General features: G+C 45.4%; 2 protein-coding genes across 2 annotated transcripts in view; both read right to left on the bottom strand.

The window, feature by feature from the left end:
• Positions 1-50,150: 50,150 nt before the first annotated feature.
• Positions 50,151-115,122, bottom strand: EHMT2 (euchromatic histone lysine methyltransferase 2). The gene is made up of 28 exons (XM_082263378.1): positions 115,073-115,122; positions 110,838-110,916; positions 108,360-108,500; positions 105,242-105,438; positions 102,210-102,294; positions 102,063-102,124; positions 96,213-96,359; positions 96,086-96,136; positions 95,878-95,986; positions 77,160-77,258; positions 76,787-76,932; positions 76,477-76,620; positions 76,172-76,392; positions 73,338-73,523; positions 73,069-73,175; positions 71,551-71,657; positions 71,335-71,457; positions 68,173-68,274; positions 67,986-68,090; positions 64,698-64,852; positions 63,084-63,251; positions 61,986-62,130; positions 61,832-61,909; positions 61,387-61,502; positions 59,739-59,825; positions 58,445-58,523; positions 56,077-56,252; positions 50,151-50,733 (listed from the first exon to the last, which is right to left on the bottom strand). Exons 1-28 carry the CDS (start codon positions 115,091-115,093, stop codon positions 50,562-50,564), a joined length of 3,408 nt encoding a protein of 1,135 aa, XP_082119504.1. The 5' UTR covers positions 115,094-115,122; the 3' UTR covers positions 50,151-50,561.
• A 25,501-nt stretch (positions 115,123-140,623) lies between these two features.
• ZBTB12 (zinc finger and BTB domain containing 12) overlaps positions 140,624-144,179 on the bottom strand; it is a 9,074-nt gene continuing 5,518 nt past the window's right edge. Inside the window, exon 2 of the mRNA XM_082264312.1 lies at positions 140,624-142,767. Coding sequence (XP_082120438.1) covers positions 141,134-142,516 — 1,383 coding nt within the window. The 5' untranslated portion in view covers positions 142,517-142,767 and the 3' untranslated portion in view covers positions 140,624-141,133. The remainder of the gene's footprint in view (positions 142,768-144,179) is intronic.

Genomic DNA, 144,179 nt, shown 5'->3' with positions numbered 1-144,179 from the left:
ATGGTAGGTGCCCCTGCTGGACCCAAACCCTGGGCTTGATGACTCAGAAACCTTGCCCAGATTCTCTCATACACTCTGTTGGTGCTAGCCCTCCTCGAGCTCATAAGAGTGGGAATCACCTCTTCTGGACATCCGAGGGCCTCCAGCCTCTCCCTCTCAAGAACCAGACCTTGAGGTGTAGACGCGCAGGGCACGGATGTAGAGTGGGCCCCTGCGATAGAAGGTCTGGCCTCGTATTCAATACCCCCGGGACAAAGACCGCTGAGAGGTTGGCCAGGTGTTGCTGGGCCCAAGACATAATTGGATCTGTCTCCTGGAGTAGAGACATGCTGCGGGTTCCACCTTGCCTCTTGACGTATGCCACTGCCGTGGTGTTGTCCATCCTGAGTAACACTGAGGCCCCTTGAGTCAGATGGTAAAAGCCTGGAGGGCTTTGAAGGCGGCTCGTAGCTCTAGGATGTTGGACACCACTCCGTGACTGGCGAAATTCCACCTGCCCTGTGCCACTTCTGACCGGCAGTGAGCTCCCCAGCCGGTACTGCTGGCGTCGGAGGTTATCGTCACCCACGAAATTGGAGCAATTGAGTGGCAGTTGGTTAGATTTGCACGGCGTAGCCACCAAGGAAGACACCCCTTCATGAATGGTGTTAGATAAATAATCTGTGACAGGTTTTCTGTCATCCACTGGTGGAGAAACCCCTTCTGAAAGGGTCTCAGCCTCCACAGAGCCCACTTCACCATGGGTGAGGTAGCCACTAGAGTCCCTACCACCTTTAGACACTGACGAGCAGTGAGCTGGGAGGCAGCGAGGGCGAGCGCCACCCTGCTCTGGACCACTGGAATTTTCTCTTCTGGAAGAGATATGGTGCAATTCACCGTATTGAACAGTGCTCCGAGAAAAACCAGGGACTGCGTGGGCACCAGATGGCTCTTCTCCAGATTGAGAATCCACCCGAACTCCTGAAGAGTACGAATCACCTGCTCCAGATGTAGCAGTAGCTGGGACCTGTCCTGGGACAGAAGAAGGAGATCGTCCAGGTAATGATGTAATCTGATACCTCTGGTTCTGATGAGAGCCACGATTGCCAACAAAGTCTTGGAGAAGGTGCGAGGCGAAGTTGAGAGCCCAAAGGGAAGACATGTAAATTGCATGTGGACATGATTGACAGCAAATCGGAGGAACTGATGATACTCTTTTGCCACAGGAACGTGGAAGTACGCATCTTTTAGGTCTATTGATGCCAACCAATCTTCTGGGAGAACCGAGTGCTGTATTGTAATTAGGGACTCCATCTTGAATCTCTCTCGACGTATAGATCTGTTGAGATAAGTTAGATCTATTACCGGGCGCCAAGTGCCGTTCTTTTTCTGGACAAGAAAAAGTGGCGAATATACTCCTTGACCCCTTTCCTCTTCGGGAACTAGTACGACAGCTTGTTAATCCAGTAGGGTATCCACATAACTGAGAAGAACCTTCTTCTTTTCTGCTGCAGGAGGAAGGGAAGTTGCAATGAACCTGGGTTTGGGAACGTTGTTGAACGTCCAAGAGTGCCCTTGCGACACAACATTCAAAACCCAGGGATCCTGGATCGAGGCCGCCCAGACGTCCCGAAATTGGAGCAACCTGGCCCCTACCGGAACAGACTGGACGGGACCAACCTCAAAAGGATTTGGTGGCCTCCCGGTCACCGGACGAAGAGCCCTTGGGGCCTTTCTGAAAGGAGGACTGTCTTGACTTCCAGCTTCTCCCATAGGATTTTCCTGGTTTGTAGCTGCGCGCTTCCCTAGAGCGATTAGCGTTTTGCCTCCTTGGGAAAGAGCGTTTCTGATTGCTTGGGCGTTTGTCCTGGGGAAGGAACCCAGATTTTCCACCCGTGGCCCGAGTTATGGCTGCATCTAGTTTATTCCCAAAGAGGGAAGAACCCTCAAAGGGAATCCTACACCAAGCCTGTTTAGAGGCAGCATCGGCAACCCAAGGCCGAAGCCAAAGGGCACGTTTGGCCGTAACAGAGGCCAGCATAACCCGGGCCAAAAGGCGAATAGTATCTAAGGAAGCCTCCCCCAAGAAGCCCGCTACCATCTTCAGCTCCTGTATAGGAGAACTTTGGAGTACTTCCTCCGAAACTCCTGCAAGAGTATCTTCGAGGGCATTAACCCAAACCTCCATGGCCTTGGAAATTGTAGCCAAAGCCATTGCTGGCTTACAGGCCATGCCAGCCGATAGGTATGCACGCTTAAAGCGGAGTTCCGGGCACAAAAACGATTTTTTTTTGTGCCCCTCCGCTAGGTAGAGCTCACCTGAAAAGGAATTGGATAGTTATTTTTATTTTTTTTGTTTACTCACCTTTTTATTGAAGATCGTAAATACTCACCTCTGACTGCTTCCTCCCTCGGAGCCGCGGCTCACCCCGTCACTTCCTGCCTCGCGATGATTCCTGGGAGCTAAACGTCATAGCTCCCAGGAATCAATGCGACGGCACCGGCCCCGCTCGTCATTTCCGGGCTACGCCGCATTCCCCTGCTAAACAGCTTCTGGGCATGCCCAGAAGCTGTTTAGGAATGCGGCGCCGCACCGGAAGTGACGAGAGGGGCCGGTGCAGTGCATTCTGGGACACGAAGACGCGGAAGAAGACAGAGAAGAGGACCGCGCCGGCTTCAGCTGCCCACAACAGAGATGGAAACGCTGTGGAAGAAATTTTCTAAGTAAGTATTTCTTCTAAAAGGTAAGTGCGAACCGGGACAGATCAGAGGCTAGCCATTGTGGAATGTGCTAGCCCTGACTGTCCCGGGGGTATGTTCAGCAAAAAATAATTTCTGTGCCTGGAACTCCGCTTTAAGATCAGCGTCAATCCTCCGATCCAAAGGATCTCTAAATGATGCTGTATCCTCCATTGGGAGAGTGACGTGTTTCGCCAGACGCATCACTGCTGCATCCACACTAGGAGATGACTCCAAGTATTTCACCTTTTCCTGTTTAAAAGGATAGAGCTTCGATACTTTAGTGGTCATGGAATTTTTCCTTTCCACTTTGCTCCATTCTTCCGACATTATATCTCCCAGTTCCTCTAGAAATGGGAAATTTAAAAGCTCTTTGCATAACTGCCTGAAATATTTCTTCTGCTTAGGAGAAGAGACAGCAGGATCCTCCCAGTCAAGGGCCTCTCTCACCGCTTTAACGAACGGAGACACGAGGGCAAATTCAAATCCAGTACCGGAGTCATCCGAATCGGACTCAGACGGGAGGATAGATGTATGGCTGGGTTGGGAGGACTCAAACGGATCCTGAACCGACAAATCTCTGTCAGGAGAGCGTGACGGACCTGCAGAAGTGCTTGGCTTATGCAATTCAGCAAGAGAGTCCTTTAAAACTCTGTGTACCACCTCCTCAATATGTTTGTCCGTTTTTTCCCTTTCACCCATAGCTTGGGTATAACAGGGTTTGCACAAAGAGGAACCGTCTGGTATCAGGGTACGGCAACCCCAGCATTTTTTCCCTTGCGGGCGTTCTGAGCTGCCATGGTGCGAGGAGGAATGGTGCTCACGTCCCCTGCTGTGGGAGGAGCTGCACTTAGACTTAGATGAGGAGCGCTGGTGTTGCGTATTTGCATGACTGTCTTCGCTGCGTGTGCGGGGCTGTTGATCAGACCTAAGAGAGCTGAGACAGACATATACAACAAGCCATAAGAAAGATGAAAGAGAAACAGGGCATTAAAACTGTTAAAACCAGCACATACCTAGAAAGAGCAGGCTGGCCACTAGGGGGCGGCGATGAGTCCATTGCTCGAGTAAACTCAATGGTGCACTAGTTAGGGATAGGAATCCTAATAGGAAGAGGACATAACCATCAGTCCCATTTACCCAGAAAGCAAGACCCCCAGGGGAAGGAATCTTCTTACCTTAACCACAGGACCGGAGTCTGGGGGAGGCTACCGATATGCCGACCTTCCCGCCAGCTCCGGTCTAATCCTAAGTTTAAATAGACCGCCGGGCCGTGACACGCCATATTGCGCAACCGCGCGTGACGTCAGACCGCACCACCGCGCATGCGCGACGACTCCGATACTCAGAGCGTACTGCGCATGCCCAGAAGCGCCGAACAACCCGGAAGTAGCGGCAAAGAGCGTGGCGGCGGCCAAGAAGCACCATAAGTAAGTACTAAGCCACAGAACTAGCAAACCCTGAGCAATAACTGACAGAAAAACACCCTAGACACGAGCATAGACAAAAAAGGCACTAAAAACGAAAGATAAGCATAAAATGAGGAAAAGAAATGGTCCCATATAAGGGCTTACCACCCTCCGATAGCATAACCGAGTCCAGGAGACGCAACACCGGCTTGTGCCTTCAGGCAATAAAGGGCCACTCGCAGCAGCAGGGCTCTCTCGGCCAAACCACATATCTCCAGCTAAGGGTCTCTTCCATTGCCCCCTCCATACCCCGCTAAGAGCCAGGGCTTATCGTAGACTCCAAAACTCAGTCTGCCACCGATATACAGGACCAGATAGTAGGAACATCAGACATATGTATGAGGAGGACGAAAAAGGAACACTGATGCTGAAAGGGAGCAAAGATTTATGGGAGTGGGGTCCTATGAGGTAGGAGAGGAGGCGGAGCCTACCCGAACGTATGCTGCCATGGAGTCTGTCAGGAAATTATGTTACCCCAACATTTCATTTTCCTGATATGTGCCTGTTGTACCATGTACTTGTATGAGAAAGGTGTTCCTGCCAGTCCCTCTGCTTTCCTATTAAGAACTGACCACACCTGGGACGCCTGCCTTTACACGCACATGAACTTTAGTGGCATCCCAGTCTTAGTTTATAGGGTTCGATATCGAGTTGGCCCAAACTTTGCAGCTATAACAGCTTCAACTCTTCTGGGAAGACTGTTCACAAGGTTTAGAAGTGTGTCTATGGGAATTTTTGACCATTTTTCTAGAAGCTCATTTGTGAGGTCAGGCACTGTTATTAGATGAGAAGGCCTGATTTGCAGTTTCTGCTTTAATTCATCCCAAAGGTGTTCTGTCGGGTTGAGGTCAAGACTAAGGGGTTGGAGGAACTTGACTGGCCTGCACAAACTCACTTATCCATGTCTTTATGAACCTTGCTTTGTGCACTGGTGCGCAGTCATGTTGGGAGCATGAAATTGTCCAAAATGTCTTGGTATGCTGACGCCTTAAGAGTTCCTTTCACTGGAACTGAGGGGCCAAGCCTAACCCCTGAAAAACAACCCCACACCATAATCCCCCCTCCACCAAATGATTTAGACCAGTGCACAAAGCAAGGTCCATAAAGACATTGATGTGTGAGTTTGGGGTGGAGGAACTTGACTTGACTCAAACAGCTCAGTGCAGGCTTTCGGCCGTGTTTACATATGTGCGGCCGTGGTTCCCAGCATGAGGTCTGGTGCATTTCTGTTCAGCGGTTCAGGTGCGAATCAGGTCTGAATTTCTGCCTGAATTCTCACCTGAACCAGACCCAAACATGCACACAACCCTTTTGGAATGCAGACTGCGGCTACCTTAGACATGTGTGAAAAACCCACATCCAATTTGCACATGTGAATCCAGCCTAAGTCAAACATGGGGAGCCACAAAGCAAGCTTCATCTGCTGTGCTTTCTCTTTAGCTAAATTATAGTGCTCTGGAAATCCCATGTCATATATTAAAGCTGAATGGCAATTTATACATAGTTACATTGGTCAAGTTTGGACTAATAGAAGTATGTATGTGTTGTACCTGTGATATCCCCGTGGGAGCTAAAAATCACTGTAGTAGGTACCCCTAATACAGTGATCCCTACTAGTTTACAGGTTCTGTTCTGAGCTTTTCAGTGGCTGCAGCATGGATCAGGAGAAAAGGAGTGATGAGGAAAAGGGAAGCAGCCATTTTGTTTATCAAATATTTACTTATGATTATCGGGCATGGATTTGAGATTAAGCAGATATACAGTATTGGATTTATGTTTTGTGAGAGGTCGTATTGTATGGCAGCTGTTGTGTTCAGCCCTTCATTTGCAAGATTGCTATCTCAAGTCTTTAAAGATTTGTTCAAGGAACGAAACTGGAAGTCAAGGAACGAAACTGGAAGTCACACATCTATGTGAATGGCCGTCCGCATACCAAAAGACTCCAAAATGTCACCAGATGGGACTTCAAAAGAAATTAGATAGCTAGGTGCCACCCACTTCAGAACGTATAAAAGTGTATTAGAAACCCTAGTCAGATAGAGCAATGTCCATTAAGCCAACAGAATGTAATGTGATTGACTTGCTCTCCAAACATGTCAATTTATCTACATGTTTGTCTAAATAAATATAATTTTCAATCTGGCTTCAACAGTCAAAATGTTACTGAAACCCGTGAGTTTTGGGATTACCCTTACAGGAGGTAAGCTAAGTGCCTTTTACACAGCGAGGAGTTTTTCTTTTCCATACTTATACCCATTATATACCAACATCATTTGCGAGTCATGCTCTGGCCTCCCCCTCCAGTTTCTCACACCTTGCTGTTGGCTTGTAAGGCTCTCTAAACCAACCACCTCTCCCATCCTGAATTACATTAAAGTGGGGGTCTCCAAACTTTCTAAATAAAGGGCTGGTTTACTGTTCTTTGGACTTTAGGGGGGACCAGAGTGTAGCCAGTGAGAGTAGAAAGTGTCCGGAAAATGGGGGTAAACAATGCCCCATCTTTAGAATTAGGGGGAGAATATTGCCCTATCATTGGTATCAGTGGGAGGAATAGTTCCCCATCATTGATGTCAGTGGGAGAAATAGTTCCACATCATTGATGTCAGTGGGAGGAATAGTGCCCCATCATCGGTGTCAGTGGGAGGAATAGTGCCCCATCATCGGTGTCAGTGGGAGGAATAGTACCCCATCATTGGTGTGAGTGGGAGGAATAGTACCCCATCATTGGTGTGAGTGGGGGGAATAGTACCCCATCATTGGTGTCAGTGGGAAGAATAGTGCTCCATCAGTATCAGTGGGAGGAATAGTGCCCAATCATCGGTGGCAGTGAGAGGAATAGTACCGCATCATTGGTGTCAGTGGGGGGGAATAGTGCCCCATCATTGGTGTCAGTGGGAAGAATAGTGCTCCATCATCAGTATCAGTGGGAGGAATAGTGCCCAATCATCGGTGTCAGAGGAATAGTACCGCATCATTGGTGTCAGTGGGGGGAATAGTGCCCCATCATTGGTGTCAGTGGGGGGAATAGTTCCCCATCATCAGTGTCAGTGGGAGGAATAGTTCCCCATCATTTGTGTCAGTAGGAGGAACAGTGCCCCATCATTGGTGTCAGTGGGGGGAATAGTTCCCCATCATCGGTGTCAGTGGAAGGAATAGTGCCCCATCATTGATGTCAGTGGAAGGAATAGTGCCCCATCAGTGGTGTCAGTGGAAGGAATAGTGCCCCATCATTGGTGTCAGTGGGAGGAATAGTGCCTCATCATTAGTGTCAGTGGAAGGAATAATGCCCCATCATTGGTGTCAGTGGGAGGAATAGTGCCTCATCATTAGTGTCAGTGGAAGGAATAATGCCCCATCATTGGTGTCAGTGGGAGGAATAGTGCCTCATCATTAGTGTCAGTGGAAGGAATAATGCCCCATCATTGGTGTCAGTGGGAGGAATAGTTCCCCATCATTGAGGTCAGTGGGAGAAATAGTGCCTCATCATTAGTGTCAGTGGAAGGAATAATGCCCCATCATTGGTGTCAGTGGGAGGAACAGTACCCCATCATTGGTATCAGTGGGAGGAATAGTGCCCCAAGGGCCAGATAAAAGGCAAGTAAAGGGCAACATCTGGCCCCCAGGCCATAGTTTACATTAAAGGATCAAGAACGAGGGGCAAGTGGGGCGTGTCAGAGCTAGACTTATCACATCAAAGTCAGAATTTGCATAAGTTGATGTTTCAGGGCCTTTAAATATAAATGGTTTCACGAGCTCCTCCTGGTGCTTGCAGTTTGCAGATAAACACAGTCTGCCTTTTCCAGTGAATGCAGAAATAACTGCATGTTCTTAGATGAGTCAATCAGTCATCTATTTGTAGGTGTGTGAAGAGCCAACCGTAACTGCTAACTGAGAAGTTGGTTTACCTGTTCAAGGGCTTGATTATGAAACATCATCATTAACATTTACCAGGAGTCCATTACATACCAGTCTCTGTGACAGTAAATACCTGTAACCAGCACAGGGGAATGACTGATGAACTATAGCTGGGAAGAAAAGATGGGTTAATGTGTAAACGCCTTGACATTTAAGATACATGCCACTGTGCCTCTTGTAAAAGTTATGTATAGATCTTATTTTTTTTTTAATTTGTATCTTCTTTATGTAAGGTTTGTGCTCAGAAGCCAAAAGGAAAAGAAAACCACTTGCCACCACAGTCAGTCAGAGAAGCGACTGTAAACGGTCACCTTGTAAAGCAACCCATTCAGTTTAACATAAAAGTAAAAAAGGCAAAAACATTTATAGGCACAAAAAAAATGATAAATACCTTTTTTTAAGTCATCACATTCCCTCTATTCTCAGCTCCATAACAGCTAGAGGGAGGAGAAGCAGCAGTACACTGAGCTTCCCAGTGCAGCAGGGGCGTGTCAGGACAAGTCTGATCATTGGAGGAGAGTACATAGAGTTCCCAGCATAGCCAGAGAACTGACCATGGTGTGCTCTCATGCTTAGTATGGTCAGTTTGAAAAAGGAAAGCAGAGGAACTGCCAGGAACACCGGGAATTTCACACAAAGAAAGCAATACAAAAGAGAACAGGAGACTTTCTCATATAAGTACAGTTCCTTTGCGAAAGTATTCGGCCCTCTTGAACTTTGCGACCTTGTGCCACATTTCAGGCTTCAAACATAAAGATATAAAACTGTAATTTTTTGTGAAGAATCAACAACAAGTGGGACACAATCATGAAGTGGAACGAAATTTATTGGATAATTCAAACTATGTTAACAAATAAAAAACTGAAAAATTGGGCGTGCAAAATTATTCAGCCCCTTTACTTTCAGTGCAGCAAACTCTCTCCAGAAGTTCAGTGAGGATCTCTGAATGATCCAATGTTGACCTAAATGACTAATGATGATAAATAGAATCCACCTGTGTGTAATCAAGTCTCCGTATAAATGCACCTGCACTGTGATAGTCTCAGAGGTCCGTTTAAAGCGCAGAGAGCATCATGAAGAACAAGGAACACGCCAGGCAGGTCCGAGATACTGTTGTGGAGAAGTTTAAAGCCGGATTTGGATACAAAAAGATTTCCCAAGCTTTAAACATCCCAAAGAGCGCTGTGCAAGCGATAATATTGAAATGGAAGGAGTATCAGACCACTGCAAATCTACGAAGACCTGGCCGTCCCTCTAAACTTTCAGCTCATACAAGGAGAAGACTGATCAGAGATGCAGCCAAGAGGCCCATGATCACTCTGGATGAACTGCAGAGATCTACAGCTGAGGTGGGAGACTCTGTCCATAGGACAACAATCAGTCGTATACTGCACAAATCTGGCCTTTATGGAAGAGTGGCAAGAAAAAAGCCATTTCTTAAAGATATTCATAAAAAGTGTCGTTTAAAGTTTGCCACAAGCCACCTGGGAGACACACCAAACATGTGGAAGAAGGTGCTCTGGTCAGATGAAACCAAAATCAAACTTTTTGGCAACAATGCAAAACGTTATGTTTGGCGTAAAAGCAACACAGCTCATCACCCTGAACACACCATCCCCACTGTCAAACATGGTGGTGGCAGCATCATGGATTGGGCCTGCTTTTCTTCAGCAGGGACAGGGAAGATGGTAAAAATTGATGGGAAGATGGATGGAGCCAAATACAGGACCATTCTGGAAGAAAACCTGATGGAGTCTGCAAAAGACCTGAGACTGGGACGGAGATTTGTCTTCCAACAAGACAATGATCCAAAACAAAGCAAAATCTACAATGGAATGGTACACAAATAAACATATCCAGGTGTTAGAATGGCCAAGTCAAAGTCCAGACCTGAATCCAATCGAGAATCTGTGGAAAGAACTGAAAACTGCTGTTCACAAACGCTCTCCATCCAACTTCACTGAGCTCGAGCTGTTTTGCAAGGAGGAATGGGCAAAAATTTCAGTCTCTCGATGTGCAAAACTGATAGAGACATACCCCAAGCAACTTACAGCTGTAATGGCAGCAAAAGGTGGCGCTACAAAGTATTAACTTAAGGGGGCTGAAAAATTTTACACGCCCAATTTTTCAGTTTTTTATTTGTTAAAAAAGTTTGAAATATCCAATAAATTTCGTTCCACTTCATGATTGTGTCCCACTTGTTGATTCTTCACAAAAAATTACAGTTTTTTATCTTTATGTTTGAAGCCTGAAATGTGGCAAAAGTTCGCAAAGTTCAAGGGGGTCGAATACTTTCGCAAAGCACTGTATATGGCACAGCAGGCACATATCAGGAATATAAAATGTTGGGGTAACAAACATTTTAAGCAGAACGGACATGAATAGCAGAGATCTGATTAACCACCTTAATTTTCTGATTAACCACCTTAATTCATCCTTAGTTCTGGAAGATTTATCCCCTTCATGACCAGGCCATTTTTTGGGATACAGCACTGCATTAATTTAACTGCCAATTGCGTGGTTGTGCGACACTATACCCCATTAAAATGTATTCCATTTTTTTCCCCACAAATAGAGCTTTATTTTGGTGATTTTTTAATCACCTCTGCAGTTGTTATTTTTTTTTTTGCTGTAAACAAAAAAAGACTGACAATTTTGAGAAAAAAAAAAGAAAATATTTTTAACTTTCTACTATAAAAACACATCCAATAAAAAAATAATGTAAAAAATGTAAATGTCTTCAGCAATTTAGGCCAGTATTTATTCTGCTACATATTTTTGGTAAAACAAAATCCCATTAAACATACATTGATTGGTTTGTACAAAAGTTACAGCATCTACAAACTAGGGGATTTATTTATGGAATTTTTATTTATTTATTTTTTTACAAGTAGTGGCAGTGATCAGCAACTTATAGCGGCACTGCAATATTGCAGCTGATAAATTGGACACCTGAAACTTTTTTGGGAACCAGTGACACTAATACAGTGATCAGTGCTAAAAAAAAAAAAAAAAAAATGCACTGTCACTGTACTGACACTGGCTGTCTGTACTGACACTGTGTGGCCAACATGTGTAAAGCCTCGTACATACGATCAGATTATCGGACGAATTTTCATCTGTTTTTTTTGTTGCATGCTAATCTCATGTGGAAAGTGAAGAGGTTACTTTCATATGAAAATTCTCATACAACAGAATTCAACTTTAGAAAGGATGTCATGTGTTGAATTGTGCTCTTGTTTCTGAGCATGCGTCGTCTTGCTCTTACGATTTTTTTGCAGGGGGAAAACTGTACTAATTAAAACGAAAATTGGACGTTGTGTTGACGTGCGATAAAAATTTTATAGCCTGCACATCCAGTTTTTGTCGTCCGAAAATTCGTAATTGGCTGTCGAAAGCACCATACTAACAATCCGAAAATCAGCAGAGCATTTATTGGACAAAATTTTACTTCCAATTTTCTTATCGGGTGTACGGCCTTTACTGTGTGTGCTGTGCGCTGCTTTTACTAAGCAATGTGCTTTGCAGGAAGAAAAAAAAAACAGCACATTTCTGCTGTCAGAAGAGAGCCCTGTGTTTTGTTTATCTCTCTTTGGTAATGTCTGGAGCAGATCATTGGGTGCTGGCAATCAATCAGTGGCCGGCACGTACAAGGTACACGATCCGGCGCAGTATGCCCGCCCTGCTGCAGTATATGTGCGGTGGGTGGTCGTAAAGCAGGTTAAAAAGCCATACTTCTCTTTTAAATATTGATTAAACTAAAGATGTTGAATAAACATAAAAGAAAGATATAAGGCCCCTTTCACACATATGCGTGATTTTACCACAATTTTTTTTGCCATAATTTTGATGCGATTTTAACTGGACTTGAAGCAATGCCTATGTCTATGGACCTCAAAGCTCATTAAATCGGCCCAAAGCATTGTAGGGACTACTTTGAAGTCGTTGTGACTTAACCACTTTACCGCTGCTCACTGTGCTGCTACTGCAGCAAAGCGGTTCGTTATCGTCTGGCGATGTAGACCTACGTCGCCAGACATTCCCCTCTCTCGGCGGCACGCGCGCGCCACCGGAGGCTCGCTCCCGCTGTATTCAGTCACATCGGGAGTCAGGCCAGGGGAGGAGTGGCGGTGATCACCGCCGCTCTTCCCCGATCGTCGGGGAATCGAGTGTGGAGATCCGCCCGCTTGTGTAAACAGAGCGGGCGGATCTCCTAAGTGACAGGCAGGGTCAGATTGCAGGGTTCAGCATAGCTGAACATGCGATCTGTTCCTGTGTCACTCAGTCCCCTCCCCCCACACACGTCAGTAAGCACCAGGCATACATTAACCCCTCCCTCTCCAATAAAAATTAACCCCTTCCCTGCCAGTGTCATTTTTACAGTAACAGTGCATATGTATAGCACTGATTACTGTAGTAATGTCACTGGTACCCCCAAAAGTGCCAAAAATGTCAGTCAAGGGTCCGATCTGTCTGCCGCAATGTCGCAGTCCCGCAAAAAAAAAAATCACAGATCGCCGCCATTACTGGCAATCGCAATAACTTTTGCGCAAACCAATCAAAATACGCTTATTGCAATTTTTTTTACCAAAAATATGTAGGAGAAAACAAATTGGCCTAAAATTATAAAAAAATTTTGATTTTTACATTTTTTTGAGGGAAATTTCATATAAAAAAATGTGAAAAATATTGTTGTTTTTTCAAAATTGTCGCTATTTTTTTGTTTATAGCGCAAAAAGTAAAAATCACACAGGTGATGAAATACCACCAAAAGAAAGCTCTGTTTGTGGGGAAAAAAGGATGTAAATTTCGTTTGGGTACAGCATCACACGACCGCGCAATTGTCCGTTAAAGTCACACAGTGCCGAATCGCAAAAAGTGGCCCAGACGTAAGACAGCAAAATCCTCCGGTGGTAAAGTGGTTAAAGTTGTGCAAATATAAACGATACTCATTAGAAACCATGGAGTATGACTTGTCATACGCCTTTGCAGTCCCAAGTCGCAGGACAAGTCGCACAAGTGTGAAAGGGGCCTAAAGGATACATTTCTAGAAGAAATACATTGCTGAAAACCAGGGCTGGCACCAGCAAAAGACAGCTGACTTAGGGCACCAGGTTGGGGGGAAGGGGGAATCTGAATCCCCAGCCAAATGCACCTTTACCTGTGTAGACAAAAATCCTTGCACCAGTCCTGGTCAAAACTCATTATAGATACCCTTTTTTTGTTTAGAAAGAGTCCTTAGGTCCTATTCACATCTGAGTATTTTGCAGCTCAAAGCTCCAAAACAAAAACACGCAACATAAAAAATCCCATTGTTTTACATGGTGTTCTTTTATACCTGAACACTCAGCCACTCGAAAAAGTACAGTAGCTTCTTTTCTGGCTCAATTTTGGCTCCACAGGCTTTCAAAGTGAAGAACATGTCATCAGCACACCAAGGATTCCACAAAATGGATTTATTTTTGTGGTCACATGATAAACATACAGCAACGTTTCAGAGCCACGCAGGGCCCCTTTGCCAGGCAAGTGCTGATGACATTTTGTTCACTTTGATCATCCATGGTTTCCAGCCTATAGTCATTACAGCACCCAGCATTACTGAATAGCCAGTTTCTTGAATGGGTGCTTAGGGAATATTGTGCTTGGACTTGATGCTTGGCTTCCCTGATTGGCACCCTTGATGGCTTTAATCTTGATCTTAGGCAAATGTTATTGGGGGGGAGCACATTCACTGATTGCCCTTGGTCACTTGTTTGATGAGGGGGCCCTGCATTGCTCCAAAACGTTGCTATATGTTAGCCTTTGTAGGCGGTAGGCACATTCGCAGGTGTTAGTCACCATATTTAGGACTCTGGGATTGCCGTGTTCAGACGAGGGATTATGGTGTTCAGACGAGTTCTATCTGTACAACACTAGGTAAGTAGCCTCACGTATGAATCGATAAACACTCACTTTTTGCTGCAAGGCACCTCTTGATCCCCTAGTCATGGAACATTCGTTCTTAGAGCTATATTTTTCTCCCCTAATGGGAGAGATCTCCTCACAACCGCCTTCTATTATCTTTCTCTTCCCCCTCCATGAGGCATTTTGCAGCTAATGGTAATTGTCCAGTGTACATCTCAACACAGAGATACACTATATTGTCAAAAGTATTGGGACTTGCCTGACTCGCAACATGAACTTTAATGGCACCCCAGTCTTAGGCTGTAGGGTTCAATATTGAGTTGGCTCTCCCTTTGCAACTATTACAGCTTATACTCTTCTAGGAAGGTTGTCCACAAGGTTTAGAAGTGTGTATATGGGAATGTTTGACCATTCTTCCAGAATAGCATTTGTGAGGTCAGGCACTGATACTGGACGAGAAGGCCTGGCTCGCAGTCTCCACTCTAATTTATCTCAAAGTGTTCTATTGAGTTGAGGTCAGGACTCTGTGCAGGCCAGTCAAGTTCCTCCACCCCAAATTTGCTCATACATGTGTTTATGGACCTTGCTTTGTGTCAAATATTCCCATAGACACACTCCTAAACCTTGTGGACCGCCTTCCCAGAAGAGTTGAAGCTGTTATAGCTGCAAAGGGTGGGCCAACTCAATATTGAACCCTATTGACTAAGACTGGGATGCCATTAAAGTTCATGTGCGTGTGAAGGCAGGCGTCCCAATACTTTTGACAATATAGTGTATTGTCAACATCATTACATCCAGACCCTGATACTTTAAAGCTCCAACTGATTGAGATGGGAGTTTTTAAGGGGCATGAGAGCAAAGATTCCATGGATTACTTCTAATTTACTAGATTCAGGTATTATTTCCATATATTATTTTAGATTCACAAATTCAGGTGGTAATTTAGAGGGGACCTTCATGGGGCCTGCTAGAACCCCCTGAGATGGAGCATATCATGGGCCCTTCCATCTAGCAGAAGCAGATCTAGTTCTTTTAAATACACATATGGCTGCATGCCAACTTGTTTACTTTGTATGGTCGGTGATTACCAGACAACACTACACAGGAATACTTTTGTCTGCATAAATATGTACTGACAGTGAATATTGTTCTTTATTTATAGAAGCCTAAGCTATGTTAAATCTCCTGCATTATACCCCTGAAGAAAGGTTTGTTTGAGTCCTGAAACACGTCAGGTTGGAGTGGAGTGGAGACAATATGGTTTCATATATGTATTCTACATGTAAAACCAGCTGTTTACATTATTATTTTTTTTTATTTCAAATTTCATGTATTAACTATTTTCTTTTTTTTTTTTTAGATAAATTAATAAATGTATGTTTTATCATAAATCTATTTGGAGTATTAGTTGGCTTTAAAGTCCCGTGCATCTGCTGGGGTGTTTGTTCTATTCAAATCTGGGATGCTGGCAACACATTAATGGTTTTGAATGGTGAAACTATTTTCTGTATGTTTATCATGTGACCACAAAAATAAAATCCCTTTCGAGAAATCCTTGGTGTACTGATGACATTTTCTTCACTTTGATCATCCACGGTTTCCAAGCCTATGGTCATTACAGAACCCAGCGCTACTGAATAGCCAGTTTCTTGAATGAGTGTGTTGAGAATATTGTGCTTGCACAGGCATCAATGGGAGCACCTGAAAAAAAAAAAAAAACAACCACAAGAGGGTACATTACGTGCATTTTTTTCGGATACTCCCGTAATAAAAGTCTGTAGGGTCAAAAACGCATGATGCTGTCCCAAAGAAGCTCCTCTATGCCGCATCTTCTAATCACACAGAAAACCACCTTTAAAAATTGCCTAAATACACTACGCCCAAGTGTAAATGGAGCTTAGGTCCAGTTCTTGGTACCCTCAAGCCACAATGTGGGTATATGGCAGGAAACAAGGAATTATGCAGAGTACTACTGCAGGTGGCATGTGGACATGGCCAAGGTCTTGAAGGTGGTACATAGACGACTGAATGATGAAATATACTTTCATCCCATTGCTCTGCTAAATTGAAACACCAAATGCAAATTAAAGTTTGGGATTAGTTTTCCACTTTGTATATTTATAACTTTATTACTTTTTAAACTCAAAGTTCAATCACAGCAACAAGGAACAGTAGACACTCAGGAATGGGGAAGTGTCTTATAAAAATACAAAAGGTTTTGTTATTAACTTTTAGTATAGAAGACACATGACTTACCAATTTCTCCTGGCTTTCCGGTTGCATGCCAGCCTAAGGATTGATGAACTGTGTTATATTACATTTTTGGGTTGCATAGACTTTGGAGTCATTTTTTTCTCACACTAATCTATTAAAGAACAGTTGTATCAGTTTTTTCTCGGTCAAACGTGAATGACTGTCCTTGTAAATCAATGAGTTTATGTTACATTTGATTAGGTCATTCTTTATCATGTGCCAATAGCTTATTGATGATGATTGTAGAACAGTGCCTTAGACAATGATTTAGAGCGACGCATGCTCCACCTGTTTGTGTACTCAGAACATTAATCACTGCTGAAAGAAATGCATTTCTCAACTGTTTGCTTTTTTCCTTTCAGCTGAGCGTTTTGCAGTCAACTGAATCCAGGTTGATTCATATGAGTGCCCTCCAAACAATGTCACCCTCCACATTAAAGCTCAGTTTTCGGGAGGCTAAAGTGTCCCTAAAATTTGAGGGTTATAGGCAATGTAATTCTGTAGGGTTACATCCAATTATTTTCTTTAATTTTAATAATATTAACCATTGATCCTGCCAGATACTATCACTTCCATTCTAATGGTGACAATGCTCACATGATGCACTGTACCGCAGTGGCAGCATTGTCACCCTTGTAGGCTCGCCCCTCAGACTGCAGATGGGTGTGCTCAAGCTATAGGGGTTGGGGGGGGGGGGGAGACAAAAACTCCCTCACAGGGGGCTCACATTTGGTGTTGGCAGGGTCTCGGGAGACCCAGGCATTGGACGTGGGGACTGACCATATTTCATTTTGATTGAACCCATGAGCCATACCTATTAATGGGAGAACTTCTCTGAAGAAGTGCACACAGACACTTTACGTGTTGAACCTGGAATGATCTATGATTTTATCTCAGAATTTCATCTTGATGTCGAGCAAGTGACAATTTTTGATGGTTCCATGGGCTTTGATGCAGCTGGTTTTTGTCTCCCCCTAACTGGAATGTATACTTTATACAGTAGATATGTCAGTTAACAGATATTTAAAATGTGAAATTAAAGTGGTGTTCCGGCCTATTTTGCAACTTTAGTGATTCCTGGAGCGCTCGCTATGCTGATCAACAATTGGGCATTTTCAATTTTTTTCGGGGGTCCCTTACCTTATTTGCAGGGCATTTTTTATTGTACTTCCTCCTTCTCCCCCCTCTGTGGCCACGGCCACCGACATCACTTCCGCCTTTGCATTGCATCCTGGGAGCTGTTTGTCATCACTCCCAGGAGGCTGGAATCAGGAAGAACTTCCAGAACACTCCCTGGAATCAGGAAGAACTCCCTGGAATCAGGAAGGACACAGCAGATTACACTGCGGCTTCAGATGCCCACATCCAAGATGGCAGCGCCCAGACAGCGTTTTTATTATTATTTAAAGGGGCATTTCTTGCCCAAAACTCTTTCTTGCCCCTCTCTCCTGGTGGTGATATTGGGATTAATATTGGGAGTTTTATATTTTTCTATATTACTCAGGGCTGGTTTCTCCCAAATTCATTGGTCACACTTTCTTTTACCTAGGTATTTCAGTCCTTCTACTACTATTTATGTCCATTCCATCAAGCTTGTTAATACAACTTTAAAGTCCATCTCCATGCAGATCTAAAACTCCAGGTAATAAAGCTGTGTATTCATTAAAATCAATTGCATATTAATTAATGCAACATGTGTACTTACAGTCATTTGGCTTGCCATTAGCTTCTTGTAATACTCTGAACAGCAGAGGTCTGGGTGGGGGGAGGAAGGGTCAGCACTATGATTCAATCAGGTGTACTTCATGTAAATGTCCTGAAAAGGAATGGTGACAGGATGAAATAGAGAGATGACCTCTTCAGTCTGCCGCTTATCCTTTACTGTCCAATCACCGGCTGGGGGCAGAAATGTGACTTAACCTTATTGCCTAACTGCAGAAGATAAAATTCAGGTCCTCAGGCTGTCTTGTCTGAGCTGTGCAAATCTCTGGACTGTCTGGACAGAAAAACAAAGCATTTTGCAATTAATTAGCCTAAATAAGTACATATGCACTGCCCCAGTGTATTTAGCTTTTTTTTTTTAAGAGGAAGTAAACCCTCCTCTGCAACTTGTACCTATAGGTAAGCTTATGATAAGGCTTACCTATAGGTACTGTAAATATCTCCTAAACATGTACCGTTTAGGAGATAATAACTTTGCATGCAGCCAGTGACATCACTGGCGCATGTGCTCTGAAGGAACGGCCACTCGTGCCGTTACCGTCGGCTCCTGCGCGCATGCGCGGGAGTGACTTTATCGCGGATCCAGCCAATCAGATGGCCGGATGCCGCAAACCCGGAAGAAGGGTGACACAACAGGTCACCCATGAGAGAGGTGAGCGGTCGGCACTTCGGGGCTTCATTCTTAGGTATTTCATAATGAGCTAGTATGCGATGCAATTTTTCAGTAAGTTTGAAATATCCAATAAATTTCGTTCCACTTCATGATTGTGTCCCACTTGTTGATTCTTCACAAAAAATTACAGTTTTATATCTTTATGTTTGAAGTCTGAAATGTGGCAAAAGGTCGCAAAGTTCAAGGGGGCCGAATACTTTCGCAAGGCACTGTATATATAGTGATGGAATATAACAGCAAGTAGCTTGGAAATACCACTTTGGGCTTTTTGCAAATTGTCATGCTGTGATGATGTAAAGCATTCTTACTATATGTTAATTGTGAAGTCATTTCATGAATTAATGACATATACATTTTATGTTTTTTTTTTTTATATAAATTATAAAATAAAAAATAGATTTTTTTAAGGAATTTTTAATGCTGTTTATATATATAAAATATATATATATATATATATATATATATATATATATATATATACACATATATATATATATATATATATATATATATATATATACACACACACAGTATATATATATATATATTGTAGGGGATCAGACTCAAGGCAGGGACACACTCACAGTTTCTTTAGAAAATGTCATGTTTAATCCACACTCAAGTCCATAACAAAAGAAACTGGCTCCTGGCCAAAACAAACAAAAGTAAACTTCCGCTCAGCTGAGCCTAAGAGCCAGTTCACACTATTTCGACTTGTCAGGTGACTTGGTCGCCTGACAAGTAGCTCCCAATGCTGTGCAATGGAACCGTTCTAATCAGAGCGACTTGCATCGACTTCTATTATGAGAAGCCGTTTGCAAGCCGCGATGCAGTCGCGCTGCACGGGCGACTTCAAAGTCGCCTAAAGTCGGGGCGACTTTGAGTCGGATTAGTGTGAACCGGCTCTTACTGTGTCCGTAGTCTGTTAAAGTCTTTGTTCAAAAGGTAAGTGTCCTTTCCAGAACAAACGTTAATATTCAAGTTTTCAGGCACAGGCAGCCATGCTCCCATTTGCTTCCTCTAATGGAGACATTCACCCTCTCACTGAGATCCAGGTCCAGCTGCCTTAATAAAGGCCTAGCCAGAGACCAACAAACTGTGGTCCACGGAATTGTGAATCTGTCCCACCCAGAGCACTATCAGATTCCCAGTAAAACCAGCCCCGGAAAAGACTTTAGTAATAAAGGGTAAAGAACTAGCACTCTTAGGCAGCATTCACATGTCAGTGTATGGATCGCAGGCAGAATCGCCGCGATTCCACCTGCGATCCGGAAATCATTGCAAATCGCGGGACGCCTCTGCGTTGCCCGTGATTTGCAATAGCACCCCAAACGTTGAGCGATGTTGCCGCGATTTGCCGCGCAAAAAAATAACTGCGGGACGCATTACGCCCAAAAAAGTACAAGAGCTTCTTTGGAGCGTATTGCGTCCCGCAATTTTTTTTGCGCAATGTTACCGCGATTCGGCAGGCGGAAATCGTGGCAACATCGCTCAGCGTTTGGGGTGCTATTGCAAATCACAGGCAACGCACAGGCGTCCTGCGATTTGCAATGATTTCCGGATCGCGGGCGGAATCGCGGCGATTCTGCCCGCAATCCATACGCTGACATGTGAATGCAGCCTTAACCATAATGTCATTACCTTAGATCGAAAAATCTAAGAAACCGTGGAGGAACATAGATCCCATCAACCACTTCCCCCGCTATTTGGAGCTGTTTTACCAGCACCCTGCTACAATATATCTATCTATATATATATATATATATATATATATATATGAGTGTGTATATTAACTCCCTGTGTATCATTGTGGACAACCTTTGTCCATCATATATGGGAGTATGTGCTTTTTAGCTGTTTATGGTCTATTACTTTGCACAGAATTGATGCCAATAAAGTTTTGTACGCATTGCTAGTCTTTTCTGTTGCATATTGAAGAACAGGATAATCTTGTCTTCTGCATTCTTCAATTGTATCTATGCAACTATAATCCTGATGGCAAGCATGGCTTTTGGTTTTGATTGATGCAACAGTATGTAAACAAATTGATCTTCACTGACCTATAAACACCTGAAGAACACAAGCCGTAAAATAAGAAATGCCAAATCCTTAATGTAGAACTATAGGCAAAACTTTTTATTTCATTTTGGATAGGGCAAGGGAGAGTTATAAGCCCTGTCGGTTTCTTTTTTTTTTTGCCATCTGTGCCCTATTGAGATTTCCCTTCACTTCCTGTACCATAGCCAGACAGGACGTGAGGGGAAATCCCTGCAAATCAAGGGAATTCCATGGGGCCCCCTCCAGGTCACCAGAACTAGTGACCCCATTAGAAGATTTCCCCTCTTTTACTTTTCTGGGGACAACTCAAAATTTGGGATTTTCTTTTAACGTTCACTCTCATTTTCAATGATAATGGTAAACAGGACAAATAGAGAGGGTGAATTTCCCTAACGGGGGGGCACAGACAGCAATAAGAACTGTTCTAATCCCTCTCTACTCTATCCAACAGAAAAAAAAAGTTTTGCCTTTAATTATCCCTTTAGAAGTTTGGGGTGGATAAAAAAACAAGCATACATACTCACCTCCAAGCTGCAGCTGTCCACCACCGTCTCTAGGCTCGAGAACTGGGCGATCACATTACCACTATTCACTCAGTTCTCAGTCTTCTCTAATCAGAGCGGTGACCATTAGTCACTGCTCTCCGTTTTGCCCATCTAGCACTCATTGGAGCACTGGGCTGGAGAGGGGTGGGTGCAGCTAGCTTCAGCTCTCAGCCAAGTGCTGAGAACCGAAGCAAGCTGTCCATCAGGGCTCCTTGGGAAAACTGAAAACATGGTCAGAATCCTTCCAGAACCTGCGGCAGCTCTGTGACGTCAGCTGACAGCACCCCTTAGCCCACTGTTGTCTGATTCTAGGTCACAGGAGTGCAAAAGTAAGTGTGTTCCTGTGACCCAGAATAAAAATATGACCAACAAAGAGGAATCTTAGTGCTTTAAAGCAGGGGTCCCCAACCACAGGACCGCATGTGGCCTGTTGTCCGGACAGGGCTATCTATCACAGACTGCGGTTGTCGCTCACTTCCCGCTATGCAACAATGCCTGTGTCTCCTCTCCCAGCCCTCCTGTCTCTCCGACAGTGTTATCCTATCAACAGAGCAGGGAGTGGGAGGAGCTGGAGATTTGCACAGAAAGCAGGAGTATTTTTAGATTAATACCTGCTTCTTAATATGATAAGTTGGGCAGCTCCCACCCTCCGTCCAGATCTTCAGCTCCTCCCATCCCCTGCCCTGCTGATAGGATGACATCCTCAGGGGGGCGTGAGACCTTGGAGAGGACATAGGGGCTGACAACCGCCTCTGCCCTGCTGAAGGTAGGACTATGCAGGGGGAGGCAGAGAGGAGTAAAGGAGGGCACTGTGATTAAAGAGAAAAGGGGGGTGTATGACTGCAAGGGGCACTGTGATTGGGGGGGGGGGCATGTAAAGTGGCACTGTAATGATTACAGTGCAGTCCTTTATATCACAGTGCCCCTTTACATCACAGCCCCACCCCCTTTACATTACAGTGCAGTCCCCTTTACATCACAGCCCCACCCCCCTTTACAGTACAGTCTCCTTTACATCACAGCCCTGTCTGGCCACCCAACTGTGGGACTGCTTTAAAAGATGACTGTGGACACTGATATAAAGGGGGGACTGTGCTGTAAAGAGGGGTTGTGGTATGAAAGGGGGCTGAAAAATTGGCTGCCATGAAACCCGTATTTTTGGGGATGCTTTCTGTGTGCATTAACATCTACGCTAAAGTGTTTTTTCTTAAAATGAGGAGTGTTTTCTTAAGGCAGGGGTGTCTAACTTTTCAGCGGAAGGGCCACATTGTGGATTTTACAAATATTTGCAGGTAAAAAAAAAACCACATGATTTTTTCTACATACTTACCTGTAAAGTCCATTTCTTGGAGTACATCACGGGAACCAAAGCAGGTTATGATCATTACGATCTGGGTTATGCACCACCTATAGGTGAATGGACACTGACAAATCCGTCAAAAAGGAAGTTCTTCCCTATATCCCCTCCCATACAGGAAGTACCTCATTTTGTAGCAAGGAATGAAGATCCCAGAAAAGAGGAGAGGGACCTCTGTGTCACATGATGTACTCTAAGAAATTTATTTTACAGGTATGTAGAAAAAAATATAAAATTTTCTTTATCGTACATCACGGGACACAGCAGGTTATAATTAATTACTATCTGGGACATCCCAAAGCAATACAATTGGGCAGAGCGAGACACAATCACAGAAACTGCCACCCAAGAAGGACTTTTTCTGCTATCCCTAAAAAAAAGAAAAAGGCATTATCATCCATGGCTCTGACATCTATCTGGTAAATCCCTGTGAATGTATGAATGTAAGACCATACAGCAGCCTTGAAAACCTGAGCCACTGACTGCTGATGGCGGATAAGATGCCCCCCACCCACCTGGTAACAAGCACTCTCACCAGAAAGGGTGGGTTGCCCTTTCAAACCATGAATGAATAACTTCTGGATCCAATGAGAAATCATTACCCTGGATGCAGCCAGCCCTTCCTGGGCTCTTCTGGCAGCACAAACCAGAATTCCTGACCTTTTGCCAACAACTCAAGTAAATACTGACCACCCAAACTACATTCAGAGTATGCAGCGATCTTTCTCCTGCCAACTGTGGACTAGGAAAAAAGAAAGGCAAGACAATGTCCTGATTCAAGCGAAAACTAGAAACCACTCTAGGCAAGAAAGATGGGATGAGGACACAACATCACCTATCGATACAAGACCGAGAACGGCTCCTTACATGAAAGGGCTGCAGCTCCGACACTCTTCTTACCAAAGAGATAGTAACCAAAGAAGCCACCTTCCGAGTTAAGGGACTAACGGAGTTTCTCGAATTGGTTCAAAAGGTGGCTTCTGCAAAGACAGCCAAGATCAGGTTTAAGTCCCAAGGACATAAGAGTGGCCAGGCAGGTGGGACTGTCTGCATTACACCCTGCATGAAGTACAAATCAATGAGTAAAAAAAAAAAACAACGGTCTCTGGCAAAAAATGAATGGAGATGAAATCTGACCCTTAAAGATACTTAAAATTATACTAAAGTCTAATTTTTTTTCTTTAAAATAAACATGTTATTGTAATTTTTCTCCTTCACTGATGTGCGCTGATAAGGCGGCACTAATAGGTAGCACTGAGAGGTGACACTGATGAGGCACTGATGGCAACTGATAGGTGGCAGTGGTGGGTACTGATTAGAAGCACTGGCGGGCACAGACTGGGACCGATGTCCCTGTAACAGAAGTTGGTTACCTGCTTTATTTTCCTCACACTGATTGGGAGAAGGAAAAAAAGCAGATAACCGGCTTCTGTTTACTTCCATGATCACGTGGTAAAGGGCTGCTGTGATTGGTACTTTTCCCTGTTCTGTGATTATCCGAGTCCAAAGGACTCAACAATCATAGAGCTCGTCGCAACTGGTTCATCCCATAATAAAGAGCAAGGTGTACTGCTTGAAGTTCTAAGTTATTGATGGGCAGTATTCTATCCTGTGGGGACCAAGTCCCCTGAACTGTAGCCACCGCCAGCCCCCCCAACCAGAGAGACGGGAATCACTGGAAGGAAAAATTTCGCCTTCTCCAGATTCTGAACAATCAACCACCAATTCGACCAGAGAAACAGAGGGGGAACAGAGCCCTCCGGCAACGCAATGCTTGGACCTTCCTGTTCCAGACAGAGAATGTTCCTCTACAAAAGACCTGTAGTGGAACTGCATGTAGGGAACCACTTCAACATAGATATAATTTCCTCACGCAGAGATGTATCTTAAAAAACCTTTTGCTTCTTCTATTTTGCTTTAAATCTGGAACCGACTGCTCCATTAGCAAGATTATTGAGGTATACTGAGACTGACATTCCCTGCGTCCTCAGTAAGTTCATTCCTGGGGCTGGGAGCTTTGCCAACCCTCAGGGGGGCTTTGGCCAGCCCAAAGGGCAGTGTCACAAAACAAAAATGGCGACTTTCTACTGCAAATTGCAGAACCTTCGCTGAGTCTTGAAAAACTGGCACATGAAGATATGCATTATAGATGACTACGGACACCCAAAATCCACCTCTAGCAGAGATACCATCACCAATTGGACAATCCCATCAGAAACAGAAGGTTGTTTAGAAACTTGTCTAGTACCTTGAGATCCAAGATAGACCTCATGTCTCCATTTGGTTTTTGGGCCGCTACCTGTTGAGTGTTTACAATATTGAGCCCATAACTTCTGCTCCAAGAGCAAATGCAAGGTGACGACCGATAACTCTGGTGGACCCAGAAGGTCCCAAAAGGAGGTCTACTTAACCTACCAGGTTTCTGCAGAAGTCAACCTAAAGACAGAGCGGACTACCTCAGTGACTGATTTAACATCCTCTGGTCCAAGATACTCTCAAAACTCAGCAGCCTCAGATGCCTCCCTTACTTTTGAGGGGAAAAGCTTACAGCACCCTTACAGTATTCCTAGGCAGTCTCCCATCCAAGTACTGAACAGGCCTGATCCTGCTTAGGCTTCGAGATCAGGCATGTTCAGGGTGATGCGCCCGGAGTCCATTGCAGCTGCCAATGCCACTACCAGGAATAGCTGGCATGCCAAACAAATGCTGTAGCCCAGAATTCCCCCAAAGTCCACTGAACCTGAGGGTGGGGTACCTGCCTTCCGTCTGCCTCTCCCTACTGAAACCATTTAAATCGTATAACAGGTAAATAATGTAGCAACTATATTTTCCAAAACCTAATACGCAGTCCCTCAAGGATGCAGACCCAAAACCATGTTGGTCTAATGCTATGCACCCACAAAGGCAGGTCCGGACTGGCCATCGGGCAGACCGGGCATATTCCCGGTGGGCCGCGGTCCCGGCTCTCATTCAGTCCGACTCCTCACAGTAGAAGGTAGAAGTCAGACATTCATTTCCCTGATTCCCTCACTGCGGCGGCCGCGGCCTGTGTACTTGCCAGCTACACCTGCTCCGCGGCCAATCAGCCTTCTGCTCAGGGGGGGGGTGTGAGTCACACCCCCCTGAGCAGAAGGCGGATTGGCCGCGGAGCCGGAAGTCAAGAGAAGTATGTTCCTGAAGTATGTGTTCCTTCCTGCCGCGCCGATGTCCTGCCCAGCGCTGCCAGCAGCACAGCCGCTCACGCAGCATCGGCCATCCAAGCAAGCAGCTGCAGATGGCAGCTCTTCACTCCGACTCTGGGCTGCTCGCGGGGGGTGGGGGCGGCGGCAGGCTGGGGAGAGAAGGTAAGTGCGACTCCTCACTCCAGTGCCTCCCTGCAGTGCTGTGCAGCCCCGGTGTCTGCGGCCGTGTGTACTGAATAGGAGGGGGATGGGGCGGCTTCATATAGAGGATTTGATGTTTCCCTATTCCGGCTCCTGCTGTCGCTGGATGGATGGATGATTCTCCTACTCCCTTCTGCAGGCATTCTGCGGCTTCAGGAGAAATATGGAAATATCAATTTCTCTATATGCAGCTGTCCCATCCCCCTCCTATACAACTTCTTTTACTGCCCCCCCCCAGTGATCTTAACCCCCCAGTGCTCTCAACCCCCCCCCCTTGCCCTTCAGCTCCTCCAGTGCTATCTGCTTTCCCTGCGCTCTCCAGCCCCCCTAGTGTCCTTCTATCTTCTATCATGTCTGCTGTCTCTGACCTTCTCTTGTATCACATCTGCAGTCTCTCCTGTATCATGTCTGCAGTCTCTGGCCATCTCCTGTATCATGTCTGCAGTCTCTGACCATCTACTGTATCATGTCTGCAGTCTCTGACCATCTACTGTATCATGTCTGCAGTCTCTGACCATCTCTTGTATCATGTCCGCAGTCTCTGACCATCTCTTGTATCATGTCCGCAGTCTCTGACCATCTCCTGTAAAATGTCCTCAGTCTCTGACCATCTCTTGTTTCAGGTCCGTAGTCTCTGACCATCTCTTGTATCATGTCCTCAGTCTCTGACCATCTCCTGTACTATGTCCAGTGGGAACACTCTGCAGCCACACCGCACAGCACACCCAAGGTAAGTGGAGGACTGGAGAGAGGAGTGACTTCTACTTAGGGATTTCTTTTGCAGATAGGCTGGGCTGGCGTGGCAGCAACAATTTAATTCAAATCAGGATTTCTTCTGCAACTAGGCTGATCTTGCACTGTCAGCCAGGCATAGTACTAGTCTAGTACTATGCCTGCCAGTGCCAGGTCAGCCTAGTTGCAGAAGAAATCCTGATTTGAATAAAATTGTTGCTGCCAGTGCCAGCCTACCAGGGGCTGATCTGAGGTGTGAAGGTGCAGGAATTGGGGTGATCTGAGGTGTGAAGGTGCAGGAATTGGGGTGATCTGAGGTGTGAAGGCGCAGGAATTGGGCTGATCTGAGGGGTGAAGGTGCAGGAATTGGGGTGATCTGAGGTGTGATAGTGCAGGAATTGGGACTGATCTGCTTCATACTATTTTTCGGACTTAACCATCAAAACAGGATTTAAAGTAAGACAAAAAAAAAAACGCATCATATGGCAGCTCTGATCTAAATTGAAAATTAAACTAAAAAAGGTACCGTAATCAAATCCACACATCCTGGAACATTAAATCCTGTCATCAACCATCCAGACGAACGCCACGCCCTGCCATGCCCCCCCTCGCGGGCTGCTCAGTCCAAAATGCCCAGGCCTATTTTTTGTCCCAGTCCGGGCTTGCACAAAGGTATGCAAGTACGCAGACTCGCAGGTACCCAGGTATGCCATTATGTAGGTACCAAGGTATGAAGTTTTACAAGTATGTATTTTTATAATTCATGCATGTATTCAGTTCAGTTCAATGCAAGTAAGTATGCAGTTCAATGCAAAAAACGCATGTAAATATGCAGTTCAATGCAAGTAAGTATGCAGAACCAATGCAAAAACGCATATAAGTATGCAGTTTCACGCAAGTAGGTAAGCAGTAAGTATACAATTCAATTCAAGTAAGTATGCAGTTCAATACAAGTAGGTATGCAGTTTAATGCAAGCAATTATGCAGTAAGTATACAGTTCAATTCAAGCAAGTATGCAGTTCAATACAAGTAGGTATGCAGTTTAATGCAAGCAATTATGCAGTAAGTATACAGTTCAATGCAAGCATGCAAGTAAGCAGTGTAAGCCAGGGCTCAAAATTTCAAGTTCTGAACTCCTAGCCAGGCCTTAAGAGTTACTCGCCACCAGTTGCCCCACCCAACCCTTACCCTGCCCCTAATTCCGCCCCTAAACACAAATTAGAATTATCCCAGCATAGATGTCAGTGACTGTAATTATAACCCCCAGTATTGGTGTCAGTGGACGCCATGATACCTCCCAGCTTTGGTGTCAGTGGACGCCATAATAACCGCCAACACAGGTATCAGAGGATGTGTTAATATCCCCCAGCATTGATGTCAGTGGATGCATTAAAAACCCCCAGAATTGGTGCCAGATGCCATAATAACCCCTAATGCAGGTATCAAACGACGCATTATTATCCCCCATCATTGATGTCAGTGGACGCATTATTAACCCCCAGCATTGATGTCAGTGGACACATTATTAACCCCCAGCATTGAGGTCAGTGGACACAATAATAATCCCCAGCATTGAGGTCAGTGGACACCTTAATAATCCCTAGCATTAAAGTTAGTGGACACATTAATAATCCCCAGCATTATAGTCAGTGGACGCATTAATAATCCCCAGCATTGATGTCAGTGGATGCATTAATAATCCCCAGCATTGATGTCATTGGATGCACTAATATTTCCCAGCATTGATGTCAGTGGACGCATTAATAATCCCCAGCATTAAAGTCAGTGGACGCATTAATAAGCCCCAGCATTGATGTCACTGGACTGAAAGCACAGGGGTCCGTATTATTAACCCCTGCTCCCCACTGGTGGTGAGTGGCATTGAAATGTAACCCCTCCCATGACCCCCAATGTGGGGGGAGGGGGTTAACTTTCACTGACATTATCACAAATGCAGAAGGGGGGTAGCGGGATAAAATTTCACTGCCATGAGGACCGATGCAAGGTAGGGAATGAGGGGGTAACATTCACTGCCATTAAAACAAATACATGTGGGGGGGTTAACTTTCACTACAACTGACCCCCCACCTCACCGACTGAGGCAGGTGGGCAGTTCAGGGAGGTGGGCGGGCGGGCGAGCAGGGGGGTGGGATCTCAGAAGATTGCTGAATCCCCATCCCGCCCACACAACAAGCGGCCAGAGCCTGAAACTGACAGTCCAAAAGCTAGAGGGAGGGGGAGCAAAATCCTCCCTCCAGCAGCCATCGCAGCCTGCACTGTTGGAATGATAGGAGTGACGGCAGCGCCAATCCTGTCATTCAGGCACTAGTCAAATTCGAGCAGGTGAGTGGAAATTTTGAAGGCTGATATATGCAATATGCAGTTTACAATTATACAGGTATCCATGCAATAATGTCATGTTATGCTACACCTGCCCAACTGCACTTGGCCCTATACTAGTTCTGCAGGACTAGCCAAGCACATGTGCACCCAACACAGACTCTATGTTGCTTCAGTGATGCCTAAATGTAAGTTCCTGCAGACCAAATGCAGGCTATTCTGGAGACACAACTCCTTTAAGTGTACTGATACACGTGCAGGGGTGTATCGACAAAAAGTTGTACAAGGCGTGCGCCCCCCCCCCCCCCCCCTAGAAAAGGCAGCAAGTATACCTTTATGCAAATTATGCACTAATGCAGTATATATTAGTGTCCTGTCTGGTCACCCAGCTCTCCCATAAGTAGTGCTGACACCTCATTATCCAGCCATAGAGTGCTCAGTGTCTCATTGATTATTCAGCCCACATGTGATTTCAAACATTAAAAAAAATAGCCACCCTTCTTATTTCTGCCCCTTATTACTGCACAAGTGTAAGCAATACTGAGCGATCCCTCACCCTCTAGTGGCTGGAGGAGAAACTACAGCCCAATATTCCCAGGACACACACAGAGCATGACCTGGCCAGACCAAACCGCACACTGTCTGGTCATTCTCTTAGTGGCCACTGGGGACAGTCAGATCTAATTTTTTTTTAGTAAATGCAAACTTACCATTCCTGCTGGAGGACTCTGAATCATTAGAGTCCAACCTTTACCCATTATGGTAAGCTTGGTCATAAAAGACCTTCAAGGACTCAGTCCCCCTTAATCTGGGGTCCACTCCCTGGACCTGTATAGTGCCGGCTGGAAAGCACCCTGGTCAGAACAAACACTGCACAGGGTTCCATTACGCAGGGTCCAGCGCCGTAAGGCTGCATTACAAGCAAACCTCGAACATTCTTCTCTCCTATCCAATGAGGCTCGAGTATCATCCATTTTGGCTGACAGCCTTTCAAACGGATCTGATTTAATCCCCGATTCTCAGCAGAACTGTTTAGGACCTCCAAGTATGCTCCAAGACCATATGCAACACATCAGTGACCATCACCTTACAGACACTGGCAAAAAAAACAGAGGTACTTCCTGTATAGGAGGTTTTTTTTAGGGGAGAACTTCCTGTTTGATTGATCTGCCAGTGTACAGTCACCAATAAGTGGCGCATAACCCAGATAGTAATGATTTAGCATTTTTATGTAAATCTTCCCTTACATCCAGGAGTGCCCAGCAGAGTCCCCGACTACACACATACACCATTGTTGTACTATTTTGGAAAGGTAGCAAATCACAGTGCACAGACCAGGTGCATGTGTTAGGCTGCCATTCAAAATGAATGGCAACCAGTCCAGCATCATCCACGAGGTAATCCAGACAGCAGAATAGGGTAGGGTGACCAGATGTCCCTGGTTCCGGGGGACAGCCCCTTGACTGAGGACACTGTCCCGGATTGGATTTGAATTTTGCCGCCCAATCCCTCCATACCTCCCTTTTCAGCCTGACCAAACCGGCGCCCACTGTCACAGGGATCGGAGTCTTGCTTGCAGTGCAGGGTCCTGTTTTGCGGCAGGGAGAAGGCCGGCTGTAACTTTAGAAGGACAGATGAAGCCTGGTCCTCCTGACTCCTGACCTTGATGCACGCTATGTTCCTGCGTGATGATGCTCAGTAATAGCGGAAAAGTAGTGAGCGAGAGAGTGAGGGGAAAAAAGCTCTGAGGAAGAGGCAAGACCTCAAAACGCATCAACCAGTCGCTGTAAGGACTTCATATCTGTGATGCGACAATCTCAATGTTGTAACATTAGTGTTGATGTGCCTTTGTCAAATCTATGTTTGTGAGTATGAATTTGTACTTTCTTTTAATAAAGTGGTTTGTATTGAGGATAATGCGCTAGGCCAGTGCGCCCTCTGTTTATTTCTTGATTCCAGAGTGAAGAAGCTGCCTTTCAAGTGTATGTCAACCACCAACCTGTCCCAATTCCAGAGGTTGGTAGTCTACAGAGCGGTTAGCTGACGTCCACAGCCAACCAGTGACTCCCATTCATAAAACTGGCTTGAAAAAGAAACATCCCTTTTTCAAGACAGTTTTATGAATGGGGGTCACTGGTTGGCTTAGAGTGTCAGCTCACTGCTTTCAGCCAATCAGAGACACCCCTGGGAGATCGATGTTGGAACACAGACTTTGGGATTAAACGGTTTTAAAATGGTTTAATCCTACAAGGTAAGACAGCGCACAGGGACCTCCAGACACCATAAAAACATCATTTTGATGGAGTCGTTATGGTGCCTAATTGTTTCTTTACCATTTTTAGTCTTATAACAGTTAGCTAATAATATTTTATTATTTATGTTCAAAGGTATCCTACGTGTTGTTACCATGCAATCTTTTACTGTTCTGAATTGGTAATTTATTTTGTCATTGTTTAACCAAACTTCCTTGGTAAGAATAAAATACTAAACATGCATTGGAAAGTTTTTTCTCTATCTTATCTTCTTAACATTTGGTAGTCCTATCCCAAAAAAACGGAATTTTTGTAAAATCTTACCTGTAAAATTCCTTTCTCTGAGTCCTCCGACAGTCGCCGCCATCTTCATATTCGTCACAATGGGGTATTAGACTTTGCTCCTTAGGAGTAGCTAGGCAACAGAATATGTTAATATTAAAGCTTTTAACATATCCCACCCCCAGGGGGTGGTCCCCTCAGTCAACAACCTCCTACTTCCTGTATCCATACCTCAGTTTCAGTGGAATAGCAGTAGAGTATACAACCAAACCCCAAAAGAGGGGCGGGGGCGGCGACTGTTGGAGGACTCAGAGAAAGGAATTTTACAGGTAAGATTTTACAAAAATTCAGTTTTCTCTTACGTCCTCCGACAGTCGCCGCCATCTTCATATTCGTCACAATGGGGACGTCCCAAAGCAGTGCAAACATGAGGGGTGGGAAACGCAGCCGCGCCTAAAGGCAACACAGTCTCCACATCAGAGAAAAGAACCTTACCAAAGGAAGGAAACCAGCTGGGCAACATGAAAAAAATTTGCTCAACAGGAGCAACAACCCAGGAAAAACAAATAACCTAGGGATAAAAAACATATCCCAAACAGCCAAGGGTCCAAAACAAGAGACCCTAAGGAACTGCCGCACTAAGAACCTTGGGGCCAAAGGAAGCATCTGCCGATGCCTGAACATCCACTCTGTAGAATTTTGTGAAAGTGTGTACGGTCGACCAAGTCGCCGCCTTACACACCTGGGCCACAGAAGCCCCATGACGACAGGCTCAAGACGTACTCAGAGATCTGGTAGAGTGCGCCTTCACAGGCATAGGAGGAACTTTTCCCTTCAAAGCATATGCCTGCTCAATGGTCTGTCTGATCCATTTGGCGATGGTAGAAGCCGACGCCGCCATGCCCTTCCGAGGACCTTACGGAAGGACAAACAAAGAATCCGTCTTACGAAAAGACTCAGTCGACTTAAGGTAAACCCTAATCGCCCGAACAACATCCAAAGAGTGCAACCTCACCTCCTTCGGATGTTTAGGCTTCGCGCAAAGCGAAGGCAAGACAATGTCCTCATTGAGGTGAAATTCCGAAACTCTCTTCGGAAGAAAGGAAGGGTTAGGTCGCAAGACCACCTTATCCAAGTGAATGACCAGATACGGAGACTTGCAGGACAAAGCCGCCAGCTCCGACACTCTGCGAGCCGAAGTGATCGCCACCAAAAAGGCGACCTTCTTGGACAACATAGACAACGAGATCTCCCTGATCTGTTCAAAAGGAGCAGGTTGTAATACGGACAGAACGAGATTCAAGTCCCAAGGAGGCAGAGGTTCCCTCCTAGGAGGGATCAGATGTCGCACCCCTTGAACAAAAGTGCTAACCAAGGAGTTAGAAGCCACAGGACGTTGAAAAAGAACGGCCAGCGCAGACACCTGACCCTTGACCGTAGCCAGCGCCAAACGCTGGTCGACACCCGTTTGAAGGAAGGACAACACTCTAGATACCGAGTATGTGCGAGGTGAAAACCCCCTGGACTCACACCAGGCAAAATAGGCCTTCCAAGTACGGTAATAGACCTTCCCCGAGGAAGATTTCCTCGCGTTGATCAAAGTGTGAATGACCTCAGGAGAGAGACCCCTATCCTTCAGGACCTCGGTCTCAACAGCCAGGCCGTCAAAGCCAGCGACTGTAAAGCAGGATGGAATATCGGCCCTTGAGACAGGAGATCTTCTCGAAGAGGCAGACGCCACGGGGCGTCGACCGCCAGATTCACGAGGTCTGCGTACCAGGACCGGCGAGGCCAGTCCGGTGCCACAAAAATCACTGTGTTTTGTTCCGAGTGCAACCTGCGAAGGAACCTGGACAGCAATTGAAATCGGTGGAAACGCATACATCAGTCGGTACTGATGCCACGGAGCTACCAACGCGTCTGACGTGTCTGCCCGAGGATCGCGCGTCCTTGACACGAACCTTTTCACCTTGTTGTTCAGACGAGACGCGAACAGGTCTACCTCCGGAAGACCCCACTTCGCACACAACATCTGGAAGACATCCGGGTGGAGGGACCATTCCCCCTGGTCCAGGGTCTGGCGGCTCAGATAATCCGCCTGCCAGTTCTCCACCCCCGGAATGTGAACCGCCGATATCGCCGGGACGTGTGTCTCGGCCCAAGACAGAATGTCGGCCACTTCCCGAGCCGCTCGGGCACTCCTGGTGCCCCCTTGGTGGTTGATGTAGGCCACTGCTGTGGCATTGTCCGTCTGCACCCGAACCGGACAGCCCTGCAGCCTGTCCGTCCAACGTCGAAGGCAGAGATATATCGCATGCAATTCCAGAATGTTGATCGGAAGGGAGAATTCCTCCTCCGACCAAGTTCCCTGGGCGGACAGAACGCCCAGAACACCACCCCAGCCCGACAGGCTGGCATCCGTGGTGATCACCGTCCATGAAAGAGGACGAAAAGACTTGCCCCCTGACACCGTCGGGGACTGGAGCCACCACAGAAGATCCCTTCTGGTGCGATGGCTCAACGAAATCTGGAGATCCAGAGATTGCGGTCGCCCGTCCCACCTGGACAGGATCTCCGCTTGAAGACCCCGCGTGTGAAACTGGGGAATCGCCTCGAAAGCCGAGACCATCAATCCCAGACATCTCATGCACGTCCGGAGTGACGAGCACGGAACGTCCCTGAGGGACCTGACTTCTTCCTGAAGAGCCCTGAGTTTGTCGTCCGGTAGGAAGACCTTCGCCTGGACCGAGTCCAGTATCATTCCCAGGTAGGGAAGACGAACCGACGGGCACAGCGTCGACTTTGGAAAATTTATCGTCCAACCAAACTCCTGTAGAGTTTGCATCGTGATGGACAGGTCCTTCTCCAGACCCTGGCTGGTAGCAGACCGAACCAGAATATCGTCCAGATACCCCTGGACAGAGATGCCCTGGGCTCTCAACAAAGCCAGAACCGGTGCAAGCACCTTGGTGAAAACCCGTGGAGCCGAAGCGAGACCAAAAGGTAATGCCACGAATTGGTAGTGATCCTCCGCAATGGCGAATCGGAGGTACCTCTGGTGACCCCCGAAAATCGGGATGTGAAGGTACGCATCCTTCAAGTCGATGGAAACCATGAATTCCCCCGGAACCAGGGCAGCCACCACCGACCGCAGGGATTTCATGCGGAACTTGCGAACCCGCACAAAGCGGTTCAGAGCCTTTAAGTCCAGAATTGGACGAACCTTGCTCTCCTTCCTGGGCACGGTGAACAGATTGGAATAGAACCCCCGAAATCTGTCCCGATGAGGCACCGGAACCACCACTCCCTGAGCCCTCAGGTCCCGCACCGCCAGGTGCAGATCCCGCAAACGCTCCGGAGACAGTTGAAGATTTGAGGGAAAAAATCTGCTCTCCGGCCGAGAGAGAAACTCGATCTTGTAGCCAGACCGAACGATTTCCTGAACCCACTTGTCCCGAACACGGGCCAGCCAGGGTTGAAGAAAACCGAGCAAGCGTCCCCCCACCCCAGAACCGGGTGAGGGCGCCCCTTCAGGCCGCATTGTTATGGGCAGCGGGTCCGGACTGGCCGGACTTCTGCTTACCTGACCACGGCTTCTTTTGGGAGCCTTGACCTTTGAACGGCTTGCCCTTATAGTGCGACCGAAAGGCACGAAAGGACCCCTGAGAGGGCCGAAAGGAAGCATGTTTCTTACCAGGAGCCGCCTTAGCCTTGTGGGATTGGGGCAAGAGCGTGCTCTTACCACCCGTGATCCCCTTTATCAGTGTATCCAAGGATTCTCCAAAAAGGTGAGATCCATCATAGGGCAGATTGGCTAAGGTCTTGCGCGAAGATTGGTCCACAGACCAACACTTCAACCAAACCAGGCGGCGAGACAATACCGCCACGCTGTGTACACGTGCAGCCAACGGTACTATATCCAAGTCCGCATCACACAAATACATGACACCCTGATGGATTTGATCCACCATATCCAATGTCGCCGGTGAGGCCGATCAGCCACCAGGACGCGCCTAAGCACCTGCGTCCAACTCGCGACAGCCTGGGCTGCCATAAGAGAAGCAAATAGAGCTTTTAGCATTGAACCCGTAATAGAATAAGTATGATGGGCAAGAGACTCCAGCCTCCTGTCCGTGGCATCCCGGAACACCGGGGTATCCTCTGCAGGAATCGCAGTGGACTTATTCAAAACCTCTATCGCGTGATCCACTGGAGGCGGTACACACCACCGCTCATCAGTAGCGGGCGTGAAAGGATAACGCAGCTTGAACCTACTTGGCACAGCAAAAGGCTTGCGTAAATTGCGCCATTGTTCCCTAACAGCGCGCTGAAAATCATCAGTGCAGGGAAAGACCTGCGATGTCTTGCGTCTTTTCTGCGTCCCATAAGCTGCTAGGGCAGCAGGAGGACATGGTTCATCCTGCAAACGCAGTGTTTGTTTGATAGAAGCAACCAATTCCTCCATGAGTGCAAGCTCTTCAGGCGAGCCAGGGGGAGAATTATCAACCCCTTCAACCTCAGCCTCCACCTCGGACCCCACAAGATCCAGGGAGGAACGGGACCCCGATAAGGAGACCCCAGCCATAGCAGCCCCATCACCATCACCCTCTGAATCAGAGGAAATTGAAACTCTGGGCCGTTTTGTGGATTGAGCAGCCACAAGCATTTGCACCTGAGCAGCAAGGTTAGCCACAACCTCAGCCAAATCCCCCCCCGGGGGGGAAACAGCAGTCCCTTGGCCTCCCACCAAAGTGGCAGGAAATTTGCTTTCCTGAGAATCCATTGCCCCCAAATAATATGCTGGAGAATAAAGGGTTAACTGCCCCTTTAACAAGCGCGGCGAGCGCAGCCCACCGCACACACAGTAGCACAAATAGACCCCCACAGGGATAAAAGCTCAACTCAGGCAAGGATATAGGAATAGAGAGGATAAAAACCTTGAGAGACCACTGCTGTTGCTGCTGCCTCGATCGGTGCGCCCAGGGAAAAGGAAGTGATGTAACTCAGGGCGCTCTATTAAAGCCTATGGAAGGCTACAAGAAAATGGCCGCCTGCAGTGTTAACATGCGGCCGGAGCAAGCGCTGCCAAAATGGCGCCGTTTGGCGCTGAAAACGCCGCTCCTCCACCACAGTGAGGACCGCATAAAAAAACACTACAGTACAGTAAAACATGGCGGACCGCCGCAGCGGTCGCTGTAATGTGCCCAAACACGATACATCATGCCCCACAGCACACAGCCTGTCACACATCCACAGTCTGACACAGATAGTGCAGCACAGCCCCCCTCCTTGCAGCCCACATAATGCAGCCAGAGAGATAGGGAGCTTGACAGTGTGAACAGAGGCAGGGTTACACAGTCCCAGACTGACACCCCCCAAACAGACAGGTCCCCACACAGATACACTTACCTCCTAGATGGCGTGGGGAACCCGCACAGGCGAACAAGCCACTGCACATGTGACAGGGAGAGTCGCATCCAGGACGCAGCAAAACTGGGGTTGAGAAACCGCACAGCGTCCAGTGAGGTAGCCACCTCACCATAGCATCCCTGCACCGAACAGGGATGGGTCGTTCATTGTGCCAGGAGCAGTACCTGACTGAACGCTCGAAGGCAGGCTGGGAAGCCACTGACCCACAACCTGCGACCAGGGGGATCAGCCCGAGACCCAGCCCGCACGAATCCTCTTCATCAGAAGAACTAATGCTGACAAAAATAACAGCTAAGTAAAGAGAGAGAAAAAACTCAAACAAAAATCAAAAAAAGAAGAGAAAGGCTGAGACAAAATGCCCCAGCATAGAGACATCCAGCTACTCCTGACAAGCTAGACATTGAAACTGAGGTATGGATACAGGAAGTAGGAGGGTATTGACTGAGGGGACCACCCCCTGGGGGTGGGATATGTTAAAAGCTTTAATATTAACATATTCTGTTGCCTAGCTACTCCTACGGAGCAAAGTCTAATACCCCATTGTGACGAATATGAAGATGGCGGCGACTGTCGGAGGACGTAAGAGAAAGTATTTTTTTTTTTTAATCTAATGGACAAAATGTCTGAAATAACGTATATATCATACAATCATTCCGTAAACACATACCACATACACTGCATTTATCATTTGAGGAAAATATGCTCATAAAGTCTGTTAGGAAACTGGCATTGGTGAAAGTCCAGATGAAAATCCGTATCTGCTTTGTTAATGTGGAGCACGCCACTCACACCAGTTTCCCAAGCCATAACAATAGGGCAGGAAGCTTCATGTCCCACTCAACCTCAGGTGTCATTATATGTACCCTGTAATCATTTCTCCATGTTTTAGTCAAATGGGAACCACATCCTAAATGCACAAAAAACCTGCCTGTAGCAGATTTGGACTGCTTTCACCTTTGACAGAGCAATAAGTAATGGGGTTGGAGAATATACCAGGGGTCTCATTATAGCACTCCACTCTGTACACTTTCTTTATGCTCACTAATGCACATCGCTCCGGTCTATATGTCACAAACTCCAGACTACTACACTGTGTGATCTAAACTGTAAGCTGTTCTACTTTGTTTAGTGTGCTTTAGTGCACACTGCTCCATTCTGTATGCTAAGCTGTACCCTACATCACCTGCACATTGTACTGGAAGCTGTAATATTCCAATGTGTTGGTTTTGCACAGAGCAGCCTGTATCCTCCTCTTCTCGGGTCCCTCTTCGGCTCTAATGGCTCCTCTCTCCTGTTGAGTGCTCCCATAGCAAGCAGCTTGCTATGGGGGCACCCGAGCCAAGTCATAGCTCCCTGTGTCCATTCAGGCACGGAGCCACGACCAGACCCCTCTCTCTCCTGGTTGAACTTATTGATTTTGATTGACAGCAGCGGGAGCCAATCGCGCCACACTCCTGTCTCAGCCAATGTTGGTGGGTCCAAGGTAGCTTAGACACTCCCGCAATATCGCTGGACAAAGACAAGCTCAGATAAGTATTAGGGAGAGTTATCTTAATGCATAGAATACGTTAAGATATAAAAACCTTCTGCCTTTACAATCTCTTTAAGATAAATAAATAAATCATAATTACCTGAGCCACATCTCAATCCGGCTATGTGCACGAGTGCCTCCACCGTCTGAGACTCTCCCTCCTGATTGGCTGAGACACAGCAGCGGTGCCATTTGCTCCTGTCAAAGTCAGTTAGCCAATGAGGAGAGCGAGAGGGGACGGGCCGAACCACAGCTCCATGTCTGAAATGACACACATAGCTACGGCTCGGCTCCCCCCCCCCCCATAGCAAGTGGCTTGCTGTGGGGGTACTTGACAGGAAGGAGGGGCCTAGAGCACCGGTAAGGGACCCGAGAAGAGGAGGATCGGGGCTGCTCTGTGCAAAACTATTACACAGAGTAAAAAAAAATAACAGACTTTAGTATCACTTTAAAGTAAGTGTAAATCCTAACTATTAATTTTTTGCTTCCTTTTGGTCAGCTAAATATACCAAAGTGTTTTGCATCTCTCAGCACCGTCCTATCAGTCATCCTTCAATCTGAAAATCAAAGGAGCTGGGCAACAAATTGTTGGCCCAGCAGTGCATCCATTTAGAGACAGCCACTGTTTATATATTCTGGCTGCTGTAGGTGCCATCTGTCAAAATACAATAGGTGCCAGTGAAGATTCCTACATTCACCTTGTTTAGCATGGATAGGGGAATTCAATAGATTTCCCTCATTGCATGATTTTTAAATGAAGGATGGGCAAATGAATGAAAGGTCTGTATCCTCCATTCATAGCGCTTTCCATTCAAGGACGCTATAGTTTATCTTCTATAGATGGAGGAGGGCAAGCATAATCTACACAATTGATGAGTGCCTATCACAGGTTTCTTGGCTATATTAACCTTTTCAGCACCAGAAGAATATGGCAGCAGGGTATGGGAGGGGGCAGAGTACTTTGGATTTCTAATATGGCAACCAACATCACAATAAGGGACACTTCACAATAAAATGTAAGTAACGTCCTTTGTGCTGATTTTTCTAACTTTCTAGGCTTGTAATGCCTCAACCTCCTCCCTAACATTACAACATTCAGTTTTAGAGTTTTCATAAAAGCAAGCAAACAAGTAAAACAAACTTATGTTATGTGAATGGGAACATGTAAAAATATGAAGGATAAATGTATTCCAATTTTTCAGCAAAATTTGAAGCACACATTAAAGTGGAGCTCCGTCTGAAAAAAAAAAAATGATGTCAGCAGCTACAAATACTGTAGCTGCTGACTTAAGAGAAGGACACTTACCTGTCCAGGAATCCCGTGATGTCAGCATCCCAAGCGATCGGCATTGCAAGTAAGGGAAACCAGCAGTGAAGCCTTCACAGTCGGTTTCCTACTGCACATGCGCGAGTCGCGCTGCACTTTCTGAATAATCCCGCCATCTTCTGAGACACGCACAGGTCCCATAAAACAGCGGAGGGGGGGCCGGATAGGTGGTAGATCACTGTGTGGCAATCTTACCTGAAGTAGAACTACTGTAGTAGTAGATAACTACTCCTCCCTCCCTCCAAAAGGTGGCAAATGTGGGGGGGGGGGGGTTGTTTGGGGTATATCCTGCGAACAAGTGGAGCTTCTCCTTTTGGGTGGAGCTCCACTTTAAGGCCTACTTTAACCACTTCTGGACTGGAAGATTTTCCCCCTTAATGACCAGGCCATATTTTGCGATTCTGCAATGTGTTACTGTAACCGACAATTGCGCGGTCATGTGATGCTGTACCCAAATAAAATTGATGTCCTTTTTTTTCCCACAAATAGCGCTTTCTTTTGGTGGTATTTGATCACCTGTGCGATTTTTATTTTTTGTGCTATAAACAAAAAAATAGCGACAATTCTGAAAAAAATATATATTTTTCACATTCTGCTATATAACATTCTCAAAAAAAAAAAAAATTAAAAATCAAAATTTAACATTTTAGGCCAATTTGTATTCTGCTACATAGTTTTGGTAAATCTTGCCTATTAACTACAGGAAAGATTTATGTCATTTTTATTTTTTTTTTACTAGCAATGGCGGCAATCTGCGATTTTTAGCGGGACTACAACATTGTGGCGGACAGATCGGACTCCTAACTGACATTTTTGACACTTTTGGGGGGACCAGTGACATTACTACAGTAATCAGTGCTAAAAATATGCATTTACTGTAATAATGACACTGGCAGGGAAGGGGTTAACACTGTGGGTGATCAAGGAGTTAAATGTGAGCCTGGGGGAGTGATTCTAACTGTGGGGGGGGGGGGGGGGGGGCATGGCTTGTAAAATGATCACAGAGACATGTGATCCTATATAGCAGGATCACAGGAGCTCTATGATCATTACAGAGAGAATGGTCAGCTGTGTTTACAACAGCTGACCGTTGTTCTCTCTCAGTGGGGAACGTTTGTGGGTGTCAGGCGGCAAGCGGAGCCACCTGCCTGCTGCATCGGCTTCCCTGCTGACGAGCGGGGGCGGGAGCGTGCCGCAGTGCTCGCCCCCTAGCTGCAGGCACGCGACCGACGTATACCTACGTAGGTTCACGCAGGAGGGCCGCCCAACCGCAGTATAAATGCGGCGAACAGTCGGGAAGAGGTTAAATAGAATTTAGTATGGTGTAGATTAGGCTGAAAACTGACATTTGACAAAAATAACATAGAATACAAGGTTACCCAGCTTTGGACACCCCTGGGGTGAACTGAATATCTTAGTCTATAACAACTCCTATGATGCCTGCAGACTGCTAATCCACCATGAATAAATTCGATTTATGGGAATACAGGCCCAAAATATCAATAAAAATATACATTTTTCTTTGCCATTGTCAAATCTTTACAACAGAAGCTACAGGGTCTGTTTCGGAAAGGTAAACTCTTTTGAATGCACTCAGACAGGTTAGAGACAATCCCTGTCAGGATGTACATATCAGCTGGCATGTCTGTACTGCTTACAAGTAGTGAGGAGTGAATTGATTTGGAAATTTGGTTAAGTGGAGACAGTCTCATTGTTTGATTCTTCAGAATGTTTTGTAACCTTTATAAATGCCTCTGGCTTACATCCATTTGACAAAAATATGAATTCTGACTTTTGTAATACTTCACAGTTGAGGGACATACTACATATATAAGCTGCAAGCAAGTGACTCAATGCTACACTATATTGTCAAAAGTATTGGGACACCTACCTTTATACGCACAACAACTTTAACTTGCCTACTGTGCACTTAAACACCCTTCCCATCCAGGCCAATTTTCAGCTTTCAGCGCTGTCACACTTTGACTGACAATTGCGCGGTCATGCTACACTGCACCCATATGAAATTTTTATCATTTTTTTCACACAAATAGAGCTTTCTTTTGGTGGTATTTAATCATCTCTGGGTTTTTTATTTTTTACAAAAAAAAAGAATAAAGACAGAAAATTTTGAAAAAAAAAAAGTTTTTCTTATTTTCTGCGAGTAAATTTTGAAAATAAATTTTTCTCCTTCACTGATGTGCGCTGATGAGGTGGCACTTATGGGCACTGATGAGGAGGTACTAATATGCCGCACTGATGAGCACTGATAGGCGGCATTGATAGGAGGCACTGATGAGCACAGAGGTGGCACTGCTGGGCACTGAGAGGCAGCACTGACGGGCGGCACTGAGAGGCGGCACTGATGGGCACTGGCGGATGGCACTGATGGGCAGCACCATCAGTGCCCACACTCAGTGCCCATAGTGCTGCCAGTCAGTGCTCATCAGTGCCTAGATGAGCAGGCACTGATGGGCACTGACTGGCAGCACTATGGGCACTGATGGGGGACACTGATGGCGGGCACTGTTGGGGGCAATGTGTATGTTTTTTTACCTTTTAGTAATCAGGGCACTGGTGATCAGTGCCCTGATTACATGTCTCTGTGTCCCTAGCGGCTGACGGCTCCCCCTCCTTCCTCACACTGCAGGCTCCGTGTGAGGAAGGAGCGCCGGCGATGAGAGATGATCTCTTATGTTTACATATGAGATCATCTCTCATTGGATGGTCAGATCACGTGGTGAATGGCCGCTGTGATTGGCCATTCACCACGATCTGTGATCGGCTGTGTCCAAGGGACACGGCCGACACAGATTCTCCCCGATGCGCGCTCGCGGGAGCGCGCGGGGAGCCTGCTTCTGGGAGGCCGTTTAAAAACGGCCTCCCGAAAATTCGAGTCCGCGCTGCAGCCGTATATAGGCTGTAGCGCGGATGCGAGGAAGTTAATGGCATCCAAGTCTTAGTCCATAGCAGAGTCATAACTAGACTCTTCAGGGCCCCGGTGCAAGAAACCATGAAGGGCCCCCCGGTCCCCTAGCCAGGGCCCTTCCCTTCAAGCCTGGGGCTCTTCCCACTGATCCTGGGGCCCTTTACTCTCAGTGCAGGGCCCTTTATTACGGTCTCGCAGCGTGACCCTTTCACAAGTTCTGCAGTGGGCCCCCTTCCTGCCATCTTGCGGCCTCCCCACAGTGGTGGAATACCAGGGCCCGGTCGCAAGTCTGACCTTTGCGATCATGGAGGTTCACCCAATGGTGTCAGTAGTTTTTATTTTTTGGTATTTTAATTGCATTATTTTTTTACAATGTCACTGACTATGACTCTGTGCATTCAAAAAAGAAAGGAGCTGGTAAATTACACATTTACAGACCCCTTCCTGGTTCTCTATTGTGACACATCCCTTGCAGCAGCTGGCAGGAAAGGGAAGGAAGCACAGTGGGGGGGGGGGGGGGGGTTAACCAAGGGAGCACACAGCAGAACACAAGTGAACTTGATAGGAGGAGTGGCGGGGGCAGCATACCGAGGAACCAATCTGCTCTATTTTCCTCCTGGAGGAAAAAGGAGGACAGTGATTTCTCTACATGCTGCCCCCGCCGCCCCTCCTATCCAGTTGTACAGGGGAGCTACACAGGCCCCGTGGAGCATGGGGCCCAGTTGCAATTGCAACCCCTGTAGTTGCATCCCTGGTCCATAGAGTTCAATATTGAGTTGGCCCACCCTTTGCAGCTGTAAAGCCCCGTACACACGAGTCGAAATTAGGCCGGGAATTTTCGTCCGACAACCGATCTGCCGATTTTCGGCTTGTTAGTATGATGCTTCGGACAACCGACTCCGACTTTTCGGCCAAAAAAAATCATGGTGTGCAGGCTATAAAATTTTTGTCGACCGTCAAAACACGTCTGATTTTCATCTCATTAGTACAGATTTCGATGGGGAAAAAATCTTATGAGCAAGACTAGGCATGCTCAGAGATGAAAGAACACAAAGAAAGCAATCCAACACGTGACATCACTTCTGAAGTAGAATTCTGTCGTGCGGGAAAATTCTTGTGCAGTCTAGAGCACATTCCAACCAACAGACACCACTCTGGAAAAAAGACGGACGTCCGGTCGGCGGAATTTCATTGCGTGCGTACGAGGCTTTACAGCTTTAATTCTTCTGGGAAGGCTGTCCACCAGGTTTAAGAGCGTGTCTAAAGGAATGTTTGACCATTCTTCCAGAAGCGCATTTGTGAGGCCTGGCTCAGTCTCCACAGGCCACTCAAGCTCGTCCACCCCAAACTCGCTCATTCATGTCGACCTTGCTTTGTGCACTGGTCCAAATCATTTGATGGAGGAGGGGATTATGGTGTTGGGTTGTTTTTCAGGGGTTGGGCTTGACCCCTTAGTTCCAGTGAAGGGAACTCTTAAGGCGTCAGCATACCAAGACATTTTTGACAATTTCATGCTCCCAACTTTGTGCAAACAGTTTGGTAATGGCCCCTTCCTGTTCCAACATGACTGCACACCAGTGCACAAAGCAAGGTTCGTAAAGACACGGATGATCGAGTTCGGGGTGGAGGAACGTGACTGGCCTGCACAGAGTCCTGATCTTACCCCATAGAACACCTTTGGGATAAACTGAAGCAGGGACTGCGAGCAAGGCCTTCTTGTCCACATCAGTGCCTGACTTCACAAATGCGCTTCTGGAAGAATGGTCAAACATTCCCATAGACACACTCCTAAACCTTGTGGAAAGCCTTCCCAGAAGAGTTGAAGCTGTTCTATCTCCAAAAGGTGGGCCAACTCCATATTTAACCCTACGAACTAAGACGCCATTAAAGTTCATGTGCGAGTAAAGGCAGGCACCTCAATACTTTTGACAATATTGTAAGTGCAAAAAAACAATATACATTCCTTCTACTAGAAATCTAGTGCTGTCCGGTGCACTTTGCAAAGTAAACTCAAACAGCATTATCAGGCCTGCCCGGATCACCCATGGACTATACCTCCCCATGTTATGAAAGCTAGAGTTATTACCCGAAAACTCCTTTTCCAGGAACCCTCCAGGACATTCACATGAGATATAGGCTCCACCTCCTGCAGGAAACACAAGCACACACAAGTTTAAAACAGGCTGCCCCCTCAGTTGTACAAATATTGCCTGGTCAAACACCAACATGCTGATATGCTGATATATGGACTTTATATCTTTCATTAGTAAGGGTGGGGGGGGGTCTTTCGTCCTGGAGGATTCCTGGAAAATAAGTTATCAGGTAATAACTCTAGCCCCAGTCATCCTCCAGGATGGTCACATGAGACCCCAAAGATTCATACCTAGGGTGGGATACCGCCTGCAGGACCTTTCAACCAAAGGTTAGATCTTGGGCAGAGACCAGATCGATTCTGTAGTGTTTTACAAAGGTGGAATCACTGGACCAGATGGCTGCTCGGCAGATCTGCTCAATGGAGGCCCCAGCTTTCTCTGCCCAGGAAGTAGCAACAGAGCGAGTAGAATGCACTTTCATGTTCGGCGGGCTAGATTGTTTTTGGGTGCCGTAAGCTGTTTTTATTGCGGTTCTGATCCATCTACCTATGGAGCTTTTTTATGCCGATTTTCCTTTGTGAAGGCCACCAAAGAAAACTAGGAAAGTTCCAAACTTTTTAAACTGTTCACTGGCCTCCCGATAATGAAGGGCACATCTTCTGACATCCAAAGATGCGAAACGCTTCCTCCACTTGGTTGGCAGGATTTTGGCAGGATGGTAAAATAACCTCTTGTGCCCGATGAAAGGCTGATGAAACTTTGGGTCTGTCCTGAGTATTATTTTTTCTGGGAAGACTGTGAAGAAGGGTTCCTTTATATAGAGAGCCTGAAGTTTGCTAACTCATCTAGCTGATGTAATCGCGATTAGGAAGGCTGTTTTAAGTGTCGGTTTTTTTTTTTTTTAATGAGGATTCCAAAATTGGCATAAAAGGAGCTTGAGTTAATGCCTTGAGCACCAGGGAAAGGTCCCAAGGGGCCACCTTTATGCTCTCGGCCGGCCATTCCCTTGAGATAGATTTGAAAAAGACATTTGACCAGAGGGTTTTTTTTTAAGCTGTATATCCCAGAAAACGAAAAGTGCAGCGGTATGTACTTTAAGAATGCTTACTGCAAGGCCCGTTTCTGCTCCATCAAGCAGAGTAGCGGGCCTACGTCATGTAAATCACGTTTTTTTGGCCACATGTTTGCAGAATATATTATTTCCCAGATCTTCCCATAAAATTCTCCTTGTAACTGGTTTTCTGCTTTGTAGGAGTGTTTCTACTTCTCTTGCAGAGAGGCCTTTTCTCCGTAATCTGCGCCGTTCAAGATCCATGCTGTCAACTTTAAAGTCTAAAACTGGGGATAGTGGGCTCTGGACTGCAGGAGAAGGTTGTCTTGGATCAGTAGAGTTCAAGGATCTTCCTCTGCCATCTTCCTCAGAGCCGAAAACCAGGCTCTTTTCGGCCAGAAAGACGCCACAAGGGTCACCCTTGCCTTTTCCGCCCAAATTTTTCTGATCATCCTGGGAAGAAGCTGTACCAGGGGAAAGAAGTAACTTAGACAGAACGACTATGGGAATCCCAAGGAATCTATTCTAAGCAAGTTTGCCTCTCTCTTTTAGAGAGAAAAATTTTGTCACCTTCTTGTTGTTTGCCGATGCAATAAGATAGATTTCCGGAAGGCCCCACCTTAAGACCAGCATTGAACAGATTTTTTGGTTTAGTTCCCATTCTGCTGGGTCCAGCTGTCTCCAGCTCAAGTGGTCTGCCAATGCATTGTGTTCCCTTGATGTGTACCGCCGTCAGGGATAGCAGGTGTACTTCTGCCCAAGAGAGAAGCACATGCACTATCCTCATAAGGGTCCTTGCCCTGGTACCCCCTTGTCGGTTGATGTATGTTACAGTAGTGACATTGTCTGACAGAACCTGAACGTGCTTCCCCACCACAGTCACCTGAAAGGCTAAGAGAGCCTTCAGTACTGCTGTCAGTTCTCTCAAGTTGGAGGATGCTTTTGCCATTTCTGTATCCCAGGTTCCTTGTCTGACCTGTTGTCCAATGTGCGCCCCCCATCCAGATGCACTTGTGTCTGTGGTAACTCAGACTTGAGCATGCAGGAGCCATAGTTTGTCCTTCCTTAGCGTGTCTTTCTCTGTCCACCACGACAAGGTTTTCCCGACAGCTATGGGAATAGGAATTGTTTCCTCCAACTAATCCATGCTTTTGTCCCAGCCGTTCAACAGGTGGCACTGTAGGGCCCTCATGTGAAGCTGGCTCCATTGCATCCCCAGGATTGAGGCAGACAGGAGTCCTAAGAGGGACATAATGGCTCTCCTTGGCCCTTGTTTTGCTATTTTCCGCTGATTTGGTATGTTGCTTAAATTTTCCTACCTTGTCCTCTGGGAGTATGATTTTTTTGCTCCATCATATCGATAATGTAACCCAGGAAAGTAGCTTTCTGAGAGGGAGTTCTGTTTGATTTTCCGCAATTGATTTGCCAACCTAGCTAGGTGAGAAATTGTTCGGTCTCTTGTAAGCTTACTAGGGGTTCCTCTCTGGATACCCCATAGATTAAAAAGTCGTCCAGGGACTAAGGGACTATTTGAACCCCTCTTAATCTGAGCTCCTGCACCACTTCCGCAATGATTTTGGTAAATATACGCGGGGCTGATGAAATGCCAAAGGGAATAGCTCGATTGGAAATACAAGTTTTTCTTCCTTTCTGGATGGCAAATCGCAGAAATTTTTGGTGGCTGTGGTGAACTGGGACGTGAAGGTAATCGTCCTTCAGGTTGAGTGTCACCAGAAAAGCTGCTGCTGAGTACAGTTCTGACCAAGCAAATTGTCTCCATTTTGAACTTTCTGTAACTGATAGACTTGTTCGGGTTTTTAAGGTTCAGGATTAGGCGAGATCTGCCGGAGGGTTTTGCCCTCAGGAAAACGTGAGAGTAGTATCCCGGAGTGTGAAGTCTTGGATGTATCTCCGTTATCACTTTTTCCCTTAGCAATTCCCTGATTACTGTATCCATGGTTATTTCGTGTCTTGAGCCGGTTGGCATCTTTGTAGATCTGAACTTGGTTGAAGGCTCCGATACAAATTCTATTTTGTATCCTTGGGATATTACCTGTAGGATAAACTGGCTTGAGCAGAACGCTCTCCATTGAGGGAGGAAACTAAGAAACCTCCCCCCCCCCCACAGCCCTGCTGGCGTTATTGTGGTTTGCTGGAAGATGTTGAGTTTTGGAACAAAACATTAGGTTTGCCCTTGTTCTTATTGAAGACCTATCTTCGCTGGGTCTGTGGCCTCTTATTTCTTGTCTGCGTTTCACGATTTTGCTGATGAAAAAAACTTCCTTTCCTTTTGGTTTTTTGAAGGGAAAACCTTGTTTTATCCGCTGACCGTTCCAACACCTTTTTCGAGTTCAGAACCGAGCAGCAAGTTGCCATCGAAAGGGATATTGCACAGTTTGTTCTTGGAGGCGTAGTTCCCCTCCCAGGTCTTGAGTCACAGGGCCCTTCTAGCCACATTAACCAGGCATGTGGTGCAAGCAGAGAATCTTACTGCTTCGGCAGAAGCATCAGCCATGTTAGCCACTCCTTTTTCTATGAGCAGGAGGGAATTCAGAGCTTCCTCAGTCCCCGGAATTTTGTCCAAGTGTCCCCTAAGTTGCTCCAGCCAAAATGACACGTTTCTGGTTACACATGTGTTCGCTATGTTGGGCTGAAATCCCGCTGCCCCTACTTCATATGCCCGATGTAGGGTGACCTCCATTTTTTTGTCTATCGGGTCTTTTAGTTGTCCCATGTCTTCGAATGAGAGATCTGATTTTTTTGATACCTTGACCAGGGATGCATCCAATTTTGGGCATTTTGGGAGGACACTTTGTTTTCGTCAAAGGCGAATCTCTTTTTCCAAGGCCTTTTGGAAAAACAATTTTTTTTCGGGGTTCCTCCACTCCTGGTCTATAAAACCCTTGATGGACTGATGGATCAGAAACAATTTGCGCCTCTCTTCTTGAAGCCCTGTATACAGCCTATCCCTGATGGAATCTGGAGGCTGCGATTTGTGGATGTCTTCTGTAATATAAATCGCCTTTAAGAGTTCTTCCATTTCCTCTGCAGGAAAAACAATGTTTGGAAATCTCCTGAGATTCGACCGAGCCCACATTGCCGTCGGAGTCTGAGCTGTCTTGATATGGGTGCTATCCATCCTCTTCCGAATCTGAGGGGCTCGGTAGTGGCTGGGGTGCAGGTTTACTGGATTTTTCCTTTAGTTTCTGGTTTTAAATCCTTGAAATGAGGTAGATGGCTGGTCTTCACCCTTCATCTCGTTAATTGCTGATTTTTTTAGGGATCTAAGCGTGGATGTAATTTCTTTTTTGAAATCGAGGAAGTCTTTTTCCAGAAGTTTCGTCTCCTCATCCACTATTTTCTTAATACACCTATTGAGTAAGTTCTCGCTGTCAGGAGGGATCTTTACTCCGCGCGTAAGGCAATACTTTTTACTACTTAGGTTTGTCCACCCAAAAACTGGCTTTTTTGCTGTGAGAAAAGACAGAGACCAGCCAGAAGCACAAAGTGAGAAGGGGGGTGGGGGGGGGGGGGGGAGAGAAGAGAGGGGGAAAGAGAGCGTGCAAGCGCACGGAATACCCAGCTCCCCGAAATAACCTCCCCCACCTCCTAGGAAGCATACATTCTCTCCTCTACTTCTCCCCCTTTTATCCCACAAACAGGAGTGTAGACCACCCTGGAAAGCCCCCCCTGCTTCCACCCCTCCTCCTTACTGTATGAGAGCTGGGGCCTGTCTCCACAGCTCTCGGTACACAGCCTTGGTGCTCCGCCATTGGACCACCTGGAGAGGAAGGAGCCGCTGCGGTATCGCCGTTCAAAATTGGTGCTTAAATCCACGAGGGCCCACCCCCGTCTGGGAGAGGCAACCACACTGATTGCGGCCGTGTTTGCCCACAATAAAGATGCCCGCCTGCCCGTCCTGGAGGATGACTGGGGAAAATTAGGTGTTTGGTAGTCCTACCACACATCCTGTCTAAAGAGTGACGACAATGCTACTGCACTATAGATACAGTACGGAGCGTGAACGTGGTCACCCTAGAACAGGGAGTGCATTACTGGCAGGATTACCAAGTGAAAATAAGCCTGAAAAAATGAAAGCTAATGCAGCCATCACATTTGAGTACTGGTAAGCTATATTTTACTTTTTTCTTCACTTTAATACACAATTCTGAAAAGCAGCTAGAATTAGAATAAAGTAATTGTACCATTTTAAAATTTAGCTGGATGTTTTGCGACTTTTATAAATGCCTCTGGCTTGCATCCATTCACAAAAAAAAAATGAATTCTGAGATTTGTAATACTTCACAGTTGAGACACATGCTCCATATACAAGCTGCAAACAATGAGTGATATTTGTTTATATATAAAAAAAAGTCACAATCTTTATTTTTATTTGTGAGACTGGACGATTTACAAGACAATGATGTGGCAAGAGAATGGGTAATAGACTGATGGTCTCAAGACTACTACTTGGACAAGAGACGGTTTTTGTTGGGGTCATGGCAGGAAGTAGCTGAATGGAGTGGCACCCTTACAAGGGTCATAAACGACAGGTGTTGGCTGTATGAATGAAGCCCAGTTTAGAGTCTAATGGGATCACACAGTCTGAGGGGTAGCGGACACTGGCACTGTTTCAGGAACCTCCAATCTAGCGAGACGGCTCTGCTCCAGAGCGATTGCTTCGGCTGAGTGTTTACACCGCTCAGAGCCACACTGGCATGTGAAGTATTTGCTCTTGATGTCCCAGAAACGGTCACCATAGTCAAAACTGAAGAAGACAGACACGTGTCGGTTAGTACCAATACAATAAATGATAGAATATACACACACATTTTGAAGTGACCCTGTCACAAAATAAAAAAAACCAGCAATAGGAGAGTATATACCTTTGTGCACACTGCCAAAACACCTTTCCATTGCTGATCACTTAAGCTCTGCTGAGACACCAACACTTCCGGGAGTGTCAGTGCTTTGTGTTTCTCCTGCTCCTTGAGGTTTGCAAGAGGAACCAGTGATAACAGCAGAAGAAAAAAAAGGGGTCGACAGTCCCAAAAATGTTGTTTCCCTAGTAAACACCAGGGGACAATTCCTCAGTATCAAAGCAGAGTACTGTGGTGTGGACAGGAGGAGAGGCAGGAATTTTCACTTTTCTTAGGTACAGGTAACATCTTTATGTTGAAATATATACCGACAACAGGATCACTTTATATAAGCTGTACAAATGACACGGTCACGTTATATATTCTGAACCGATGAAAGGGTCACATTATATAATCTATACTGATGACAGGGTCACTTTATATATTCTGTACCGATGACAGGGTCACATTATATAATCTATACTGATGACAGGGTCACTTTATATATTCTGTACTGATGACAGGATCACTTTATATTATGAAATTACAGTTGTTATTTTTAACCATTTCCAGCCCAGGCCAATTATGCCACTCCTTTGCTACATTTAAAAAATCATAATTTTTTTGCTAGAAAGTAGCTCAGAACCCCAAACATTACCGTATATAGTTTTTTGTTTTTTTTTGCTGTTGCAACTTTTTATTTCACACGGTGTTTGTGCAGCAATTTTTCAAAGACTTTTTTTTGGAAAAAACTTTCATGAATTTAAAAAGAAAAGAAAAAAACGCTAAAGTTGTCCCGATTTTTTAGTATAATGTGAAAGATGATGTTACACCGATTAAATGGATACCTAACATGTTACGCTTTAAAATTGCGCACACTTGTGGAATGGGGCCAAACTTTGGTACTTAAAAATCTCCATAGGTGACACTTTAAACATTTTGGGCTAGAATTATTGCTCTCGCTAACAGTCGTGGCGATACCTCACGTGTGGTTAAAACATTGGCAGGTGAGACATACGTATGTGTTCGCTTCTGAGTGCGAGCACGCAGGGACAGAGGCCCTTTAGAAAAAGGTTTTCCGACACTTTCCCTTTAAATTTTTTTTAACCACTTGCCGACCGCCGCATGACTATTTACGGCGGCGGTCAGCTCCGTCCAGGCAAGGTGACGTAGTTCTACGTCGCTAGCCTGTGAGCCTGCAGGGGCCGAGCGCGCGCCGCCTAAGGAGCGCTCGCACCCCCGGCTCGTTCCCTAACAAGTCCACGCGTGTGACCGGCAGCCCGATGTCCGCCAGTCACTCGCGATCTCCCCGTGGAGAGGGAGAAAGGCAGGCGGCTGATGTAAACAAAGCCGCCTGTCATTCTTCCTGATCTAACTGAAGAGATCATACGATCCTGCTATGTAGGATCGTATGTCTCTGTGGTTACATCACTAGCCACACCCCTTTACAGTAAGAAGCATGCCCCTAGGGACACACTTAACCCCTGCATCACCAATAAAGTTAACCCCTTCCCTGCCAGTGTCATTTTTACAGTAACAGTGCATATGTATAGCACTGATTACTGTAGTAATGTCACTGGTACCCCCAAAAGTGTCAAAAATGTCAGTCAAGGGTCCGATCTGTCCGCCGCAATGTCGCAGTCCCGCAAAAAAAAAAAAAAAAAAAAAAAAATGGATTTTTGTAAGATCTTACCGTAAAATCCTTTTCTCTTAAGCTCATTGACAGACGTAGTCTTCTTGATTCTCAAGAGCTGGGTTATGTTGTCTCCGCAGGAGTAGGACTAGGCAGAAAGACAAAACGTTCTGGCTCCACCTTAGGGGCAGTCCCTGAGGGTATATCCTCCCTCTCTCTGCTACAGGGAATCAGTTCTGTTTTAAAGCAGTACAGAGAATTTAACCCAACCCAACTCAATGATAGAGGGGCGGGTACTACGTCTGTCAATGAGCTTAAGAGAAAAGGATTTTACGGTAAGATCTTACAAAAATCCATTTTTCTCTATCGCTCATTGACAGACGTAGTCTTCTTGATTCTCAAGAGCTGGGACATCCAGAAGCAGTGCCACAAATGAGGGGTGGGATTGACAAAATCAAATCCAATCTAGAAGGCCCAACTGGTGCCAAACTAGAAGTTTTAAAGGCTCATTATAAACAAAGAATGAGACTAAAGAAAAATTTTCCAACGGAAAAAACCCTCGAGGTAGACCACTGGTCTCCTCAAATTGCGGCCTGCAAAACCTTGCGGCCAAACGAGGCATCAGACGATGCCATTACATCAACTTTATAATGTTTAGTAAAGGTATGCACCGACGACCAGGTAGCCGCCTTGCACACCTGGACCACTGACGCCTGATGGCGAAAGGCCCATGACGCACTAAGTGCCCGAGTGGAGTGCGCCTTAACAGGGAACGGGGGCTCCCGACCCTTAATAGAATAAGCCTGTACTACCGTCTGTCTGATCCATCTGGAAATGGTCGCGGCAGATGCAGGCAACCCCTTTTTGGGTCCATCTGGGATCACAAAAAGTGAATCCGTCTTGCGAAACGAGTCTGTCGTTTTCAAGTATACCCTGATCGCCCGGACCACATCCAAGGAGTGTAAAGCAAACTCCCGAGGATGACTGGGCTTAGGACACAGGGAAGGTAATACAATTTCTTCATTCAGATGAAATTCTGAAACCACTTTTGGTAGGAAGGATGGATTCGGACGAAGAACCACCTTATCTCTATGAACCACCAGATATGGTGAACGACAAGATAATGCGGCCAGTTCTGACACCCTGCGTGCAGAAGTAATAGCCACCAAGAAGGCCACCTTCTGGGACAACGTGGGTAGAGGAATCTCCCTAATATCTTCAAAGGGAGGTTTCTGAAGAACCGACAACACTAAATTAAGATCCCAGGGGGGTAACGGCGCGTGCACTGGCGGAGCCAGATGTCGCACCCCCTGGATGAAGTTCCGCACCAAGGAATGAGTAGCCAAAGGCTTCTGAAAGAAGATGGCTAATGCTGAGACCTGACCCTTGATAGTACTCAAGGCCAGTTTCTGCTCAACCCCTTGTTGCAGAAAAGCCAATATTCGACTAATCGAATAAGACCGAGGACGGAACCCCAAAGGCTCACACCATGCAATGTAGGACTTCCATGTGCGATGATAAATCTTTCTGGAAGTCGCTTTCCTTGCTTCAACTAGAGTAGGAATAACTGAAGCTGACAAACCTTTGTCCTTCAGCACCTGGGTCTCAATAGCCAGGCCGTTAAAGCCAGCGATCGTAAAGCAGGATGGAAGATCGGTCCCTGAGACAGTAGATCCTCCCTGAGAGGAAGTCTCCACGGGACGTCCGCCACCAGTCTGACCATGTCGGCGTACCTAAGAGGCGATATATGGATCTACAGAAGATACACTACACATAAGGTAGGATTATACCTCCTATGTCTGCTGTAATGTTACAGTCTGCTGGGTAGAGTGTTAGCTCTTAAACCAAGTCCACTTCCCACAAACACATGCTGTATTACAAGGGGACTTGTAAGTATCAGATATATACTGACCATATATGGAGGGGCCCATAATACATACTGCCTCATAACGAGGAAAAAAAGGGAACGTTTACTCACCATACCGAACCGACAGGCACCCTCTCCTCACAATACCCTCTCCACCGGGGTGGGGGTTTGTGGACCACTCCGGACGCCTCGACTCTCTGGTACCTGGCGTCCAAGCGAGACTTTTAACTCGCAAAGTCAGTCCCTTCACTGGGACTCCGTCGCGGCCGACCCAGCGCGGAGCTCTGGTCTGCACGCGCTCGTAGGCAGAAACCGGGGTGACCACTGGATCTCAACATCCAGCCCGTCGCCCGGCCCCGCATACTTACTTGAATATGTCGCGGCCGACCAAGCGCAATGCCATGGTCTGCGCGCGCTCGTAGGCCGGCTGGGGTGACCACAAGTGTCGCCCAGTCCGGCATTTTTGCTTGAAGATCTCACAGGAAAAAAACACTGGAGAAAACTACCTAAAAAATGTCTTTTTCTTAAAGAAAAAAAATCTTGCCAGGACCAAAAGATCCCAGCAAGGAACTTAGGTCCTTACTCCTGACTAGACAGAAAAAAACTGATTCCCTGTAGCAGAGAGAGGGAGGATATACCCTCAGGGACTGCCCCTAAGGTGGAGCCAGAACGTTTTTTCTTTCTGCCTAGTCCTACTCCTGCGGAGACAACATAACCCAGCTCTTGAGAATCAAGAAGACTACGTCTGTCAATGAGCGATAGAGAAAAATCGCAAATCGCTGCCATTACTCGTTAAAAAAAAAAAATAGAAAATGACAAAAATCTTTCCCTTAGTTAGCAAGCGCAATAACTTTTGCGCAAACCAATCAAAATACGCTTATTGCGATTTTTTTTTACCAAACATATGTAGCAGAAAACAAATTGCCCTAAAATGTTAAAAAAAATGATTTTTAAATTTTTTTGGGGAATTACATATAAAAAAAATTAGAAAAATATTTGTTATTTTTTCATAAAATTTACGCTCTTTTTTTGTTTATAGCGCAAAAAGTAAAAAATCGCACAGGTGATCAAATACCACCGAAAGTAAGCTCTGTGGGAAAAAAAGGACGTCAATTTCATTCGGGTACATTGTCGCACGACCGCGCAATTGTTTGTTAAAGTCACGCAGTGCCAAATCGCAAAATAGGCCCTGGTCAGGAAGGGGGTAAAATCTTCCGGGGCTTAAGTGGTTAATTTGATCACTTTTATTCCCTTGTAATAGGAATAGTGCACAACAGGTCCTTTTTACAGAGAGATCAGGGTCTGTAAGACCCTCACATCGCTCTTCTAGGCGGGAAAGCCTGAGATAAATAAAAAATAAATAAATAAAATTTAAAAAAAAAAAAAAAACCCTTTCCAGCTATAAACACAGCAGTGTTTACATTTGCTGAAGCTGGAAGGGACATCATAACGTTGCACCTGGCCTCCGAAGGTCAGAGATAGCTGGGGACCATCCGGTCTCGGTTATCTCCATGGTAAATGGCTGATTCATTCTCCGGCTTGCCGATCGCACCAGCGAGCCGGTAGAAGCCCCAGAGGGTTTTGTTGTTTTTACTTTGCAGATAATCGCTGGCAGAAGAAAAAAAAAAAAGATATCTGAATGATGCCTGCAGCTGCAGGCATCATTCAGATATCTCCACTCAAAGTCAAGGACCTCATATGACGGCCTTGGTTGGGAAGTGGTTAAATGGGCATTGTCCCCTTTTCTCTTACCCAAGCTCCTCTCCCGCTTTGATGTCCTTTCCACTGAAGAAGGCAATACGGGGAAAACGCAAGTCCTGATGGGACATGAAGACTCTTACTGGGATGAGATTGGGCTCACACAGATGGTTAATAAAACGGCTGACGTTCCCATAGTATCTGGCATCTATACAGTATACCTCTCCATCCTGAAAAAAAATAGAGACAGTTCTATTATGTTGCAGATGCTACATATTTCAGTCATCCAGTTATTTTTGTTGTAATCCACAGTTTACCCAAAAAAAAAAAAGAGAAGGACAGTGGAACCTACACTGCGGGGTGAAATGAGATATCTACATACATTACTTGTATAATGATCTGTAGTAAAGAGTCTGGCCATGAAGACACTGTCCTGCTATATACAATAAAAAACAGACAGAAGTCTTAAGCTGCTTCCTTCCCAGGCCCAGCTATAAGAACACTTGTATGCATGCAGTCTCACAAAATCTCATCGTGTGACAATATGAAACTAGCAACTCTATTCAGTCAAAGAGCAATTCCAGAAAACAATTGACACAGGCAATGCAGTCTCTATCCTCCTAGGGGCAAAGCATGTCCCTACAATGGACATTTGCAGAAAGGGGGTACAGCATCCCTTTAAATGAGAAATTGTCACTCAGGGAAGAGAGCACACATTTGTTTCCCTTTCCCAGAACTACAAACTAAGTGAAAAACAGAAAACTGCAACCAAGAGGAGTTAAAACTGTCCGCTTTTTCACCACTTGATCTCCGGAAGGTTTACTCCCTTCATGACCAGGCCATTTTTTGCGATACGGCTGTACAACACTGTGCCAAAAAGTAATTTTTTCCCCACAAATCAAGCTTTCTTGCGTTTATTTTTTGGGCTATAAACCAAAAACTGACAATTTTGAAATATATATATATATATATATATATATATATATATATATTTTTACTTTTTGCTGTAAAACACATCCAACGAAAACATTTAAAAATATCCAATTTCTTCTTAAATTTGGGCCAATATGTACATACTGCTACACGTTTTGGGGAAAAAAAAAAGCCAATAAGCGTATATTTATAGGCTTGCATGGATGTTCTAGTGTCTACAAACTATAGGATATATTTATATATACATTATATAACAAATCGTAAACTGACACTTTGGTGGAACCAGTGACACTAATACAGTGCTAAAAATATCCTGTGGTTATGAGTAAGCGATCTACAGCATCGTGAAATGCGTCAACCCGACACGTCTGTTTGAACACTGTCCGCTTTATTTCATGAGGAATAAAGGTACTTATTGATTTCATCATATACCTTGAGTGCGGTCTCTACTTGGATTTTCTTCTCCTGGATGATGGATCTGACCTGCACCGGGTTTGGAACATACACCTGAGCGGCTTTCTTTCTATGTGCTTCTAAAAATATGCACTGTCACTGTACTAATGACACTGGCTGGGAAGGGGTTAAACATCTAGGGTGATTCAAGGGGTTAACCGTGTGCCTAGCTAGTGTTTGAGTTTACTATATGTGATGCTTTCACTAGGGGAACAGATGGTTTCTAATTGGTGCTTTGCAAATACACAGAATCCATCCCTTCCCTCCGTCAGAACAGGATCCGCTTTGTTTATGATCCCCATTCTATGCAGTTTACCGTTGATTGGCAGGTGCCGGAGGACATAGAGTGCCCGACACCCGCAGATCGGCTTCTGCTGTGAATAATCACAGCAGAAGCGGCAGAATTCCCCCTGCATGGTTAAGGGCAGGATCATGTTTATATACGTTATCCAGCGCACATTTGGCGCCCTGTAGCAGTAAAACTGCTATAGGGCAGTCAGCGAGCAGTTAAGAAGATCTTCACCCTGTAAATAAATAATTAAAAAAAAAAAAAAAAAAAAACAGCAGCTACAAATACTGATGGGGGTTTAGAAGAACTTCTACTCCAACTGACTAGGCGGTCAGAGCAGAAGTGGAAGTGGGTACCTGTCAAAATCAGATACCCACTCTCCCCATGCGCCAAAAAAAAGACATTCCAAATATGGGAGATGAGGAAAAGCAGAACTTCCCCTTTTGGGTGAAGTTCCGCTGTAGGTCTTTTCCCATGCCATGAGAGAGAAGCTAGTATTAATATAGTAGAATGAATGCAAGTGAAAGCAGGGCATAAAGACATGTGTGCAAAAGGAGCGACCATTTAAACTGGCCAAGATTCAAAGACATGCGCTTGGGGAGGGTAATAAAAAGGAACATCACAGATGTATGTTATGTTCACAGAGGAGTTGCAGACCAAAGAAGGGTCATTTTACATTTTTCATTTCAAAAATAAATATTGCTTTGCAAAGATCTTTAAACATCTTATACAGAAGCAGGCACTCACCTTATTGTCCAGATCAAACAGATAGGAATCATCTTCTCGAACATCTGCTTCTGCGTCAGAGATCAACTCTCCTACATATCTGCAGCAGGAATGAGGAATCAGTTACAAGAGGAAAGGGACAAAATGCAATAAAATCCCAAGGGATCAGAGGAGAGATCCTTAGTTACCATGAGCCTGCAAAGGTCATGAAGAACACATAACATACACTATAGGGTCAAGTCTCAGCATGAGTTTGCTCCCGTGTACAAAGCAAGCTCCAAAAAAAGCATGCTCTATATTTGAGTATTTTAAAGGGATGGTTAGTTTCCTCCCCCCAAGGTTTGGGTATATCATTAGACCATATTGGTATATCTATGTCACCTTGCAGATAATTGATGCATCCGCCCCGGAGGAAGTGGAGTTAATCCACAAAATGTGTCAGGCTCATCTAGATGCACCATGTTCTCAGACAGCTAGACATATCTCATTGATTCAGTTCATACCACACTATTCTGCCTTTGAAATGACCCTATGACATGGAGGACAGTTTCTCACACCACACAATGCAATGTGTTATGAGGTTGTCATCATTTTTATGTATATATTGTTTGCAACATGCTATTGATATGTTTATTAACTCATGTATGTACTAATTAGATTATGCTATGCTACTCATTGTTTAAGAGAATAAACAACATGTTTTTTACCATTGACTAATTTTTCAGCCATGCCACACATGCCTCATTTAAAGTCCCAACCCCCCTCATTTGTATAAAAAAAAAATATGGTTAGACAAGTTTTGTGTGCGATGACTCCATACTGACGCCCAAGGTTTTGGTAAGCAATATTCAAAAAGCTCATATAGGTCTGATAGTCAGGGGTCTACAAATTTTTAGCCATATAGCATACAAGTGGAAACAGACAGGCACAATGCAGCAAGCTACAAACAATATCTCCTTTACCATGATGACCGAGACTAGACAATAAAAAGTGGAGAGGCATAGTAATATAAGGGAGTACATAGATAAAGAAAATGGAAACTAAGAAAATCACCTGCAAGAAATAACTAATAGAATATACCGTTCTCTTCACTCCCAGTCTGCAATCCAGTTTCAGAGTTTCAGGGCAGTGACAATACTTAAAGTAAAGCTAAATGGGTTCAGTATCATTGCCCTGAACAGATATGAGGCCTGGGAGTTACATAAACACACCTTTCACTAGTGGTTTCTCCTGCAGCTACTTTTCTTTGGGACAGATTCCCTTTAAGAGATAAAATTACCCTTCAGGAGAACAGTGGTAAACGTGAATCACTTACTCGCAGATGAAAGATCCTTGTGGAATGTCCTGCAGAGCTCTCACTCCCCAACCCATTTTCGCTGTACGGTATAACTGGAGCCGGACCCTGCAGGAGAGAAGCCCTGTAGCTTACTGAAGTTACAATCAATCACACAATTATAGATCCCACTAGCAAATGTAAAACACACCGCACAGGATGCACCAAAACTTTTTTGGATGCCAGATGGAGATCCCTTGGTCAGTTTTGGGATCCACACCAAGATGTGATTACAGTTTTACTCAAAGCTTTGGGTGAACCTGCAAGTTGAATCAACTACCCATACCTCCCACACATTCCTATTGGCACATCACTATGATAGGCAGTCTTACTGACCAATAGCAATGGGGGAGAGACAGTAAAGCTTTGGCACTGGTAAAAAAAAAAGGAAAATTATCTGTCAAAACAGCTTAAGATATATAGGTTGCTTACCCTTTCTTCCCAGAAGTCTTTCCTCCTACCCACTAATGGCAAAGCTAACCCTAATCTCCCTCCTCTACTCTATTCGATAAACAGAAAGGAAGCCTGTCTTGAGAAAAAGATGTGGGCTGCTACTAATAACCGCTCCTCCTGAAAATGTGGGCTGCCTTGTTTTTATGCTAATCTAATGCCTTCAAAACGTCCTGATTTACTGAAAAGTTTGCAGATCATGAGTTCGGTCATTGCTGACTTTACTTGCTGTATAATTGATCCAGGCGAGTGACTCCAAAAACTAAAATCATCCAAAAAAAAAAGGGGGGAGGGGGGAGAGGATTTTCTACTGTACCTGCTGGCTTTTATTAAAAAAAGACTAGGGGGCCATATCGCACTGATACGTTTTTCCTGCATTTTTACCTTGAAAGAAACTGTTTCCCTTTAAATCCTATGGGACTTTTCACACCACTGGTGCGGTAAAAACACAGCTCCCCATTAAAATGACTGAATATTGTAGGAAATCTGCACCGCGATTTGCATTTTTGAGTTGCATGTGCATTTTTTACAGGTGCAGGCAACCCAAAAATGCACAAGAATTGCACAGGAAACACACCAAAATTGCTTGACAAAAAGTGTGGGCAGTGTGAATTAGTCCTTACCTGTGCAAGGATCCAGTGCTGGCCTCACCTGGGCCGGTCTTTGGGTCCCAGGTGCTGGCATGACCGGCTGTGATGCACACAGCTGGCTTTCCACTGAATGGTCCCGTAGCCACATGGGACCTGTGACGTGTCCAAAGACGTTGCTGGCAGTTTGAAGTGTGGTAGGGCGTACCGGAAGAGAGTACCTACCAAAACTAGGTATCTGCCCCCCCCCTCCAAAAAAATGCCCTAAAAATGCTAGAGGACTGGGGAGAGGAGGACATAAAGCAGAACTTTAGAGTAAAATTCCACTTTAAGCCAGCATGAGGTTCAGGAAAAAAGCAACCCTAAAAATCAAGACAGAAAAAAAAAACAAAAAAAAAAAACCTCTTACTCCTAAACCCTAACCTTTGTTCTAATTCCTATCATCAACCTATCCCTCTTACACTAACCTTACTTCTACAGGTCTCTAGTGCTCTCCCCCGTGATTGGATACATCAGTTCCAGACTAGTGTTATAAATGACCCCTCCCTATACAGCTGGAGTTACCCTGTTGGCATTGTGCTTTGCATACATACTTGATGCCACTCTGCACCACTCTGTTTTTACAGGTTTGCCAGCAGGCACAGGCTTGGTTACATTCAAAAATGAGCGGAGGTTCAATCTTGTTGAATTCCTGAAGCAGACGGCCATCCTGATGATAGGAAGACAAAAGTGTGAGAAATAAAAAATGAGAAAGAACCTACATTTTTGCATACAGAACTAGAAAACATGTCTATTGTCTAAAGTATCCAGAGGCGATTTTCTAAGAAAAATATAAAAGGAAGCATTTAATTGCCAGGGGCGCCTTATTCTTTTGTACATATGTGATACATCAGGTCCACTGACTAAAGAACTGTGCCGATAGGAATCAGGGAGGAGTTAAAGTTCTCTGTTCTGGTAATTATTGACCCAGCCCTAGGAGAGGGGCTTATACCCCGCTACATACAAACCTAGAAATAATGACATAATATAATCTCTCACCTTATCATACCAGCATCGGATGCTCAGCTGTCCACACAGGCAGTTACTAGATGAACAGTCATCCTGGCAGCTGCAGTTCTGTATACAGAGGAAGAGTCAGTCAGAGGCATTGAGCATGATTGGAAAGAAGAGAAAAAAGGTGGCCATGCAATACCTGGAGGTGGGTGATATTGCGGTCAATGCTCATGGCTGATGTTTCACAGTTCTCCGATACATATTTGTAGTCATCAGGAGAAAGATCCTCATCTATGCCATTCACACAAGGAATAGGAAAATTTTCATATCCATGTGCAATATCCCTGTGTGTAAATGAAAGAAAGTGATGATATCACTATTGCTGCTGTAGTAATTACTCCACAGATCGGATTTTACTCTACCCAGTACACAGTCACGCCCCTGACGATGTAATCTCTGACGAAACGCATTGGGTGGGACTTAGACGTGTGACGTCATTGCGTATCAGGATGCAGCGGCCATCTTTCTGGTTTGAAATCAATCCAGCTTTCATGTCACTATAGCTTTTTTTTAGAATCCTGCTAAATGTGAGTGTAAGATATTATCCTTTTAATAAACTTAGATGTATTTGGAATGTACTACTCTATGAGCATTCTCCTTTTTTGGGTCCTTGGGATTCATGTTTCAATGTTCTGCGTGCATGGAAATATCAGCATAAAGGAGTTGGGAGTGTCATTCCCATTTACTGAGGATATTGGCTGATTCGGTTTAAGGATACCTTTATGCTGCATCAGATGTGGCTATAGGGTAAGAGGCAGTGTGTTCGGTGTTGGTGGTGGCTCTCATCTGCACTTCTGCCCGATTGATCGAAATATACTTACTCACATCCATATTCAAGTTTTTTTATGGACTGTTTTGAATAGCACAGCGCTTTCCATTTAATATGTCGTTTATGTCTTATCTTACATATGTGTTAGCAGCTTGCTTCATGTAAATGAACGATTTAATTATAGTATATATTTTTTATTTTTCAATTTAAGCGCAGCTTTCTTTTGTATTTTATAAGTACACAGTCTACTACAGTGATGGAAAAAGTGGCCTTCACTTTGCTAAAACTAGGTATAAATACAAAATAGGAGGAGCATGCAAGGAGCACTGCAAGAAGTGGGTACATTTGCATATCACGGTCACCCAGCTACAGAAAGCTTAACTTCTTTACCTCAGCAAAGCTGCAACATGAATCCAATTTCCCCCATTACCAGCATATATAAACCCACCACTGGTCACCGCAACCCACCTGCTGATAATCCTCTCAGTGCGTACAGCTCGGTTTTGAATCCCTTGCCGGATCTTGCGGTTGAGCTGTAAAGCGTACCAGACATCTGTGTGTTCCAGTGTAAGGTCACATGGTGTGTCACCTTCATTGTTACGCACTTCTGTGTCGGCCCCACGAGACAGGAAGAGACTAAAAGGACAATAGAAAGATTTGCTTTTGTTTTTAAAATGCAACTTAAAAACGGAAACTCCATGTTTTTAAAAAGGGAAACTATAATCATGTTAAGTCAATTATATATTTCTAATGCTTTGAAGATCCATAATTTAGCATAGTGGTCTCAAAACTATGGTCTGGTGGCCGGATGCGGCCCTTTGCTTGTCTTTATCTGGCCCTTTCAGGGCATTATTTCTGCCACTGACACCAAAGACGGGGCACTGTTTCTCCCACTGGCACCAACAATGGGGCACTATTCCTCCCACTGGCAATGGGGCACTATTCCTCCCAGTAGCACCAACAATGGGGCACTATTCCTCCCAGTAGCACCAACAATGGGGCACTATTCCTTCCAGTAGCACCAACAATGGGGCACTATTCCTCCCAGTAGCACCAACAATGGGGCACTATTCCTCCCAGTAGCACCAACAATGGGGCACTATTCCTCCCAGTAGCACCAACAATGGGGCACTATTCCTCCCAGTAGCACCAACAATGGGGCACTATTCCTCCCAGTAGCACCAACAAAAGGGTACTATTCCTCCCAGTAGCACCAACAACAATGGGGCACTATTCCTCCCAGTAGCACCAACAACAATGGGGCACTATTCCTCCCAGTAGCACCAACAATGGGGCACTATTCCTCCCAGTAGCACCATCAATGGGGCACTATTCCTCCCAGTAGCACCAACAATGGGGCACTATTCCTCCCAGTGGTACCAACAATGGGGCACTATTCCTCCCAGTAGTACCAACAATGGGGCACTATTCCTCCCACTGGCACCAACAATGGGGCACTATTCCTCCCACTAACACCAACTATTTCTCCCCCTAATATCAAAAATGGGGTATTGTTTACTCCCACAGTGACAGTCTGGCCCCCCTAACGTCTGAAGGGTAATAAACTGGCCCTTTGCTTAGAAAGTTTGGAAACCCCTGGTTTTGCACAAGCATCACACTTGCAAAGAAGCAATAGAATATGTATCAACTGCAACCTCTGTTCAGAAGCAGGTTAAAAGGAGTATATCTTTTAAGCCTGCCATACATGGATTGAAATTTGGCCGATTCAGCAGAGATCAGCTGAATTTCCATCCATGTATGGGCTAGTTGGTTGTGCATAATTCGACCTGTGGATTGATTAGTGTACAACCAGTGTGTTGGGTTTTTCCCGAACGATCAGTGCCGCTGGCTATAGCCAGAACACAATAGTGTTGCAGGAAGGATTCCCCCATTTTTTTTTTTTGTTCAACCCGCTGGTTGAACGAAAAAAAGATGTATAAATGTATGGCCTGCCTTAGCGAAAAAATAGAAAGCTTGGAAAAATGCTGTGACTTTTTACAACTTCACAAACTGCTTGCTATTTTTCTTTTCGACATACCGGTTGTCAAGAGTAGCAGCTTGACAACACAGTTGGGTACTCACTTGACACAGTGGATGAAGCCCTCCCGGGAGGCAATATGCAAGGGTGTGTCTCCATGGAAGTTAACGGCATGTATGTCACACTGTGCATTGAGGAGAACCTCTGCAATTTCGGCACTGCCGGTAAAGGATGCCCAGTGCAGGCAGATGTTTTTCTCCTGTGTAAGAGATGAAATACATTATAAAATAGTGGATACCCCGTTGTTGCAGGGAACCTCCCCAAGACCCCTCATGGCATTATGAAAAGGCCTATATCCTGTATTATCAGTTCTCATTTTCATACTGCTGCATTTTATCTCTGTAAGCTAACTTTTGTTACCACTGGAAACGCTAGCCCCTGCTTGGGGGTAACGATAACATGTTAGCTACTTGTTAAACTGAATAAAAATGATTGAAACAGAAATACATTATAGAAGTAAACCCCAATCTTCAGTCTTTTATTACATTTAGAAACGGTGTAGCGTCCAAACATCAGATAAAGAGGAATGTTACCATATATTTCCACCCCTTACACAAACAAAGCTCGGCATGAAAGGAAATCATTGTATAATTTTCAGCACACATTTTGTATTAGCAACGCTTTGTCCTTTAGAATGAACCTGTACTTTGCATTATAATGGCAAAGGAAAATGTTCAACTTATGGCTAGTCCCAAACAGCACTGAGGTCCTTAGGAGTAGACACATGGGGTTGATTTACTGAAACTGGAGTGCAAAATCTGGTGCAGCTGTGCCTGGTAGTCAATCAGATTCTAACTTTATCTTGGTCAATTAAGATTGTAAGCTCTAAGGAGCAGGGCCCTCTGATTCCTCTTGTACCAAATTGTATTAGAACGTCTGCCTTCATTTTGTAAAGCGCTGCGCAAACTCTTGCCGCTATAAAAAACCTGTATAATCAATATAAATAAGCGTTGACAAAACAAAAAACGGGAAGCTGAATGGTTTGGATTCAGAGCTGCACCAGATTTTGCACTCTCTGGTTTCAGTACATCAACCCCATCAAGTCTATTAGTAAAATCCCCAATGCTCCCCTCTAGTGTTCACTCCTGATACCAGTGAGATAATGTTCCCTCCAGTGTTCACTCCTGATACCAGTGAGATATTACTCTCCTCCCGTGTTCACTCCTAATACCAGTGAGATAATGTTCCCTCCAGTGTTCACTCCTGATACCAGTGAGATAATGCTACCTCTAGTGTTCACTCCTGATACCAGTGAGATATTACTCCCCTCCCGTGTTCACTCCTGATAACAGTGAGATAATGTTCCCTCTAGTGTTCACTCCTGATACTAGTGAGATAATGCTCCCTCTAGTGTTCACTCCTGATAACAGTGAGATAATGTTCCCTCCAGTGTTCACTCCTGATACCAGTGAGATATTACTCCCCTCCCGTGTTCACTCCTGATAACAGTGAGATAATGTTCCCTCTAGTGTTCACTCCTGATACTAGTGAGATAATGCTCCCTCTAGTGTTCACTCCTGATAACAGTGAGATAATGTTCCCTCCAGTGTTCACTCCTGATACTAGTGAGATAATGCTCCCTCTAGTGTTCACTCCTGATAACAGTGAGATAATGTTCCCTCCAGTGTTCACTCCTGATACCAGTGAGATAATGTTCCCTCTAGTGTTCACTCCTGATAACAGTGAGATAATGCTCCCTCTAGTGTTCACTCCTGATACTAGTGAGATAATGTTCCCTCTAGTGTTCACTCCTGATAACAGTGAGATAATGTTCCCTCCAGTGTTCACTCCTGATACCAGTGAGATAATGTTCCCTCTAGTGTTCACTCCTGATAACAGTGAGATAATGCTCCCTCTAGTGTTCACTCCTGATAACAGTGAGATAATGTTCCCTCTAGTGTTCACTCCTGATAACAGTGAGATAATGTTCCCTCCAGTGTTCACTCCTGATAACAGTGAGATAATGTTCCCTCCAGTGTTCACTCCTGATAACAGTGAGATAATGTTCCCTCTAGTGTTCACTCCTGATAACAGTGAGATAATGTTCCCTCTAGTGTTCACTCCTGATACTAGTGAGATAATGCTCCCTCTAGTGTTCACTCCTGATAACAGTGAGATAATGTTCCCTCCAGTGTTCACTCCTGATACCAGTGAGATAATGCTCCCTCTAGTGTTCACTCCTGATACCAGTGAGATAATGCTCCCTCCAGTGTTCACTCCTGATACCAGTGAGATAATGTTCCCTCCAGTGTTCACTCCTGATACCAGTGAGATAATGCTCCCTCTAGTGTTCACTCCTGATACAAGTGAAATAATGCTCCCTCTAGTGTTCACTCCTGATATCAGTGAGATAATGTTCCCTCCCGTGTTTACTCCCGATATCGAGATAATGCTCCCTCTAGTGTTCACTCGAGTGAGACAACCATTTTCCACAAACCATTCTACACACCATTTTCAAACCTTGCTTTGTGCCAACGAATGTTTGTGCTTTTAATTTGGGTTTATTGCACTTGGTATATTTGCTTATTCTTACAATAAAATGTAATTATCACACAGATATAGTATAACCATATAGGTTATGGTGAGAAAAGACTAAACTCTTCAAAAAAGCCCTCCAACCGAATCTGTCTAAAGCACAGTAAAGGACATTCAGCTTTGCAGATCCGCTCAGAGGGAGGCCGTCTGACCCAACAAACATCCGGTCAGGAGAAAAACAACCAACACTGAGCTGCATGCCAGTAGGGAACACAATCTAAATTGAGGAACGAGGGGTGGGAGGTGTTTTTCACTACTTTGATTGTGTTTCCAGTTAGGCAGGCCAAAGATCACACAATTTTCTTTCCTTTTACCACAGGTGGAAGGGATGAAAATTGCTCGATTTTCCCATCAACACACTCCGTGTTGATGGAGGAATCCCTCCTGCAGTGCTATTGTGTTCTGCTGGTGGGGAGCATTGTGGCAAAACACAATGGTTACTGCTGGCAGCTACAGCCGCCTGCAGTGATCGCATGCAAAAAAATCTGACAGGCTGGTTATACTGAAGTCGAGCCTGCCAATAGATGGATCGAATCTCAGCCGGTCACTGCTGAACCGGCTGAGATTGGATCTATCTATGGTCGACTTTAGGGAACAGCCAATCATCTCTCAGGTTTTTGTCCTAGAAGATAACTGGAGAAATCCTTTTTAAAACCAGGATGTATTCAAATGTCTCATTTCATTGCATACATTTAAAAAAAAGAGAACTATTACACAGAAAAGGATAGATCATTTCTTAACTATGAATCTGAAAAAAACAAACACATACAGATCTTCTCAGCAAGGCATATACTTACATTGTCCTGCAGGGTAACATCTGCTCCCCGAGTCAGCAATGTACGGATGACACTGATGTGCTTGTGTTCTGCTGCCCAGATGATGGGTGTCCAACCACCATTATCCTAAACAGACCACAGACAGGTAATTAGGAAGGTTTCGATGGGGAGTATACAACGCCAAACATTGTAAGGGTTGTGCTCTCACCTGGGCATTCACATTGACCTGGCCTGTAGCCAGAAGAAAGTTCAACAATTCCTGATTACCACTCTTGGCTGCATGATGAAGACAGGTTGAGCCATCCTCCTCCTGAAAGAGGTCGATAAGTAAAAGACAATTCGACCAAAACAACTAAATCTGTGCAAAAAGGAAATTATCTGCCCAAAGATTTGTTAAAAAAAAAAAAAAATAAATAAAATAAATGCACATGCCTTTATGACCTCCCCATCTCTGCTATGCTTTATGGCTGGTAAATATCCCTTTGTGATAACAATTGGCAGTTACAGGTCCTCTTTACTGAGACATCTGGGGTCAATTACACCCCAGATGTCTCCTCTGCCCTTAAAAGCTTCACTCTAAACACAAAGTAGTGACCGCACTCAGATGTAAGTGATTATGAGTATGCAAATGCAATTTCGTGAAACGCGTCAACCTTTGGTCCTTGTCCGTGATGTCTCAAGTTATGTTTGGAATTGCAAGTGGTGAATAAATTTCATGTTTTTTCTTCTTACATCGGAGTGCGGTCACTACTTTGTGTTTAGAGTGCTGCCCGGGACTACGGATCTGACACGCACCTGATAAGTACTCTCACCTGAGCGGCTTACCTGCTTTGTATCTCAAGTCTCTCCCCTTAAAAGCTTCAGATCCAACCAAGGTCAGTTTGATCTGATGCTTTCCCAACTTAAAAATGGTGTGGTTTACATCTGGCGAAACTCGTCGCTTCTGGTTTTCCTATACCATAGAGATGATCTGGGCTGTTTCGGTCCCTGGCTGCAATCCCGTGTTCCTTGGTGAGATGGGAGAGACCAGGAAGGCAGCAGGAGGGGGTGGATCCTCTCCTGCCACTTGTAAAAGCAATCTAGCAACTATATAGCCACTAGGATTGCTTTTACAAGAAAGTGCTCCACCGACTGTAAATAAAAAGATACTGCAATGATACCTTCAGCTGCAGGCATCATCCCAGGACAATCACTCGAAGTCAAGGGATGTACCAGTAGACCGCCTGGCGTTAAGTGGTTAAACGACTTTACCAATAATTAAAACAGGAAGGTAAAGCGTAAGCATGAGGGAACCAGAATAGGATTGTATCCCCAAACAATGCTTTAAATATTTTCTACATCCACCTATCAGTTGCAAGCCTAATTTAATCTTTCAACAATTTTAGTGGTTGAACAGAAACAGGATTTAAGACTTTTGAAGGAATATAATGTCATATTGTGAATTTTTAGAGTTTTTCCCTTTATTTTCACCTGGAGATCCTGCCAACAACACTTCCTGTCTATGGGGGACAACATTTGCTCACCATAGTGATTTTGTGGAGAAGTGTTTTTCACCCTAGAACAGAGCTATAATAATTGCTCCCTCGCCTCTACTCAATAACTGAAGGGGGGGGGGGGGTTCTGTAATCCTCAAAGACAGCTGGGAAATTGTAACTTATAAGAGTGCAACACAGGCAAACAGCAAAAGGAAATTCCCAGCTCACATGGGTTTCTGGCTTTTAGAGTTAACAAACCAAAGAGCACTAAATAAGAAGTTAAGTTAGGTTTTACACACAATTTTGCGATACGGCACTGCTTTACTTTAACTGACAATTGTGCGGTTGTGCAAAGCTGTACCCAAATAAAATTAATGTCCTTTTTCCCCCACAGATCTAGCTTTCTTTTGGGGGTATTTGATCACGTCTGTATTTTTGATTTTTTTTTGTGCTATAAACAAAAAACCGACAATTTTGAAAAAACAATATTTTTTTTTACTTTCAGGTATAAAACATATCCAATAAATTTTAAAACAAATTTCTTCAGCAGTTTAGGCCAATGTATTCTGCTACATGCTTTTGGTAAAAAAAAATCCCAATAAGCGAAAATTGATTGGTATATAGGGTCTATAAACTATGGGATATATTAAATTTTTTTTTTTTAACACTAGTAATGGCGCCGGCCGGCAGCTCATAGCGGTATTGCGACAGACTATCAGACACTGACACTTTTGACACCTTGCGGGAACCAGTGCCACCAATATAGTGATCAATGCTCAAAATATGCACGGTCACTGTATGACAATGGCTGGGAAGGGGTTAAACATCTAGGGCGATCAAAGGGTTAAATGTGTGCCTAACCTGTGTTTTTGTGTACACTGTGTCCTGTTTTCACTAGGGGAAGAGATCAATTTTACGTTCTGCTTTGCAGAGACACAGGATCGTCTCTTCCCCTGTCAGAACAGAGATAAGCCTTGTTTGCATAGGCATCTCTCAGTTCTCCGTGTTTCACCATCGATCAGTGGGTGCCGAATGACAACTACCCGGGACCTGCAGATCAGCTTTTGCTGTGAATTATCACAGCAGGTGAAGCCTGCCTGTGGTGCAAGGCGCAAGCTCCCTGCAGGCGGAAGTGCAGAATCACATAGATAAGTGATTCTGCCCACAGATGCCGCCCTGTAACAGTAAAAGTGTTATAGGACAATCAGCAAGTAGTTAATAGTTAATGTCTTTTTTTTGTTGTTCTAGAACGGTTTCCATCCAGATACCACTAATCCAGTAAGTTAAAAATAAGGCTAGGGGAGAGATCTACTGTTAGAGCGTAAAGAATATGTCATACAATTTCAAACAATCCCCACTCCACGCTTCAAAACTGAACTATGGTGTCCGTTTATTATGCAGGGGAAAACAATCGCTGCCGAGTTCTGCATTCTCAGAGGAGATCTCTCTCCTGAGTGCCTGTTTTTGAAGCAGTGTAGATCGCTTCTCCTTTTGAGGAGTGAAGCGATCTACAAATGCTTTAAACTTTGAACAACACCTCCTGTTACTGTAATCTCGCGAGACATAGCGAGAGTACAGTACCAGAAAAATCAGTGAAACCCTGGTTACAGTTTATTAAGCAGTGGTGAATTACCGCTGCTGAGTACACTGGCATTCTTAGAGGAGATCCCCCACCTCAATACATCACACTACACCTCATATTAATAAAATAATAAAGTTAAAATCCCCCTACACAAAATTACACACATACATATTTATCTACATAAATATGGCAGGGTGACATTTTAAACAATTATGTCATATTTTGTGGTATGTGGTAAAATCCACCCGATTAGCTTAAATAAAGAATGAGATAAGCTGTGTTTGCTCTGAGAGTAGCGAGCCAGTGACATTACCTTGTGGTAAACACAAGCTCCATGCTGAGACAGATATTTGGCAACTTCTGTATGACTGTTCACGACGGCTTCAAGAAGAGGGGTGCGCAGAATTTTGTCAGTGGCATTTATGTGGGCACCAGCCTGAAAGGAGAGCAAAGCATATGAAAGACACAAATAAGGTAAATGGGGCAGAGCATATCTGACTGTCAGAAAAGACAGTGGAAGAAAAGTCACCTGCACAAGAACATGGCAGAGCTCCAGACTTCCCCTCTGTGCTGCAGCATGCAGCGGACTCCTCTTCAACTGCTGGTCATTCAGGAAACTGGAATCCTGGTTATCCGCTGAAACAAATCATGAGAAAAGGGGGAAGAGAGTAAGGACAAAGCAATTTCTTTTTTTTTTTTTTTTTTTTTTTACAAATTGCGGAGTTGTAGACAGCCGATCATTTCTTAAAAGTGGTTCTAAAGGCTGAAGGTTTTTAACCTTAATGCATTCTTTGCATGAAGGTAAAAATACATTCTGTGTGCAGCCATTTGCTCCTGCTGTTGTCAATCACAGTCAGTGAGAAGGGGGAGGTGGTGGTGGGGGGTCAGGGCTGAGTCCCGCTGTGTGCGTCACTGGACACAGAGATCAGGGCTTGGAAGCGAGCCCGCAAAAGTGCAAGTGGCTTGCTATGGGTGCACTTAGTAAGGGGTAAGGGGCACCAGTGGTGGACCTAAGAGGAGGATCGGGGCTGCACTGTGCAAAACCACTGCACAGGACACACAGAGTGGGGCTCCAGAGCGAGCCCTCACAAATGCCCCCACAGCAAGCGGCTTGCTATGGGGGCATTTAATAAGGTGGAAGGGGCCAGGCGCACCGGCTGGGGAACCCGAGAAGAGGAGGTTCGGGGCTGCTCTGTGCAAAACCACTGCACAGAGCAGGCAAGTATGACATGTATATTATTTAAAAAATAAAAAGTATGCTTTTAGTATTTTTTTAAGGGAGTTTGTAAAAAAATCATGGCTCCAATAAGTAAAGCATCTATTATTAAAGCTAACCTCTCTTTTTATTTGAAGTACAGAGTGACTGATGTGACAGATAAGCAGAAAAACTCTTAAAAAAACATAATTCCTGGGGGTGAGGTTGCAACTGCCACAAGAGCAAATAACTACATGAATTCTATCATTTTCAGTGAACAAAAGCAAAATGACTTGGGAGTCCAGCTGTAAGGGACAGCTTCATTGCTTATGTTGAGAACATGTGATGACCCAAAACACTGAAAAAAAATCTCACCAATGGATTCATGGAATAGCAGAAACCTACATGATTCAAACACCCCAAAAGGAGAGGAGCTGGCCTTTATTCACACAATTCATCTTCGCCATTACAGCATAAATCATGAGAACAAACAAATTAAACTTTTCGGCCCAAACACTGAAAAAAGATATTAAAGCGGAACTGAAGTTGCGCTGTAACAAACAGCAAGCAGGCAGGCTTTTTTGCAGAAGGGACATGCAATGTCTCTTCTGCAAGAAAGGGCCCCTACCTGCCTGCTCGCTGTCTGCCATGCAGCTCAGCTTAGATCACCAGGCTGATCTCGCTAGGTGCTGGAATGACGGCCTCCTGCGCGCACCCTGAAATGATTTATCTCTCGCCAGCCAATGAAGACAGCTAAAGACCAGCACACAGGAGGAGAGGATGCCGGTGCGGGACTGTTGGAAAGTTGAGTTTTGAGTAGTTTCGTTTGGCTTTAAATATGCAGTTGCTCACTTAGCATAAGCAGCACTTTCTGGAGCTCTCCAGCCTTCACACTCAGGTAGAGCTGCCGAGAGTTGTAGCGGATCTTCTTCCTGCGATCTCTCTTTTGCTGAGCTAAACTGAAGAGACAAGGCAGTTATTAGTCCCATTATCAGGCACACAAGCCAAATGTAAACAGGTAAAATTGGAAAAAAAAAAAACAATCAAAAGGTGTGAAAATAAGGAAAAATATTTAGAGGGATGAATAAAGGAATATAAACACAAACAGGCTCATCTCATACTTGTCAGTCTCTTGGGACGCTAAGGCTTTTTGCAGTGCATCACGTGCAGGGCCAGGTGGCAAACCAGCGGCGTTGAGAGACACTCCTGATGGAAGGACGATAGAAGGCCCTGGAGTCTCCCCATTGATATCAAAACGGTCCTCTAAAAGTGAACGTTTGCCATCCCCCATACTTCTCATCCGGGCACTAAAAGCAGAAAGTCCATCAAAGCAATACTGAGTTTAAAGCTCAAAAAATGTTTCTTTGCTTAACTGGCAAGAGTAGCAGAATCTACAATTTAGTGGCTTAAAACTGCCTGTAAAGATAAAAACGGATTTGATGCTTTTCACAATCTCTGGTTATTTCAGTATTTATGGACTCCTTGTCATTTAAAGAACACTAAAGCCAGTTATTGTTCAACTTGTATCTTCTGAAAGTTTAGATATAACCCATATGGAAGTGTAGGTGCTTTTATATGCATCAATCTGCTGTGAAATCTTTCCGAAGATTAACAAATTGAACGTATGTACAAATGTAGCATTTATTATTACTTTAAATTCAGTGTTTACAATTTTCTGCCTGAACAGTAGGATACTGGACTAGTTCAGAACTAGCTCTGCACTTGCAAAATAAAGATCTACACACAACTATATCTACTAGGGTGGAAGAGTAAAACAGCTGCATGTGTGCCACCCAAGAGTCTTGTGTCTATAGTAACAGTTTTGCAAAAGGGTAAAAATAATACAGTTAAAGTGGTTCTAAAAGGTTCATGTTTTTCACCCTAATGCATTCTATGCGTGCAGCTCCCTCCATTATAGTTATGGGAGACCCCATATTTCTACAGCAATGTGCACGAAAAAAGCAGCGGCTCTCCTGCTTCACACTCTCCTCACTGGCTCACACGGCAGTCAATCACAGCCAGAGAGCCAATGAGGAGAGAGCAGGGGGTGGTCAAGGCCAAGAGGCCTGCTACTGGGGGCACTTGGCGGGGGAGGAGTCAGGACCACCGGCAGGGGACCCCAAAAAAGAAAAAAGAAAAAGAAGATTGAGGCTGCTCTGTGCCAAATCACTGCACAGAGCAGGTAAGTAGAACAAGTTTATTTAAAAAAAAAAATATATTCTTTATTTATTTCAGGTACTTATATAGCGCTGTCAATTTACGCAGTGCTTTACATATACATTGTACATTCACATCAGTCCCTGCCCTCAAGGAGCTTACAATCTAAGGTTGAACTGGATGGACTGATGTCTTTTTTCAACCTCACTAACTATGTAACTATATGTCCCCAACTCCCATACATACACAGTAGGGCCAATTTTTTATTTTTATTTTTTTTTATACAGGATACAATTAACCTACCAGCATGTCTTTGGAGTGTGGGAGGAAACCCACGCAGGCACAGGGAGAACATGCAAACTCCAGGCAGGTAGTGTCGTGGTTGGGATTCGAACCAGCGACCCTCTTGCTGCTAGGTGAAAGTGCTAACCACTACACCACTGTGCCGCCCACATTTTTTTTAGAATCATTTTAAAATGCAGGTGTAATATTTGCTCAACTACAAAATAACTTTAACCACTTATTTTTTACTAGAAAATTACTAAGAACTCCCAAAACACACACACACACATATATACATATATATATATATATATATATATATATATATCAGACTCGGGAGAACAAAATGGCGGTCATTGCAATATTTTTTGTCTTGCGGTATTTGCGCAGCGGTCTTTCAAACGCAATTTATTTGGGGAAAAAATACACTTCACTGCATTTAAAAAAACGAAACAGTAAAGTTAGCCCAATTGTTTTGTATATTGTGAAACATTATGTCACACAGAGTAAATAGATACCCAACATGTTATCGTTTAAAATTAGACACACTCGTGGAATGGCGGCAAACTATGGTACTTAAAAATCTCCACAGGCAACGCTTTAACATTTTTTAACGGTTACCAGTTCAGAGTTACAGAGGAATCCTTTTTCCTAGAATTATTGCTCTCACTCTGACGATCACTGCGATACCTCACATGTAATTTGAATACTGTTTACATTTGCGGGCACGACTTACGTATGAGTTTTCTTTGGTGGGTGAGCTCACAAGGACATTTTTTATTTTTATTTAATTTTTAACTGTAAAAAAAAAAATCTGATCACTTATTGCTTTTACAAGGAATGTAAACATCCCTTGTGACAGTAATAGGCAGTGACAAGTGCTCTTTATGGTGGGATCTGGGGTTTATAAGACCCCAAACCCCTCCACTGCACTTCAAAGTATTCAAAATGCCAAAATCTGCATTTTTGAATACGGACAGTTTTTCTAAATTGGTGCCGTTGGCAGCCGAGAAAAAAAACGGAAGTAACGTTGTGACATTGCTTTTGGGTTACATGATCAGAGACACGATGGAAGCCGAATCTGGCTTCATTCAGGACTCTAACTAGCCGGGGGACGAGCCAGCTGGTTGCTCAGGTCTCCTGGTGGGACGGGAGACCAGGGCAGAGCGGCAGAAGGAGGACGTCCCCTCCTGCTTGCTGGGATAACGCCCAAGCGGCTGCTGAGCTGCATCGGTTGTTCTCTCCAGAAAGCTGACCGCCGGCTCTAAAAAACATTACCAGGGTGATGCCTCTAGCTGCAGGCATCACCTCAGTACAACCACTTCTTCAAGCCGACGTACCGGTACATCGGATTGCGGGAAGTGGTTAAAAGGTCTATTTTTTAGCACAATACATGAATATAATGTATGGAAAACACACAATAATACGATTCGTCTGCCCACTTACATGCAGGAAGAATGTCAGCACTAAAAGGATGTTTAAGAAAATGCATAAATGCAGGGAAATCTATCCTCACCTGGGCTGTGTGGTGTCAGCTCTTCCAGGGGCACTGCCATCATGCTGGGGTGGTGCAGGTACTGGGATTGGTGTGTCCGCCTTTGCAATGGTTATCTGCTCTGCTTCTGTGGCATCTTCTCCACAGTGTGGGCAGAAGACAATTCCATTCAGAGGAGAGACACAGGCCCTGTGAAAGCGATGATTTATCCTGAAATCAGGATGACACTCCAAGAATGTTCCCTGTAAAAGATAAAGATGTGAGGATATGCTGTACATTACAGACACCCCTGGCAATGGTGGCCACATACATCACTGGGTACTTACACTGGTACAGAAATAGCCACAGCCTGGGCAGCAATGATGTTTGACCATGCGGGCGCGGTGGTTTTCACAGAGCACCATAAGAGGGACCCTACTTGACGGACGCATTGTCTCTCGTTTAGTTATGGGAGCATTACAACCGCTCAGCTAGAGAAATGAAATAAGGAAGAGATTATCTGATTTGTTGTTTACTTCAACCTACCTCTGCCCTAAATAGATTTTTACTTACAAATTCCTATACAATAAAAGAAAAAAAAATACACACAGTTATACCGCTTACCCTCTCCTGGTACAGAATACAGGTGGGCCTTACCTCTCCATCTACGCTCTCAGTAGCCATACACATATTATTGGCCTGCTCGCACACCCTCTCCACACTGGGAGCTTCCATACGGCAGCTGCACAAAGGCAGTTCCTCGAAACGCTCAGTGTCCATGGAACTTGATTCATTACACACACCTGAGAGAAGACACCAAGGTCAACTGAGTGCATAAAGAACAATGCAATGCACATAAGGCATAATGAAAACAAAAAGTTCAGCAACAGCCACCGGATCAGTGAAGAGGAAATTCCAGGGATTGATGCAAGCTTTGGGGCAGGGTGGGGTGGGGGGGATAGAAGTGAAGATGTAGCACTGACATGCACAGCAGCAAGTGAATGTTAGGGTGACTGGGTAAAAAGTTTACCTGTGTGGTTGGGAGACAAAGCCCCCTCGCTGGGCAGATCCAAGGATCCCAGAGGCACCTCTGTGTACTCACTTTGTGATCCCCCAACGGAAGGGACAGCTAAAAGAGCGGGGCAACAAGTAGGGCGGTAGATCTGTGACTAGGATGGAAACAACCGGTTTTGCCTACTGCGCTCATAAACCTGTTCCAACCCCCAACCAATTTATAAGGAACTTCACCCTGCTGCAGGTTTTCACAACAGCCAAGTCAACATTTTTAAAAAGAAAAACTTTTATCACTCATCCTTGGCACCTACTTCTACAGCACAGAAGCCAGAAACGACCTCCTTCCCGTTCTGTAACGGCATGTCCCAGCTGACAAGCAGCTTAGGCAGCCAATAACAAAACAGCTCTGTGGGGTCTGTCAACAACCACCATGGGGAAGGCTGTAAAGGACAAGCTTGTAGATGTTATAGAAGAAATCTGCAGTCTGGTGAAGAACCATTAAAACCACTAACCCAGTATATCTCTGTACTTCTGCTGGCCCTTCCTTTCCAAACACAGTATGACTTTGTAAACTTTGTTTACATTAGCCACAACCCCTTCCTGTATAAGAAAACTGCTGTATTAGGTCCCCTCGGCTTAGCAAGCAATTCAGTTATATTTGTAAAATCAGAGAGTCCCCTCTAGGTTTTAGACATTTCAAATTTTCATTTACTTGTATAAAATTTAAAGCTGAACTCCAGGCAATAATAATAATAAAAAAAAAAAAAAACGTACTAATGTTGTGTATTCAACAAGTCACTGGTTGTATTTTTTACAAACAACCCTGTGAAAGCACTTATACAGGTCTATGGACTCCAACATCAAACATTTACAAATGTCAATCCTGCATGAACAGTACCCTGAAAAATAGAATTTTTGTAAGAACTTACCGTAAAATTATTTTCTCTGAGTCCTCTGACAGTCGCCGCTTGATGGTATTAGTCTTCACTAATGGGTAGCAGCGCACTCTGCAGGAGCAGGCTAGGCAGATAATTGATTATCAGGTTAATACAAAAAAACTTTTGTACCTCAGCACGCCACTAGGGGGCCATCCCTCAGCCATTACCAGAACCCAATCTGATATTACTTCAGTATCGTAGCAAGCAGTACCGGAAGGCAACAACCCCCAGATCCAAAAACCAGAGGGGTTGGGGCGGCGACTGTCAGAGGACTCAGAGAAAAAAAATTTACGGTAAGTTCTTACAAAAATTCTATTTTCTCTTACGTCCTCTGACAGTCGCCGCTCGATGGTATTCGCCTTCACTAATGGGAAGTCCCAAAGCAGTGCAGGTATGAGGGGTGGGAAAGCAACGCAACCAGATAAGAAGGTAACGCAAATAACTGGGCTAGCAATAACCTGAGCCCACAGTGAAAAACTGGAACAAACCCAGAAAAAAAACTCCAACAAGGAAAGACATTAAAAACAATGTCCCCTCAAACAACTGCCGCACTCAAAACTTTGCGGTCCAAAGAAGCATCTGAAGATGCCAAAACGTCAAGTTTGTAAAACTTCGTGAAAGTGTGCACTGACGACCGTGTCGCTGTCTTGCACACCTGAGCCACACACGCCTGATGGCGAAAAACCCAAGAGGCACTAACGGCTCGAGTAGAATGAGTCTTTACCAGGAAAGGAGGAACCTGACCCTTGATGGAATAGGCCTGAACAATCGTCTGTCTAATCCATTTAGAAATGGTCGCTGCGGAGGCGGCCGATCCCTTCCGAGGTCCCTCAGGAAAAACAAATAGAGAATCAGACTGCCGAATCGACTCTGCGGCAGACAGGTAGACCTTGACTGCCCGGACCACATCCAGAGAAAGCAAAGCAAACTCCTTAGGATGCTTGGGCCATGCGCACAGCGAAGGCAACACGATATCCTCATTGAGGTGGAAGGAAGAAACCACCATGCGAAGAAAAGATCGACTCGGTCGCAGAACCACCTTATCTCTATGAAGCACTAGATAAGGAGAGTGGCAGGACAAGGCCGCCAATTCAGACATTCTGCGAGCCGACGTAATGACCACCAGAAAAGCAACTTTCTGTGACAACACAGACAGACATCTCCCTGATGTTCTCGAAGAGAGGTTTATTGTAACACTGACAAAAAACAAATTCAGGTCCCATGGAAGCAAGAGAGCTCCCCTCGGGGTGAGCCAAATGCCGCACCTCTTGAATGAAGGTGCGGCCCAAAGAAAGCGACGCCAAAGTTCGTTGAATCAAGACGGCCAAGGCCGACAACGGACCCTTTAGAGAAAGGTGGACTGGGCCGTCGAACCAGAATGACCGGCGTTTGGCTTCCCCGACCATGGCTCCTCGTGGCCACCAGGAAGGCGGAAGGGTTTAGCCTTCTCCTGCGTCCCAAAGGCACGAAGGCAATTATGTTGAGTCTGGAAGTAGGGCCCACTCCGTGTGCGGGGGAGCTCTACCTTCGTGACCTGGGGCAGACGAGCACTGTTACCTCCCGTACCTTACCTCAACTCATCTAGAGTTACCCCAAAAAGACGACCCCCCTCATAGGGGACCTCAGACAGCGTCTTTTAGGACGCGTGGTCAACCGACCAGCACTTTAACCAGGTAATGCGGTGGATCGCACACCCACCGCTGACAACCGGCGACCAACAGAGCCACGTCCAAGGCCGAGTGGCCCAGGAAGCTCGCAGTGTGGACGAGCTGATCCTGCTGCGAAGCCCCTTGCACCATGTCATGAGCGTCTGAGAGGCCAACACTGAGGCAAAACACAGGTTGCCAAAAGGAACCCGTCAGTAGATAAAAGTGGCGGGCAAGCGCTTCCACACCCCTATCAGCCGCACCCCTGAATACCGGGAATCCCCTACCGGCAGCAAGGTGGACTTATTCAGCCTAGACACAGTGTGATCCCCTGCTTAGGGACACCGACCAACATTCCTCTGAAAAATGGACAGTGGGTGGAAAAACGCTTAGGCACCACCAACATGTGCCAAATGCGCTGCCACTGGCCATTCACAGTCTCGTGAAAATCCACCGGGCAGGAAAAATGCCTGACTCGACCGTCTGGGGTCTGCGGAACCTGAGCAAAACAGACCGCTCACTTGACTGAGCTGGCTCATCGTTAAGATAGAGAATTTCTGTCATGAAGCCCATGAGAGCATCCATCGTAGCGCGTTCCCGCGCTACCGAGGAAGATTCCCCCTCCTCCTCTCCCTCAACGTGGAGGACCGGGACCCCTCAGGGGGACCATCTCGGGCTCAGAGTCAGAGGACTGGGAGGGCACAGGCCGTTTTTTATGGAGGAGCGTGCCGACATCAGCAGATTCACCTGGGACACCAAAGTCGCCAGAGCAGCAGATATGGGTGCCAGGGGAGAGGATTCAGGTGTACCCGAAGTCCCCACCAGGTCTGCGGGGCATTTATTATCACGGGAGACCATTTTTGCCTTAAATGAGAAAAAGGACGCTGGCCCTTTAAATCGGCCGTTCCCGTGGGCACCCCCCGCAATTTGCACCAACTGAAAGAGCCCATTGAGAAAACACACTAGCAAAAAAAAAAAAGAATTGGATTTGGTCGAATAATGGCCGAGATAAGCAAAAATTCCTAGTCTGTCAGCCCATTTTACACAGGATAAAAATGGAGAAGGAGGAAGTGACATCACACCGCTAGAGGCCAGCCCTCGAGCCCAGAGAAAAGGTGCCTATTGAAAGTCAATGACAAAAGTCACAGGGAAAATGGCCGCTTGCCCTTACTAGGCATGTTGTCCACATCCAAGATGGCGCCTGACCGGGAGCCAGAGCAGAATTCTCACATGGCTGCTGTGTTACACAGAGCTTAGAATCTGCAAACCACTAAAGTGGCGGCCGCTCCAAATGGCTGCAAAATAAATGCACCAAACACATTTCTGGCCATTAGCAGGGACCCCAGGGAGACCCTCCCCCCCCCACAGCATTCCCATGCAGCGCCCCTGGCGGGGACAGGGAGGGGAGGGAAAACCACAACCCGGCCAGAAGAGGGATCCTACAGAGACTGCCAGCCAAGCTATCGGAGTGGCCCACAACTCCCCAAACGTCCCCAGGGACAAGGGGGTCCAGTATTCAGCAGTCCAGCAGCGGGCACAGCTCAAAAATGGGAGACCTCCCACCCCAAGTGGGGGGTGCCGTCAGCCATAGAGAGATGCTGGCAACACGCGGGGGCGATCCGGGTTGAGACATCTTCTGCGAAGCGCAGCTCCGCCGGCTCGTCCCCATACGGAGGGGCACTGTCGTTGCGAGGCCTGGGCGCACCAGTAACCTGCGACGCTCGTTGGCAGGCTGGGACTCCATAAGGATCTATGATACCCAGTCCGAGGCCCAGCTCTGCAGTCACTTGTAGTCCTCCAGGAAAGGAATCCCTGACTAACTAATGATAGTTAGAAGAAATAAAAATCTATTGTATAAAGAGAAAACACTTAAATTCAGAAAAAAAAATAAGAAAGCCAAGACGCTAGGTCTCAGCAGGGAAAGACCTAAAGCTCTGCTCCTGACGCTAGGCAGCTTGAAACTGAAGTAATATCAGATTGGGTTCTGGTAATGGCTGAGGGATGGCCCCCTAGTGGCGTGCTGAGGTACAAAAGTTTTTTGTATTAACCTGATAATCAATTATCTGCCTAGCCTGCTCCTGCAGAGTGCGCCATTACCCATTAGTGAAGGCTAATACCATCGGGCGACGACTGTCAGAGGACATAAGAGAAAATATGTTTAGTCTTAAATTCTTTCTAAAACAAAGTTGTAGTGCACTTCCTGTGCCTAGGGAACCCCTGCACCTTGAGATTTAAAGTGGTTGTAAAGACTGAAGGTTTTTTACCTTTATGCATTCTATGCATGAAGAGAATAAACCTTCAGTATGAAGCTACACCTCAGTCCCCCTAATACTTAACTGTGCCGGATCTCGATTCAGTGATGTGCACGAGAGCAGCTGCTCTCGTGCGCTCTCTCTATCCTCATGGCGTCCCACTGCAGTCAATCACGTTCCGTGAGGAGGGAGCCAAGCCCCACTGTTTGTCTTTTGGAAACAAACAGCGGGGCTCAGGAGCGAGAACACACGAGTGCCCCTATAGCCAAGAGCACCGGTAGGGGACCCAAGAAAAGGAGGATCAGGGCTGCTCTGTGCAAAACCGTTGTACAAAGCAGGTAAGTATACCAGGTTTGTTATTTTTTTTTAAATGTTTATCTTTAGTACCTCTTGAAAGTTGTTGTAAAGCCACTTGGTCAGGAACATACAATCCCCTCTGTTTAATAATGGTATTTGCCCCCCCCCACAGTACATGCTTTATAAAAAATATGCCTATTTCTACTTTATTTCAGAGCGTCTTCAGGCACTCACATGACTGTTTGCCGCTCTCCTTTTCCAGTCTGACAGCTACAGCGAGAGGGGCAGAAAACTCCTGCTGACGTCAGTCACATGAGCGCCTGGAGGCACTCTGAAATAAGGTAGAAATCTGAATTTTTTTTCATAAAACACCAACTGTGCGGCACATTACATTAATAGAGGAGATTGTATGAATATATTACAATTATTATAGCAGCAGGAAGGGAAGAGGCGAGGAGCAGAGCACACTTTCACAAGCTGACAGGCGGGGGTTGAAGGGCAGAGGAGAGCTGTGGATGACAGAGGCAAGTAAACTGACCACGGTGTCAGGGCTCAGCAGCCATGATAAATTGTGGTCAATTTACAGGGGGGAGGGCAGGATCAGCCAGGTATTTTAGGTTTTTCAAGGAGCAAGTTACAAAGCACAAGCACTGTGCAACAATTCATGCTTTAAGGGAATAGGATCTATTTGTATTTATTTTTTTAGCAATAAGGCTGTGTGGAGATGTGTGCTTTTGCTTCCTTTATTCTGTGAATCTATGCTTCCACCACCTCTTCTCCTACTTTGTGATCATTAGCCTAACAGTCATCAACAGCTCTGACAAAAAAAGCAAAGACATAACTATACAAAGTTTTTCACTTCTACAGAGAAACAGAGTGTAGGTCAAGACAGGACCCTTAATAAGTGGGAAAAATTTGCGGAAGACTACAAGCACTACTGATAAATAGTCCTTTGCCTGCCTTTTTTTTTTTTTTTTTTTTACCACCCTCCACTGTTTAGGTCCTCTTTACCCCCTACAGTACATTGATGACCGAATCTATGTGCTGTGGCTCTTTTTCTGTCTAATTAGTAGGTTGGTAATGTCCCAGACCAGGTAATGCAGTGTAGTCTGTAAAGAGGCCCAGGGGTACTGGAAGAATTGACGGGCAGTAGCCACTTCAGTCCCGGAAGGTTTTACCCCCTTAATGACCAGGCCATTTTTTGAGATTCAGCACTGCGTTACTTTAACGGAAAATTGCGCAGTCGTGAAACGCTGTACCCAAATACAATTGATGTCCTTTTTTTTCCCACAAATAGAGCTTTCTTTTGGTGGCATTTGATCACCTCTTCGGTTTTTAGATTTTGCGCTATAAACAAAAAAAAGAGCAACAATTTTGAAAAAAAAAAAAAAAAAAAAAAACGCCATATTTTTTTACTTTCTGCAGTAAAACATTCCTAATAAAAAAAAAAAAAAAACTGAATTTTTGTAAAATCTTACCGTAAAATTCCTTTCTCCGAGTCCTCCGACAGTCGCCGCCCACTCAAAGTCTTCACCAATGGGTATTGACCTTTGCTCCGCAGGAGTAGCTAGGCAACAAAACCCCAAAAGAGGGGTGGGGGGCGGCGACTGTCGGAGGACTCAGAGAAAGGAATTTTACGGTAAGATTTTACAAAAATTCCGTTTTCTCTTACGTCCTCCGACAGTCGCCGCCCACTCAAGTCTTCACCAATGGGATGTCCCAAAGCAGTGTAGACATGAGGGGTGGGAGACGCAACCGTAGAAAAGGCAACGCAGTACCCACATCAGAGAAAGGAACCTTACCATAGTAAGAGAACCAACTGGGCAACAGGAAAACGTGCTCAACAGGAGCAACAACCCAGGAAAACAAGTAACCCAGGGGTAAAACACCCCAATAACCAAGGGCCCAAAAAACAAGGGCCCCTAAGAAACTGCCGCACTGAGAACTTTACGGCCAAAGGAGGCTTCGGCCGATGCCTGAACATCCACCTTATAAAATTTTGAGAAGGTGTGAACGGACAACCAAGTCGCCGCCTTACACACCTGGGCCACAGAAGCCTGATGACGGTAAGCCCAAGACGTGCTCAAAGATCTGGTAGAGTGCGCCTTCACAGGGAAGGGAGGAACCTTCCCCTTCAAGGCATAGGCTTGCTCAATGGTCTGTCTGATCCATTTGGCGATGGTCGCAGCGGACGCCGCCATGCCCTTCCGAGGTCCCTCAGGAAGGACAAAGAGGGAATGTGACTTGCGAAAAGATTTAGTGGACGATAGGTAAACCCTGATAGCCCGGACAACATCCAAGGAATGCAAGGCAACCTCCTTCGGATGCTTAGGCTTCGCGCAGAGCGAAGGCAAGACAATGTCTTAATTAAGGTGAAACTCCGAGATCCTTTTCGGAAGAAAAGATGAGTTCGGTCGCAAGACCGCCTTATCCTTGTGAAGCACCAAGTAGGGAGAGCTGCAGGACAAAGCCGCCAGCTCCGACACCCTGCGAGCCGAAGTGATCGCCACCAAAAAGGCAACCTTTTTGGACAACAGGGACAACGAGATCTCCCTGATCTTTTCAAAGGGAGCCTGTTGTAACACGGACAGAACTAAGTTCAAGTCCCATGGAGGCAAAGGTTCCCTCCTAGGAGGGGCCAAATGTCGCACCCCCTGAACAAAGGTGCTAATCAATGAATTAGACGCCACAGGGCGTTGAAAGAGAACGGCCAGCGCAGAAATCTGACTCTTAATTGTGGCCAGCGCCAAACGCTGGTCCACTAAATTTTGGAGGAAAGCCAACACTCTCGACACCGAGTATGAGCGAGGGGAATACCCCCTGGATTCACACCAGGCAAAGTATGCTTTCCAAGTACGGTAGTAAATTTTTCCTGAAGAGGCTTTTCTAGCCTTGATCAAAGTGGGAATGACCTCAGGGGAGAGACCCCGATCCTTCAGGACCTGGCTTTCAACAGCCAGGCCGTTAAAGCCAGCGACTGTAAAGCAGGATGGAATATCGGCCCTTGAGACAGAAGGTCTTCCCGAAGCGGCAGGCACCACGGAGCGTCGACTGCCAGATTTACGAGGTCTGCGTACCAAGACCGGCGAGGCCAGTCCGGTGCTACCAGAATCACCGCATGCTGTTCCGAGGCTAATCTGCGAAGCAGCCTGGACAGTAGTTGAATCGGGGGAAAGGCATACATCAGACGATACTGATGCCAGGGCGCCACCAACGCGTCCGAGGCGTCCACCCGAGGATCGCGCGTCCTTGCCACGAACCTTTCCACCTTGTCGTTTAGACGAGACGCGAACAGGTCCACATCTGGGGAACCCCACTTCGCGCACAACATCTGGAAGACATCCGGGTGAAGGGCCCATTCCCCCTGGTCCAGGGTCTGGCGACTCAGATAGTCCGCCTGCCAGTTCTCCACCCCCGGTATGTGAACTGCCGTTATCGCCGGGACGTGCGTCTCGGCCCAAGACAGAATGTCGGCCACTTCCCGAGCCGCCCGGGCACTCCTGGTGCCCCCTTGATGGTTGATATAGGCCACCGCGGTGGCATTGTCCGTCTGAACCCGAACTGGACGGCCCCGAAGCCGGTCCGTCCATCGCAGAAGGCAAAGCTTTATCACCCTCAATTCCAGAATGTTGATCGGAAGGGAGGACTCCTCCTCCGACCAAGTTCCCTGGGTGGACAAAACGCCCAGTACACCACCCCAGCCCGACAGGCTGGCATCCGTGGTGATCACCGTCCACAATAATGGACGAAAAGACTTGCCCCCCGACACCACCGGGGACTGGAGCCACCACAGAAGATCCCTTCTGGTGCTTTTGCTCAACGAGATCCGCAGATCCAGGGATTGCGGCCGCCCGTCCCACTCGGCAAGAATCTCCGCTTGGAGACCCCGCGTGTGAAACTGGGCAAAGGGGATCGCCTCGAAAGCCGAGACCATTAAACCTAGACATCTCATGCATGTCCGGAGAGACGAGTGCCGGTTGTCCCTGAGAGACCTGACCTCGTCCTGAAGTGTCCGAAGCTTGTCTTCCGGTAGGAAGACCTTCGCTTGGACAGAGTCCAGAATCATTCCCAGGTAGGGAAGACGAACCGAAGGACACAGAGTCGACTTCGGAACGTTTAGGCCCCTTTCACACATACGGTCCGTTCAGTTCATCAGTTCAGTCACGTCAAAATGTATCAGTTTTTCATCCGTTTTTTCGTCAGTTGTTGTCCGTTTTTCATCAGTTGTCATCCGTTTTTCATCCATTGTCATCCGTTTTTCATCCGTTTTTCATCCGTTGTCATCCGTTTTTCGTCCGATCCGTTTTTTTGACGGATGAAAAATAGAGCATTCATACGTTCAAAAAAACGGACATTGACGGAAGCGGATGAAAACGGATGTTAACTGATGATCATCAGTTGTCATCCGTTTTTACATAGAGATACATTGATGTCCGTTTTTCATCCGTCAACGGATGGATGAAAAACGGACAAAGGAACAGCATGTGTGAAAGGGGCCTTATGGTCCAACCAAACTCCTGCAGTGTCCGCATCGTGGTGGACAGGTCGGTCTCCAGGCTCTGACTGGCGTTTGACCTTATCAGGATATCGTCCAGATACCCCAAGACAGCAATGCCCTGTGCTCGTAACAGGGCCAGAACCGGCGCCAGCACCTTGGTAAAAACCTGCGGAGCCGAAGCGAGACCGAAAGGTAACGCCACGAATTGGTAGTGATCCTCCGCGATGGCGAATCGAAGGTACCTCTGGTGACCCTCGAAAATGGGGATGTGTAAGTACGCATCCTTCAGATCGATGGAGGCCATGAATTCCCCCGGACTCAGAGCAGCCACCACTGAGCGCAGGGATTCCATGCGGAACTTGCGAACCCGCACAAAGCGGTTCAGAGCTTTCAAGTCCAGAATCGGACGCACCTTGCCCTCCTTTCTGGGCACAGTGAACAGATTGGAGTAAAACCCCCGAAATCTGTCCCGATGAGGCACCGGAACAACCACCCCTTGGGCCCGCACCGCCAGGTGCAGATCCTGTAAGTGCTCCGGAGATAGCTGAAGATTTGAGGGAAAAAATCTGCCCGCCGGCCGAGAGAGAAATTCGACCTTGTAACCAGATCGAACGATTTCCTGAACCCATCTGTCCCGAATGTGGGTCAGCCAAGGTTGTAGGAAACCGCGCAGACGTCCCCCCACCCCAGAAACGGGTGAGGGCGCCCCTTCAGGCGGAAGTGGTATGGGAAGTCGAACCGGACTGGCCGGACTTCTGCTTACCTGCCCACGGCTTCTTCTGGGAGCCTTGGCCTTTGAAGGGCTTGCCCTTGGATTGTGACCTAAAGGCACGAAAGGACCCCTGAGAGGGCCTAAACGAGGAATTCCGTTTACCACGGAAGGACTTATGCTTGTGAGACTGGGGTAAGAGAGTAATCTTGCCCCCCGTAATCCCTTTAATCAGAGTATCCAAAGCCTCGCCAAAAAGGCGAGATCCCGCGTAGGGAAAATCCGCCAGCGTCTTGCGAGAAGATTGGTCGACCGACCAACTTTTCAGCCATATCAGACGACGGTTCAGTATCGCCACGCTGGACAGGCGCGCAGCCAAGGGAGCTAAATTCAAGTCCGCATCACACAAGTACATGACACCCTGATGTATCTGATCCACCATAGCCAATGTGGTAGGCGGAGCCGAATCAGCCACCAGGGTGCGCCTGAGCATCTTCGTCCAATCTGCAACAGCCTGTGCCGCCATAATGGAAGCAAAAAACAGGCTTCAGCATAGAACCAGCAACCATATAGGCATGACGGGCAAGAGACTCCAGCCTCCTGTCCGTAGGGTCCCGGAAAACCGGGGTATCCTCAGAAGGAACCGCAGTAGCCTTGTTCAAAATGGCCACCGCGTGATCCACCTGAGGCGCCACACACCAACGCTCGTCGGTGGAGGGCGCAAACGGATAAAGCAGTTTAAACTTACTTGGCACAGTAAAGGGCTTCTTTAAATTGCGCCACTGCTCATTAACAGTATGATGAAATTCCGCAGGGCAGGGAAAAACCTGCGCAGATTTTCGAGCCCTCTGCGTTCCAAAAGAGGACACCCTAGCAGGAGGAGTAGGCTCATCCTCTAGGTGCAAGGTATCTTTAATGGAGGCAATCAGCTCATTCATGAGTGCAAGCTCTTCAGGCGAGCCAGGGGGAGAAACATCAACCCCCTCCACCTCTGCCTCCCCCTTGGACCCCATAAGGTCCAAAGATGAGCGGGACCCCGAGAAGGGTACGCCAGCCACAGCAGCCACATCGCCCTCTGAATCAGAGGAAATGGATAACCTGGCCCTTTTTGCGGATCGATCAGCCATCAGCATCTGCACCTGAGAAACCAAGGACGCCACCACCGCGGCCAGATCAGCCCCCTCGGGGGGTGCAGCAGCCCCCTGGTCCCCCACCAGGGCGGGAGGAAACTTGCTATCCTGAGAATCCATGCCCCAGCAATGAAAAGAAAAAAAGGTACTGGCCCTTTAACACCACGGCGAGCGCAGCCCACCGTACACTACTGTATGCACCGATCCCGCAGGGATAGCGAACACTGAGCAAGGAATGACAGGACAAAGAAGGTAAAAACCTGGAGAGAGCACAACAGGCTGCTGCCACCGATCGCTGTTCCCAGAGAAAGAGGAAGTGATGCATTAGCTGGCTGACTGATATAGCCTATGAGGCTCCGCAAACATGGCCGCTCGGCTGAGGGATGAGGCTACAGGAAAATGGCGCCGACATGTGCTCGAACGAGCGCGGCCTGCCAAAATGGCGGCGAATGGCGCCAAAAACACGGCGCTGTACAGGGACAGGGCCAGCCACAGCATATTTGCAAAAAAATTGGCGAATCGCGGCAGCGGCCGCCGCACAACACGTCTCGACCTAAATCTGCACCCAGAGCATAACTCACAGCAGAGCAGGATGGCCCCCCTCGCAGCCCACAGGCAATGCAGCCATACAGGGATCTGACAGGGAGCCCGCATTTACACAGACATAGGGGGTACTACACAGCCACAGACTGACACCCACACAGAAGGTGCTTACCGTACCAGATGGCGTGGGGAGCCGTCTCCAGCGACAAACCGCTATCAAGGCAGACAGGGAGTGCCGCAGCCAGGACGCTTGTGGACTGCAGCCATAGACCGCAGCATGGCGTCCAGTGAGGTAGCCACCTCACAGGCAGCATCCCTGCAGCGAACAGGGATGGGTCGTTCAATGTGCCAGGGCAAACCTAAGCTGAAAGCTCGATGGCAAGCTGGGGATCCATCTGGCACTCAGCCCTGAGATCCAGGGCGGCCAGTCCGAGACCTAGCTCCGCATGAACATCTTCATCCGAAGAACCCTAAACTAAAGCTGACAAAATAACAGCTAGTAAAGAAAAGAAAAATACTTGAAATAAAATCAAAAAGGGTAGAAGGCTGAGACTGAAGCCCCAGCACAGGAAAGCCTGCTACTCCTAAGCTAGGCAAGATCAAACTGAGTTGGGAATGCTGGTGCAGGGAGGTATTGACTGAGGGGACAGCCCCTAGGGGTGTGTCTATGCTAAAAGCTTTTGTTATTAACAATTCTTGTTGCCTAGCTACTCCTGCGGAGCAAAGGTCAATACCCATTGGTGAAGACTTGTGAGTGGGCGGCGACTGTCGGAGAACGTAAGAGAAATTTAATTTTTTTTATCAGTTTAGGCCAATTTTTATTCTGCTACATATTTTTGGTAAAAAAAATCCCAAAAAGCGTATTTTAATTGGTTTGTGCAAAAGTTATAGCGTTTACAAACTACGGGACAGATTTTTGGACCTTTTATTTATTTATTAGTAATGGCAGCGATCTGCGATTTTTAGCGGGACTGCGACATTGCGGTGGACAGATCGGACCCCTGACATTTTTTGGGGACCAGTGACACTAATACAGTAATCAGTGCTAAATAAGATGCACTGTTACAGTATAAATGCCACTGGCAGGGAAGGGTTTAATACTGGGGGTGATCAAAGGGGTTAAATGTATGCCTTATATGCTTACTGACTGTGTGGGGGGATGGTTCTGTGACAGGCACAGACAGATCGCAGTTTCAGTTTAGCTGATCTGTCCTTGCCTGTCTGACAGAAGATCCGCCTGCTTTGTTTACATAAGCAGGCGGGTCTTCTCTCGGTTTGCCGGACGATTGCGGGATGGCAGCGGCAATCGCCGCCGCTCCTCCTGCTGTGTTGGACGCAGCCGAGCAGCCCTGCCGCAGTAATATTACGGTGGGCGGTCCGCAAGTGGGTAGTATCTGGATCACAAATTTGGGTGAGCAAAATAAACAGTTAACCACGTAAGAACCAGACCCATTTCTGACACTTGTTGTTTACAGGTTAAAATCAGTATTTTTTGCTAAAAAATTACTTAGAACCCCAAACATATATTTATTTTTAGCAGAGACCCTGGCGAATAAAATGGGAGATTGTTGCATTACTTTATGTCACACCGTATTTGCGCAGAGAAAAGAAAAAAAAAGGGATTTTTACCATAAAATCAATTTCTCTGCTGCTCATTGACGAACACAGCTCCTGATCTTCCTAACCATTGGGTTATACTGCCCCCTACAGAAGGACATTAGGAAGTCCCAGGGGGTAAACTACCTCACTCTGCTAAAGTTTTGTTACAAGCAGTGTCAGAAGAATTACAACTCTACAGAGGGGTGGGTGCTGAGTCCGTCAATGAACATCAGAGAAATGGATTTTATACAAGTCAAAAACCCCATTTTCTCTTTCCTTCATTGACGGACACAGCTCCTGATCTTCTTAACTATAGGGACGTCCCAAAGCAGTGTTAAACATGAGGGGTGGGAACAGCGAAAAATAAATTCCCAAGGCTAACCATAGCCAACCAGGTGAACAGGAGCTCAACCAAAACAACTGCAGCTCACCGGAAAAAACAATATAACCTCAAAGCGGACCAGATTCTCTAAACAGCAGCCTGCAAAACTTTGCAGGCCAAAAAAAGCATCCGCAGATGCCAACACATCCACTTTCAAAGAACTTTGTGAAAGTGTGCACCGGTGACCAGGAAGCCGCCTTGCAAACCTGCGTCACTGACGCCTGATGGCGGAAGGGCCTGGAGGCACTAAGCACCCTAGTAGAGTGCGCCTTGACAGTGAAAGGAGGAACCTGACCCTTGATGGAATAGGCCTGAATCACCGTCTGTCTGATCCATCTTGAAATGGTCACAGAGAAAGCAGACAACCCTTTCTGAGGCCCATCCATAAGCACAAATAGTGGGTCTGATTTCCTAAAGGACTCCGTAGCTGCCAGGTACACCCTAATCACCCGGACTACATCCAAGGCATGCAAATCAATTTCCTTTACATGTTTTGGCCTCGGACACAGGGATAGCAACATAATGTCTTCATTCAAATGAAAATCAGAAACAACCTGAGGAAGGATTGACAGAGAGGGGCAAAGAACCACCTTATCACTGTGAACTACCAAGTAAGGTGAACCACAGGGTAATGCTGCCAATTCGGACACCCTATGTGCATAGGCGAAAGCCCCCCAAAAAGGCCACTTTCTGGGACAGCATAATCAGGGGAATCAGACTTCTGAAAATTCGGAATCCAGCCAAACTCCCTTAAGCTCGTATGGTGATTTCCAGGTTTTCCACCAAGGCAGGAGACTCTGCTCGCAGAAGGAGATTGTCCAAGTAGCCCAGTACCGCGATATCCCATTGGTGTAACATTGCTTGCACTGGGGCCAACACATTGTTAAAGACAGCAGAAGCAATGCCAAAGGGTAATGCCACAAACTGATAATGCTCCTCTACCACAGCAAAGCGGAGGAAGCACTGAAGACCGACACATATTGCAATGTGAAAGGCAAGTGTCCTTGATGTCGATGGAGCCAAGAAAAATCCCCCTGACGCAGGGAAGCCACTACCTTGTGAACAGATTCTGCACCTGCACAAAGCAGTTCAGCGACTTGAGGTCCAGAATTGGATGCACCTTCCCTTCCCTCCTGGGGAATGTAAACCGGTTTGAGTAAAACCCTTGAAAACGTTCCAAAGTCGGAACTGGGACCATCACCCTTAAAAGTAAAAGGCCTTGCACAGCCCCAAAAAGAGCAGACCAGGGACAGTCGAACGTTGGAAGGAAGAAACTTGCCGGTGGGTAAGAACAAAACTCGATCTTGTAGCCGGACCGAATTACCTCATGCACCCACCTGACTTGTACGAGGGGAGTCCACGGGTTCAGGAACCAGCGAAAACGTCCCCCCACCCCAGATACGGGTGAGGGCACAGCTTCATGCTAAAGAGGCTTTGTCTGCGGGTCTGGAGAAGCCCGCAGTTGACTTGCCAGACCAAGTTCGCTTGGATCCTCCAGAGGAGGCCCCGATCCCTTTGTCCGTCAACCCTGAGGGACAAAAAAACTTCTTATGAGCCGAGGAGGACCCACGTCTACGACGAGGGTCCCTGCCCTTAGTAGCCTGCGGAAGATAGGTACTCTTACCCCCTGTGAGACCTTTAATGATGTCACCCAGGATAGCACCAAACAGCCGATCTCCTTGAAAGGGAAGATCAGTCAAGGCCTTTTTGGAAGTCTTTGCATTAAGTCATTGGGTCTTTGAGCCAAAAGACACGCCGAAGGACCACTGCCGAAATAGAGAGCCGAGCCACTAGGAGAGCCATATCCAAAGAGACATCACAGGTAAACTGCAGTCCCTGGACCAGCTGGTCCGCCAGCTCAGCAAAGGCAGGGGGGAGCTACTCCCCCCCTCCAGGTCATGGCGCAAAAGCCAAGCCCATTAGGTCAGAGTCTGCGACACCAGGGCAATGGTGAATATCAGCCTCAGTGCCAAACCAGCCAGGGTGTACATATTGCGGGCCACTGCCTTGCTGTCAGCCGGGTCCTTAAAGGCCAGGGACTCTTCAACCGGAATCATGGTTGCCTTGTTTAATCTGAAAAGCAGAGGGTCCATTACTGGTGGAAAAGTCAACTTCTTAAAAAGGGACTCCTCATAGAGGGGGTATCGCCTAGCAAAATTGCTTAGGGACCCCAAGGGGACGCTTTGGTCGTCCCCACCTTTTGGTGACAATTCTGTTCAAAATAGGAGGGGAAAAGGGAACACTTTTTCCGCTCTGGATGGCTTGTGAACGTCAAAGGGAACCTGCGCCTTTGCTGCGTCCTTCATCTTTAAGGTCTCATGCACAGCTCCAATCAGTGCGTACACAAACACCTTTTCGTACACGGTTGCAGAAGTGGAGGAATCATCCTCACTATCTGAGGATTCAGGGCGTGTGGTCTCAGACCCAGCAGGGGTGATCCAGCCAGTCGCTAAAAGCCACCTCCGTCTGGGACACCAAGGACTCCAGGACCGCCGTCAGTGCATCGATAGATGGATGGGACCCATGGGCCCCGCAGCCTTAAAGAGGGAATCAGGTGGCCTGACTGTCCCATGGAGGGGTCCATGTCCACCCCAAAACCCTCCGGGGGGGGGGGCACAGTTACTTACCATACCAGGAACCAGGCGGACACCGCTCCAGACAGAACAACTTCTCCATCTAAATGGGGGGCTGTCGGCCAGGAGGAACGCTGCGACTCAGGCCGAGACCCGTCGTATGCGACCTCGCGAGGCGTTTAACTCGCAGGCCAGGCCCCATCCGGTGAGGCTATGCCTTGGCCGACCGAGCGCAGAGCTGAGGTCTGCGCGCTCGCACTAGCCAGACTGGGGTGACCACTGGATCTAGATTATCCAGCCCATCGCTCAGTTTGGCAGCGGATTGTAGATCTCACAGGAAAAAATCCAGGAGGAAAAAAAATTCTATCTAAAAAGAAAAAAAATTGCCAGGACCAGAGATCCCAGCAAAAATCTGGGTCCTTATACTCCTGACTAGGCAGAAAAAAAACTGAGTACTCAGAGTGGGAGTATACCCCCTGGGACTGCCCATAGGTATAGCCAGACTGTTTTTCTGCCTGTCCTACTCCTGTAGGTGAAAATATAACCCAATGGTTATGAGGATCAGGAGCTGTGTCCGTCAATGAAAGAAAGAGAAATAAACTTTTTTTAATTAAAATAATAAGAAAACAGTAAAGTTAGCCCAATTTACTTCTATAGTGTGAAAGACAATGTTATGCCAAGTAAATAGATACCCAACATGTCATGCTTCAAAATTGCGAATGCTCGTGGAATGGAATGGCGACAAACATTGGTACTTAAAAATCTTCATAGGCGACAATTTAAAAACTTCTACAGGTTACCAGTTTAGAGTTACAGAGGAGGTCTAGGGCTAGAATTATTGCTCTCGCTCTAACAATTGTGGCGATACCTTACATGAATGGTTTGAACACCGTTTACATATGTGGGTTCGACTTGCGTATGCGTTCGCTTCTGTGCGCAAAGTCAGAGGGACGGGGCGCTTTAAGTTTTTTTTTCTTTTTTTACATTTTACACTGTCCTATTACAAGGAATGTAAACATCCCTTGTAATAGAAATAAGCAGGACAGGTCCTCTTTAATGTGAGATCTGGGGTCAAAAAGACTTCAGATCTCACTCACATCTACACTTAAAAGCAAAAAAAAAGTATTTTCAGCATTAAAAAAAAAAAAAAAAAAAAAATGGATCCTTTAGGGCCATTGGGAGGAAGTGATGTATGACGTTACTCTGGTCCTCCAAGGCCATAGAGTCGCGAGGGGGCCATCTTGCCCTCACTTTCGCCTGGGGCGTGGACGGACCAGATCATTTTCCCGCTGCCGACGGCTCCGGTAAGCGGGGAAAGACGACCGGGAAGCGGCAGGAGGGGGGGGGGGGGGGGTGTTGGAACCTCTCCCACCGCTCATAAAAGTGATCCAGCGGCTGGGACCATTTTTATGTGAAAGAGGACCACCTACCCTGTAAGAAAATACAGGGGTTATGGCAGCTATCTGCTGCCATAACACCGGTATGTAACGTCAATCGACAAAACTGCAGCAGGCAGTCCAGAAGTGGTTAAAATGTATATTTATAAATAAATTTGCAGCCCCAAAAATATGCAGAAAGGATATAAACATAGTACTCCAAATATCTAAAAGAATTGTCTATAAAATATATATCATATTATAGACATGCTTTCGGATATTTCGATCACTAGGTTTATATAATTTCTGCATATTTGTGACACTGTATATTTTTATTTAAATAGTCACTGTTGAGGTTTGTGTATTAACCGTTTGTTTGAAAGGTGCTTGTTCCTATTGGCTCTGTTTTCCACAATATTAAACATTTAAAATGTATTACAGCCATGCAGTTTGCCTAGAGTTCAGCTTTAAAAAAATAAATAAAATAGCGAGAGACTCTTGAATGTTATCAGGTTAGGAACGTAGATCAGACCCCTCTTGCCTCAAGCCATTACTAAACAGGATACCTGTCCTGTGGTAGTGCATGTAGGACTGAAATCTTACCACAAAAAATAATAAAAAGGTTTGTAAAGGTAGATTTCAATCCAAAGAAATCCAGGCACTGTAGAAGAGGGTTACTCTGCTTTTTTACTAATACTTTCCCTGGAAACTATTTGAAACTAAACCCACCTGACCAGTTTCCCCATCCCCCGAGTTTCCCTATTCAAGCCTCTGCTTGCACCCGTCCTCACCTGGGCCAGGTTTCTCTCGGTCTCTCCTCTTCCTTTTCCTTGTTGGTTTGAGCCAGGCCTTGTCCATCTTCCATTTTTTCTTACTCTTCTTTTTCAGACTGCTCGAACTCTGTGCAGAAAAGAATAAAGTGGAGCTAAAATCAGTCTGGGAATACCAAGGCGCAGGTGTCGCATCATTCTGAAGCAGAAATATCACATCTCTACTTACTCTCTCTGACTGGTTCCCAGAACCATCCTCTTCCTCCTCCTCCTCATCTTCCTGTTGACAGCAAGAAGAGTCAGTATGCAGCTAAAAATGGATGCTCCTCCTGCTACGTCATTTCACCTGCACTCACCTTGCTGTCACTGTCCCCTTGTTCCTCTACTGACAGGCTGTCATAAAACAGGCTGAATTCTGTTCCGACATCTGGCTCCCAATCTTCGACTTCTGCCCCATCGTGGTCCCGGGAAGATCCAGGAGCAGAAGAAGCTGCTGAGGGATCCTTAATAAGCAAAATAAAGGCAACACTGGTAATTAAGACTGCACCCGCAAGAACGTGAAAAAAGTGTGACGTGTTTGCGGTGTCATTCACAGTTATAATGTGAGTAAACTCCCATGCATGAATTTTACCTATAGGTAAGCCTAGAATAAGGCTTACTTATAAGAACTGTAAATATAGTATTTACTGTAGATGCTGCCGGTGATGTCACCAGCACATGCGGTCTGAAGGAACAGCATACCCATGTCCTTCCTTCATAATCCTGTGCCATAAACTGCAGTTCCAGCATGCAGGCACATGATGTCATCGCAGCTCTGGCCACTCACACAGCCACAGTCCGAGAAAGTAAGACCGGGTGAAGATGGAGCTGCGCCTTCAGTACTGACAGCGCGCCGAAGGGCTTCGTTCTAAGGCAAGTTTCACATAATGTGCCAGTATGCGATGCATACTAGCACATTATGGCATTGCCTTGCAGGATTTAAAAAAACAAAACAGTAGTTTACTACCGCTTTAACGGCACCCCAAATGTGGCAAGCATGATGTGCGAACAAAATGCACTGTTAAAAATGCAAAAAGATCAAAAAGATACCCGAGCTTCCTTGCTGCATTGTTCCCATATAGGGCAGCCCTCTGAAATGAATGAGCAGCCCTAAAGACTGATTATAAGTACTGGTCTCCCTGTGGCTGATATTTCCCCATAACGGACTTATCGTGCCTTGTTCAGCACTGTGCCTCTGTGTGGAAGCGGCCATCTTGTAGGGGGCAGGGCTTTTCATCTCTTATGTTCGAGCCTCCAGCAAGGAGAACAGGGAGCAGCACAGTAGTGACATCGAAAAATTTCACAAGACTGCCTTAGATCTCACACTGCAGATATACAGCTATGCTGCAGGTACAGAAGTGCCTAGGCGCACTCATATACAAGCAGGATATTCAGACAAAGGGTATATTTCTTAGAGTGCCGCAAAGTCACAATAGTTCCAATTTTTTCCTGAACCACTTGAGGACCAGGCCTTTTTCTGACACTTGTTGTTTACAAGTTAACAGTATTTTTTTTTTTTTAGCAGAGACCGTAGAGAATAAAATGGAGATCATTACAATACTTTATGTCACACCGTATTTGTGCGGCGGTCTTATAAATGCAGTGTTTTTCCGCCCAGTCGAGCAGTTGATTGTAGATCTCACAGGAAAAAAAAAAACCTAGGTCCTGACTAGGCAGAAAAAAAAAAAAAAAAAAAAAGAGTACCTATAGAAGAGAGAGGGAGTGTAACCCCTGGGACTGCCCATAGGCGTAGCCAGACTTTTTCTGCCTAGTGTCCAACTCATGTAGGGGGCAGTATAACCCAATGGTTAAGAAGATCAGGAGCTGTGTCCGTCAATGAATAAAAGAGAAATACACTTTTTTAATTAAAAAATAAGAAAACAGTAAAGTTAGCCCAATTTTTTTCTATAATGTGAAAGAGAATGTTAAGCAGAGTAAATTTATACCGAACAGGTCATGCTTCAAAATTGCGCACGCTCATGGAATGGCAACAAACTTGGTACTTAAAAATCTCCATAGGCAACATTTTAAAAATTTCTACAGGTTACCAGTTTAGAATTAAAGAGTAAGTATAATGCTGGAATTATTGCTCTCGCTCTAACAATCGCAGCGATACCGCACATTTGTGGTTTGAACACCGTTTACATATGTGGGTGCAACTTGTGTATGCGTTTGCTTCTGTGGGCGAGCTCGGAACGACGTGGGCCTTAATTTTTTTCCTGTTTATTTTACCATTTATTTTTACACTGTCCCTTTAAAAAAAATCGTTGATCACTTTTTTTCCCCGATTACAAGGATTGTAAACATCCCTTGTAATAGAAATAAGCAGGACAGGTCCTCTTTAATGTGAGATCTGGGGTCAAAAAGACCTCACATCTACACTTAAAAAAAGTATTTTTTTTTTCGTTAAGAAAAAAACCAAAATGGGCCCTTTAAGGCCGTTGGGAGGAAGCGACGTATGATGTCGCTATGGTCCTCCAAGGCCATAGAGTCGAGTGGCGGCCATCTTGCCCTCACTCGACTTCCTGCCTAAGACTCCCATCGGACTGGATCGTTTTCCCCACTACCAACAGCTCCGGTAAGCAGGGAAAACGACCGGAAAAGCGTCAGGAAGGGGGTGGCCACCTCTTTCGCCGCCCATAGAAGTGATCCCGTGGCGAATCCGCCGCTGAGACCACATTTTTGTCAAAGCGGACCACCCGCCGTTTAAAAGAATACCGGGGTTATGGCAGCTATCTGTAACCCCGGTATGTAACATCAAAGTACCAACGTAAAACTGCGGCGGGCGGTCCGTAAGTGGTTGTAAACCTCATTCATGAAATCTGACCTGGGCACATACAGTATCTCACAAAATTGAGTACACCCCTTACGTTTTTGTAAATATTTTATCTTTTTTTCATTTGACAGCACTGAAGAAATAACACTTTGCTACAATGTAAAGTAGTCAGTGTACAGCTTCTATAACAGTGTCAATTTGCTGTCCCCTCAAAATAACTCAACACACAGCCATTAATGTCTAAACCGCTGGCAACAAAAGTGAGTACACCCCTAAGTGACAATGTTCAAATTTGGCCCAATTAGCCATTCTCCCTCCCCGGTGTCAAGTGAATCGTTAGTATTACAAGGTCTCAGGTGTGAATTGGGAGGTGTGTTAAAATTTGGTGTTATCGCTCTCACTCTCTCATATTGGTCACTGGAAGTTCAACATGGCACCTCATGGCAAAGAACTGAGGATCTGAACAAAAAGAATTGTCGCTCTACATAAAAATTGCCTAGGCTATAAGAAGATTGCCAAGACCTTGAAACTGACCTGAAGCACGGTGGCCAAGACCATACAGCGGTTTAACAGGACAGGTTCCACTCAGAACAGGCCTCGCCATGGTCGACCAAAGAAGTTGAGTGCACATGCTCAGCGTCATATCCAGAGGTTGTCTTTGGGAAATAGACGTATGAGCGCTGACAGCATTGCTGCAGAGGTTGAAGGGGTGGGAGGTCAGTGTGTCATGCTCAGACCATACGCCGCACACTGCATCAAATTCTCATGGTTGTTGTCCCAAAAGGAAGCCTTTTCTAAAGATGATGCACAAGAAAGCCTGCAAACAGTTTTCTAAAGACAAGCAGACTAAGGACATGAATTACTGGAACCATGTCCTGTGGTCTGATGAGACCAAGATAAATCTTATTTGGTTCAGATGGTGTCAAGCGTGTGGGGCGGCAACCAGGTGAGGAGTACAAAGACAAGTGTGTCTTGTCTACACTCAAGCACGGTGGTGGTAGTGTCATGGTCTGGGGCTGCATGAGCGCTGCCGGCACTGAGGAGCTACAGTTCATTGAGCGAACCATGAATGTCAACATGTGACATACTGAAGCAGTGCATGATCCCCTCCCTTCAGAGACTGGGCCGCAGGGCAGCATTCCACCATAACGACCCAAAACACATCTCCAAGATGACCACTGCCTTGCTAAAGAAGCTGAGGGTAATGATGGATTGGCAAAGCATGTCTCCAGCCATAAACCCTATTGAGCATCTGTGGGGCATCCTCAAACAGAAGGTGGAGGAGTGCAAGGTCTCTAACATCCACCTGCTCTGTGATGTCATAATGGAGGAGTGGAAGAGGACTCCATTGGCAACCTGTGAAGCTCTGGTGGACTCAATGCCCAAGAAGGTAAAAGGCAGTGCTGGAAAATGATGGTAGTCACACAAAATTTTGACACTTTGGGCCCAATTTGGACATTTTCACTTAGGGGTGTATTCACTTTTGTTGCCAGCGGTTTAGACATTAATAGCTGTGTGTTGAGTTATTTTGAGGGGGTAGCAAATTTACACTGTTATACAAGCTGTACACTCACTACTTTACATTGTAGCAAAGTGTCATTTCTTCAGTGTTGTCACATGAAAAGATAGAAGAAAATATTTACAAAAATGTGAGGGGTGTACTCATTTTTGTGAGATACTGTATATCTGTAGTGTTTACCTATCGCTCCCTAAAGCCCTAAGTGCCGTTCCTCTGTTATCAGCACGAGTCAATTCTGACAAGTTCTCAGACACAGGACATAAAAGCAGCTGAAAATTTGTGTCAGGGAAGGGACTTAGAGACAGATAAGCAGAGAGCTTGTCTATTCACATTACAGCTCTAAGTTTCTTCATTACTCGGCCTATGTACGGGGGGGGGGGGGGTGTATGCCCAGACTCCCCTCCCACTGCTGAAACAGAAAAAAAAAAAAAAAAATGTTGACATGATGTGCACTTTCTAAAGAATATAAAAAGCTGTAGACAGCACTTATACATGTACAACGTATGTAGGGAGATTTGTCTCATCTCTGGGTATATGCAATGGAGTACATCCACTTTAATGTAACAAATCTTCCCTTTTAAAGTTCAGCTCCACTTTGAGCAGGATTCCCAACCTAAACATTTTTTTTTTTTTTTTTTTTCGATCAAGAGACAGAATATAACTTTTTTCAGGGTTTTTTGCCATCTTTGTCCTAACCTCCCTTTACATTCCAGAGATGGTGATTACTAAAGACCCAAGATCTCTCCAATGGGTATACATAAAATGAGGAGTGGAATGGAGAAGGGATGGACTGCTGTCAGGGGTTAGTTGCTGTCTGTATCCACACTGGGGGAAAATCCCAAAATTCCCCTCACTTCCAGTCCTTCTGACCTTGGTCCATAGGACAGAAGTAAAGAGCTCTCCATGAAAGACTGCAAAGTGGAGGACACGTTTACATGGTTGTCAGCTAATCATTCATTTAATAAAGGTGTCTGGTCCTCAGTGAAAGAGCTTGGCACTCAGCTGACTGATACCTGGTACAAATGATGGGACGGGGCAAATCCGTGATTACATAAACCAAACTACAGAATAATATACTTTGACTGGTACCACATCCCCAACATCCAATAGGCATATAGATTTCAGAACTCAGACTTTAAGAGCCCATTCACACTGCCGCGACTTGTCAGCCTGACAAGTTGCGGTCGGTCGCGGTCCATTGAGTAGTACAGGACCCGTTCTAATAGGAGCGACACAAGTCGCTCCGACTTAGAAAAAGGGTCCTGTACTACTTTGGGGCGACCTCGGAGCGACTTGCATAGACTTCCATTATGTGAAGTCCCTGCAAGTCGTGCCGAAGTCACGGTGCACAGCGGTGCACGCGACTTCTCAGGTCGCCCCCCCCGAAGTCGTGTGGCCTCAGTGTGAACCGGCTCTTAAGGTGCCAAATTTTCAATTTGTGTTGACAAAACAGGGTTGTGTGCCAAGACACAGCAACTCCCAAATGCATATATACCGGAGATAAATTGTCCCACCTCAGCCAATCAGGAGGCAGAAGCACCCAAACATGGAAAAGAACTGGGAGAAGATGGAAGTGCTATCAACAGAGGGATCTCTTGCAAGGTAAGTCTGCAGTGATGTGCTAATATGTTGTGCATATTAGCACATTATGACAAACAGCTCCGGGGGGGGGGTCTAAAACATTTTATTTTGCTGTGGCAGGTTCCACTTTAAAAGCTTTTATTATTTACATGTATGTGCAGCTTTATTGCTGCCCTGTAACAGCTCAGAGAAATATTCCACAGATGCAAGCTCAACATTTCAAAAATACACATGGTTATGCGACAATTTCTCCCAGTAAACCCACATTCATCACAACTCTCACATCCTCACCTTCGCTTCTTTGGATTTATTGGCTAGAGTATCAGAGCTCTGGGTCCTCTTCTGTGTAGAATCTGGGGGAGAAAAAGACATCACAGAACTGTGCTACAACCATACATGGCTCTCCTCCAGATCTGTTCATAAACTGATCATTCATACCTGGACTATCCCTCTTCTGCCCCTCAGAGTCTTTCTTTTGGATCTGCTTTTCTCCATCAGACATAAGACCTACATCCCCCAGCACCTGAAATACAGGCACATGGCTTTACACAAGGACATAAGAAAATGAGTTTTATTCAAAGCCAAATTCTAGCCAAACAGGAAAACACTCAATTCAAACAGATAAATGTAAACTATTTTATCTGCCAAAGGACTTGCAATTTTTGTTCAGCAACTCTTGACTCATACATCTCTGCCACAATGCACAGCGAGGCTGTTGACACTATTTTCTGCTTTGGCTTTACATCCTTCTGTATCACCTTCCTCATCATTCGATAAAAACAGTGTGCTGATTTATTGTCCAATGAGCAGACACGAGTTGGAGAAGTGACATGTGGAGCTACAAAGGTGAACCAGAAAAAATGGGTGTCACCTGCCTGAATATTCAGTATTTTAGAGGTGTAAACTACTAGACTGGATACACAGAATTCTAAATATTTTGGCAGCTTAAATAGTTCCCTGAAGAATTTTAAAGGCATTATAAAACCTTCCTACCTGCACCTTGTGTTTTTCACCTGAATAAAAATTGCATTGGTTATATAAACCTCATCTTATTTGTTGCCCTGTATGCACAGTCTATAGTAGAGTAAAAGTTCACGTTCTGCTGTCAGCAGTTTCTATTTGTACTCAAACATGAGGTGTGCTGCCAGGCACTGAACAGGTTAGTGCACGTTCTTTGGCTATAGTCTGAGAACTGACACTTCCTGTAAAGAAACGAAATACCCACAATCCCTAGGTCTTTCAGTCAAGTGCTCCTCAGGCGAGAGTTAAATACAAGAGGAAATACTGAGGCATGGACGCTGAGTGACCCAGAACAAAAAGTTGCCTGTCCTTTTATCGAATAAGGACAAGCTAGGTGCATTTATACATGGACGTAGGGGGAATCGATCAGCACTACAAACTGCAGCCCATTATTAAAAGGTAAGGCAAACAAATGACACAGGGAATATAACTACATTGATACCTACTGTAGCTAAAACAACAAAAACATTTGAAAGTGTACAATGTCTTTAACCACTTGCCGTCTGCTCACGTTGAGCCTACTGCAGCAAAGTGGTTCGTTATCGTCTGGCGACGTAGACCTACGTCGTCAGACACTCCCCTTTCTAGCTCCCGCTGTATTCAGTCACAGCGGGAGTCGGGCCAGGGGAGGAGCAGCGGCGATTGCCGCTGCTCTTCCCCGATCGTCGGGGAATCGAGTGTGGAGATCCGCCTGCTTGTGTAAACACAAGCGGGCGGATCTCTGAAGTGACAGGCAGGGTCAGATTGCAGGGTTCAGCATAGCTGAACCCTCGATCTGTCCTTGTGTCACACAGTCACCTCCCCCCCCCACACGTTAGTAAGCACCAGGCATACATTAACCCCTCCCTCTCCAAAACAAATTAACCCCCAAAAGTGTCAAAAATGTCAGTCAAGGGTCCGATCTGTCCGCCGCAATGTCGCAGTCCCGCAAAAAAAAAAAAAAAAAAAAACACCAAAAATGGCAGAAATCTTTCCCTTTGTTAGTAAACGCAATAACTTTTGCGCAAACCAATCAAAATACACTTGTGATTTTTTTACCAAACATAGGTAGCATAAAACAAATTGGCCAAAAATTTAAAAAAAGTTTGATTTTTACTTTTTTTTGGGGGGGAATTTCATATAAAAAAAAATGTGAAAAATATTGTTATTTTTTCAAAATAAACGCTATTTTTTTGTTTATAGCGCAAAAAGTAAAAATCGCACAGGTGATCAAATACTATCAAAAGAAAGCTCTATTTGTGGGGAAAAAAAGGACGTAAATTTCGTTTGGGTACAGCGTCGCACGACCGCGCAATTGTCCGTTAAAAGTCACACAGTGCCGAATCGCAAAAAGTGGCCTGGACGTAAGACAGCAAAATCCTCCGGTGGTAAAGTGGTTAAAGAGGTTGTAAACTAAAAAAAAAAAAAAAAAAACCTCTAATACAAAGTCATAATGAGCTAGTATGCATCGCATACTAGTTCATTATGTAATACTTACCTTAAAACATATCCTGCACATCAATATCCCCGCTGACATTTTCCCTGGAGTTGCTTCCGGGTTCACAAGCTCTGGAGCCGCGATGACATCACTCCTGTGCATGCGAGCGGGAGCAGCCATTTACGGCGTGGTCATTCCTTCAGAGCGCATGCACCAGTGATGTCAATGGCTGCAGGTCATAAAAATATCTCCTAAACAGTATACGTTTAGGAGATATTTACGCTAACTATAGGTAAGCCTTAATATAAGCCAACCTATAGGTAAATGTTTGCAGAGAAGTTTACTTCCTCTTTAAATATATTATTATAAATATATTTTGCCATGTTCTTGGAGCTCTACTTTATCATAGAATTGATAGTAGTTTATGGTCATTTTCATTTTGATTTCAAGAAAGTTTATTATTGAATATTTTATGCCTGACTTTTGTGCATAAAATAAAAACCTTTATTTAAAGAGACTATCACCCTGACCATTCAGGGCAAAGTGAAATTGTCTTTGTCAACACCACCCCCCTTATACCCCCTTGACCCACTGATATTTGGCTATTGGGCACTTCCTCGCTACTCCTTTCACTAACACAGCTGGCAACAATATTCAGCGCTTTTGGGCATGGGGGGGGCATGCGACCTTCTCTAATGAGAAGCCCAAACACTGTCATGTGACCTAAGAACTGAAAAAACTACTCACCTAAACTTCCAACACCAAGTTAAATTTGGATTTTAATGCTGTCTGAACTACAGGAAGAAGTGGCACGGGAGGGGTGGAAATGTAAGTATCAGTGGATCGGGGAGGTCCCTGTTACAAACTCGCTATTCGTTTGCCCATAGAGGGCAAAGTGACTGTCTATTTAGCAGGTAAATATGCCATACAAAATGTATCTGAATAGTAATAAGAAAGCTCATGCTTTTTGGTAGCCTGAGAGAGAATATTTTTTAAAGCAATATCTGCTAATTTAGATTTTCCTGACACTCACGTTGCCTGCCCGTGGAATGGTCTTTCTGGCACGGTGCACTTTGTCTGCTCCCTCTCTTTTCATATTCAGCAATCTCATGGCCAGGCTCTGTGGTGTGTGCGGCATCTTCGCAGCTCCAGTCAGGGACATTTTGGCTCTGCTGGAGAGTGGTGAAGAGGTCAAGGAAGGCGGTGCTGGGAGAGACTTGGAAGCATGGCCTGGCAGGGAAGACAAGAAAGATATTTCAGTTGACTAACACATATAAAAATAAATTGCTCATAGTCTCTATTTTATTTGCATGACTGTCATTTGATAACAGGTGCAAAGACTGAAAGCCACTTCACTGCTTTGGAGACATCCGTCACTTAAAAGCAGAGCTTCAATGGGTTCCTAGTAGGGCTGAACGATAGTCGATATGATATCGACTATCATTCTGCGGCCGTAGGCGATATTCATATCGCCGAGGTCACGATATTTGCATAGGCAGGGGGAAGGGACTCGGAGGAGGACAGGAGGACTCACAGACTTCCGTGTTAGGCAGTGAGAAGTCGGGACACTTCAGCGGTGAGCATACACTGACTCACTCATGCACTGCAGCCCGCCCCACACGTTCAGTGAGTCTCACTCTCCGCCCTAGTTTTCTCAATGGCACATTCAGGGAACCAATCACGCCGTGAGCAGCTGCACAGCTAACCAATCATGCGTGCCTGCACACCTGATTGGTTCCGCTGTGCCGCTACTCACGGCGTGATTGGCTCCCTGAATGTGCCATTGAGAAAACTAGGGCGGAGAGTGAGACTCACTGAACGTGTGGGGCGGGCTGCAGTGCACGAGTGAGTCAGTGTATGCGGCTGTGCTGTGATCCTTTCCCGGCTCCTAGTCCACCGCTCCAGCCTCCTACCACCACTATGAGAAAGAGTGTCTGTCACTGAATATTCTGATCGATTCCACAGTCCACACTGTCACTAATTGATTTTACCATATTAACCCTGACCTGCCCTGTATCTGCAATCAAAATTTACAAGGCTGCCTGCATGCTTCATGATTTCCATTCCCAGCATCCTTCCCAATCCCTACAGTGTCAGTAACATTAACCCTATGGTACAAGGCTGCAGTGTGCACTGAATCCCATTCCCTACAGTAACATATATTAACCCCCCCCCCCCCCGCATACCTCCACAAGCACAGGGGATTTTCCATGCATGTGAAGACAGGAAAGGTTTCAGGACTCCCTGGTAGCAGTCTGTGCGCATGCATAGGAAATCCCACATGTGCGCAGATAGCTGGGGAAAACGGTGCATGAGCAATGTGCTGCAGGGCTCTCATATGCAGGGTACATACGCACACATGCAGGGGGCAGGTAGAAAGTCTCACCTAGGCAAGAAAAATTGAAGTGCAAAACAAATACAGAATTTTGTAAAAAAAAAAAAAAAAAAAAAAGTTTATTTGTAAGAGAGGGATGGGGGGGGAGGATGCAGGATAGCACAATATGACCTTTAGAGAGAAGGCCTGTTTTTAAAACAGGACTAAGTTTCCCTCCACTCCAACGATGCAATGACCACAAGCTCCCTTGCCAGCACCAACATCTTCACCCAGTCTTCTTCCTGGTTAGGAGTCTTTGGACATTTTAATTGGCCATGCCAAGACGCAACGCATGCTCAGTTCATTCATTCATCTGAGCAGGTGGCTAAATTTTTCACTGAGCAGTGCATATGTAGCACAGTGTACATTGTCATGAAAATTGCAAACAGGCTGGTAAGAATCCTTTATTCCAGAAGAGACAGGGAGGCTGATTTACTTATGATTAATATACTATGTATTGCAAGTGCAGTTGTTCTAGATCTGGGGGGAAGCTCTGCCAATCATGGGCAAGCAAAAATGCTGTTTTTTTATTTTTTTTATTTTGCTTGCATGTGATTGGGTATTCTTTGCAAAGTGAAGCTTTATCTCATTTACTAAGCCCTGAAGCAACTGCACTTGCAGTGCACAATATATTTGCCTTTAGTAAATCAATCAATATGAAATATAGTGCAGCGCAATATTTAAACATTTCATATAATGAGGGGATAGTGCATTTTATAAGCCAGAAGTCCCAAAATAGTCCATATGGTGCAGGAAAGTTGGAAACAAAAAGATCCCTCCAACTGGGCTTACACCGCGCTCACCTGAAATATAAAAAATCAGCGCTTTCCCTGAAAGGGTTAAACAACAAGGGCAGATTCCTTACATCCACGGCACAAACAGGGAACTTGTCTGCCGGTCAAATCCGGATTTAATCCACTCATCAATAAGTACCATGTAATAAAAGAGACTAATCCAAGTGCTCTCCGTTATATACTTTTTATTCAGAACATAAAAGAATGGACCGCACTTAAATGAATAAAAGCGGTTAAAAGCATAACAGCTTTCTGCCTTGACACCGCACCTCCAGTGCAGGGAGACGCAGTGCCGCTGCAAGGAACGTAGCTTCCAAGAACAGCTGATCGGATGGATGGCGGCGGGTGACAAGCGGCTCCAACTTTCCTGCACCATATGGACGATTTTGGGACTTCTGGCTTATAAAATGGACTATCCCCTCATTATATGAAATGTTTATTAAAAAAGGTTTTATATGAGATAAGGGTGATTTGTCTTTGGTGTCCAGCTTGCAATTTTCAGTTTTTAGGTTATCTGTCTGCGCTGATTGTTATTTGTTTTCGTATTTTAGTAAACCAACCCCTAGTACAGGGATATGCAAACTGTGGCCCTCCAGATGTTGCAGAACTACAAGTCCCAAGACTCTGACAGCCACAAGCATGACACCCAGAGGCATGATGGGACTTGTAGTTTTGCAACAGCTGGAGGGCCACAGTTTGCATATCCCTGCCCTATTATGTCTCTTATGCAAAAAAAAAAAAAAAAGCTGATCTGGTTGCCCTTTTTTCATCTTTTGTTTACAGTTCCACTTGAAATGATTGTATCTATTGTTGTTAGGAGTAGAGTGGAAAACATTCTAGCAAAAGGCAAAGAGAGCACAGAAAAAAAAGTATGGATTCCAGTTACTGTAGCAACAGGTTTGTTTTTTACCATTTTATAATCTAGAATTCTTGCTCAAAAATGACAACTCTCCTGCTATAATTTAAGTTTAGATTTGCTTTACCTGCCTTACCTGGGAGTCCTCGGCCTGCAGGCAAGAAGACATGGTTTTCTTTTTCGGTGTCCCCGGCTACCACCACCACCACCTCCTCAGGAGTTGGGGTTCCCGATGGCCCATCCAGTGTCACCTCAATAGCAGCCTCACCTAAAAATTCAACCAAATAGTAATGCAAGATTCTGCTAGCACTAAACAATATCTAGAAACAAAGAGCGGTGAAGTGTATGGCCACAAAACGTTCACTCAAAACAGATCTAAACGTGAACTTGTGGCAGGTTATAGACCAGGGGTAGGCAACTTTTCAGAGGTCGAGATCTACCTGGACAACATGGAGGAAACCAAATATCCCCAGGTAAGGGGGGGGACACGACACCCAAAAAAACAAAACCTATCAAGCTTTCAATAAAAACACAGCATAGTGTCTTGTGCACCCCCCCCCCCCCACAGTAGTGTCCTCTGCCGCCCCCCCATACAGTATTGTCCTCTGCTCCCCCTCACATCGTACCTCCCACAGTAGTGTCCTCTGCCGCCCCCCCATACAGTAGTGTCCTCTGCTCCCCTTCACATCGTACCTCCCACAGTAGTGTCCTCTGCTGCCCCTCACATCGTACCTCCCACAGTAGTGTCCTCTGCCGCCCCCCCATACAGTAGTGTCTTCTTCCTTTGCATACCAATGTCCTACCCCCCCTTCGCATAACCCCTCCACTGTAGTGTCCTCTCCTCCCATCCCCATAGCACTGTGTGCTCTGCACCCCCGAATACAGAGTCCTGTATATCTATCAATGAATGACTCCACAGTGCCTGCATTGAGGGCTTGTTTTTAAAGCTCATCTTCTGAATGTTAACCACTTGACCTCTGGAAGACTTACCCCCCCCCCCCCCCCTCCATGACCAGGCTATTTTTTGCGAAACAGCACTGCGGTACTTATTGCGTAGTCATGCGACACTATAATCAAATGAAATTTATGTCATTTTTTTACCCACAAATAGAGCTTTCTTTTGGTGGTATTTGATTACCACTGCATTTTTTATATTTTGCACTATAAACAAAAATAAAATATATATTTTTTTTACTTTCTGCTATAAAAACACATCCAATAAAAGAAATATAACAAATCAAATTTCTTCATCAATTTAGGCCCATTATGGATTCTGCTACATATTTTTGGTAAAAATAAAATTACAATAAGTAAAATTTATTTATGTCTCAATATAGTACCTATATGACAATAACTGCTACAGTTACTCGCCCCTGAGGAAGCAACGGCGAAACATGTCAGGCGCTGTCTGTGGATAATAGCTGATATGTTGTCCGGCTTAGTCATTTAATGTCACCTGTGACATATCATCTTTATGGTTCCTATACATGAAATGATTACTTCCAATCTATTATATATGTATGTTTTGTTTTTGTCTGTTGTTTTTATATATTCAATAAAAATCTATTGATTTTATTTTGCCTTTGAACGCCAATTTACTACCAGGTAAAATAAACGTATATTGCTTGGTTTGCGCAAAAGTATCGCATCTACAATCAATGGTATATATGCTGGAATTTTTATTTATTTTTATACCAGTAATGGCTGTGATCAGCGACTTATAGCGGGACTGTGACATTACCGTGGACAGTCTGACACTAATAGTGCTAAAAATATGCCCTGTCACTGTACTAATGACACTGGCTGGGAAGGGGTTAAACAATATGGGCGATCAAAGGGTTAAATGTGTGCCTAGCCAGTGTTTTTGTGTGTAATGTATGTGCTTCTTTTACTAAGGGAAGTGATGGAATGGGACACAAACTCCATCACTTTCCCCCCTGTCAGAACGGATCGCTGCCTTGTTTACATAGGCAGAGCTCTGTTCTGTGTCTCTCCTAGGCGATCAGCGGGTGCCGCCAGTCCTCTATTGGCTGGCACCCACTGATCACCCTGTGTTGTGTCAAATCACAGTACAGCGGTGCGCGCCCCCTACTCGGAAGTACTAGGTACGTGATCTGACGCAGGAGAGCCATTCTGCCGCCGTATAACTAAGTTATGAGGTTGGCAAGTGGTTAAACTGTATACAGCCCTCTGTAAGTTTATATTTTACTTTTTGTTTGTTGTGGAGAATTCCCTTCACTTCCTGTCTGGCCGACCAAACATGAAATCTCTTCATAGAGTAGAAATCTCTTCTCAGACAGTTGGCAACTTATTGAAACTTCTACCCTCACCTTTGTTTCCATGATGACCATAAAATGTTGATTTACCATTGCTTGTTTTTTTTTTTTTTTGACAATGGTCACCAGAACAAATACAGTACAACGGCCCAATCTACCCATCCTACCAGCGACATAGTTCCTGCCCTAGAGTGACAATGCTCATTCACTCTACTGTTTCTATAGAAGAAGACAGTTGTCACTCTCGGCTGCCAAACACCTCACCCTCTCCATTACAAAAAGAATTGTGTAGTAAATTCCCCTCAGTATGTCACAGACTTCATACATACCCCTGTCTGCACTTCCCGAGAGCCCCATGGTGCCTTCTTCATGAGGGCTGTCTCTTTCAGACTCTCTTGGAGGTAATACCTGGATGAAGAGCAGTAGGAGCCATTATAAGTCACCCTCATATCTCCCCCACAAAAACTCCTTCATGGATACATCAAACTCCTTACACTCTCCTGTCCAACGAATCCTGTTGGAAACATACCCCTTCTTCTACCCCTATACCCACCTCTACTCTCCATATACCCCTTCTACTACCCCTATACCCACCTACTCGTCTCCACACACCCCATATACCACCCCATTACCCACCTCTACTCTCCATATACCCCTTCTACTACCCCTATACCCACCTACTCGTCTCCATATACCCCTTCTACTACCCCTATACCCACCTCTACTCTCCATATACCCCTTCTACTACCCCTATACCCACCTCTACTCTCCATATACCCCTTCTTCTACCCCTATACCCACCTCTACTCTCCATATACCCCTTCTACTACCCCTATACCCACCTACTCGTCTCCACACACCCCATATACCACCCCATTACCCACCTCTACTCTCCATATACCCCTTCTACTACCCCTATACCCACCTACTCGTCTCCATATACCCCTTCTACTACCCCTATACCCACCTCTACTCTCCATATACCCCTTCTACTACCCCTATACCCACCTCTACTCTCCATATACCCCTTCTACTACCCCTATACCCACCTCTACTCTCCATATACCCCTTCTACTACCCCTATACCCACCTCTACTCTCCATATACCCCTTCTACTACCCCTATACCCACCTCTACTCTCCATATACCCCTTCTACTACCCCTATACCCACCTCTACTCTCCATATACCCCTTCTACTACCCCTATACCCACCTCTACTCTCCATATACCCCTTCTTCTACCCCTATACCCACCTACTCCTCTCCACACACCCCATATACCACCCCATTACCCACCTCTACTCTCCATATACCCCTTCTACTACCCCTATACCCACCTACTAATCTCCACACAACCCATGTATCACCCCGTTACCCACCTCTACTCTCCATATACCCCTTCCACTACCCCCTATACCCACCTCTACTCTCCATATACCCCTTCTACTACCCCTATACCCACCTACTCGTCTCCACACACCCCATATACCACTCCATTACCCACCTCTACTCTCCATATACCCCTTCTACTACCCCTATACCCACCTACTCGTCTCCACACACCCCATATACCACCCCATTACCCACATCTACTCTCCATATACCCCTTCTCCTACCCCTATACCCACCTACTCGTCTCCACACACCCCATTACCCACCTCTACTCTCCATATACCCCTTCTACTACCCCTATACCCACCTCTACTCTCCATATTCCCCCCTACTCGTCTCCATACACCCCAATACCCACCTCTACTATCCATATACCCCTTCTACTACCCCTATACCCACCTACTCGTCTCCACACAGCCCATCTATCACCCCATTACCCACCTCTACTCTCCATATACCCCTTCTACTACCCCTATACCCACCTACTCATCTCCACACAACCCATCTATCACCCCGTTACCCACCTCTAGTCTCCATATACCCACCTCTACTCTCCATATAGCCCTTCTACTACCCCTATACCCACCTACTCGTCTCCACACACCCCATATACCACCCCATTACCCACCTCTACTCTCCATATACCCCTTCCAATACCCCCTATACCCACCTCTACTCTCCATATACCCCTTCTTCTACCCCTATACCCACCTACTCGTCTCCACACACCCCATATACCACCCCATTACCCACATCTACTCTCCATATACCCCTTCTCCTACCCCTATACCCACCTACTCGTCTCCACACAGCCCATCTATCACCCCATTACCCACCTCTACTCTCCATATACCCCTTCTCCTACCCCTATACCCACCTACTCGTCTCCACACACCCCATTACCCACCTCTACTCTCCATATACCCCTTCTACTACCCCTATACCCACCTACTCGTCTCCACACACCCCATTACCCACCTCTACTCTCCATATACCCCTTCTACTACCCCTATACCCACCTACTCATCTCCACACAACCCATCTATCACCCCGTTACCCACCTCTAGTCTCCATATACCCCTTCCACTACCCCCTATACCCACCTCTACTCTCCATATAGCCCTTCTACTACCCCTATACCCACCTACTCGTCTCCACACACCCCATATACCACCCCATTACCCACCTCTGCTCTCCATATACCCCTTCTACTACCCCTATACCAACCACCTCTGTCCATCATACCCCTTCTACTACCCCTATACCAACCACCTCTGTCCACCATACCCCTTCTACTACCCCTATACCAACCACCTCTGTCCACCATACCCCTTCTACTACCCCTATACCCACCTACTCGTCTCCACAACCCCATTGCCCACCTCTACTCTCCATATACCCCTTCTACTACCCCTATACCCACCTACTTGTCTCCACACACCCCATATACCACCCCATTACCCACCTCTACTCTCCACATACCCCTCCTAATACCCCCTATACCCACCTCTTCCTCTCCATATACCCCTTCTACTACCCTATACCCACATCCTCCTCTCCATATACCCCTTCTACCACCCCTATACCCCTTCTACTCCTCCTATACCCACCTCCTCTCCCCATACCCCTTCTACTCCCCCTATACCCACCTCCTCCTCTCCATATACCCCTTCTACTACCCCTATACCCACCTCCTCCTTCTACCACCCCTATACCCACCTCCTCCTCTCCCCATACCCCTTCTACTACCCCCATACCCACCTCCTCCTCTCCACATACCCCTTCTACCATCCCTCTACTCACATCCTCCTCTCCATATACCCCTTCTACCACCACTATACCCATCTCCTCCACTCCCCATTCTACTCCCCCTATTCCCACCTCCTTCTCTCCCCATACCCCTTCTACCTCCCCCCCCCCTATACCCACCTCCTCCTCTCCACATACCCCTTCTACTAGCCCTATACCCACCTCCTCCTCTCCCCATATTGATACTACCCCTATATCTACCTGCTCTCCCCATACGCCTTCTACTACCCCTATACCCACCTCCTCTCTCCCCATACGCCTTCTACCACCCATATACCCACCTCCTTCTCTCCCCATACCCCTATACTCGCCTTCTCCTCTCCCCATATCCCTTCTACTACCCCTATGCCCACCTCTTTCATTTCCACATAACCCTTCTACTACCCCTATACCCACCTCCTCTCCACACACCCCTTTTATGACCCCTATACCCACCTCTTTCTTTCCACATACCCCTTCTACTACCCCTATACACACTTACTCATCTCCACACACCCCTATACCCACCTATTGTCTCCACATACCTCTTCTACCACCCCTATACCCACCTCCTCCTCTCCACATACCCCTTCTACTACCCCTATACCCACCTCCTCCTCTCCCCATACCCCTTCTACTACCCCTTTACCCACCTCCTCCTCACCATATACCCCTTCTACCACCCCTATACCCACCTCCTCCTCTCCCCATACCCCTTCTACTAGCCCTATACCCACCTCCTCCTCTCCCCATACCCCTTCTACCACCCCTATACTCACCTCCTTCTCACCATATACCCCTTCTACTACCCCTATACCCACCTCCTCCTCCTCTCCCCATACCCCTTCTACCACCCCTATACCCCCCTCCTCCTCTCCCCATACCCCTTCTACCACCCCTATACCCACCTCCTCCTCTCCCCATACCCCTTCTACTACCCCTATACCCACCTCCTCCTCTCCCCATACCCCTTCTACTACCCCTATACCCACCTCCTCCTCCTCTCCCCATACCCCTTCTACTACCCCTATACCCACCTCCTCCTCTCCCCATACCCCTTCTACTACCCCTATACCCACCTCCTCCTCTCCCAGATCTCCCATAGCACAGACAATCCTCTTATTCCTTCATTACTCTCCTGCACCCCCCCCCCTCACTCTTCATATTCTTCCTCTTTTAGCCCTCACACTCCATTTCCTGCCTCTGATCCTTTGCTGGCCCCCCTCACAGGTCACAGTCACCTGCCTTCTCATATTACTGCTACTAATATGGGGTCTCCTCAATTTACACACAGCGCCCCCAGGATTCTCCTTTCCCACAAAGCCCTCCGCTCTCCCACCCCACATGTCCGTCCCCGGCATTATTCCTCCCCGCTTTCTCTCACTCTCTCTCCCGCCGCCTCCATCGCTGCACAGCACACAACACTTCCGGTGTGACCACTGACCTCACTTCCGGCCCCCTCCCCACCGGATTGGACGGGGAGCCTACCAGAGGGTGGGCCTGCTACAACAATGCTCCCTGCATCCCTATTGGCTCTAGGGTTGCTGTGGAGACACGCATTTGGCACCGCCTTTTTTTAGCCCTTTTGTAAACATTTGCGTTTCAAGAATCATGTGTCCGCACCGCGATAGGCTGCTTTGCGTTCCAAGCCTCGATCTGACCTCAGCAAGATCTTTAAAGCGGCAATGCCAATGTAAGACTCCACGTGGGGTCCGAAGAGAAATACCGATGTAGGAGAGACGGGATAGTGCATATCCATAGTAGGTGTAGATCAATGGAGGACAGGGCAGAGGCGCCATACTTGGTGGAAGCCTTGTCCCTGACAATAGTGGTTTGTTACTGTGTTAAAGAGAACCTGTCCAAAAGCTATATATTGTATGAATAGTATGGGATGGGGGATTTATTGTGTCCTATAGTAATTCAATAAAATTTGCTTAAATGTAGCCATTTGCTCTAGTTTTCGGTGGAGTCGGAAGACTGAAGCAATGGACAGTCCTTTGAACTTGTGAAAGAAAAGAAAGAGGAGAGGACATGGCTAATGCAGCACTGACCCCCCCCCCCCCAAAAAAAAAAAAAAGAAACAAAGCTTCTCCCTCCCCCATGATTGGTCATTAGTGGCTTTCTAAAATATTCTTCACCAATCATGGGGGGTCAGCGGTATTCTAAATGTTCCCACAATCATTGCTGGTCAGTGGCATATTAATCACTTTACCACCGGAGGATTTGCTGTCTGACGTCTGGGCCACTTTTTGCGATTCGGCGCTGTGCGACTTTAACTGACAATTGCGCGATTGTGCGACGCCGTACCCCAAACGAAATTTACGTCCTTTTTTCCACAAACAGAGCTTTCTTTTGGTGGTATTTGATCACCTGTGCGATTTTTATTTTTTGCGATATAAACAAAAAAAGAGCGACAATTTTGAAAAAATAACAATATTTTTCACATTTTTTTATATGAAATTCCCCCCCCCCCCCCCCCCAAAAAATGTAAAAATCTAATTTTTTATCGTTTTAGGACAATTTGTTTTTCTGCTACATATTTTTGGTAAAAAAAAAAAAAAATCGCAATATTTTGATTGGTTTGCACAAAATTTATTGCGTTTACTAACTAAGGGAAAGATTTCTGTCGTTTTTGGGGTTTTTTTTTAACGAGTAATGGCGGCGATCTGCGATTTTTTTTTTTGCGGGACTGCGACATTGCGGCGGACAGATCGACCCTTGATTGACATTTTTGACACTTTTGGGGGTACCAGTGACATTACTGCAGTAATCAGAGCTATAAATATGCACTTTTACTGTAAAAATGACCCTGGCAGGGAAGGGGTTAAATTTTATTGGTGATCAAGGGGTTAATGTATGCCTGGTGCTTACTGACGTGTGTGGGGGGAGGGGACTGAGTGACACAGGGACAGATCGCATGTTCAGCTATGCTGAACCCTGCAATCTGACCCTGCCTGTCACTTAGGAGATCCGCCCGCTTTGTTTACACAAGCAGGCGGATCTCCACACTCGATTCCCCGACGATCGGGGAAAAGCGGCCGTGATCACCACTGCTCCTCCCCTGGCCCGACTCCCGCTGTGACTGAACAGAGCAGGAGCGAGTCTCAGGAGAGAGGGAAATGTCTGGCGATGTAGGTCTATGTCGCCAGACGTTATCGAGCCACTTTGCCGCACTAGAGCTCCAGTGAGCAGCGGTAAAGTGGTTAAACCCCTACCCCATCTTTGATGATCAGTGGCATTGTAAACCCACCACCATAATCATTGGTGATCAGTGGTCGTTCTAGTGCCCCACCACCTCTGGTGATCAGTGGCATTCTAAACCCCTTCTTACCCACCAACAATGGTGGTCAGTGGCATTCTAAACCCACCACTGGTGGTCAGTGGCATTGTAACCACCTCTCCCTCATCATCGGTCATTATTAGCATTCTATTCCTCCCTCCCCAATGATCCATCAGTTATTCCAAACCTTTTTACTCAGCCAATACTGGCAAACAAATCGAATACACTTTTGGCATTTTTTTTTTTTACCAAAATATGTAGCAGAATACATATTGGCCTAAATTGATGAAGAAATTAGATTTTTTTTTTTTAAAAAAAATGTATTGGCTGTGTTTTATAGCAGACAGTAAAATATATTGCTTTTTTTTTTTCAAAATTGTCAATCTTTTTTTTGTTTATAGAGCAAAAAATAAAAATCGCACAGGTGATCAAATATCACCAAAAGAAAGCTCTGTTTGTGGCAAAAAAGGAAATCAATTTTATTTGGGTACATCATCGCACGACTGCGCAATTTTCAGTTAACATAACGCAGTGCAGTATCACAAAAAAATGGCCTGGTCATTAAGGGGGTAAAACCTTCCAGAGCTGAAGTGGTTTAATAAGATCAGATAACGTGATTAAAAATGGAATAATCATATTCAACAATTGTGTTGGGGTACACAACTATGTGAGCAAAAAAAAAAAAAAAAAAAGTGGGGAGGGGGGGGGGGGGTGGGGAGCTAGAATAAGGAAATATGCAAGTAAAAAAAAAGGTAACATGAGGAAAGGGATTGAGGTCTAAGGAGGGGAGTGGAAAATAATGGGGGTGTGAAAATAACAGGGACACTCCAATATGGCTGAGAGGGAACGATATCAGGGTCCACTTTAGCCCAGGTCAAAAATTCAGTCAAACTTCAGAACTTCAACCAGGCAGTCCAGGTGCAAAAAAAACGGTTCTTTCCATTATCTGTGCCAACAGCCACTCCAGATCTCTAATGGAGTCTAGTTCAATTGCCCATTCCCTGTGAGAAAGAACAGAAGCTAATTTCCAATGGCGGGGAATGGCTGCTTTAGCTGCAGTAAGAAAGTGTCTAAGTACATCCCTTTTTCACTAACTTAAGGGGTCCAGGATCATGGATAGGAGGGCCACCCCATACTTTTTTTTTAATTACTTGACTTTTGCCCCGTACACACGTGCAGATCCTCGGCCGAACGATCGGCCGTCTTTTGTCCCCGGGCTGTCGTGTCTGTTGAAAAGTGCAAAAGACTGCACAAGAATTTTGTCCGCCGACTACAACCGACTGCAGAAGTGATGTCATGTGATGGTTAACTTTCCCTGTGTTTTTTCTTTTCTGAGCATGCCCAGTCTTGCAAATCTGCTGTCTGTCGGCCAAATTCTGTACTGACTGGTGAACAATCGGCCGCTCTGGTGTCGGCATACAAAAATTTTAATGCTTACACGACAGATTCTTTTCGGCCGAAAGTGCGCTGTCGGCTGTCGGAAGCATCATACTAACAAGCCGAAAATCGGCCGATCGGTCGTCGGCCGAATCTTTTCGGCCGACAGTCTGCACGTGTGTACGAGGCATTATGGAAGGATTTACCCCCTTCATGACCAGATCATTTTTTGCTATCAGCACTGTGATACTTTAACCACTTTACCACTAGAGGATTTTGCTGTCTTACGTCTGAGCCACTTTTTGCGATTCGGCGCTGTGCGACTTTAATGGACAATTGCACGGTCGTGTGACGCTGTACCCAAACCAAATTTATGTCCTTATTTCCCCACAAACAGAGCTTTCTTTTGGTGGTATTTGATCACCTGTGCGATTTTTACTTTTTGCGCTATAAACAAAAAAAGAGCGTTTATTTTGAAAAAAATAACTATTTTTAACATTTTTTTATATGAAATCCCCCCCCCCCCCAAAAAAAAAAATGTAAAAATCAAATTTTTTTAAAATATTTGGCCAATTTGATTTCTGCTACCTATGTTTGGTAAAAAAAAAATCACAATAAGTGTATTTTGATTGGTTTGCGCAAAAGTTATTGCGTTTACTAAGTAAGGGAAAGATTTCTGTCATTTTTGGTGTTTTTTTTTTTAAACGAGTAATGGCGGCGATCTGCGTTTTTTTTTTGCGGGATTGCGACATTGCGGCGGACAGATCGGACCCTTGACTGACATTTTCGACACTTTTGGGGGTACCAGTGACATTACTGCAGTAATCAGTGCTATAAATATGCACTGTTACTGTAAAAATGGCACTGACAGGGAAGGGGTTAACTTTTTTTGAGAGGGAGGGGCTGTGTGTGTCCCTAGGGGCGTGATTCTAACTGTGATTGGCTGTGGCTTGAGGTGTAGGAACAGTGATCAACGGTCCTACATAGTAGAACCGTCTGATCACTGTTTCTACATAGGGGAGAATGACAGGCAGCTTGTTTACATCAGCCGCCTGACTTTCTCCCTCTGCAGCGACGATCGCCGAGTGACTGGCGGACATCGGGTCCGCCGGTCACATGCGCGGGGGGGTCCGTGACCACGCGGGAGCGGGGGCGCGCGCTCGCTCCCTAGACCCTCACAGGCTAGCGACGTAGATCTACGTCACTTTGCCTGTGAGGGGCTGACTGCCAACATAAATAGTCGTGCGGCAGTCGGCAAGTGGTTAAGGGGTCCAGGGATCATGGATAGGAGGTCCACCCCATACTTTTCTTTTAATTACTTGACCTTCCGAAGGTTTTACCCCCTTCATGACCAGATCATTTTTTGCTATCAGCACTGTGATACTTTAACTGGCAAGTGCATGGTCATGCAACATGGTACGCAAATTAGATTTTTATATTTTTTCACACAAACAGAGTTTTCTTTTGGTGGTATTTGCTCACCACTGGGTTTTTTATTTTTTTACAATATAAATGAAAAAAGACTGAAAATGTTGAAAAAAACCTCAATATTTTCTACTTTCTGTCATAAAACATATCCAATAAAAAAAATGGAAAACCGTATCAAATACTTACCGTAATTTTCCCTTCCTGACGTTAATCCATGGCAGCATACATATGATATAGCTCCGCCTCTATATCCACCCACAGGACCTATTTAAATCTATAAAAGTCTGACTGAGAGCAAATCCCCCCCCCCCCCCCCCATTCTCCATATAAAGCACAAAGATCCGAGGGAGGGTTCGTATGCTGCCATGGATTGACATCAGGAAAGGAGAATTTTGGTAAGTATTTGATACAATTTTCCATTTTACTGACACCAACATTGCAGCATACATAAGATAAATAGCGAGCTAAACAGGGAGGGCTAAAATGTATGATTAAACTTTATTACAATGGACATGAAAACCAGGACTATCATTCTGTGAAGTCCATTGATGTACAAGCCCCCGGATCTTCCTTGTAGCGCCATAGTCAAGTGCACCAAGCCAACCAGCCTGCTGCCCTGCAGAGGTCTCTATAGGCAAATGTCCAAATCTAAAGATGTAAAAATTGACCTAGCTGAATGAGCCTGTATCTCTTCTGGAGGCTCTTACCTCTTATTGCAATGTAAGTTTTCTGGATGACCTTGACTCTCCAAGTTGACAAGCTTTTGCTGTAGGTTCTTCCTCCGAACTTGCCTGATGGAAACACAAACAGACTTCTGGAGAATTTTACCTAGTAAGTTGCTTGAAGGTAGGCATTTTAGATACACTGGTACATGCAGTGTAGGTTAGATACTGTCTCCTGGAAAGGATGGAACTGCCACTTTGTTTGTAGATGAAAACGGAAGCCACCTTGGGAACAAAGGTGCTCGAGGAGCATGGGCACCAACTTGTCCAGAAGGAATAAGCATACCTGCCAACAGTCCCGTTTTTCCCGGGACAATTCCGGCAAATAGGAGCCTGTCCCGGGTAATTTACATTGTCCCTGTTAATCAGGGACAATGTAAATCATTAAAAAAAAAAAACATTTTTTTTTTTTTTAATTTTAAATTTTGTTCCACACAGTGTCACTCTCAACCCAGCTAGGTGTTGTAGTTCTGGCAGCAGGTGGTCTCTCTCTCGGTGCCCGCTCACTCTTCCCGCCTGTCGTAAATTTAACGTGTCACTGGAGGCAGGGTGACAGCATGGTGCACTTTCCGAAATCCGCCAGCAGGGGGAGGCAGAGCACCTTCCGACAAGTTGACACTTTAGAATTGCAGGGAATTGTGATGAGAATTTTAAACTTTGGGCAGAAGTAGTGCATCTGAATGGGAGAATTATTCCAACTCTGCTACTTTGGCCTCAAGTTTTCAATTCCCTTTTCAAATTCCTGTAATTCTCTCTTTATGAAGTAGACCCTATAATCTGATAAGTAGGCGGAGAGTAATTATGCAGAGTGGGCGGAGCTTCAGAGAAGTGGGTGTGGTAAGTAATTGATAGCTGTGCTGCAAAGTGTCCCTGGAAATTTTTTTCAAATGTTGGCAACTATGAATAAGATGTAGGACTCTGTAGCTCAAGTGTTGGCAGAACCAATACTCTGCCCCTTGAAGTTGTCGAGGAACACTGACTCTCAAGTGATTTCTTACTGAGAACTGCTTTCTGATGATGCAGAGTCCTGGCAAGAAAACCAGGACCAGAATAAAAACCTACCGGGGAACGTTATTCCTCCTCAAAGTCTCAGGGCGGACCCCATGAAGCATTCCCCTGGCAGCTCACATGCCCATTTTCCCTGCTGAAAGCCTAAATGTGATCCCTTACAGGACTAGGCTGAGCAACAAATCCAGAACCATGTGAGTGATAGCATAATCCAGAACCAAATGATAGCAACCTCCGGATTGCAAGGATCAAAATTATGCTCAGGCTGCTTAGGCTATGAACCTGTTCCAGACTTTGGAGTAAATAGATTTGTTAACGTCTTTTCTGGAACCCTGTCAGGATTTTACCACTTCTAAAGACGGCCCAAGTCCTTTCAATCCTTCCCCCTCCATTTACAGGCCATCATGGGATAGGAAACACTGGTAGCTGAAGTGTTTGGTCCTGCATAGATTCCATGGCTAGGGTAAACCCAAGGCCTGCGGGCAAATCGGCATGCTTGCTATCATAGTGAGACCCTCAGGCAACAGTCTCCCCTAAAACTTCATGAACAAAGGCAATAGAGGAAAGGCATCTGTTAGGTGACTATTTCTTGGGCGAGTGAGGGCATCCACTTCCTCCACCAACAGGTGACGGTAGGAAGAGAGGCACATTGTTAATGGATGGTGATGCAAACAGACTCAGCTGAGGGTGACCCCATACCTGAGTGATATGGGCAAGATTGTCAGGGATTCAATACCTTTCGCTAACTGGCAAACGCCTATGCGCAGGCGCCTGCGCTGAGGCTACCTTGGGTAGTTCGCGGCTATCTTGCGTTGGCGCGAACGCGCGCATGCGCACGCAATCCGCTTTTGGTGATAAACGGCCCATTTAAAGCCAGTGATCACTCGGAGTCATTGCTGTGTGATCATCAGTTCTCCTGTATCCTGTGTCTGTTCCTGTTTATCTGATCCGGCTTGTCTTTGGATTCTGATTACCTGCAGCCCGCCCTGACCTTGGCTTGTCCTGACGATTCTCCTGCCTTGTCCTGATCTGTTTACCTGCTACCGGCTATTGGTCCTGGACCTGCTCCTGGCTCACCCAGGGAATCCGGGGGACCGCGACCTGGTGTTAGCAAGCAGCTAAGTCCATCCCCACCATCTGGGGCCCTGGTCAAAACCGGCTAACACTTAGACTCCGCGCCTCCGGTGAACCTGTGCCACGCCAGTTACCCGGTAAGCCACTCCTCTTATGTCAGGCTCTGCCACGTTACCCCCTGACAAAGATGTTCCGATTAAAGACCCATTCATTGGGAACCACTTACTGACATCAGTGGTGACAATGGTCCTGGATAATGAACCTACCAGAAGGGATCAAGTGAGGGTCCCCTGATATACCCATCACCAGAGGCTTTTGAACATCTGGGAAGAAGCACTTTGAATCGGCTGCCTTTAACATTGCAAAAAGAAAATTCATTGGATGTCCAGAGAATCCAGTGTGCCCAGGGTAGCATAGGGATGCAAGACATCAGTCTTTCCAAGAGACCCCCTGCATTGGGAAGCTGTCAACTGCTTGGCCCATTCAAAGAAGGAGGAGAAAATGTGCTTGCGTGAGCATTGAACTGGGGCTCCGTATCCATAACTGGTCAGGTCTGCTCCAACTGTCTTGACACCTCCTATCCAGTCAAAACTTCTCAGGCTGGCCAGAAGAATCCCCTTTTAAACTAGTAGGTCATCTGGATTCTGAGCCAACAGTGAAATACCATCCAAGTATTGGTGGATTTGAAGCACCCCTGTTTCCTCAGAGGGGCTACACAGAGATTAGAACCTCCATAAAGGTCATTGGTGAGGTGGAGAGCCCTGAAAGGAAGACCCACAAACTGTAAATGTCTATATCAAACCGAGAATCAGTTTCTTTAAATTCAACACCGGTCTTCTCTGTACGAGACACAGAGGAGAATAAACGTCTGTAAATCTCTCTGAGGGAGGACTTAGAATAATTCCCCTTTGCAGTCGTATAATAATATTGATGTAATCTGAGAGGACATCCACCTTCTGAGGGGAATGCGCTATTCTGGTCAGGATGAAGAAATGTTCTGGAGGGTGATGTCTGAAGCACCAAAAGTAACAGTTTTACTGTAGATGGCACCCACGGAACAAAAATAATGGACTTTACCATTTGTGCACACATTCGGCCACCCTAGTCCTCACCACACAAGCCGGGGGGGGGGGGTCCCCATCAACTAGACTCCTGTAGGGGATGATGAAGGGATCGAAAAGGACCATGGCTGTGCACCCTTGTACACCCTTCTATTTGCTCTTGAAGTTTCCCATTCTGGCAAAAGGATCTTGAGTCCTGGAATATAAAGTGGACTAAACTATCAGAAAGAACTCACCGGAGCCTCGACTTCCTATGAGGAGGAAGGCCAGACTAACCACTGATTGCTCTTGGAATAGTGCTTAGCATTGGGATGTACTGTACATGTGACTTTTAATCGTGGCCAATAAACAGTGTTCAACATTTCAAGGATGTGTGTCGCTTTATAAAACGTAACCACTATTATACAGCAATCAAAAGCTGACTGCGAGCACCATCCATCTGCACAGCAAACTGAGGACAACCAGGATTGAGCGGCTGTGAGTCTCTTGAAATAGTCAAAACTTCTAGTCAGAGGAAAAATTGTCATCAAACAGACACTTATGACCACCCTGCCTGAGGATGGGTTTGTTGACCAAGGACTGGGCTTTAAAGACCCCTTTATTGTCACTGAATGCAGCACTGACTTAGCAGAACATTAATAACAACAAATGCTACTTCATCCACAAAATCCGCTGATCACTTAAACTCACCAAGAGCACTAATAATTTGCTCTTTCAGCGATTCATGGGTGATGGAGACCTCCACTCTGGGTCCCAACTGTGTTGCGCGTGCAACGAAGTACTGTGATCACTGGCTTACAAGCACTCCCTGTGCTTGACATGAATCTCTCAGATTTCGATCAATTTATCGATTGTAAATACAGCCAACGGAAACTGAACCTTCCCTGGGAAGAATAACATTCCTGACAAAATGCATTATGGTAGTGTCCATACCTTTGCAACAGGGTGCAGTGCTGTAAAGTGTGTGCTACTGCAACACATGTTATGTGCATTAGGTTGATGCAGCGCCATTCTTTTGAGCAGAGAATTGGCACTTCTCTCTGGAGTAGGGTATAATTTTGCCGCTGCTTACTTCTGTAAAACTTCATATCACTACTGCCACTCCTCTTGAATCAGCCTCTTCACCTTTCCATTCATTGGGGAGTATGGAAGGACGGGTCTTGAAAACATGATGTACTGACTTGGAAGGCAGTGATCTGAATCATCCCATTTCGGGCCTGTTTAACTGCCCTAATGAATGACTGGACCCAAGAGACACTCAAAACCTGCTTAGCCTCTTCAAGGGAGACAACCAACCCTCTTCTACCTCTGGTGTAGCCAGGTCTAAGGCAGGGGTGAATGGCTTGGATAAAGGCGCCCTCAGAGCTGGGAACAAAGTTGGCTGTAATGGGCTCGGGGCCTCCTTGGATAGAAGGGCTGATTGTGATGCCCTGAACTCATCTGCAGGGCTGCGTCCATGACATCGTGCCCAGAGTCTGCTGGCATAAGTGATTGGAGAACTCAGTTAGGGACTCACTAACTACTTGCCCATGAACAGCCACGAGTTGCTGGCTTACAGCATTCTTTGTCCTTAAAGAGGTCTTGGTGGCAATATCCACAGACATTGGACATTAATGACATTAGTCATTTTAGCTCCACGCCTCAGGCCCAGCACTTCTTACCCTTTTGTCGCTATTAGCACTCAGGGTAGGAGCAATGCTGACACTCACTGGTAACTTTCTGCACCTCCTGGGTGAGACCTGCAGGGATGGATGAGCCACTGTCTGTCCACACTGGACTTGTCATAAAAAGGCAACGCTCTTTTAGCTTGACCTTAAGCAAGAACAAGAGTGGGCTAAGTTTCATCCGAAGACAAAGGCCACACTCATGGAAAGGCACTCTTTTTCCTCTTCTTGAACTTCAATGGAAAAGTCCGGGAACACCATGATGGTCAAGCTTTGGAAAGGGATGTTGCCACGTTCCCTAGTGAGACGCAGGATTTTGTCCCGATCGCGGTAGTTCAGCAGTTTGGCTAGGAAAGTCCACGCTGGGGCACCCTCAGGGGGGCGGCGGGCGGGCATACAGTGGGCCCTCTCAAATGTTGCAGAAAAGGCCTCCCTGCCATAGTTGGAGATCAGCAGATTTTCCAGGAATGTAGGGGGGTCCACACCCTCAGCACCCTCCGGGAGCCCCACAAAACGGAGGTTACATCGCCGGGCTCTATTCTCTAAGTTGTCCTGCTTCTGGGCAAGCTGCTGGAACTGGCGCTGAAGCGACTCAGTAGAATGCTGCAAGGGGAGAATGACATCCTCTGCCTGGCTGATTCTGGCCTCTGTGTCCGTGACCCGGTCCCTAAGTTTAGACAAATCCTGTCTGATCAATGAGACATCCACCTTCACTTCTTCTATCTTGGCCGTTAGCGTGGCCTGACAAGTGGAAATGGCCTCTAGTATCTTGTTAAGGTCGGGGGCGGCTGCCGGCGCGGGAAGCTCGGCCCATCTTGTGCAGCGGGGCCCGGGTCCTGCCGGCGGAATATGTCCAGGGATGCAGCGGCCGCGGAGGAGCCCTTCTTCGATGGAGACATGGCTCTGAGCGTGCGGGATCAAGGCACACAGGTCCGGTGTGTGTGAGAAGTCGTGGGCACTCAGGATGGAGAGGGATAAATCGACCGATAGCGGAGCTAGGCACTCGTACGTCCTACTCCATTGCCGTCCAGGCCACGCCCCCTTTTTCCTATTCTTACTTACAAGACTGATGGTCCCTACCTGAGCACATGGAGGTCTTAGCTATGTGGCAGAAAATTCCTTTTGGAGCAAGTAAGTCAGCACTGTGCAGAAAGAAAAAGAAGGAGACTCATTAAAAGAAGCAAACGGATTATAAACATGTGCCTAAATCACCTCCCTGTCTTTCCCCCCTGGATGTTTCCAGTGCAAAAACCACCTCACGCATGAGTGAGCCTGTACATGCCTTAGCAAAGATGACTGTCACATAAGGCCCTCTGCACAGTGCATGCATGGACGCCATAGCCAGCCCTGAGACCAGAAACCGCCATAAAACCTGGACCACATCATGCATGCACGCACGTTGGTCAAAGGAAAAAGCCACAGATGAAAGGAAAAAACTGCAGAAAAAAAAAAGAAAAAAACCCAAATTACTAGAACCAGCACATTGTGAGATTATTACCATGTAAAAATTGTACAGTGTGTCGAGTAATCTTTTCAATCAAATGTGAAAGGAAATTCTGCCCCCCATCTATTAGAATATGTGCAGCATGAGTTTTGAATTATGAACTGAAATCTCAGCAGTGAACTGGTGTCTTTGTTTTGTGATCATAAAACACATTTCACCAATAATGGTGCATGGGGTCATTGGTTGAAGTGACAAACTGACAAGGACAGAACGTATCTTGTGGTGTGTAGGCAGCACAGAACAACAAGCAGAGGAAGATCTGCAATCAAATTCTAAGCCTAATGAAGTAAGAAGCAAGGGAGGAAAACAAAAAGGGATCGCATATACCTGTAGGAGAAAAGAGACTGCAGCACTGACACCAGCATCAGGATTCAGCACAAGTGTAGAGAGACACATGCATCATGGACTCCAGCAACTAAACACAATCTCAGGTGTGCAGGGAGACACAGGCATCATGGACTCCAGCAACGAAACGCAATCTCAGGTGTGCAGGGAGACACAGGCATCATGGACTCCAGCAAACAAACACCAGCACAGGTGTGTAGAGAGACACATGCATCATGGACTCCAGCAACGAAACACAATCTCAGGTGTGCAGGGAGACACAGGCATCATGGACTCCAGCAACGAAACGCAATCTCAGGTGTGCAGGGAGACACAGGCATCATGGAATCCAGCAAACAAACACCAGCAGAGGTGTATAGACACAGGCATCATGGACTACAGCAACGAAACGCAATCTCAGGTGTGCGGTGAGACACATGCATCATGGACTCCAGCAACGAAACGCAATCTCAGGTGTGCAGGGAGACACAGGCATCATGGAATCCAGCAAACAAACACCAGCAGAGGTGTATAGACACAGGCATCATGGACTACAGCAACGAAATGCAATCTCAGGTGTGCGGTGAGACACAGGCATCATGGACTCCAGCAGGAAACGCAATCATAGGTGTGCAGGGAGACACATGCATCATGGAATCCAGCAAACAAACACCAGCAGTGGTGTATAGACACATGCATCATGGACTCCAGCAACGAAACGCAATCTCAGGTGTGCGGTGAGACACATGCATCATGGACTCCAGCAGCAAAAACACAATCTTAGGTGTGCAGGGAGACACATACATCATGGAATCCAGAAGCACAAACACCATCTCATGTGCACCACATGAGGTTCTTTTGTCTCTAGTAAGAGAACTCCTCAGCCCCAAAAGACCACCAGAAGGGGCTCCTCATCTTGTTGGTGCATTTAGCGACCTAAGATGTGGGACTGTGTCTGAAAGAGGCTGAACCCAGACGGATACCGACATAGTCGGCAGGTAGGGCCTTATTGCAACATCACAGTCTTGCGGGTGTACATCTTGAGGACAAAAAGGAGAATGGGGGAGGTAGCTCTCAGTAAGACTTTTATAGATTTACACAGGTCTTGTGGGTGGATATAGGGGCGGAGCTATATCATATGTATGCTGCCATGTTGGTGTCAGGAAAAGCAATTTTCTTTGAGGCTAAAGTGTACTCTGCTACATGTCTTTGGTAAAAAAAAAATCCTAGTGTGTATATTAATTGGTTTGTGTCTACATAGTACAATGCTCATCATGTAGAATTAGGTAGTTATGTAGGTTAATCACTTCAAGAGTACCATTGGACTTCGAAGAACATTGGAGACCAGTCCCACTTATCCTCTGACTCCTCAAAGGTAATGTCTGTTCCAACCTTTCAGATGATCCACAGAAAGGCAAAAAAATCCCCTTATTCAGATTGGTGCCAGTGGGGAAAAATGTCCTCCCGGCCCCCAGGTTGATCAGATACTCCCGGAATCATCAGTCTAGGGCAGGGGTCTTCAAACTATGGCCCTCCAGTTGTTCAGGAACTGCAATTTCCATCATGCATTGTCATGTCTGTAAATGTCAGAGTTTTTACAATGCCTCATGAGATGTGTAGATCCGCAACAGCTGGAGGGGCATAGTTTGAGGATCCCTGATGTAGGGTACCCAGTTGATCTGTAGAATGCTCATAACGTAGAGTAGGGTAGTTAAAGTATGTTAATAACATTAGGGTACCACACAGGCACCACATCTAAAAATGTATAGAAATATTTATGTGAAAAAGTTGGACTTGTAAACTAGATACCATAATAAGTATAACCCACAGACCCCCCCAAAAGTTGTCTTCTCAATATAACCAGAATAGGACTGGAGCCAGATGTAACATATCCTTATATAATGTCCAGAGGATATTATCTCCTTACAGGCTGAAATAATATCATAATAAATAAATAACAAGGACCACAATAGGTAAAATAGACCAGAGCCTAATGCCTCGTACACACGCATCAATTATTGGCCGGGAATTTTCGGCCAATGTCCGATCGACCGATTTTCGGCTTGTTAGTATGATGCTTTCGACAACCGATTCCGACTTTTCGGCCGAAAAAAATCTGGTGTGCAGGCTATAAAATTTTTGTTGGCCGTCAACACAACGGCAGATTTTCCGTCAGTCAGTACAGATTTCGGCAGACAAAAATCTGATGAGCAAGACTGGGCATGCTCAGAGAAGAAAAAACACACGGAAAGTAAACCAGCTCATGACATCACTTCTAAAGTAGATTTTTGTTGGCCGAGAAAATTCGGGTGCAGTCTAGGCACATTTCAACCAACAAGCAGTGTTGGGGGTAACTAGTTACAAAGTAACTGATTACAGTAACTACATTACTTTTTTTGGTAACGAAGTAATGTAACTAGTTACAATACTAATATTGGTAACTACACTACTTTACTAGGCTATAGGAAGTAACTACACTACTTTACTAGGCTATAGGAGGTAACTACACTACTTTACTAGGCTATAGGAAGTAACTACACTACTTTACTAGGCTATAGGAATGCGCTTTCCTGCGTTACCCAAGCCGTGCGATACAATCGTTATTTCGAAGAATAGAGAGGGATGAAGTTTATGACTTTTTGTTGCATTTTATGTTTTATTCTGTTTTTTCAGGTTTTGTTCTCATGTTTCCCAAAGCCTTATACAATAAACTCTATGCAGAAAGAGTGTCATGTACCTTCTTCTACACGGTCAATTAAGAAAGAGGAAAGTAAAGTAATAAGTAGTGAAGTTACTTTTCAAATGCAGTAACTAGTAAAGTAATCTCATTACAATTTACAGAAGTAACTAGTAACTAGTAACTAGTTACATTTTTTGAGTAACTACCCCAACACTGCCAACAAGACACCACTCTGGACAAAAGTCGGACGATCGGTCGGCCGATAATCGTTGCATGTGTACGAGGCATAAGAATGGCATGGCTCTTCCCTTCCGCTCCCCCAGCACATGTGCTCTATCGGCTGCATAATAGCAGCATGAGACATCACATGAGAAATCACATGAGACATGGGCACGCATACTGTACATGTATGGATTGGCTGCAATCCAGAAGGCTATCCCAAGAGAGACACAAGCTCAACACCCCAAAGGAGCATCCCATCCAGATAACTCTGGAATCATCATTGATATGTCGGCTCATAGTGGAAAGAATAGCTTATCCTCCAAAAAAGATCAAAAACATCATATTAGTGGGAAACACATATGTATGGTCCCTCGCAGAGCCCAAGAATGACAGCACTCCGCTCCATCACACATGCTCCATTCGTCACATAACAGTGGCTTGGGACGTCACACGTGATGCCAGCGAATGTACTGCATATGCATGGACCGGCCACAATCCGCAAGTCCGTACAGAAAGAGACACGATCCCAAGCTCAACACCCCCAATTGGGCAACCTGTCCAGATCACTCTACAAGAGCTACTGCCACACATGCCATTGGCAGCTCAGCTAAGCACACCCACCTGCCTTTGTGCCTGAGAAAGGGCAGATGGATTCCAGGAAGAAAATGCTACATGGATCATTTGTCCTTACTCAAGATGGCCGTGGCTAGAAATACTAGGGGGTGTTTTTCAAAGTGATTTCTCAACAAAATGAAGCAAAGAGACATGGATAAATGGGGGAGTTTGGTTTAAATAGTAAAAGTTAATTAAAGTGGAGTTCCACCCATTTTAGTAACTTTAGATGTATGTAATCCCCTTTAAAACTACTTTTACCAATGGAAACTTTTTTTTTTGCTAGGAAATACCTTTTTTTCTTCTTTATTCATCCTCTCCTCACTTCCGGGTACGGCCGCCGATCGGCGATTACGTCATTCGGTGATTCGCAAGGGCTGCTGGGATGTATCTCATGGGATGAAATCTCGCATTATTACACAGGTGTCCTGAGCTGTACTGTATGTATTGGATTGAGTCCGTGCTCCCCCCCACCTCCGCCCCGCCTCCTCTCAGTGAGCTCTACGGGATATAATGCTTTTAGTCCTCTCTCATTGAGAGGAGGCGGGGCAGAGGCGGGGCGGAGCACGGACTCAATCCAATACATTCGAGTACAGCTCACTGAGAGGAGGCGGGGCGGAGGAGGGGCGAAGCACGGACTCAATCCAATACATCTGAGTACAGCTCACTGAGAGAAGGCGGGGCAGAGCACAGACTCAATCCAATTACATACAGTACAGCTCAGGACTCCTGTGTAATAATGCGAGATTTCATCCCATGAGATACATCCCAGCAGCCCTTGCGAATCTCCGAATGACGTAATCGCCGATCGGCGGCTGGACCCGGAAGTGAGGAGAGGATGAATAAAGAAGAAGAAAAGGTATTTCCTAGCAAAAAAAAAAAAAAAGTTTCCATTGGTAAAAGTAGTTTTAAAGGGGATTACATACATCTATGTAATCCAAGTTATTAAAATGGGTGGAACTCCACTTTAAATATCGTTTTCAGTTTATGTTGCTCAGATACAGTTTAGTTCCCCTTTTGTGATTGCAGAGCTACAAAAATTTTCATCTTTTATACCTGCCTGGAGTACAGCTTTTAAGGAGAAGTACAGCTAAAGCTTGTTTGGTTGTACATCTTCTATGGATCACAGGAGTGCACATCCTTTTGCACTCCTGTGACCAGTTTTCAGCAGAGAGCGGGTTGAATTCTGCTCTCTGCTGAAGTCAGAGAGTTGGTCCAGAGAGCTTGAGCTGGTCGCTACAGCCCCCTCCACAGCCCAGCGCTCCAGTGAGCGAGGAAGGGAAAGAGCAGAGAGCTGTGACTGACAGTCAGCGGCTCTCTGCTCACGGAGCTGCTAGAACCGAGCGATCAACGGCGTCCAATCGCTCAGTTCTCAGTGTTAGAGGAGCCGGGGACAGATGCAGCATCCACCTAGGTAAGTATGAATATAAAAAACAAAACAAAAAACATACATCTCTTTTAAGCATAATGAATCGAATGTATATTCTTTGCCATATAACCAGTTGCCGACTGCGCACTGCAGCTTAACTGCTACAGTGTGGGCCAGCTGCACAGAATCACATATATACACGGCCAATGACTCATCACCGGCACCCAGTCATCAGCTCTGGTCTTCCCCAAACACAGGTCTGTGAGTGTAAACAACACAGAGCTGTGTTCAGTGACAGGGGATCTAACGGTTTGTTCATTCCCTGCTAATCAGGGAATGGAAAAAAAACAGATCCCCAGTAAAACCAGCACACAGTACACACATAAACACTTGTTGGGTACACATTTAAAGCGGTTGTAAACCTAAAAAAAAATAAAATAAAAAAATAAACCCTGCAAGACAAAGGCATACCTGCATCGCAAACTAGCTCATTATGAATTACTTACCTTAGAACGAGCCCCCGCTATGCCGCCCGCTTACCTGTATGATGGGCGACATGTTCAGTCGCCCGTCTTCCCGACACGGACCCCCGGACACCGCTGTGGGAGCTGACATGATCCCTCGGCTTCTCTTCCGGGTTCGGCGGCTCCAGCGTTGTGATTGGCCGGAGCCGCGATGACGTCACTCCCGCGCATGCGGGGGTAATTTTCCGGCAAGCTCCTGCCATGGAAAGCTGAAGGTCCGCCGGGACTTTCAGAGCGCATGCGCCGCTCGCGTGAGCGGCTACATGCCGTGCAAATATCTCCTAAACCGCACCGGTTTAGGAGATATTAATTGTACCTACAGGTAAGCCTTATTATATGAAGTGCAAGGGGCTAGCGCTTAGGATCACTTATTTCGGTAAATATGTGTGTAAAAAATCAATAAATATATATTAAAATATATAAATAAGCTGCTGCTGGTAAAAAAGGGGGTACCTTTCAAACAATAAAATCACAAAGTACCTGCGCTGCTTATAAACGAAAACCTTATAACATATAATCAAATAAATAATTGTGCTAAATTTATACTCAACAGTGATGTACTTAACCGCCTTAGCGGTATCCCCGAGCGTGACTCGGGGTAGGAATTTTCTGCTATTAGCGGTATCCCCGAGTCACGCTCGGGGTCAATGGGCAGAGCGTGCAGACAGCGCAGCGGAGCTTCTCTTACCTTATCCTGGCGATCCAGCGATGAGCTCTCATTGCTGTGACCGCCAGTGAGATCTCCGCCGTTCGTCTGTCGGTAGGAGGACTTCCTAGTTCCGTTCCCTGCAGCAGCAATGCTGCATGGGAGCGGAACTAGGGAGGGAAAGTCAAAAAAAAAAAAAAAAAACGTTGCACAAAACACATAACACATTTTATATTATATATATGCATATATATATATGCATATATATATATATATATGCATATATATGCATATATATATATATATATATATGCATATATATATATATATATATATATGCATATATATATATATATATATATATATATATATGCATATATATATATATATATATATATATATATATATATATATATATATGCATATATATATATATATATATATATATATATATATATATATATATATATATGCATATATATATATATATATATATATGCATATATATATGCATATATATATATATATATATGCATATATATATATATATATGCATATGTATATATATATATGTATATATATATATATATACCTATATACACACACACATATATATATATATATATAAAATTATATTATTGATTCGATTATAATTCATGCGTTATATATATATATATCTATATACACACACATATATATATATATATATATATATATATATATATATATATATATATATATATATATATACACACACATATATATATAATATATAACGCATGAATTATAATCTAATCAATAATATAATTTTATTATATATATTATATATTAAATAATAAAATAATATTATTGATTCGATTATAATTCACTTGTTTGTGTTTCAAATTTATCACATCTGGGATGTCTACTAGAGACTTGTTTTGGTCAGGTTTAAGTCAGTAATTACTAAGAATTGTAGGCCTATAATACATAACGCCAAATTTCCATAAAAAGAATTGTACCGCTTTTGGAACAAAATTCCTGACAGAATCATACCGCCAGGGAGGTTAAAGTGCTCGTGCATAAACTGTGTCTCATATAATCATAATACAATCATTATACATTAATATATTGTACAAAAATCTAAATATAAAAAATGTGAATAAATATATTCCAAAATTAATTCTTATGTGACAAAATAGTTCATAAAATCTTCTTCCAATATTATTAAAGTGATAGTCTCTGTGCTCATAAAAGTGCCACGTGCTCATACAAAGTGCCGGTGCTCAGTCCTAGTGAGTAGGTGCTCCCCTCTCAGTTCCCCACTCACCAGAAGCTGAGTAATAAATCGCCTTATAAGTAATCCTAGGTGATGATCACCTCTATGGACCGCCAGCCAGAGAGTTGCAGCAATCCTCTGCCGCTCGCTACATCCAGATATTGCTCCCCAGTTTCATGCAAAGAAAAGGGCCATCATTGTGTAGTATTTTAAACACTTTATTCTTCACGCAAATAAAAGATACACTTACAGTATTGCAGGAATATGTCCGCCTTAAACAATCCCACGGGCCACCAAACAAATGGCCGTGCGGTTCACCCGTGTATCCGGAAGCCGGAAGTTGGATGTGGCCGGACGTGACGTAGTACGTATTCGGACGGCTTGACGCGTTTCGCTCCGCCAATCAGAGCTTTATCAAAAAAAAAAAAAAAAGCCTGATTATAGGCTTACCTGTAGTTAAAAGTGGAAAAAAGCGGTATACTACCGCTTTAACTCCACTGATTGCCCTAGTTGTGAACCCCTTCCTGTCCAGTGTTATTAGTACAGAGACCGTGCATATTAGATTGCCTGCCGCACTATAGCAGGTATAAGCCGCTGATCACCGCCATTACAGGTATAAAATAAATAAATAACAATTTTGGTATATATCCTAATGTTTTTAGGCGCTATGACTTTCACGCAAACAAATCATTATAAACTTATAGGGATTTTTTTTTTTTTTACCAAAGACATGTAGCAGAATACATTTTGGCCAAAATCTATCAGGAGATTTTATTATCTTTTATTGGATATTTTTTTTTTCCAAAATTGGTGGTTTTTTTCATCTACACTGATCAGCCATAAAAATTATGACCAGCAACCTAATATTGAGCATGGCCCTTCTTTGCTAAAACAGCCCTGACCCATCGAGGCATGGACACCAAAGTAACTTTCACGTGAATGGCAGGACTCAAGGTTTTCGAGCAGAACATCACCCAAAGCATCACACTGCCAACCTGCCTTCTTATACCGCATCCTGGTGCCATCTCTTCCCCAGGTAAGTGACCCACACGCACCTGCCCATCCGCATGATGTAAAAGAAAACGTGATTCATCAGACCAGGCCACCTTCTTCTATTGCTTTGTAGTCCAGTTTTGATGTTCATGTGACCATTGTAGAATAGGGTTGCCAGTGCCACCTCATCCCTTTAAACCAGGACACACATTAATTACACAGGTTCTGAGGCTGATTAAGGTGGTAATTAAACTCACGTAGTGCCAAAGGCCCCTTTGACACACTCCTACCGTCGGACGGAGTCCGTTTTTCTCAGCGGGAGGATGACAGCTGTGTCTCCGCGCTGTGCGCCGAGACACAGCTGTCAGTTCCCCATGCATCTCTATGGGGGAAAATCGAATGGGAACGGACCGTCAGCCCGTTCTCATTTGATCCCATCCGCTGGACGGATGGAAAATAGGGTTTCCATCCGTCCAGATTTGACAGATCGGATCGGACGTCAGCTGACATGTCTCTGCTGACATCCGATGCCCCATAGGGATGCACGGGGGTACCGTTCAGATCCGCCAAAAAAACGGACAGGCGGATCTGAAACGGTCCGCCTGTGTGAAAGAGCCCTTATGTGCATTATATTAGCCATAGAACCTGTGTAATTAAGATGTGTCCTGGTTTAAATGGATGAGGTGACAACCCTATTATAGAAGCTTTTGGCTGTGGACATGTGTCACCATGGGCTTCACAGCCCCATACACCACAAACTGCGATGCCCTTTTTTTTCCGCTTTCACCACATCAACTTCATGGACAACATGTTCACTTGCTGCCTAATATATCCCATTAATTTTCAGATTCCATTGTAACGAGATATTCCCTTTACCTGTCAGTGGTCATAATGTTAATGCTGATCAGTGTAAAAAATAAATAATAAAAAACTGCAGAGGTGATCAAATACCACCAAAAGAAAACTATTTGTGTGAAAAAAAATGATATGAATTTAGTTTGGGTACAGCGTTGCATGACTGTGCAATTGTCTGTTTAAGCGGTAGTAAACCGCTGCAGAAAAAAAAAACCCACACCTGTAAGACAATGCCATCATGTGCTAGTATTCATTGCATACAAGCACATTATGAAATACTTACCTTAGAATTAAAGCGGAGTTCCGGCCACGAAAATTTTTTTTCAATAAAAATACCCCTGGGACAGTCAGGGCAATGGATAGCCTCTGTACTGTCCCGGGTCGCACTTACCTGCAAGAAGAAATACTTACCTTTAAAATTTCTTCTCCAGCGTTGCCATCTCTGTTGTGGGCAGCTGAAGCCAGCGCGATCCTCTTCCGTGTCCTCTTCTTCCAGAATGCGCCTGCACCGGCCCCGCTCGTCACTTCCGGTGCGGCGCCGCATTCCACCACAGGGCAGGGAATGCAGCGCCGCACCGGAAGTGACGAGCGGGACCGGTGCCGGCGCATTGATTCCTGGGAGCGATGACGTTCAGCTCCCAGGAGTCATCGCAAAATGGAAGTGACGGCGCGGGCCGCGGCCGCCGAGGGAGGAAGTGGAAGAAAGGTGACTATAATTTTCTACAATAACAAGGTAAGTAGAAAAAAAAAGAAATCGTAACTATCCATTTCTTTTTCAGGTGACAAATAGGAAGCCGATGGCCACAAAATCGATTATGTCGATTTTGTGGCCGGAACTCCGCTTTAAGCCCTTCCAGTGGCGACCGGTCACCGCTGAGAGGGATTACATCTTTCCCCGGTCTTTCTTCTGGGTTCGCGGGCTCCGGCGATGTGAGTGACCGAAACTACAATGACGTCATTCCCATGCATGAGCTCGGAAGCCCTCAGTTTCTGGCAAGAAGCTCTGAAATTCCGGCTCGGTATGCTGGACCTTGAGAGCGCATGCGCCGGGGACGTCAGCGGCTGCATGCAGGGTGAATATCTCCTAGACCGTGCAGGTTTAGGAGATATTTATTTTACCTACAGTTAAGCCTTATTATAGGCTTACCTGTAGGTAAAAATAACAAAGCGGGGTATACTATTACTGTAAAGTAGCGCAGTGCCACATAGCAAACAATGGCCTGGTGATGGTGGGGGTCAAATCTTGCAGAGCTGAAGCGGTTTTTAGAGTATACATTCTGAAATCATTCTCCATAACCTGACAACTTTTAAGTTCAATCTTTTTTTTTTTTTTATTTAAAACACACAAACTATACAGTAAGTTCACATGTCAAGGTCATTAATTAAAAAAACACTCACACACTGAACTGTTTAATAGAAAAGCGTACAGACTGATTCAAAGCCTAATGCTGGCCATACACTAGCCGAAATATCGGGCAAACTCATTTTTGAAAAACGAAAAATCGGCCGTGAGAGCAGACGATCGTGCCATCATGTAATGACCGAATTTCGAAGGTTAAATCATTCAATGGACATAAATGAATCCGTTTTTCACTGAGTTTGTCACATATACCTAGTGCAAACAGGTCGGCCGAGAAACACATTAACCTTTCAATTTATCGTTCGTTTGGCGAATTTTCAAAACTGTTCCTTCGATTTTTCAGCTCTGAAAAGTTAAAAACGATTTTCTATTTGTGCCCATTAACTGGACGAAAAACGAACTATCTGACCAAATGACAGATTTCCGAACGATCTTTCGGCTAGTGTATGGCCAGCATAACTCCAGACATTTCTGTTTAGTTTTGAATTGTTTAGAGAGTGGAGAACAGTTACAAATTGTATCAAGTCCTTATTTCTGTCCTCAACTCTGTTGTTTTCTTCACATCCTGTCTATGTGACACCAGGACAAGAAACGGGAACGAACAGCAGTTTTCACCATGACAGAAAGGCACATTCAGCAATAAAAAAAAAAAAAAAAAAAAGCATTGTCAGAGATTAAAACCCTTTCTCGCTCTACAAGAAATGTGGTTTTGTTTGTGTCCCCATTAAAGAGATATTTCAACTGGGGACACAGACAAAAAATAAAATCTTGACAATGGCTCTAAATTGTCCTCACTCTAGTATGGGGTTGGGCTTCAGTGTTGTAGTATCAGAACCAAAGAAGATGTTCATAGTTCTCAACCCATAACATCCAATCAGATTGCACTTTACAGGAGTCCTATCAGTAAAGCCTCGTACACACGCGTCGAAATTCGGCCGGGAATTTTCGTCCGACGTCCGATCAGCCGATTTTCGGCTTGTTAGTATGATGCTTCTGACAACCGACTCCGACTTTTCGGCCGAAAAAAATCTGGTGTGCAGACTATAAAATTTTTGTCCTCCGTCAAATCCCGTCCGATTTTCGTGCAGTCAGTACAGATTTCGACAGGGAAAAATCTGATGAGCAAGTCTGGGCATGCTCAGAGAAGAAAGAACACAAAGAAAGCAATCCAACACATGACATCACTTCTGAAGTAGAATTTTGTCGGGTGGGAAAATTTGTGTGCAGTCTAGAGCACATTCCAACCAACACAACACAACTCTGGACAAAAGACGGACGACCGGTCGGCGGAAAATCGTTGCGTGTGTACGAGGTTTTAAATAAGAATTCTGATTGGTTATTTTGGGTTATCTCACTGTGCACATTGTTCTTTGCCTTATTAATGTGAAAATCCAGCTAAAACGTTGATTTTTCGTATTGGGTAGATTATAAAAATTCGTACACCTAATGGAAAAGTTTTGGAAGTCGCACATCTCTGCAAAAACCTGTAAGAAGGTGTTTGACAGCTTCAGCCACTGGACCACGCCCCAATGTGTTTCACTCTGCCCATGGAGCTTAGTCATGGGGAACTCCGTGGACAGAGTGAAATGCGTTGGGAGCATGGCCTGGTTGGGGCCCGGGCTGAGGCTGTCATACATCTTCTTACTGGGTTTTGCAGAGATGTGTGGCTTCCAGGACTTTTCCCTTTTCCATTAGATGTCTAGAGCTAGGACAAGCTCTGTCTTTGTCTGCACACCAAGCAGTTGCTACACAAGAGCAGCACCACCTTGAGCAGCACCTTTAAATTTAAGTTGGGTCATACATACCCATTAGGTGTTTACTGCTATTCAGGGCTCTGTTTGACCTCTAACTTGCTGTGCCAGTGACAACAGTCACCAGAGAGGAAGTGAAGAGTCTAAAAGGACAATGACCCTACTCCAATTAAACAAAGCATTTTAACCACTTTACCGCTGCTCACTAGAGCTGTACTGCGGCAAAGTGGCTCGATAACGTCTGGCGACGTAGACCTACGTCGCCAGTCATTCCCCTCCCTCGGCGGCGCGCGCGTGCCACCGGAGGCTCGCTCCCGATGTATTCAGTCACAGCGGGAGTCGGGCCAGGGGAGGAGCGGCGGCGATCGCCGCTGCTCTTCCCTGATCGCCGGGGAATCGAGTGTGGAGATCCGCCTGCTTGTGTAAACACAAGCGGGCGGATCTCCTAAGTGACAGGCAGGGTCAGATTGCAGGGTTCAGCATAGCTGAACCTGCGATCTGTCCCTGTGTCACATAGTCCCCTCCCCCCACACATGTCAGTAAGCACCAGGCATACATTAACCCCTCCCTCTCCAATAAAATTAACCCCTTCACTGCCAGTGTCATTTTTACAGTAACAGTGCATATGTATAGCACTGATTACTGTAGTAATGTCACTGGTACCCCCAAAAGTGTCAAAAATGTCAGTCAAGGGTCCGATCTGTCCACCGCAATGTCGCAGTCCCGCAAAAAAAAAAATCGCAGATCGCCGCCATTACTCGTTAAAAAAAAAAAAACACCAAAAATGACAGAAATCTTTCCCTTAGTTAGTAAACGCAATAACTTTTGCGCAAACCAATCAAAATACGCTTATTGTGATTTTTTTTACCAAAAATATGTAGCAGAAAGCAAATTGGCCTAAAATGATAAAAAATTTGATTTTTACATTTTTTTGGGGGGGAATTTCATATAAAAAAATGTGAAAAATATTGTTATTTTTTCAAAATTGTCGCTTATTTTTTTGTTTATAGCGCAAAAAGTAAAAATCGCACAGGTGATCAAATACCACCAAAAGAAAGCTCTGTTTGTGGGGAAAAAAGGACATAAATTTTGTTTGGGTACGCTGTTGCATGACCGTGCAATTGTCAGTTAAAGTCACGCAGTGCCGAATCGCAAAAAGTGGCCTGGACGTAAGACAGCAAAATCCTCCAGTGGTAAAGTGGTTAAATGTGTCTTTGGAGTTGCAGTTGGAGATTTTCTCTCACTTCCTGTCTGGTAAAACTGTTGCCACCAGGACAGCAAGTGAAGAGAAAGAAGCAAATGATGAGCACTTGCTAGCAGTAAAACCCAACAGGGGATCCAATCCTTCCTCACTCTATTCAAAACTGAAAACATTTTGGCTGGACATACACTTCCAATGTTCCTATTAATATTGCTACAGAAGAACCTAACAAGATGGCAGTGGTAGTTTCTAACATAGACAAAGGCAGGTCCAATAACGCTTCTGGCAATGCATGGTAGGCCTTGTAATTCTACAAAACAAGCTGAAGGGCCTGAAGCTGCCAAACCCGGTCAAACAACATTGTAATCATATTACAGAGCTAAACATGTGAAACTGGCAGTAACAGAGGTTGAAAAAAGTCACTAGGCCTAAAAAAAAAGTACACCTAGCAGTTGATTAGTGCAAATACAAAATGAACAAAACTTGTTTAAAGCTCAAACTTGCTTCCTACGTAGGTCCATGTAATGTCGTCTCATCCAGTCCCACATCCCAGCATGATGTTCATCTCAGCCACACCAGCTTCCATGATGTTTTGCGCTGTGGTCTTTCCATGCTGCTCTTTGAGATGGCGTCTTATGGCGGGTTTGTGGGCAAACCTGACGTCACAGTAGGAACAGCGGTATGGTCGCTCCCCACTGTGGAGGTTTAGGTGGTCATGGAGAGTTGATTTTTGTGTGAAGCATTTGCCACATATGTTGCAGGTGTGAGATTTTACCCCTCTGTGTACATTCATATGGCGGTTAAGGTTGCTGCTGTGGTTGAACTGTTTCCCGCAGCGTGGGCACATGAAGACAAAGTGCTGTGCCCGCATGTGGAACACAAGCTTCTCTACCCCTTGAAAGGTCTCCTCACACTTGCAGCATCTTAAAGTCCGTTTGATTCCTATCCGTGAGTCTCCTAAGACCATCGACCCCAGTGATGCCAATCCGCCCAACGCATTTCTTGGAGATCCTTCAATCACAACACTGCTTTGGCAGCCACCCATACCCCCTTCTATAGTTTCCTCCTCATCTTCATGATAGCTACTTGGAATAATAAGTACCCCCTCTGCACTTTCTATTTCATCGCTATAGATGGCCTTCATAACACCACCTCGTTGGATAGCTCCATCCCCTGTTTCTCCACCTTCTACAGTAGAGTTGACCAGAGCCTCCTCTGACTGTGCTGCCAAGTTCTGCTCTTCTTTATCCCAAGACCTCTGTCCCTTTTCCACTCCACCATCACTCGAACCAGATTCCAGTTTTACAATGCAGATATTTGAGGTTGATTCGTCTTCCTCCTCCTCATCTTCTTCCTCTTCTGCCATCATCAACATTTCCTCTTCACTGTCTTCTGCCATCTTAACTTCTGATTTCAAAGATCTAAAATTATCAGCTGGACGACTTGGGCCTGTTGATGTTGTTGTAGACGAAGCATTTCGAGCGGGTGTGGTTCTGTTAGTATTAATAGTATCCCTCAGGCCTATCTGAGGGTCAATAAATTGACACAAGGCCTGGCGACACTTCTCCACTACATGTTCCATCTGCAGATAACTAGCGGCAGTTAAGTAGTTGACGATCTCCCTGACGGGAAATTCCAGGAGCCCAGTGTAACAAGAGAGTAGAAGATCTGAGACAACTTTGGATCCATGCATAATAGACACCGGGAGCTCAGAACCTGGGTTTAGGAGGAACTGGTCTCTGAGGAACGGAGAACAAGCTGCCAGCACCACTCGGTGGCCCCTAAATTTAAGGCTTTCAGAAAGAATAGTTACATCGCAAAAGCGTTCCTCTGAACGTAACTGGTTCATGCTGCGGAGAGTGGCGGCCTCATGGCCGGGCAATTGGAAATGCAGAATGTCAGCTGCAGATGTCATCTTTGATTAAGCCTGCAGAATATGAAAGTCCTGTTAGCCAGCGAGGTGGGTTCAATAGCTCCTCAGATTTAATGGATTAAATGTTGTCACAGTTTCTTTTTCTTTGGTGACTTTAAGCAACTTAGACTTAAGGGAAGAAGGCCAAAGATAGTCATGGAAACATAAGTATCTTGATAATTCATAAATGCATCAATGTATCAGTGCTCCATTCTGTTTGTTGGGTTCATCTGAGAAATAGATAACAGCTTGTCCTGGATAGAAGAGAAAAATGATAAGTGTATGTTGAGGCATAAGTAAAAGAAAATACAAATCAAACACATGAAAATTAATAAAAAGTTCCAAGGAATTGATAAAAAGATAAATAAGTATTTTCCGGTGGTGATCAATATATGTGAATAAAATAAATGTAAAATTCAATAAATAAAGTCTTTTCAAGTGGTGATCAGGTGCAAAGTGCTTCGTGCTCAATAAATAAAAGTTTGTGACTTTCGTGACGTGGATTCCTCTTTTCCTGTGGCTTGTGGTAGAAATAAATTATTTACCAGAATTGTTGGGTCCTATGTGCTGTATAGCACTAGGACCTACAGCGCTTGGAGGCCGTTCAGACCGGATTGGGGATCCCCTTTGTGGATGATCCTGCTGGGGTACAGGTTAGGTTCCTTACCCGATCTCGATCCTCAGGATATGGGGTTAAAAGAAAGGCTCCAGATAGTGTATTATCGTTTTAAAAGTTTATTCATCAAATATTCATAAAAATCGGAGCGAAGAAAGACTCAAACTCCAAGTTTGCAGGCAAAGAAACCGCTTACAAACACCTCCTTAGCAGAGTGGTGAGCGGAGTGTTCCGGCTTGCGTTCCATGTGGTGAGTAGCGCGCTGACGTGCGTTCCACAACCTTGACGCGTTTCGTCACTTCCTGTGACGTTTTCAAAGTCACAAACTTTTATTTATTGAGCATGAAGCACTTTGCACCTGATCCACTTGAAAAGACTTTATTTGGTATTGTTTTGTACTACATTCCTTCTGCTTTAATAAAAACCGTTTGAACAGAGAAAATACTTTATTTATTGAATTTTACATTTACTTTATTCACATATATTGATCACCACTGGAAAAGACTTATTTATCTATTTATCAATTCCTTGGAAATTTTTATTAATTTTTATGTGTTTGATTTGTATTTTCACTTATACTGTAAAGATAAGTTTTCAACATTGTTCACATACATTAAGTTAATTGTTTTTCTGCGGCAAGCGCTGTATTTCTATCATCCATTTTAAATCAGCTGCTGCCACACAATATATATTTTTATATTTATATCTCACTAATTACACACATTTTTATATTTTTATCTTATATTTAAACAAAACCTTTTCCGAGGCGCGGGGAGATACACTAGCATAGTGTTATCTTTTTTCTATAAGTAAAAGAAACACAGTTCAATGCAGATTCAGGAAAAAAATGAGGATCTGGATAATATGCCCCATCTATAGCCTACATTACCCTACCATCCTCCAAGTGCCCCAGTAAATATCCTTCTCCTTCTGAGATCAGGGTGATGCTACTGACTCATCTGATTTATGACTATAGTAATAAAACTTCACTCTCCCAATCAACATTGATTATTTTTAATCCTCATGCTACTAGCATTAGTAAAAAGATAG

The sequence above is a fragment of the Pelophylax lessonae genome (assembly GCF_965119305.1).
Source record: "Pelophylax lessonae genome assembly, chromosome: 7".
NCBI classification, from domain to species: domain Eukaryota; kingdom Metazoa; phylum Chordata; class Amphibia; order Anura; family Ranidae; genus Pelophylax; species Pelophylax lessonae.
The sequence above is the reverse complement of the archived record's forward strand: the minus strand, read 5'-3'. Positions and strand labels throughout refer to the sequence as shown.

Coding starts and splice junctions, on each gene's coding strand:
- EHMT2 (XM_082263378.1), bottom strand. CDS start 115,093: ATGGAGGCGGCGGGAGAGAGA. Junction 76,393..76,476: donor GTGGCTATTTCTGTACCAGT/GTAAGTACCCAG, acceptor TATCTTTTACAG/GGAACATTCTTGGAGTGTCA. Junction 58,524..59,738: donor CAAGGATCTTTCATCTGCGA/GTAAGTGATTCA, acceptor TTCCTGCTGCAG/ATATGTAGGAGAGTTGATCT.